The 144,179-nt window shown below is 34.6% G+C and overlaps 2 protein-coding genes across 2 annotated transcripts; one reads left to right on the top strand and one right to left on the bottom strand.

Annotated features, from left to right (window-relative positions):
• Window positions 1-60,613: 60,613 nt before the first annotated feature.
• Window positions 60,614-135,741, bottom strand: LOC149564724 (choline-phosphate cytidylyltransferase 2-like). The gene is made up of 8 exons (XM_089818275.1): window positions 135,336-135,741; window positions 112,673-112,786; window positions 99,972-100,067; window positions 80,009-80,051; window positions 79,744-79,899; window positions 67,084-67,164; window positions 66,808-66,918; window positions 60,614-61,028 (listed from the first exon to the last, which is right to left on the bottom strand). The coding sequence occupies exons 1-8, from the start codon at window positions 135,647-135,649 to the stop codon at window positions 60,924-60,926; spliced, it is 1,020 nt and encodes a 339-aa protein (XP_089674401.1). The 5' UTR covers window positions 135,650-135,741; the 3' UTR covers window positions 60,614-60,923.
• LOC149564725 (uncharacterized) lies at window positions 130,364-135,283 on the top strand. Its single transcript, XM_089823327.1, has 5 exons — window positions 130,364-130,409; window positions 130,605-130,947; window positions 131,105-131,269; window positions 134,908-134,999; window positions 135,237-135,283. The coding sequence occupies exons 1-5, from the start codon at window positions 130,364-130,366 to the stop codon at window positions 135,281-135,283; spliced, it is 693 nt and encodes a 230-aa protein (XP_089679453.1).
• Window positions 135,742-144,179: the final 8,438 nt, after the last annotated feature.

The raw sequence follows: 144,179 nt of genomic DNA, 5'->3' as shown, positions 1-144,179 counted from the left end.
TTCAATCACAATCTGCAAAAATAAACATGAAAGCAATTTTTGTTTAAAAAAGAGATGGATTAAGATTTTCTAAAAAAAAACTAAACTTCATTTGTATATTTAAATAAATAAAATAACTAAAGTAAAATATAAAGAATTGAATGTTAATGTCATTTATAAATGACAAATTTTCATGAGAGTTTGTAATTATTTTTTAGTGTTTAAAAAGAATTGTTATAAAAATATTAAGTCATTAATGTCCAATTTAAAAATTATGAATATTTTTCAATTACACTTTTAAAAATTAGTAACAATTAATTAGAAAATGTATCAACAATAGTAGTTATAGTTATATAAAATCTTTAATAATTAGTAAGTTTCTTATATTACATTATACTTATTACTAACAGTTGCACATTTATATACATCATACAATTAATCGGTAAGAGTAATGTGTCTTGTACAATGAAGACTATATTTCCCAAAAAATATGGTATTAAATTTGTCATAAATAGCCTAAAAGATAATCCCAAATAACAAATGTAACATCTAATATCAATCTGAATGGACTTTTTTTTCATAAAAGAAATACAAGATTCATGTTCAAATTAATTTTTCTAATTTTTAATTATACTTTTGAATATTTTTTAATCAAATAACATTCAAATCACCTACCATTTTTTTAGCACCTAGTTTAATCTCATCAAATATAATTGACCGAATTCTTCATATCAAAAGTTGAGAGCACAAATGTAACATCATGACATGTAACATTGTCTTGGTTTAGAATAAAAACTTTAGAAAAATATCACAACTTATTGTTTATTCACAATATCTAGTAACATACTAAAAACACTAAGTCAATCAATTGACATCAATGCCAATCTAAGAATTAATTCATCTATCATCAAATTTGTACCAATCTTCATCAATGTAATCACTTAGCATCACTACACCGGTTAAACATAATATAAAGTAGCTACTATGAATGTTATTTTATTAAATTTAAATTATAAATATTGTCTTTCTTTTGAACAAATTAGATAGTGTTCAAATCTCATAATAGACAAAAGAAAATCTTAGTAATATCAAAAATATCACATTTTTATAAAAACATTATATTGAGTTACTCAAAATCTATCAATATGATACCATATAATTTTAAAAATATGTTCAAATAATTCAATGATATAATGAAACAAAATAGTAACTAATAAGTAATGATATAAATAGATACAAAATACATATGAATTTTAATATAATTTTAAAATATTTTTGAATTCAAATGACAAGTAGATATTTAGAGAAAAATAGAAATATTAGTTAATCTTAATTATATTTAAGAATAAAATTTAGTTATATAATATTTTTTAATCTATCATTTATATCACATTCTATAATTTATTATTAAGAACTATAAATTAAGAAGAATAAAATTTGATTGAAAATATTAAAATACAAATAAAGCATAAACTTTTCATGAATCACAAATTCATAAATATATTTTTATGTAATTACAATATTTTAAATTTAAATATCTACAATAGAACATTTTTATAATGTAAATTCTCAAAATTTCATTCTTAACAAAAATTAGAAACTTGTTTCTAGAATTAAAACTGAAAGTGCTAAAATTTTAAAACAAAATAAAAGAAACTTTCATTATTATTTAGTAAAGCTTTATTATTAAGAGATTTTAAAAAATAAGATTTAAGTGTATTAATATTTAATTTTTTAAATATTAAAAAATAAAATAATTATAATTCATTTATTAAATTGAAAATAATAATAAATTATTAAAAACAATTATATTTAATATATATAATTTTTTTATTTTTAAAAATTAAGTAGTCTAAAATAATTTACTAATTTTTTTTAGCTAACTCTCTTTTAGATAAATAGCTTATTTAATTTTTAAAATTAAAAAGTATGCATCTTATTTTTATAAAGTTCAATTTTTTAAAACATGCTATACAACTATAGTTTAGTTGGGCAATTAAAAGTTTAGGCTATGCTTTTAATTTATTATTATACTTCTAACAAAGGTTTGAAAACAAAATTAAAAATTGAAATTAATTTATAAAAAGAAAAAATACAATTTTTAATGATGTTTACCATAACAAAATATAAATAACAAAGAAATTAACACATTGTTGTATTATTGTGGATAAGTAAGAGAAAATAACAAAATAGTTTAATTCTTAAATATGAATCAACCACAACAAAACAAAAATATAATGAGAGATCTAATGTTTAAAAAAAATAAAAATAAAAAACTCTTCGATGATATTATTTGTAAATATATAATTCCATAAGAGATCTAAACCTCAACCTTAATGTACTCATCAATTTCATAATAGAATGATTAAAATGTTAGAGAGCAACAATGCACATTTTGAGGAAAAAACTCATCCTGATAAAATGATTATAAGTCTTTTGTACATATAATCTCAAATCCATTTTTATATAGTTGACTGTCAAATTTTTATCATTATAAGTCTTTTCTACATATAATCTCAAATCTATTTTTGTATAGTTGACTATCAAATTATTTGTAAATTTATAGATATATTTACACAAAACTAATTTTAAAATAGATCTCTTTGTTCTCAAACAAAATTGTACAATTAAAATAAATGAATCTATCAAGAAAATCAATGGATCTCTCTATTCATCTACAAATAAAAAATAAACATTTTCACTATGAATAATTTTAAAATTTGTCTTCAAAGGAAAACAAATTTGAAAAATGAAGTTTGTAAGACAAGAGGGTGAAATGATAATGGGAAGAAATCACAAAAAATAATGTTTTCAAAGGCAATAGTTGATGGGGACACGACCCAAGCATAGAATGGACACAACAAGAAAAGGGAAATTGTATTAATTGTGAAAATAAGCTAGTACATTCAGTACAGAGAAAATAGACTCCAAAACATGCCCTAAGGGCTTACAATAGCACAAAACTGGAGATAATTCCTCTTTTTGGTACCTCCTCTCAAATTCCACTCCGAACTGCCTTTTACAATGCCAAAAATGTTCTTAAATAGACCTCAGAGGGTTAAGGACTAGGATTACATTCTAGAAAGTGCTAGTAGGCATCCACTGACCTAGTAGAAGGTTCCAAAAGCTGCGTTAGAAGTTGGTACAAATCTAGAAGAATCCAAAAATGGTAACCGAACTTCCAGGAGGCATAACTTTCGAACCGTAGCTCCGATTGACGAACCGTTTACATTTTCGAAAAGCTCTCGAAGCACTTTATAGCCCTATGGACCAGCTTCGCTTGTCCCCCATTTTTTGGCCTTTTTTGAGGTCATTTAATGCCCCTAACTGACTTTGAAGCATTCTTAGGAGGTCTCCAAAAACTAAAAAACTGCGATAACTTTCAAACCGTGGGACCTTTTGACCTAATTCTTTTTCTGGAATGCTCTAAATTGCAACTACATTCATCTGGCCAATTTACACCTCCTAGTTCACCAAAATGATGCCTCAATTACATACTCCTATTTTTTTGACATTTACACGTATCCCAAGATGTTAAAATACTCTATCCCAGAACACTGATAGAGGAATTGTGAGAGTTGGAACCTTTATTTGACCCAAATGGGTATCTAGAAATGAAAACATATGAAACAGAAACTAAGTCTAAGTACAATTTTTTTTGGGTGACACAGGATTGCCCTTATACCTCTGGATGCTCCTGCATCAGACACCCAGGGTAGATTGAAAAGTGACCCTGTCACTTTATGAATGGTAGAGGAAATCCCAAATGGGAAACCTCAGCTGTTGAAATCCAAGTTGAGTCCTCTATCGATCGTCCTTTCCACTTGACCAAATATTCTTCATACTGCCTATTTCTAGTACTCCTACCCACATGATGATCTAGAATGTCTTCTATCTCCTCCTTCTTAGAAGCAGGAATTGGACATGGCTCTAACATCAGTTCCTCGTCTGCACCATCATCATGATACTCTATTAAGTCTGTAATGTTGAAAATAGGAGAAATTTGAATACCATCTGGCAACTCCACCTCATATGCATTTCCTGAGTCATGTTTCTTCAGAATTTTGCAGGGACCAAATTTCTTCATTTTCAGCTTGTTGTAAGTACCGGCTAGAAATATTTCTTTTCGTAAGTGTACCATGACTAGATCCCCTACTTGAAATTCCTTATGTCTTCTCCTTTGATCAGCCCCAGCTTTATACTCTTGATTCATCTTGGTAATGTGTGCTTGAACCTCCTCATGTAGACACTTGATATGTTCAGCAAATTCTTCAGCTTTAGCACTTGTCCTCTCCCCTTGCTCTATCTTCCTTAATTCTGGCGCAGTCCTTGGGCTACTTCCATATACAATTTGGAATGGTGATCTACCAGTACTCCTATTTACAAAGTTATTGTAAGAAAACTCGGCCTGTAGTAGAATCAAATCCCACCCCTTAGGCTTATCCCCAACTAAACATCTCAGTAAGTTGCCCAGACTTCTGTTTACCACTTCCGTTTGGCTGTTAGTCTATGGGTGATGTGTGGAACTGAATTTCAAGTTTGTTCTCAACTTTTTCCACAATGTTCTCCAGAAATACCCTACAAATTTAGTGTCTCTATCAAAAACTATACTATTTGGAAGACCATGTAGTCTTACAACCTCTCTGAAAAACAAGTCTGCAATATGGACAGCATCATGAGTTTTGTGGCATGGAATGAAAATTTCCATTTTGGAGAACCTATCGACCACCAAAAATATTGAGTCATTACCCCTTTGTGTCCTCGGCAATCCAAGAACAAAATTCATACTTATGTCCTCCCATGGCTTTGATGGAACAAGAAATGGCTGATATAGTCCAGTATTGTGGCTAAATCCCTTGGCAACTTGACAAACCTGGCACCTCTGTACAAACTTCTTCACATCTTGTGAAATTTGAGGCCAAAAATAATGTTCTCTAAGAATAGAAATGGTCTTATCTCAACCAAAATGTCCTGCCATCCCTCCACTGTGTTTCTCCTTAATCAAATTTTCCCTCATGGAACTCCTTGGAATGCACAATTGGCCACCCTTGAATAACATACCATCCTAAATCAAATAGTCTAACCACTTAGTTCTATCTACAACAACAGGCTCTTTACAAGCTTTCCACGCTTCAGCAAAATCAAGATCATCAGGGTACAGATTCTTGAGTTCATCAAACCCAACTACTTCAACCTGCATTAACGTTAGCAACAATTGTCTCCTACTTAGTGCATCTGCAACCCTATTAGATTTTCCACTTCTATGCTTCAACACAAATGTATAGCTCTACAAGAACTCTACCCACTTCATATGCCTCTGATTCAATTTACCTTGGCTATTTAGGTATTGTAATGCCTAGTGATCAGTATACAAAACAAATTCCTCTGGCAATAAATAATGCCTCCATTTCTTTAAGGCCTGAACTATTGCACAGAACTCTTGATCATAAACATAATACTTCTTCTTTGCATCATTCAATTTTTCACTAAAATATGCAATAGGCTTACCTTCTTGGCTCAATACAACCCCAATAGCTCTGCCACTAGCATCACAATCCACCTGGAACACCTTTCTAAAATCTGGAAGTGCCAACACAGGTTGTTCTATCACCTTCTTCTTCAGCAATTCAAAACTTCTCGCAACTGCTGCAGTCCATTTGAACTCTTTTCTATCCCCTCTTATTGTGTCAGTTAGGGGTGCACATATGCCACTGAAATTCTTAATAAACTTCCTCTATAAACTAACCAAACCATGAAATTATCTTACCTCAGTAGCAGACCTTGGAGTAGGCCATTCCAAGATGGCTTTTACCTTCTCTGGATCCATTTCGAGACCTTCAGGTGATATAACAAACCCCGAATAGACTAACTCCCTTTTTGCAAACATACACTTCTTCAAATTAATTAACAATTTCTCTTCCCTTAACCTTTCAAGGACACTACGAATATGCAATAAATGTTCTTTGAAAGTCTTGCTGAAAATTAAAATATCATCCAAATAGACAATAACAAATTTTCCCAAGAACTTCTTAAGTACCTCATTCATAAGCTGCATGAAGGTGCTTGGGGCGTTCGTCAATCCAAAGGGCATGACTAACCACTCATAAAGACCCTCCTTGGTCTTGAAGGTTATTTTCCACTCATCTCCTTCTCGAATCCGTATCTGGTGATAACCACTCTTGAGATCTATCTTTGTGAAGTACTGATCTCCACTCAAGCAGTCCATAAGATCATCCATTCTTGGCAAAAGAAATCGATATTTGATGGTTATCCTATTTATAGCTCTAGAGTCTGTACACATCCTCCACTCTCCATCCTTCTTTGGTGCTAGTACTGCAGGTACTACACATGGACTCACGCTCTCCCGAATCAAGCCCTTCCTCAATAGCTCCTGGACCTGTCTATTTAGCTCCTAGAATTAGATCTATCTGATGACTAATTTTCCTTACTAGTGGCAATCCTTCTGGAACATTATCAGAGATAATATCTCCAAACTCTCCTAGTAAATCTGAAACTTCAAGTGGTATTTCACTACTACCTTCTTTATCTTTCCTAGGAATCAAAGCATAGCACATACACTGATGTTTCATTCCATCTAAAAACTTTCTTCCATCAACAAGACAAATCCTAGCACTACTACATACCTTTTCACCTTCCTTTTTCATGGGCTTCAGTTTGTGGCGAACTCCATCCTTTGTTAGAGAGTATGTATTTGCATGACCATCATGTACTGCATGTATATCAAACTACCATGGTCTACCCAACAATAGATGGAAAACATCCATTGGAATAACATCACAGAGAACTTCATCATGGTAACTCCCAATTTTGAATTTCACTAGACATTGTTCACTTACCAGGACCTTATGATCATCTTTCACCCAAGCAATCTGATAGGGCTGGGGATGTTTCTCCCTCTTGAGCTTTGGCTTGGAGACCATCTCCTATGATACCAAGTTATCAGTGCTACCACCATCAATGATCACATCACAACATTTATCCTCACACTTGCATCTGGTACGAAACAAACTCCTCCTTTGTCCTGGTTCAATCTCACCACTTATTAGGACCCTTTCATTTACCAAGGTCTCTCCTCTTTCTGCATCCTTTGAATGTGATGATTGTGCATCCTCATCCACATGAGCAACCCTAGCTTGACCCTCAGCTCTCCTATCTATCCTTCCTTGTCATTGAGGGCATTCAAAGGCACGATGACCTTCTTCATTGCAATGGAAACAGGTACCACGGAAGCCTCCTCTTCCTTGTCCACGTCCTCTACCTCTTCCTCTCTGATTTCCAAAGTCTTGATCATGGGAGCGGTTGAAACCCTCATTCCTCTGGTTCCTGCTAGTACCCACATCTTCATTTTTCTTTTGGGTTTCATTTCGGCCTCCAGATGACCTTCCCCTTCCTCCTTGACCATGCCCTCTTTGTCTCCCTTCAAACCTTTTATTTAGCTTCTCTTTGACTCGTAGGGTAAACTGGTATGCCTCTTCAATGCTGGTCATTCTTACCAAATTTAATTCCTCCTGGATGCTAGGTCGCAACCCACTAATATAACGAGCAACCTTCTCCTTATTTGCTTTTGCATGCCGTGCTCTAATCAAAAGTTGATAAAACTCCTCTGTATATTCTTGGACTAATCTTCCTGGTTGTTTTAGCCCATGCATATTCTTAAACAAATCAAGCTCGTAGTCCACAAGAATGAACTACTTCTTCAATTTGTCCACCATGCGATCCCACCTTATGATCTTCTCCTTTCCTCTTCTATTTCTTTCCAATTGAACCTCTTGCCACCAGATTTTGGCATGGCCTTTCAGTTTGGCCTTTGCAAACTTAACCCTATCTGGGTCCCTGATATCCTCACACTCAAAGTATTCTTCCAGTTCATTGATCCAGTCGATCAACTCATCTGGTTTCAGATTTCCTGAAAATACACCCACATCAATTGTAGGTCTTTTCCCAAACTTAGTAATGGCCCTAAAAAGCCTTTCCTCTGCCTGATTCAAAACTTCCCCATCAAATTCCCCTTCTGGTCCAATTTTTTCTTCTTCATTGTCATCCTCACTGTCGTCACCTGCGGCAACATTTGTTCCTCTACGGAGCTCCTCCTGCAATGCTTGTACCTGCCTTTGGAGGGCTCTAACCTCCTCGAGATTAATAGCTCTGAACCTTCCACCACACTCTCTTCGTAGAGGCATCTTATTAACTCAAACCCACAACCACACAGTCCTGGTGCAAACTGCCTCACAGTCGGCACTCTGTCTACACACTCAGGAAAACCAGCTCTGATACCACTTGATGGGGACACAACCCAAGCACAGAATGGATAGAACAGGAAACAAAAAATTGTATTAATTGTGAAAATAAGCTAGTACATTCAATACAGAGAAAATAGACTCCAAAACATGCCCTAAGGGCTTACAATAGCACAAAACTTGAGATAATTTCTCCTTTTGGTACCTCCTCTCAAATTCCACTCCGAACTGCCTTTTACAATGCTAAAAATGTCCTTAAATAGAACCCAGAGGGTTAAGGACTAGGAGTACATTCTAGAAAGTGCTAGTAGGCATCCACCGACCTAGTAGAAGGCTCTAGAAACCGCGTTAGAAGTTGGTTCAAATCTAGAAGAATCCAAAAATGGTAACTGAACTTCCAGGAGGCATGACTTTCGAACCGTAGCTCCGATTGACGAACCGTTTACATTTCTAAAAAGCTCTTGAAGTGCTCTATAGCCCTATGGACCAGCTTTGCTCATCCCCCATTGTTTGGCCCTTTTTGAGGTCATTTAATGCCCCTAACTTGACTTTGAAGCATTCTTAGGAGGTCTCCAAAAATCAAAAAACTGCGATAACTTTCAAACCGTGGGGCCTTTTGACTTGATTCTTTTTCTGGAATGCTCTAAATTACAATTACATTCATCTAACCAATTTACACCTCCTAGTTCACCAAAATGATGGCTCAAATACATACTCTTATTTTTTTAGCATTTACACGTATCCCAAGGTGTTCAAATACTCTATCCCAGAATACTTATAGTGGAACTGTGAGAGTTGAAACCTTTATTTGACCTAAATGGGTATCTAGAAATGAAAACACATGAAATAGAAACTAATTCTAAGTACTTTTTTTTTTGGGTGACACAGGATTGCCCTTATACCTCTGGATGCTCCTGCATCAATAGTACAATTTATATGCAAGTTTAAAGAAAGTTCACATGCAAATCAAAAGACCATAAATTTAGGAATGCAAATCAGTAATAGTCATAATGAAGTAACTTATAATAGTACTTTCTTTTTTTTCTTTCTTTTTTTAAATCAGAATCAAAATAATTTTTTAGATTGGCCTGACAATTTTCCAGTGGGGCTAACAATTTTTTAGCCGAAAATATAAAATCCAGGAGCAAAGCTCCCACATATAAGCCTATCAGCTTAATTATATTTATGTAGAAGGCTTCTTTACCAAAACAAAGCATTGTGAATAATTCATGAGAACAAAGAAATCTTTTAAAAAAATGATGCAGGAGCATCTAGAGGTATAAGGGCAATCCTGTGTCACCCAAAAAAATGTACTTAGACTTAGTTTCTGTTTCATGTGTTTTCATTTTTGGATACCCATTTGGGTCAAATAAAGGTTCCAACTCTCACAGTTCCACTATCAGTGTGTTTGAAAATTCCGAAAAAAATAGGAGCATGCAATTTGGCCATCATTTTGGTGACCTAGAAGGTGTGAATTGGCCAGATGAATGTAATTGTGATTTAGAGCATTCCAAAAAAAGAATCAGGTCAAAAGGCCCCACAGTTTGAAATTTATTACAGTTTTTCGGGTTTTGGAGACCTCCTAAGAATGCTTCAAAGTTAGGTTAGGGGCATTAAATGACTTCGAAAAGGGCCAAAAAATAGGGGATGAGCAAAGCTTGTCCGTAAGGCTATAGATCACTTCGAGAGCTTTTCAAAAATGTAAACGATTTGTCAATCGGAGCTACGGTTCAAAAGTTATACCTCTCGGAAGTTCGATTACCATTTTTGGATTCTTCTAGATTTGCACCGACTTCTAATGCAGCTTCTGGAACCTTCTATTTGGTCGGTGGATGCCTACTAGCACTTTCTAGAATGTACTCCTAGTCCTTAACCCTCCAGAGTCTATTTAAGGAGATTTTTGGCATTGTAAAAGGCAGTTCAGAGTGGAGTTTGAGAGGAGGTACTAAAAGGAGAAATTATCTCTAGATTTATGCTATTGTAATCCCTTAGGGCATGTTTTGAAGTTTATTTTCTTTTTACTATTTGTACTAGCTTATTTTCTCAGTTAATATAATTCCCCCCCCCCCCCCCCCTCTTTTCTATTGTGTACATTCTGTTCTTGGGGCTGTATTATTTTGTTTCTTGGGTTGTGTCCCCATCAGAAAATAAGAATGAAAATAAGTTTCCTTCTATTTTGTTGCAAAAAGAGATTCTAATGTTTCACAAAATTGATTCTCTATGGAATGTTTCTATGTTTTAATAGGGCAAAGATTGTATTTTATCTATTGCATGTCTACATGCAATGGACCCTTGTTACTTTTCACTAAAATGAAGAAGAGTAAGAAATCTATATAAACTTCTGTAAAGTTTAATTTAACTAATTTAATAAATATAAATTAATGTAGATTTTTTTTTAAAATTATATCAATAGTTTACAAAATGAAATGTTAAATTGTAGAATTAAATACATGTATTTAGTTCTATGATTAAAATATTATTAGTTTTTGTGACAATTTTAAATATTAATTATATATGTATTATAAATATAATATTTCAAAATTTATTCTGAATGTATATCTCATTTGACATCAAATTTTTAAAGATTGTGAAAGGAAGCTTTTGATCACAAAATGAATTTGTGGGTCTTCTATGAAGACTAAAATGTCTATTCTTTGATCAAAACTTCATTATTATTATTTTCACTTTTCTTTAGTATCATACATACCACTCTTAGGGATATCACTCCTATCGGCTTATTGTTGTATGTACAAAAACAGAGACAACTGCTAGTTATCTCTTATCTGTTATTCTTATCTCTATCTTGATAACTCAATGGCTCTAGATGTTGCCAATGTCTATGCCGGCATCAAATCAACATTTTACTATTTTTAAAAATTAAATTAAAAATTATTTTAAAACTGTATCTTAAATTAAAATTGTCGTTTTGATGTTGGCATAGACATGGCCCTAGATGTTACCTAACTTATCTTTTCCTCTATCGATTCTCATTTACTATAGTGTGTGTATTCCTTTGTGTTTCCAATACTTAATATCCTTATTGAATATTATCACTTCATGAATTTTCTGCATTCACCGCTTACCATTCAAGGTGCTGATAAGTAGGAGTTAATTTCCACAGAAAGTCAAATTGTGATATTGCTATCAGGATTTAATTGTGTGATTTTGAGTCAAACTCATTGACACATGTTTCATGAGTAGTGATCCAACATGAATCCATCTCTCATAAGAATAAATGGAACACTTAGCACTCATTGGATCTAGGTGATGCTCACAGGGGTGAAGCACCGAGACTTCCTGGGAGGTCACCCATCCCAGTATTTGGATCTCTTGATAATCTTTTGAGATTTTCTTTAGACTTCTTCAATTCCTCTATATCTTTTGATTGATATTTTGCTTGAGAAAATCTTCAATATTTTTATAGTCATCTAGTTTTTTAAGATTTTTCATGTTCTCCTTGGATTCCTTCAATTCCTAGCTTACTTCCTTGTGTCTTGTTTTAAATTCTTGATCTTCTCCCTCAGCTTTCATATACAAAAGTTTGATTCCTGATGTTTTCTTTCAATTCCTCATCCTATGATTTAGCGCTTTCAAAGTCATCCATCATGATCTTTCAATCTCTATCATAGTAGTATTCTTGTTCCATCTATTCAAACATCCATGATCTCACTCAAGCAGTTAAGATCTATATGTAATGGTCAAATCTTTGATACAAAATGTTGAATAGGCCAAATAATTGAGAGTGGGGTGAATCAATTTTTCCAAAATAATTTTCACAAACCTTTTTGAATCAATACAAAGATAAATCAGTCAAATAATTAAAACTTATAAAAAATAGTAAACATCATAACACAAGATATAATGTGGAAAACCAAGATGGTATCAACCGCAGAGAAACTAATTCTCATGAATATAAACACCAATTAAGTTGGCATTGGTTAGGATGAGACTAAATAGGGCAATTTTTACAAAGCATCGCAGCCAATTTTCTCATCTCACTTCTAATTAGGCTAACTACTTCGAAGTAAAAAAGCTCATTTTCAATTCTAAAAAAATTACACAAAGGTCTTATAGAAAATTTGTGAATTGGTATCCTTGCATATGCATGAAATAGTTCTAGTCAAAACTACTATAATAACCAATAGCAATAGATCTAGTTAGAGATCTACCATCGCTTCAACAACTCGCTGCAAAACCAAATACTCCTTCCTCTTGCAAGTTTTTTCTCTTTATTGGATACTTGGTTTTGTAGGGCTCCACTCTCCTATCTTTTTAATATTCATGTCCAACATTCTCTTTAGCTATGAATTTTCCCTTGATTTCTGGGTTGCGTGTTCTTAAGTATTGTTGAGTGTTAATTCAGTTGTTATTGTTAGTGTAATTACTTAATTCTAATTATACTTTACTTGAGATTACATAAGACAATGCATTACATGTTGTAGTTTGCATTGTAGACACCTAGGAGTTTGCATCTTATTTTAGCAAATGATAAAGAGAAATTTCACTTTAGATGGTAATAGTTGTTATTTGATTCCACTTGTTGTGTAAGATCTAGGTAAAAGTACAAAGTTGTGTCACCTTTTAGGTTGACTTATCAAAACTACTGAATTTGAGCATTTCTATCTAAAAATCATTTTTTTTCAAACATATGATTTAAATAAATTCATTCTAGATAAGTTATATATGTTCTCACACGTTTCCAATTGGAAATATCTATTAAAATGCATGTTTTATACTAGTTTGTACCCAAATACTAAAAAAATAAAATTATTTCAAAAAACTGATTTTTCAATAAATCTTACTCTACTTAATGATAGTTTTTTAATAACATATAAATGTCATTTTATAGAGCTCAAAGTCAAAAATATTCTCAAATAGAGTTTATAGTGTTTTGATTAGATGTAGTATATTGTAATTAAAAAATATTGCAACTACGTATTTTAACACTCAAGAAGATGTTGATTTTGGAAAAGAAAAAAATAGTAAATCATATCAAATTGTTTTTAAAAGCATATGATGTTCTAGAGGAGAGAATCTTATTCTCGGATCTATAGATTTTCTTTGGTTAAAATATATTTGTTTTAAAAAATGTGGTAGGAGATGAAAACTATCGATTTCAGGTGAGTTGAAATTTGAATTGTTATAAAAAGTGAAAATATAGGTCAAAATCCAATTTTTATTTTTGATTGATCTAGCTATATATGTAATCTATAACATAGTTTGATATCAAAGGGAAAAAGGTTTATTTTCATATAGTTTTGTGGTGGGAACTAGATCCCTAATTTTAGCATTTTTCATGAACTAAAAAATCATCCTTAAAAATTAGGAAAATATATCAATTCTTTTTCCAAATAATAATTTTAAAGTTCATACATTTCTATACATTTCATTAGTTTAATTCATTGTCAAATTCTAAATAATAATACCAGTTTTATATCATTGAAGTTGAACAGTTATACTTTTGTTAGCCTCTTTTTTTATAAAAGGGTGACACAGGTTTGTGCTTTTACCCATAATCCATCTTTAGCAATCTTATTACAATACCATTCTCACATTTTTTAACATATTTTATTGTACAATGGAGGATGATCCACCTTTGATGGACATGTGATGTCACCCTATGTGGTTGATAGGTCACCACTTATATATCTCCTAGTTATCTTGCATTGCCTAGATATCCAAGCACATCTACATTGTACACAATCTATTATTCGTTGTTGACCATTGTTGAATCCAATCAATTAATTCATTATATTTCATTGTCTCCTTGCTTGTGCTATTCAATGAGCTTCTACATCTTGGCATCTTCTTGCATTGTTGAAAGAAAATTCTTACATGGTATCAAAGATTGAGGCAAATTCTTACATGGTATTAAGGAAAGAGGAAAATTCTTATATGGTGTCAGATTCATAGGAGCATTCATTGTATATAACCTTTGGAGATTTATCTTTCTTGATGTGTTATACAACTTTATTTAACTCCAAGGTATCAATAGCTTGTGAGAGAATCTAGAGAAAGATTTGACCTCACCATTGCATATGTGTGGTCGTTCTGGCTAAATTTTTACTATAACTTTACCTTTATTGAACAAAAGTTGAATTTGAAGAAAAAAAACATTTACAAACCAAGCTCACATGACTTAATTTGCAGCGTGATATGATATTGGAGGAAAAAATATTTACCTATTCTATGCACTCCCCAACGCCCCTCATCAAACATCCATCGTGCACATTTTCCTACTTTGTGATCCTTCACGTTCTCTAACAATAGTCTCTATTACAATAGTGTGGCAACCAACAATTTGTCATGGTCACTATCTTCTCCATAGTCACCATAGTGGCCTACTCACTGTAAAATCCTCTAAAACCTTTGCAGTATTGCCCAATTTCTAAGATCTCCATTGGTCATACATGATTCTTTGGCATCAAGAGTAATGTGGGTTTCAACATGAGTTAACTCCCCATGATCTTAATGTGGGAAGCATTCTCCAAATCATAACATGGTAACCAAGCTCACTTGAGATTGTTATGACTCCAAACTCAGACCAAACAACATTTCTACTCATTCAACTACAATTTTTCTCTTCTCAATCAACATGTTCATGGTCATCCAACCTAAGTCTATGAAACTTCTACCAATTTGGATCCATGTGGCCTGCCATCTCAGTAGGACTCCTCCAAAATATAAGCCCCTATGCCATGTAGGATGACACAGATCTCAGTGACATGCAAGCCTCCCCGTGTTAGTTTGGTTAGCTTGGATGGTTGTTTGTCCAATTGTAATTATTTGGAAAATAATAGTTTCTCTAACTAATTAGTTAGAGTAGGGACAATTATTTGTTAAATAATTGACTACTTTTAGAAGAAACTAGAAACCAACTTGGTTAGGGTTGTTAGGTTGTTATAATCTCAACCATCGATCAAGAATCATTCTCAACCATTGGTTTTCCAATAGAAGTAGTATATAAGGGGTCAGGGGGCATTTGGAGAATAAGTTGGAGAAGCATTTGCAGTGTCAGAAAATGAATTTTCACTGATAGAAAATAATAGTACAGTTTTAACAAGAGCACGATGATAGCATTGAGGATAGCAATGGGGAATATCAGCAGGAGAAATTGGGAGGTTGTCAGAGTTTTGCCAGTAAGAGGCAAGGAATTTTGTATCTCTTGATTTGTTGAAGTTAATGTAATTCATCATTTGTAGAATTGGTTTTCCCTTAGGGATTTTTCTAGGGATGATTTGTCCAAAAATATTGTGTCATTGTGTTGCTTTTTTTTTAATTTTATTTTATTGGTAAAGTTGTAGTTGTGTTATTTTTTGATATTAACTAAGAATTAGTTAAATAATTGTTTAAGATAGGGGATTAATAATTAGTGACTACAATAGTAATTTTCACACCCTAGTAACATGTATGTCAACAAAGAACCAAAACAACCTCTTTGACACTTTAGCATCATATGCCAAGTCACATAGGATGCAATCAAAGAACAATTAGGCACATGTTGGTAGCTAAGGTGACTACCCTTTTTTTGTCACACATAGAAAGTTATTATCTTAGATTTGATGGTTGTTTGGCCATTATCTCCACTATTTTTTTTAAAAATTTTGATAGTCTTATGTACATCAAATTTAGCCCCTAGAGTTTAAAATAATGGTCATATAAAATTTGAAGACTATTTGTCCATCATCTTTGGGTGATTTTCTTTTGTTGCAATGGTTTTTTGACCATAAAATTTAATTGATTCTTTTCCTGGATTTGAGAATTTGACCCCTCACCATGAACTCCCTTTTTAGTGCAATTTTCTTTTATTTTGGGTAGAATATCTTGAATTTTTTAGTTTCTAGTTTTGGTGAGGGGGTTCTTTGAATTAGTGTGGTGTAATGGTTGAAGTGTATTAGATGTTATCATTGGAAACAATATACATCACATTGTGATATCTCTTACAAAGAGTAATAATGAGTCATGGGAAAAATGAGTCATCACATATTATAGATTGCTTAACATCTTGTGTCATCTTTATGGACTCATTCCTAAGCCAAACTCTATGTTGAAAAAATTAGTTTGGTGTGATAAGAAAGATAGAATTTAAGGATTGATTGTTAGTAGCATCAATGTGTCAATAATGGCATCAGATCCAAACTTGATGGGTATACATGCCCGTGCACATTTTGGAGCATTGTTTGGGAGCATTTTGGAGATCCACATGTCGCTATATTCCTAGTTGATCTAGTTGCATATTTCCTCAAGCCACTTGATGATGCAAAAAATATTCCATTTTATTTGTATTAAAATAATATATGAGATTTTTTTCATTTCGAAAATGTTATAGTGTTGGAAGATCAAACATGCAAGAAAGAGTATTTGAAGTTTGTATGGGACAATCTTTCACATTCTTCTAACTTGTGGTTCTAAATATAACTTTTATGGTGTATGGATTTTGAGATATTGTGTTTGCAATTCCTTTGCATTATAGTTGATGTGGTTGGTAAGTGAAGTTTGTTGACAGTATGGTTGTCTATCAGGATTTGTCCAAAGAGTACTTTGCAATGCTCAATAGTGATGATTCTAATATTGCAGTTTTGAGGATATGCTCAAAATGCTTGTGCAATCTCCCAAATTAAATTTTAGTTAATGTTTTGTTGTGCTAGGAAGGTTATGATGTTTTATTTCTCACAATGTAGTATAGCTCTTTGGCTAACTTGATTTTCTTTTCTGGATCATATTCTTTTGATCTAAAGTGTATTTGAAGTTGTGTTAAAATGTTTTGGATCTTATTGTGGCATATGAAGATCGATATTGAATTATATCCAATTGAATTATGATTTTTGGGCAATAGGAAATGCATTGCATAGTTCATCTAGACATTATGATTGTTCTCAACTTTGAAAAATGTATTCTTGTGTGTCAATTAATTCAGAACTACTTAACAAAATGTGTTATGATATTTTTAGAGCTACTTAGAAGAATGTATTATGATGTTTTATGTCCTCTTTAACTCCTATAGTGGACCAAACTTGCCACGATTATGTTTTGGAAGTCAACTTAAGTGGACTTATGTTTGTTCTATTTTATCCAACCTAATTAAGGGTTTTATTGAAGTAATTGATATATATTTTAGATCATTTCAATGTGTTGCAGAATGGACGTGTGTAAAATGAGTTATATGGATATGTTCAACCTAAGGGAAAATTTGAATTTTTGTAATGGGCCTTCATGATCATTCAAATCATATGTCAAGATTCAGACAACAAATGTATGTAGTGTTTGTCATGAAGTTGGTCACTTTAGATGGTGAATAGTGTAAAAATGGATCTATAACAATGCATAGGATATTCACCACAATTCATTTATTTGTTTGGAGTTGATATGAAATAAGTAATAGAAAATAATTAAGATTTGACAGGATAAGATACATACCTCAAAATAGAACCAATATGAAAATACCTATTTTCTGATGTCGATGCATAGTTTTTGAAAAATTTGCGACCTAGTCTGAACTAGAAATGTTGAACTAGAGAAAACCCACAAATGTTTTGTCTATTTGAAGGGAGGTTGTATTAGGATTAACCTTAGACAAAAATAATAATTACATGCCAATATAACCAATACCAAAAAATAGTAGATTACATAAAAGAGATCACAAGACACCAAGATTTAACATGGTTCACCCAATCCTTGGGCTACATCCATAAACAACAAGACCAATATTATTATTGTCCAATGATTACAACCTAATTACAATCTATAATCCCTTACAGCTCAATACTGCTACAAGAACTGATTTTCGCATCACACATTATGAAAATCCCTAATCCTAAACCTTTTTATACAAGTTTTTTGCCACATACAAAATTAGGGCTAGAATAATAGAAAATAGTAGCCAATGCCTTTTACAATATAAGGGCATTTTTGGCTTCAGGGGCGCTACCCCGACAAACCCCCATGGGGGCATTTCCCCTTGACCCCACTCTGTATTGCAATAGGGAGCACACCTAGGGCTCTATCCCAAGACCCCACAGGGGCACTGCCCCTTGACCCCTATAGAAATAATATGGGGAGAAAACTATGTTGAATAAAACTCTGAGTCTAATTAGGCTCCACATTACAACAATCTCCCACTTGGAGATTGATCAAACTTCAAAACCATAACCTCCAACTGGGAGACTGATCATAGCACTACTAAACCTGTAGCTCCCACTAGAATATATCAAACTACCATGAACTCTGATGTTCTTTAATTCTATTATGTCAAGAAGACCAATCGAAGATGAAGAGGAATTCAACTTCTCCCTTGTCACTACCTTTGTAAACATATATGCTAGATTATCATCTATATGTATCTTGTCCAGCTTTAACTGTCCATCATCCAAAACTAACTGAATGAAATGGTAGCACAACTGAACGTGTTTTGTCTTTGAATGCAGAGCTGAATTCTTTGCAAGATGAATGGTACTCTGACTATCTATAAACAAATAATTATCCTTTTGAGGGTGTCCCAATTCTTCCAAGAAGAACTAAAGCCATATCATCTCCTTGGTTGCCTTAGTAGTAGCAACATACTCTGCCTCTATAGTGGATAAAGCATTAACCTTTTGTAACCTAGAAACTCAACTCATGACCATCCCACCAATAGTAAATACATAACCTATAGTACTCTACCTGATATCAATATCCCCTACTAAATCTAAGTCAACATAGCCCTATAAATTAGTAGTAGATCCCCAAAAGTGTAAACACTTACTAAGTGTTCCTCTCAAATATCTGAGAATCCATTTAACTGCATTCCAAAGCTCAATTCCTGGATGACTCATATACCTGCTAACAACTCCCACTACATGTGCAATATCAAGCCTAGTGCATACCATAACATACATCAAGCTCCGTATAGTTGTGGCATAAGGTACTATGGACATCTTATCCTCCTCTTCTTGTGTCTTTGGACACATCTCCTTAGTCAACTTCAAATCACTAGGTAAAGGTGTGCTGACAGCTTTAGCATTCTCCATAGAGAAATATTGCAACACCTTCTCAATATAATCAACCTAAGATAATGTCAATTTCTTATTCTTCCTATCTCTGCCCATCTTCACACTAGGGATTTGTTTTACTACCCCCAAATCCTTCATAGAAAATGCATGTGCTAACTGGTGTTTCAACCCCTTAATATGATCCATGTTAGACCCAGCTACATGAATATCATCAACATATAAGCATAAAATAATGTATCTATCATCATCTAGCCTATTAAAAACAATTATCTGACTGGCACCTACTATATCCATGCTCATGCATAAACCTGTCAAATTTTAGATACCATTTCAAAGGAGCTTGGTTCAAGCCATATAAACTTTTCTTCAATCTACACACTAAGTTCTCTTTACCTTTGACCTCAAATCCCTATGGTTGTTCCATATATATCTCTTCATCCAAATCATCATGAAGGAAGGTTGTTTTAACATCAAGCTTCTCCAAATGCAAATCTTAAGTAGCCATAATACTTAAAACAGTGCAAATAGAAGTCATTTTAACAACAGGAGAGAATATCTCATCAAAATCAATGTCTTTTTGTTATGCAAATCCTTTTACAACTAACCTAGTTTTAAATATTTTCTTACCTCCATCCTCTTCTTTCAACCTATAAACCCATTAATTCTGTAAAGCCCTTTTACTTGCAGGAAACTTGTATAAATCTCATATCCTATTTTCAATTAAAGAGTTTATTTCTTCTTTCATTGTAGACTTTCATTGAATATTTGTATCCACATGCACAGCTTCATCATAACATTCAGGTTCACCAACATCAATAAGTAAAATAAAATATAAAGAGGGGGAAAATCTTTCTAGAGGTCTACTTATCCTTATTGATCATCTAACATTCAATAGGGTGTGTGGTATCTGTTGTTGCAGTTGTTGCACATCATGAGGAATTTATGGGACATTATCTTTTGAAGTAACAGCCAGCACTACATAATCATTTTTTTTTTCTCATGTTGCTGCAACAGATCTTTGTACAACACTTTCTCATTGAATATGACATCCCTTCTTCTTACAATTTTATGATTTTCAAAATACCAAAACCTATAACCAAATTCATCAATGCAATATCCAACAAATACATATTTCTTTGACTTAGCTTCCAGCTTGGTTCTATTTTCAAAATCTATATGAGAAAATGCTTCACAACTAAAGGTTTTTGTTAAAAGAATAACTCACCTTCTTACTAGTCCATGCTTCCTCTAGAATACCACAACCCAAAGGAGTAGAGGGGCCACTATTAATAAAATATACATCAGTATTGATAGTCTTTGTCCACATGTTTAAGGGCAACCTAGCATGCAACCTCATGGTCCTTGCACACTCCATTATAGTCTTGTTCATGCGTTCAACCACTTTATTTTCCTGTGGAGTCGTCGGAACAATTTTTTGTCTATGAATAACATTAGTGGAGCAATAATATTCAAATTCATGACTGCAATACTCACCACCATTATCAGATCTGAGAAATTTTAATTTCTTTCCAATCTCATTTTCAATCAAGCATTTCCATTTCTTAAAAGTTTGAAATACATCATATTTTTGTCTAAGGAAATAAACCCATATTTTTCTAGTTGCATCATCAGTAAATGTAACATAATAATGAGACCCACCAAGGGAAGATACCTAAGCTAGTCCTCATACATCTATATACACAAGCTCTAATTTCTCACTTTTTATTTTCAACTTTCACAAAAATTCATATTGACACAGTTCAAACTTGATAAAACTTTCTTTGAATGAAGTACTTTCATATCTTTCTCACTCATGTGCCCAAGTCTGCTGTGCCACAACGTTGTATCAAAATCTATAGCAACTATTTGTTCTCCCTACTCAACTGTAACAACTGTTCCTAAATATTTATTTTTCTTTGAAACAATCAGAGTAGAATGAATAATATGACTTGTACAAAGATATAAGGTGCCTACTTTCACACCTTTTGCTACTATAAGGGAACCTTTTGAAACCTTCCACTTTTTATCATTAAAAGTAACTACGCAACCCTCATCACCGAGTTGCCTTGCTGAAATTAAATTCCTTCTTAGCCTTAGAACATGTCTTACCTCATGTAGTAGCCAATGATTCTCATTCTACAACTTAATCTTAACCTTTCCCTTTCCAACAATCTGATAGGGTTCATTATCCCTCAAATAAACAAGCCCAAAATCCCCTTGGACATAATCAATGAAATAACCTCTATGAGTCGTAGCATGAAATGAAGCACCAGAATCTAAAACCCCTGAATCATCAACAGTTTCTAAAGATAGAAGCAAAGCATCCTCTTCAAATTTTTTACTTACTACATTTGCCTCCTTATTCCCTTCTGGTTTATCTCCTTCATTGTTCTTTCGAGTCCAACAATCTTTCTTCTTATGCCCCGATTTCCCACAGTACCAAAATCTCTCAGTCCTCTAGGTTGAGACCTCTTCCCCTTTGGGTTTCCTCTTGATTTCTCACGACTTCCATAACTATTTCCTCTCTCACTCATTCTGGCTCTATTTTGTGCATTCAAAGCACTTCCTAATGTAGATCCACTTGAGGTTTACCTACAAGTTTTCTCACTCAAAATAACACTAATCACATCATCATATTTTAGGGTATTAGATCTAGAAACATAATTACTCACAACCATTACCAAGTCATTCCAGCTTTTAGGAAAAGAACACAAAATCAAGAGCGCCCTAATTTCTTCATCAAAATGAATAACCATAGAAGATAACTAACTATTAACAGTATTAAACTCATTTAAACGATTTTCAATAGATCCACCTTCTACCATTTTCATATTAAATAAACACTTTATGAGAAATAAGTTGTTTGAGGCAAAGGGCTTTTCATACAATTTCACTAGGGTTTCCATCAACTTTTCTATCATCTTTGCTTTTGTAATATTAAATTCCACTGATCGTGCCAAGCATAACGTTTTGTCTAAAAGATCCCAATCTTCATTTGTCATAGATCCCTGATTCTTGGTTTTTTCTTGCCAACGACTTCCATAAATCTTGTTGATAAAGATAGTCCTCCATTTGCATTTTTTATAACTGAAATTTTTGCCCATTAAACTTGTCAACCCTTAGCTTACCCTCATCTGCCATCACTCCCACTCAACCATGAGACCTTCCTACAGAGGATCACTAAAAAATGAATGATTACAGTCTTGCTAAAACTAAAACAAAAAAAATGATGACCATCTGGCTCTAATACCACTTGTTAGGATTAACCTCAGATAGAAATAATAGTTACATGCAAATATAACCAATACCATAAAATAGTAGATTGCATAAAAAAGAACACAAGACACCAAGATTTAATGTGGTTCACCTAATCCTTGGGCTACATCCACCAACAGCAAGTCCAATATTATTATTATCTAATGATTACAACCTGATTACAATCTGTAATCCCTTATAGCTCAATATTGCTGCAAGAACCAATTTTTGCACTACACATTATGAAAATCTCTATCCCTAAGCCTTTTTATACAAGTTTTTTTTTCGTTTACAAAATTAGGTCTAGAATAATAGAAAAATAGTAGCCAACACCTTTACAATATAATGACATTTTTGGCTTTTGGGGTGTTGCCCCCAAAAAACCCCCGTGGTGGTGATGCCCCTTGACCCCACCCTATACTATGACATGGAGCACACCTGGGGCACTACCCCAGGACCCCGCAAGGGCACTACCCCCAAACCCCCATAGAAAGAATATGGGGAGAAAACCATGCCAAATAAACCTCCAAGAGTGATTAGGCTCCACATCACAAGAAGTCGACCTTGACCCTGTTGGTAGGGTACAATTGTGCCTTGAAAAGTTGACCTTGACCTTTTGTGCTCCAATAAAAATTTTGTTTGTGGATCTTGAAAGTTTATCAAAAAGGGTATCCAAATCTGCACTCTGATCTTCAAAACAACACCTGCATATATCTCAAAATAGGGTTTTGGGGTGGCTATATAGGGTTTTGCCTTAGTAAAACCCCATTTTGGTGATTTCCACCTCCACGAATAGTCAGATATAATAGAATCTCTGTGTGTGTTAAATGTGTAATGCCAAAATCTAATCTATTAGATCGAAACCCTAGCATGAATATATATGTATATGTATGAGAAACTAACACATAGACTTGAATAAGATAAGAAAGAATACCAAGCCTACCAAACTCATAATCCATAATTTCTACCCCATGATTGTATCTTTGAATGCTTGAATATCGATAATGGTGGACCAAGAAAGATTGAATCTCTCTTGCTCCAAATAGATTTCCACAAGGGTATAAAAATGTTTGATATTCTCAATAGCTTGATCTTCTATATCATTCTCTTGAAATCTTGCATCTTCATAACTTTGTCTCTTGATTGTAGCTAATCTCGTTCGTATTGTCTCTTCTCTAGTTCCAATCTCTAGTTTCGTGTTCATGTTCTAGTTGTAGAAAGATTCAAATGTGAGTCTTTATATAGAGGCTTCAAGGTGAGGCTCCTAGAGTAATATGAGGACCCATAATTCAAATTTTACCTTGAATTATGGTCTAATCAACATAACCAACAATTTGGAATTAACTCCTTCTATATTTGAATCCAAAATCCTGACACTAATTTCAAAGCCCTCCGAGACCAAAAATGAAAAAGGGGATCAAACTCCTAGAGAGGTCAAGGATGACCTCAACCCTGACCTAGGTTGGGGTTGACCTCAACCTTGCCCTAGGTCAAGGTTGACCTGGTTGACTTTTCCCAAATCATCATTAGGCAGAGCAGAAAAAGAGGAATTCTAAGGATGCCCAAAAACCTAGAAATGATGTCAAAATAGGATTAAATGCCCAGAATAGACACCAAGTCCTATAATGAATATGATAAAGGCTATGAGGACCTATTTTTAAGTCCTACCTAGAAAATAGAGTCATAAAGGAGGGAAATTAAGGAGAATCTTCGAGATCCTAACCCTAATTTCACCTAAAATGAAGGAATCAAGTGCCAAATGCATCCTAAATGAAAATATATCATGATAAATTTACTAAAAGAAGGTGCAGAACCTATCAAGATGAAAGTGTTCCATTTTAAGATAATACAGATGGTAATTCAAGGATGAATTTTTTCTTGGAGATTTGTTGTAAGAAATATGTTGAAGGCTTGTTTACTGTGCTTCCACCTAGAAGATAGGACATCCTCCCATGGAAACTTTGAATATTTCCCTAAGACCTACAAGTACTTCATATCTTGCCACAAGATAATACATCTCAATTCATGACACAAGGCTGGCAGACAAAGGAAGCCAAACAGGGATGAAATCCAATCACCTAACGCTTGCCAAGAGTGCACATGAAATCAAACATATAGTTGTAGCAAAAAGACCATAGAATTCATAGATTTACTAATTGATTGCATAGCTTGCATGATAAAATATATGTAACAACATCCAAAATACCTCACTATGAGGTGTTTCGGGTTATAGCTAATGAATTATACCATCAAAATCCAAAACTCTTCATCTAGGTGCTTCTATTATCTTATCCCCTTCATTTATCTATCATGTTACTTTCCTACATCTAATCCATGTTCTTATATAGCCAACTAGACCACAAGTTAGCTAGTTAGGAATTTAATTACAATATAGGTCCTACCTCAAAAGAGTAAACCATAACCCAAGTAAAGGGCATCAAATGTACATACACACTTAAGGATAGGTCCAAACATGAGCAAGGAATCGACTCCCAACTGCACAAGATGCCATGTCATCAAAGGAAACCGTAAAAAAAGAAATAGCATGCCACACCAGATGAAATCAAAGGAAATAAAGACTAGAGAAAATAACAAAGAACTTGAGGCAGAAGGCATAAAAGCTTGTGCTCTCTTAGGATAATGATCTAAAAATGGGTCCTCACTAGTACATTTTAACTCATTTTTTGATGAAAATTAGTCAAATTTTTGACTCATGTTGGTCAAACTTTTGACAAACTATTTTGTCACTTTTTTTTCATCAAAACTTCATAAAATTCTTGTCAGTGTCAGAATTTTGATGATGCATTTGGTCAAAAATGGCCTCCCTTGTTAATGAGACCATTGGTCAAAATTTTGACCAAGTTTTGTCAAAATTTTAACCAATGCAAACACTCATCACCATGACTTATAGCAATATCTCCTCCTTTTCAATATAAGAGTTTGCTATATTCTATAGTGATATTTCCTCCTTTTCTATCACCAAAAACACTCATTTCTATGCCTTATAGTGATATCTCCTCCTTTTTGATAGAAGAGTTTGCTATATTCTATAGTGATATCTCCTCCTTTTGAATCACCAAAAACACTCATCACCATGACTTATAGCGACATCTCCTCCTTTTCGATAGAAGAGTTCTCTATATTCTATAGCGATATCTCCTCCTTTTCGATCACCAAAAACACTCATCACAATGACTTATAGTGATACAACTTCTCTATCACTCATTGTTGTAATGATTTTTTTTTTTTGTTTGCCAATGATCCCTATACGTTATAGTGGTAAGTCTGTTTTATTGCTCATTTCTATATTTTTTTTTTACTTTCTTTGCATAGTGATAAAAGGGATCGCTATATGTCATAGCAATATACTTTCCTCATCACTCATTGTTATGTCAAGATTAGGCCTTCTCCATATACTGATAGAAGAGTTTGCTATATTCTATAGTGATATCTCCTTTTTTATCACCGAAAACACTCATCGCCATGACTTGTAGTGATACAACATCTCTATCGCTCATCACTATAATGATTATATTTGTTTTCTATTTGTCGATGATCTCTATATGATATAGTGATAAGCCTCCTTTATCATTCATTGCTATATTGTTTTTGCAATTTCTTTGCATAGTGACATACTTTCCTCATCGCTCATCACTATGTCAAGATTAGGCCTTCTCCATATAGCAATAGAAGAGTTCACTATATTCTATAGCAATATAGTACCCAAAATATCTTTTGACCATACTACAATCTCTATAGTGTATCCTAACTAATGAAGCCTAATTGTTGTAACTATAGCGGTATATGAAACATCTAACAAAGAAATAACATTTCTATCAATTGAGGTTTCTGACATGCCTATGAAAATAAATCTCATTAATGGTTAAATGAAATGTTGAATGGTGGATTCCAATGCTTATTCAATGGTTCAAGTGAGGCAAGGCATTGAATAAATATTCTGAGAAGTCAAGGCAGGGTTTGGATGAAACTGTTAAGCATACAAATGTATCGGATTACATAATGAAAATATGGATGAAACTGTTATGTGTTCTCAATATTATGACTCATTAAAAATATCAAAATATGGATGAAACTATAATTCAGTTTTGATAATACTCATAATGACCAAAAACACTCATCAAGATACTAACCCTAACCTAACTAGTTGATAACAATATCAAAAACTATTAGATCACTTGCAACCATCCCACCTGTAACCAGTCAAAAGTGAGTTAGCATCTATGCTATGGAATATTTTTGTATGTTGCATCAAATATCTAATATATAAGGTGATATGTAAACTTTTGTGTTTGGAATTGATTGTGTATTTTTTTTACCATCAATGTTTTGGATCACGCTACATGATCCATCCTTAGGATGAGGCGATGCATTGAAAAGTGAAATATATAGACCAAGCCCAACCAAAGTGAAATAAAAAGAAAAAGAGGATTGGTCTACATATTTCACTTTTCCATTCATTCTTTCTCTTATCCTGATGATGGATTGCAGTGTTATCCAAAAAATTGATGCTAAAAAAAATAAACAATCAAATCCAAAAACAAAAATTTACATTTCAAATGGATAGCGGACATATAATAATATTAATATAAGATGATGGGAAATATTTTAGGACGAATTATTTTTAATAAAAAAAACAAGGTTATGCATCTTCTACCACTTTGCCCCAAGCAATTTTGGTTTTTAATAGTTGCAACTAGCAACCTTCAAAGCTTCCTTTGTAACTAGGGAAGGAAGGTTATGGCTATTGCATGGAATGTCACTTAGTATAGCTCGAGCTACTTCAACTAGGGCATGGGAATCTCCAAATTCTTTCCTCAATGCCTTAGATGAACAAGATGATGCAGAGTCTGGAATCTCTGCTTAGGCAACATCATACATGTTATTGATTGAATATTTAAAGGTTTTATAAAACAAATTTTATAAGTATTTTATGAATCACTATTCCAACCACATGTCAGCATGATTGTTCCTCATGTTTAATTTTCTATGAATAGATTTTATTTAATAAAAGATAATAATGCATTATCAGATGAAGCTTCTTAAAAAACAATAAATTAAAACAAGATCGAGTGCAATAAAATCTTAGTAAATAAATGAATGTCAAAAAGAGGAGTCCTTATCATAATTGCCTCAAACATCTACTAGACACTATATTTGTCTTGCACCTAAAAAAAAAGTGGTGTACAACTATAAAAGTATCTTCTAGAAAGCATGCTTCAAATAGGATTAAAATTATAATTTTTTGTTTTTTAATTAGGTCTGGGGAGTTTTCCAAAGGATTCCCACAGTTTTACAATGTTGTCAGTACACAACAAACAATCAATAACAAAAAATAGATCAACAAAGATATCAAGATTATACCTAAACATAAAAACAATTAAACATTTGTTGTTAAAATACAATACTATTATGAACATTAAGATATTAAAAGACATTTAGTGATATATATCATTATTTCATGTGAAATTTTTGAATTTAGTAAAACAACATGCCATATACTGAACTTCAATCTCTAAACCAATTTAATGCCAAATATTTTCTATTACCTTGTCTTTTCCTTTCACTTCCTTTCCTGTGGTGTTGATCAATCTTAGGTGGCAACCCATACAATCTGTTTCTTCTATGAAAGCAGTTGGTTCCTCCATAAAGAGTGTCTTGGAGTGCATTTGATCCCTTACCAATAGTCTACATACACCCAACATCTCCATTGTTACATCTATAATCATGTAATAACTCGGCCAAAAATGCTATAGAGCACTTGAATAATCAGTTAAAAAAAGATATTTAATTATTTCTTACTTCAATGCGGGCTTCTTGAATGGATTTTTTGTAGTGATGATAACATCCACAACAGCAAGCTTGGAAATAGATTCTCCACTATATCTACAAGATAAAAACATAACAAAACACCCAAGTTTTTGTAGTGTTTCAAAGAGGAATAAACATATAATACCTTCACTCATGGAGAAATAAACATATAAGACCTCCACTTTTTATGATAATAAAACAAATGTGTAAATGAACAACATTTATTTCTACCTCTCTACAAGCCTCTCTAGGTATGTATTATACCCAACAAACTTCAATGCCATGTTGTGATAAAGCATCCACATGAAAGCAAACCAAAGCTCACATGCAAAAGCTATCATCCAAAAATTCTAAGAAAATGTTTTGGCTCTTAAAGTCACGAGGAAAGGGAAGGAGACAATCAATGATCTCATAATTCACATAGAACAATGAGGAAGATGAAAAACATTTGAAGAATGGAATTGAAGTTTAGAGACAAATCAAGATAATTCCATGAGGGATGGAAGGATGAATCAATCCTCCCTTGTGCTCAAATTATGCCCCATGAAGAAGAGGACCAAGGAAGAAAATGGAGATACTTTGAGAGATCAAAAGATTAAAACATGTCTTCAATTCATTGTAAAAATAAGTCGATCTTGTTGTAGGAGGAATAAAATTATTAAACAAAATGTTTTTACTGGCTTAAATGGGTCAAATCAGCCTTCATAGGGACACACATCATCAAGATATTCATTACATATATTAGGGACACATGAATTCATTTTAACATTTAAAAAAAGATGTTTTAACTCAGTTAATTAGCAATGACTTCTCTTGTTAGCAGTGATTTCTCTTCATCTAAGGTGATTTTTTCCTCCCAAAATTGCAGTGAACTCATCCTAAAAGAGCAATAATCTATCATAAGGTGAAGTCAAATATCTAAAGGGTTGGGGGGAGGGGGAATTTTTTAGGAAGGGCCAATTTAGACAGCAACAAACAGGTCTCTTACAAAAAATGGAGATAAGGAGGGCAAGAAAATAAAAATTTGGGTACATTATATTGTAGAATTCATTGGTTTTTTTCAATTTATCAAAGTTTCATTTCAAAATTTGCAAGAGGTAAATACGAGATCACTAGAATAGGTTTCATTTTGAGTTCTAGTTTTTGTTTGGAAACTACTTAGACTATCTTAATGAAGGAAAGCTAGGAAGTTATAGATAGAATTCTAATCCACTTAAGCATTTGAAAAGAGAGTAGTAGACCTATGGTCAAGGCAATGTTTTGGATGCTATAGATATAAATATAAATGTAGATTTTGAAAAGGCTGAAATGGAGCAATTGGTAGGGATAGGGTTGCAGTGTTCCCATCTAGATCTAGTTGCCAGACCCAAAATTAAGCAAGTGGTAAAGTTGTTGAAGCTAGAAGATTGAGTTCCTAATCTTCCTCTAGAGATTCATACCTATACCATAGAGTATCATCCCATCATTCTAGACCTACAATGAATGAAATTGATTAATTAATGTAGGTGTATTAGTTTGAGCTCTGTTGCAATAACAAGTAAATGGGTTAAATTGGCATACTCTTTTCTTTATTACTGTTACAAGTATTTCATTAACCAGTAGAACATAACATGCATTTTTCTTACATGACAATATCACATCATGTATAATATCATTTTGATTCGTCGCCAGCTCAACATGTTGAACACTTCGAACATGCTCCACTCGTTCACCATGATGTTCAACATGCTCTAAAATATTCAAAAAAAGGTTACACATCAAATTACAATTGAAGATGTTAAATTCTATTCATAATTTCATAATTAATTTCCAATAGAAGATAAATATCTCCACCACTATGATGCACATTATGGCCTTCATCACACGCAGGTTATGTGATAGGATTTGAAGGCTGCAGTGAAAAGTTATACAGTCAATTTATGTTAGAAATTAACACCCAAAAAGAAATTTATCAACTATTCAATTTGATTTATTTTTCATTTGACCAATTTACCTATGTCTCATCTAGTGCACCAGATTCTTGGCTTTGGCTTTCAAATTCTTGGTGTAGGCATGTAGCCACAACTTTATAGCCTTCCTTCAAGGCAATTTTTTTATCTTCATCTATGGGCTCTACATTGAATTTCGTGCCTTGTATTTTTGGTTTAATATCATCAATTTTGCATGTATGATTTGATTAAACAAAATTGTTTACAATATTATATAAAAAAATATTATATGAAATTCCATTGCTGCTTCTTCGATGCAGGAGCATCCAGAGGTATAAGGGCAATCCTGTGTCACCCAAAAAAAAAGTGTACTTAGACTTAGTTTCTGTTTCACGTGTTTTCATTTCTGGATACCCATTTGGGTCAAATAAAGGTTCCAATTCTCACAGTTCCACTATCACTGTTCTGGGATAGAGTATTTGTAAATGCTAAAGAAATAGGAGTATGCAATTGAGCCATCATTTTGGTGAACTAGGAGGTGCAAATTGGCTAGATGAATGTAATTGCAATTTAGAGCATTCCAGAAAGAGAATCAGGTCAAAAGGCCCCATGGTTTGAAAGTTATCGTAGTTTTTCAATTTTTGGAGACCTCCTAAGAATGCTTCAAAGTCAGGTTAGGGACATTAAATGAATTCAAAAAGGGCCAAAAAATGGGGGACAAGCGTAGCTGTCCATAGGGCTATAAAGTGCTTCGAGATCTTTCCAAAAATGTAAACAGTTCGTCAATCAAAGCTACAGTTCGAAAGTTATGCCTCCCGAAAGTTTGGTTACCATTTTTGGATTCTTCTAGATTTGCACCAACTTCTAACATGGCTTCTGGAGCCTTCTACTAGGTCGATGGATGCCTACTAGCACTTTCTAGAATGTACTCCTAGTCCTTAACCCTCTGAGGTCTATTTAAGGACATTTTTGGCATTGTAAAAGGCAGTTCAGAGTGGAGTTTGAGAGGAGGTACCAAAAGGAGAAATTATCTCCAGTTTTGTGCTATTGTAAGCCCTTAGGGAATGTTTTGAAGTCTATCATCTCTGTACTGAATGTAATAGCTTATTTTCACAATTAATACAATTTCTCTTTTCCCGTTGTGTCCATTTTGTACTTGGGTTGTGTCCCCATCAAGTGGTATCAGAGCTGGTTTTTCTGAGTGTGTAGACAAAGCACCAACTATGAGGCAGTTTGCATCAAGACTGTGTGGTTGTGGGTTTGAGTTAAGAAGATGCCTCCACGAAGATAGCATGGTGGAAGGGCTAGAGCTGTTAATCCTGAGGAGGTTAGAGCCCTCTAAAGGCAGGTACAAGCATTGCAGGAGGAGCTTCGTAGAGGAACAAATGTTATCGCAGCTGACGACAGTGAGGATGACAATGAAGAAAAAGAAATTGGACCAGAAGGGGAATTTGATGGGGAAGTTTTGAATCAGGTAGAGGAAAGGCTTTTTAGGGACATTACTAAGTTTGGGAAAAGACCTAAAATTGATGTGGGTAGATTTTCAAGAAATTTGAAACCAAATGAGTTGATCGACTGGATCAATGAACTGGAAGAATACTTTGAGTATGAGGATATCAGGGACCTAGATAGGGTTAAGTTTGCAAAGGCCAAACTGAAAGGCCATGCCAAAATATGGTGGCAAGAGGTTCAATTGGAAAGAAATAGAAGAGGAAAGGATAAGATCACAAGGTGGGATCGCATGGTGGACAAATTGAAGAAGCAGTTCATTCCTGTGGACTACGAGCTTGATTTTTTTAAGAAGATGCATGGGCTAAAGCAAGCAGGAAGATCAGTCCAAGAATATACAGAGGAGTTTTATCGACTATTGATTAGAGCAGGGCATGCAGAAGCAAATAAAGAGAAGGTTGCTCATTATATCAGTGGGTTGTGACCTAGCATCCAGGAGGAATTAAGTCTGGTAAGAATGACCAGCATTAAAGAGGCATACTAGTTTGCCCTACGAGTCAAAGAGTAGCTGAATAAAAAGTTTGAAGGGAGACAAAGAGGGCGTGGTCAAAGAGGAAGGGGAAGCAGTAGGTCATTTGGAGGTCAAAATGAAACCCAAAAGAAAAATGAAGATGTGGGTACTAGCAGGAACCAAAGGAATGAGGGTTTCAACGGCTCCCGTGATTAAGACTTTGGAAATCAGAGAGGAAGATGTAGAGGATGTTGACAAGGAAGAGGAGGCTTCCATGGTACCTATTTCCATTGCAATGAAGAAGGCCATCATGCCTTTGAATTCCCTCAACAACAAGGAAGGACAGATAGGAGAGCTGAGGGTCAAGCTAGGGTTGCTCATGTGGATGAGGATGCACAGTCATCACATTCAGAGGATGCAGAAAGAGGAGAGACCTTGGTAAATGAAAGGGTCCTACTAAGTGGTGAGATTGAACCAGGACAAAGGAGGATTTTCTTTCGTACTAGATGCAAGTGTGAGGATAAATGTTGTGATGTGATCATTGATGGTGGTAGCACTGATAACTTGGTATCAGAGGAGATGGTCTCTAAGCTGAATCTCAAGAGGGAGAAACATCCCTAGCCCTATCAAATTTCTTCGGTGAAAGATGATCATAAGGTCCTGGTAAGTGAACAATGTCTAGTGAAATTCAAAATTGGGAGTTACCATGATGAAGTTCTCTATGATGTTATTCCAATGGATGTTTTCCATCTATTGTTGGGTAGACCATGGCAGTTTGATAGACATGCAGTACATGATGGTCATGCAAACACATACTCTCTAACAAAGGATGGAATTCGCCACAAACTGAAGCCCATGAAAAAGGAAGGTGAAAAGGTATGTAGCAGTGCTAGGATTTGTCTTGTTGATGGAAGAAAGTTTTTAGATGGAATGAAACATCAGCGTATGTGTTATGCTTTGATTCCTAGGAAAGATAAAGAAGGTAGTAGTGAAATACCACTTGAAGTTTCAGATTTACTAGGAGAGTTTGGAGATATTATCTCTGATAATGTTCCAGAAGGATTGCCACCAGTAAGGCAAATAAGTCATCAGATAGATCTGATTCCAGGAGCTAGTTTTCCTAACAAGGCTGCTCATAGGATCACTCCTACTAAAATAGAGGAGCTAAATAGATAGGTCCAAGAGCTATTGAGGACGGACTTGATTCGGGAGAGCCTGAGTCCATGTGCAGTGCCTACAGTACTAGCACCAAAGAAGGATGGAGAGTGGAGGATGTGTACAGACTCTCGAGCTATAAATAGGATAACCATCAAATATCGGTTTCCTTTGCCAAGAATGGATGATCTTATGGACTGCTTGAGTGGAGCTCAGTACTTCACAAAGATAGATCTCAAGAGTGGTTATCACCAGATACGGATTCGAGAAGGAGATGAGTGGAAAACAACCTTCAAGACCAAGGAGGGTCTTTATGAGTGATTAGTCATGCCCTTTGGATTGACGAACGCCCCAAGCACCTTCATGCGGCTTATGAATGAGGTACTTAAGAAGTTCTTGGGAAAATTTGTTATTGTCTATTTGGATGATATTTTAATTTTCAGCAAGACTTTCGAAGAACATTTATTGCATATTCCTAGTGTCCTTGAAAGGTTAAGGGAAGAGAAACTATTAATTAATTTGAAGAAGTGTATATTTGCAAAAAGGGAGTTAGTCTATTTGGGGTTTGTTATATCACCTGAAGGTCTCAAAATGGATCCAGAGAAGGTAAAAGCCATCTTGGAATGGCCTACTCCAAGGTCTACTACTGAAGTAAGATCATTTCATAGTCTGGTTAGTTTTTACAGGAAGTTTATTAAAAATTTCAGTGGCATATGTGCACCCCTAACTGACACAATAAGAGGGGATAGAAAAGAGTTCAAATGGACTACAGTAGCTGCGAGAAGTTTTGAATTGCTGAAGAAGAAGGTGATAGAACAACCTGTTTTGGCACTTCCAAATTTTAGAAAGGTGTTCTAGGTGGATTGTGATGCTAGTGGCAGTTCTATTGGGGTTGTATTGAGCCAAGAAGGTAAGCCTATTGCATATTTTAGTAAAAAATTGAACGATGCAAAGAAGAAGTATTATGTTTATGATCAAGAGTTCTATGCAATAGTTCAGGCCTTAAAGAAATGGAGGCATTATTTATTGTCAAAGGAATTTTTTTTGTATACTGATCACCAGGCATTACAATACCTAAATAGCCAAGGTAAATTGAATCAGAGGCATATGAAGTGGGTAGAGTTCTTGCAGAGCTATACATTTGTGTTGAAGCATAGAAGTGGAAAATCTAACAGGGTTGCAGATGCACTAAGTAGGAGACAGTTGTTGCTAACAGTAATGCAGGTTGAAGTAGTTGGGTTTGATGAACTCAAGAATCTATACCCTGATAATCCTGATTTTGCTGAAGCGTGGAAAGCTTGTAAAGAGCCTTTTGTTGTAGATAGAACTAAGTGGTTAGACTATCTGACTCAGGATGGTATGTTATTCAAGGGCAGCCAATTGTGCATTCCAAGGAGTTCCATGAGAGAAAATATCATTAAGGAGAAACATAGTGGAGGGATGGCAGGACATTTTGGTCGAGATAAGACCATTGCCATTCTTAGAGAACATTATTTTTGGCCTTAGATTTCACAAGATGTGAAGAAGTTTGTATAGAGTTGCCAGGTTTGTCAAGTTGCCAAGGGATTTAGCCACAATACTAGACTATATCAGCCATTGCCTGTTCCATCAAAGCCATGGGAGGACATAAGCATGGATTTTTTTCTTGGATTTTCGAGGACCCAAAGGGGTAATGACTCAGTATTTGTGGTGGTTGATAGGTTCTCCAAAATGGCACATTTCATTCCATGCCACAAAACTCATGATGTTGTCCATATTGCAGACTTGTTTTTCAGAGAGGTGGTAAGACTACATGGTCTTCCAAGGAGTATAGTTTCTGATAGAGACACTAAATTTGTGGGGTATTTCTGGAGAACATTGTGGAAAAAGTTGAGAACAGACTTGAAATTCAGTTCCACACATCACCCACAGACTAACGGCCAAACAGAAGTGGTAAACAGAAGTCTAGGCAACTTGCTGAGATGTTTAGTTGGGGATAAGCCCAAGGGGTGGGATTTGATTCTACCACAGGCCGAGTTTTCTTACAATAACTCTGTAAATAGGAGTACTGGTAGATCACCATTCCAAATTGTATATGGAAGTAGCCCAAGGATTGCGCCAGAATTGAGGAAGATAGAGCAAGGGGAGAGGACAAGTGCTGAAGCTGAAGAATTTGCTGAACATATCAAGCGTCTACATGAGGAGGTTCAAGCACACATTACCAAGATGAATCAAGAGTATAAAGCTAGGGCTGATCAAAGGAGAAGACATAAGGAATTCTAAGTAGGGGATCTAGTCATGGTACACTTACGAAAAGAAAAATTTCTAGCTGGTACTTACAACAAGCTGAAAATGAAGAAATTTGGTCCCTGCAAAATTTTGAAGAAACATGACTCAAGAAATGTATATGAGTGGAGTTGCCAAATGGTATTCACATTTCTCCTATTTTCAACATTGCAGACATAAGAGAGTATCATGATAATGGTGCAGATGAGGAACTGATGTTAGAGCCATGTCTAATTCCTGCTTCTAAGAAGGAGGAGATAGAAGACATTCTAGATCATTGTGTGGGTAGGAGTACCAGAAATAGGCAGTATGAAGAGTATTTGGTCAAGTGGAAAGGACGGCCGATAGAGGACTCAACTTGGATTTTAGTAGCTGAGGTTTTCCATTTGGGATTTCCTCTACCATTCATAAAGTGACAGGGTCACTTTTCAATCTACCCTGGGTGTCTAATGCAGGAGCATCCAAAGGTATAAGGGCAATCATGTGTCACCAAAAAAAAAAATGTACTTAGACTTAGTTTCTGTTTCATGTGTTTTCATTTCTGGATACCCATTTGGGTCAAATAAAGGTTCCAACTCTCACAGCTTCACTATCAGTGTTCTAGGATAGAGTATTTGAACACCTTGGGATACGTGTAAATGCCAAAAAAATAGGAGTATGTAATTGAGCCATCATTTTGGTGAACTAGGAGGTGTAAATTGGCCAGATGAATGTAATTGAAATTTAGAGCATTCCAGAAAAAGAATTAGGTCAAAAGGCCCTACGATTTCAAAGTAATCGCAGTTTTTCAATTTTTGGAGACCTCCTAAGAATGCTTCAAAGTCAGGTTAGGGGCATTAAATGACCTTAATAAGGATCAAAAAATGGGGGACAAGAAAAGCTGGTCCATAGGGCTATAGAGCGCTTTGAGAGCTTTCCAGAAATGTAAACGGTTCATCAATCGGAGCTATAGTTCGAAAGTTATGCCTCCCAAAAGTTCAGTTACCATTTTTGGATTCTTCGAGATTTGCACCAACTTCTAACGTGGCTTCTAGAGCCTTCTACGAGGTCAGTGGATGCCTACTAGCACTTTCTAGAATGTACTCCTAGTCCTTAACCCTCCGGGGTCTATTTAAGGACATTTTTGGCATTGTAAAAGGCAGTTCGGAGTGGAGTTTGAGAGGAGGTACTAAAAGGAGAAATTATCTCCAGTTTTGTGCTATTGTAAGCCCTTAGGGCATGTTTTGAAGTCTATCATCTATGTACTGAATGTACTAGCTTATTTTCACAGTTAATACAATTTTCCTTTTCCCGTTGTGTCCATTCTGTGCTTGGGTTGTGTCCCCACCATTCTTACAAGTCGAGAGTGAAGATTCATATAGCCACTAGAGCCAAGTTTGTGTTGGCCCACCTTTTTTAGTCTAGCTTCTGTAGCTTTTGATGTCTCTTGTAATCTATGAAAATTTTGAAACATGTTAGATTATATAAATAAAATGATCACTAATTAGGGCATGATTACATTCTACTGAATACTATCATGACATGCCTTATTTTTCCCTCTTGTGGTTCAATTCCTTTACCATGTAGCCTTTTCTCTTTTGCATCTTCTATTATTTCATTGCACTCCACCGGTGGAATCATAGGAGGACGCTCATACTTTTGGTTATCCTTTAGACCCCTTCTATACTAGTCCCTCACAATCTTTATATGTTTGGATGCTCTTTTAAGAAGTAGGAAAATGTCAAAATGATTTTTCTAAAGAGGTCCTCAAAAGATGTAATGAGCTGATTTTTTAATTCAAAGCCTTGTTCATTCTACCTTTTTTGAAAAAATAAAATTGTTAGATCAATAAATTTAATATATTATGATAAATGGAAGAAAATAAAAATATTATAGCAATGATATGAAACTACGTACCTTTTATGTATGGTGGGTCCAAATAGCTTCAATGTCATTTCAAAAAGAGTATCATAGAAAATATCATTTCCTACAAAAAAATCATGGGATTATCAATCCAAAATGAGTTATGTATAAGTAAAATACAATTAAACTGTAAATAATAACAATTTTAAAGCACCTGGAAGCTTTGGTAATTTTAATGAAAACATGCTTTTCTTGTTTAGCAACAATGTCCCTGCAAATGAACCAATACTAGTCACATAGGCTATTCCAGGAAATAGTTCAACTTCACTAGTAGTGATCTCTATTGTTCTATCAACTGTAGGTGTATCTATTAGTGCACAAAATAGGTCCATGAGTATAAAATCCACCCGACAAAAAAAATAATGCATAATTTGCACATAACAAAATATAGCAAGACAAGGTTTTACTAGTTGTACTTGGTACAATCGAAGATGTGTGCAAGCTCCTTGTTGCCAACAATGCAGTCAACAATATCGGAGCGGTGACCAAAGGAGGTGTCTTCACTTCATCATGAGCTAAAGAATACATTGTTAGCAAAGACATTTGCAATGGATGAAGATCAAATGGAATACTAGTTATAAGCATCCCAAAGGTTAAATGAATGGTTAAAAGTTTAAGGATTATTTATATGAAGGTTGTGTGCTACAACCCTCACCATATTGACCACGTGGTCTCACAAGTGTCACAAAATCCTATAAGAATAACACATAATATTTTAGATCATGATCCATAAGATACTATAAAATGTAAACATCTATTGAACTTTTATTATTTCTTAAGATTAATTACTGCTTACCTGCAAAGAATTGACTCTAAGTATCAATTCATCTTTTAGTGCCTCTGTCTCCTCAATTTTGTTTCGGTTGAGGACAAGGTTAAGAATTTTATTACTATATTTTTTTATAATCTTACTGGCCATGAAGACGAATGGGATCAGTGCTACACATGACATCATCTAAAAATGATGCATGAATTTCATATCATAGTTGATTTTCTCTCATTTGCTCCTTTCCCTATCAGTAAATATCAAGTTGTGACATCAATATCAGTAAAATTTCATCAAAATAACTCCAAAGCCATATAGAAAAGAACATAATAATATGACCTTTTTCCATATATTTTGTACAATTACATTGATTAAGGTTTACCTTTGTTGAAAGTGAGTGAGGTACATCCTTGTCTATGCCTTGTGGTGTATCCATGTCGCCCTACGAAAAAGATTAGTAATTTTTAGCATTTAATAGTAAAATGAATTAATAGACTTACCAAAAAAAACTATTAATAAGATAGTAGATTGTATATTGGAGTCAAAATTAGTTGGAGGCAATTGGTTTAAATGTTATACTTACTAGTCCCATGATGAGGGATTTTTTTGTATCTACATGAAATATCAATTAGCAAGCATGTCAAGATTATCACCTTATGTATTGCTCAAATGATCATCATAATCACCCATCAATTATAACCATTACAAGAGGTATTGATTAGGAAGATTGAACATCAAAGGAAAAAAAAATTCACACCAGTCAAGTGTTCCCATGTTGATGTCAAACAATATAAATGCAGCCATAGTTGTGTGTGTGTACATATGTATGTAGTTCCCTATCAGCAAATAGATAGTCACATTATCAAAATTTAGCATGATATTTTTTTTATCACCACCTATGGAAGATTAATCAAATAATGACAAGTGAAGTAAACAAACTAATTAGTAGTGATTAACCATTAAATGCCCATTTCTAAAATAGAAAGGTCTGTTATCCCAACCTATGGGTACAAGTATCCAATAACAATGAGATATATTATAAGAATCAATCCCATTCTCAAAGACATCATCAAATATTTCTTATCATCTATTTATCCTTATTGGATTGCTCAAGGGAATACTTGCCTTTCAAAAATAAGTTTGCAAAAATTGAAGGAAAGTAATCATGAAGAGCCCACTATCTTATATATTTCCAAAGACAAGGTAGACATAGCAATATTATTATTGTAAGCAATATTGATGACAATTGCATATGTATAAGGTACAGATCATAATTAGCAATAGCATCGCTATAAGTGATGTTGGAGACAAGTACAGAGAAGAAACAACTATATCAATGATATAAGTGATATTGAGATATTTGTGTACTTATAAGATAGGCCAGGAACAACAAGATACATCTTTGCTATAAGCGATAAAAGTAGACTTCAATAGATTAGTGCCATATCAGAGTTGGCTATCAACACATTGAGAAGACTTGTAGTATATCTTATATTGATATATTAGAAACAAATAGCAGCAACTGGAAGGAGACTTCACATAATTCATATTGTTATAATAGAAGTGCAAATCTAATATATAGTAGAGATCATCTTGGCATAAATCTCACCAATATATTTGAAACAATTGTGATTCTCTATTTTATCGATAAGTAATATATCTTATAGCATCATATTATAAGCAGTATCAATTGTAAATCACAATCTTTCATTCTTACATTAATTGGTCTCAATTACCACCATTACAAGTCTTGTAAACGACTTTTAGAGTCTTCTTGGAAGGAAGTTTCTTGCCAATTTTTGTGAGTTAATTGTCCCTAATTCCTAAGAATTAATAAGGGGATATTACAAGATTGATAACATTATTTTAGACCAATCCACATCCACATTTATATCATTCCATCCAAACTTGGAAAATAAATAAATATTGAGAAGGTGGGAGTCTCTAACATTGAGACCTCCCTGATCCTTTGGGGAACCAAAAGTTTCCCAATTAATACATGAAAGACACATTTTTCTCCTAAACACTTACCCAAGAAAATTGTCTCTTAATAACATCAAGCTTTTTGGCCAAAGCAATTGACATATGGAGTAGAGACATAATATATTCATCGGAAGAAAGAGTGAAAGTGTTACTAGCTTTTGGGAAGCAAGTCATTTGCATCCTAATGAAAGCCTGCTAGAAATGAAGCTAAAATTTCTCATTAAACTAGATGAGCATGATAGACTTGGAATGTATAGTGAGCTGTTGGATGCGAGAAGAGCTATTGTAGCAGAAGAATCAATAAAACCAGGGAAACATAGCAGATTGTGGAAGCCATAAGAGGTTGAAATAGTTTTAATTAAAGAAAACTTGAGGTTTTTGAGTTCTCTTTACTTCATTCTTACTACCAATACTTTTATAATCCTTACACTAAATCTATGAAGTGACAGTCATTTTCCTTATGAATTGTACATAACATTGTTATAGACAGAATATTTGAGATGTGCTTCTAGTTTATATATTTATTTGGTATTTCCACTGTATTTCATTTGTATGTTGCATAGCACAGTAGTTGTTTCTATTTCCCATAGAATAATTCAAATTCAATACTAGCACTTGCTGATAAAATGTATCGATTGCAACTTGATCAGGGAATGTAAAGGGTGAGATGTCTTATTTACCTTCAGCAAGATGTAAGACTTTAAACTCTTAGTTTTCAAGGAATGTGTCAATTGCAATGCTTTGGCTTAATGCAACTCATGTAGAGGGATATTATAGGAAAATGCCTACAAATTTGAAGTGGCTAAGATGGGAAAATTGCCCTCTAAAATGCTTGTCATGTGAATGGAATATGAAACATCTAGTAGTACTTGATCTAAGATTTAGCAAAGGCATTGAGGCATTGTGGTCAGAAGTAGCCAATATGGAGGTGATTTCCATATTTCCATCATTTTAGGAAGTAAAAGAGATTAAAGACACAATTACAAAATATTTAGTGTTATTAAAAAAAAGCTACGAAGACCTGCTTGATAAGTTCCAAATGATATGTCTTCCTATCTGTAGGGTCCAAAAAACCTCAAAGTACTTAAGTTGAATTACTGCATAAATCTTTAGGTCCTTCCAAATTTAGCATAAAATAGTAGATGTGCAAATTCAAAGTATCTCAGAAAAGGGAAATCTGAAGATTCTTTGGACTTTGAGGAGGTAGGAAAATTCGAAGAAAATAGCAGATTTACAAATTCAAAGTATCTTGGATGAAATAGGCAAGAGGCAAAAAGAGATGAGAAACCCTATCCCTGAACTTAGAAGAAGAAACTTAACTTCACCAAATAACAGGTGGTGGTTTTTTTTTGGCTCATTTCCACCACATAGCATGCTTAGGTCAAAGAGTTGTATGAGAAAATTTAAATAAGCTTTTTGTAACAAGCTAAATTGGAGAGGAACTTTTTGGCAAAGTAAAACACTTTAGAATTATAAAAATTACACAACGGAATAAGAATAGTAATTCCATAGATAAAATTTCAATGAAATATACTAGGAAATAAACATGTTTTATTCAGTAACAAACTTTAATCCTCAAACACCAATGATCTGAACCCACAAAGATAAGTTTACTAAAAAGAAAGAGAATCAAATAGAGATGCTACATCTACACATAGAAAATGACTTAAACATCCAAAATGGATGAATGAAATAAATCAAATATATAGTATCTATAAATTATAATAATTTTTATTTACTATTTTAAATACTAATACAAAAAATATAGGGTTGTGATCAAATCTTAAAACATACAATTTTTCCAATATTAAACCAGTTCTCTAAGACTAATTGCAACTCTACAACAATTTTATACTACAAGACAATTTGGAAGAATTCTTCTTACTTGAAATCCAACCTCATATATTTCCTACTCATCAGTTAGCATGCAACTACATCCAAAATCAAACCAAAATTGATACATCATTAAACACTAGTTCTAACTATCTATAAACCCAAAACATTCTAGCCATGTATGAGGTACAGTTAAAGGAGTGTTATATGGTGGCATCCTCACTTACAGAGAATACTAAATTGAAATTCATAGTAGCATAATTATAGGTACTATAGCATACCAACATTATAGATTATATTGGCAACAAAATTTTGATCTTACCAAATCATATTACAATGCCCCAGAGACCCTCATCAAATTTGCACCAGACAAAACAATATGGTTTGAGGTAAAGTTTAAGTAGAAATGACACCAAAGGCACTACTATTCACTTGAGGGCTTGGCTCTAGTTCGAAGTCTTGCAAGTTATAACCTCCTTTTGCATTCACTTGCTTTCTACCATTACTAAAAAAAATGAGCTTGATTTCTTTGTGATTAGAGGGCATGGGTATTATAACCTCCTTTTATATTCACTTGCATTCGAAATCATGCAACTTATAACCTGCATTCGAATGGCATGGGGTCGATGTCTTACTAGAGAAATGAGCTCAATCCCTCCTCCCACGCCCGTGAGTGATTAGGTCACAGTGAAAATCAAACCTCTCACGCACTTTTCTCTCTTTTTTGTTTACAATCCATGTTGGTTGAAATTTCAACCAAACAAACTCATGTTGTTCAAATTTTTGACCAACTTGGGATCTTAAACCAAAAAAAAAGTTAAAATCAAATGGAAAATGACATGAGGTCAAAAATTAATAACAATCTACTAGTGCCTCAACATGATGTCAACTACACTCAACTTGAAACCAAAAGAAGCAAGAACTACTTCACAGACAATAGACTGGTACAAAAAAACAAAGCAATATTTGTGGTTGATGCAAGATTTCTTGCTGAGCCAAGATGATCCTACATCAAACACCTAGGGTAAGTAAAGAACTGATGTTCACATCACGAAACTCTGATATTTTGACCTAAATCATAAAGATCCAACTCAACTTGTGTTATCCATGAAAATCCTTCAACTAGTTTATCTTTCCACTAAACTAGGTATTCCATGTAGTTTTTTCCTCTAGTACTCTTACTTACTCTGCTATCCAAAACTTTCTCAATGATATCAATCTTCCTCTTGGTATAATCTACGTTATCTTTTAATTCCTCATTTGGCTCAAAGTACGAAAAGATGTCTACAATATTGAATATGGGGTGAAATATCCATATCTTCTGGTAATTCAACTTCAAAATAATTTCCACTGTCAAACTTGCTTAGGATCTTCCAAAGACCAAACCTCTTCATCTTCAAGGGAACCAAAACCTCATCTCCAACCTCAAAAGATTTATGCCTTCTCCCTTTATCTAATTTCTGCTTATACTCAAGATTACTATTTTCTAGATTCTTCTTTACTTACTCATGTAAAGTCTTCATAAAATCCACACATTCCTCTACTTCAGCACTTCTCTTTATCTCAATATTCAGATCTCTCAATTCATCATTTCCTCTAGGATTCAATCCATTAACAATTTCAAAAGGTTTTTCTTCTTGGTACTTTTATTCACAAAATTGTTATATGCAAAATCTGCTTGTGCTAAAATCAAATCCCAATTAGTAGACTTATCTCCAACCAAAAATCTCAGCAAGTTACCCAAACTCCTATTCAAAACTTCAGTTTATCCATCTATTTGCAGATGAAATGTAGAACTAAATTTCAGCTTTGTATTCAATTTCTTCCAAAGTGTTCTCTAGAAATAACCAGTAAACTTAGTATCTCTATCTAACACAATAGTCTTAGGCAATCCATGCAACCTCACTAGGTCTTTAAAGAATAATTCAACCACATGCACTACATCATATGTCTTTTTATTAGGTACGAAATGAGCCATTTTTGAACATCTATCAACTACTACTAGAATAGAATCATTACCTCTCTGTGTTCTAGGTAAGACTAGAAAAAAGTCCATACTAATATCTTCCCAAGGCTTATTTTGTACAGGCAATGGTGAATACAATCCCAAATTCTAACTAGTTTATTTTATTGTTTGACAAATTCTGCAACTTCTAACCATCTTCTACATATCCTTGTAAATTTGAGACTAATAATACCTATCAGAAAATAAATTTACTATTTTTTGTCAACCCCAAAGTGTCCAATAGGTCCTCCCTATATTTATCTTGCATGATGTTATCTCTCATAGATCCTCTAGGTATGCACAATTGAATTCCTTTAAACAGCATGGTTTCCTAAATGAAATAATCAATCCACTTATCTTGCTCTTTTATCAATTGATTCTTACAAGCCTTCCAAGGTTCTGTGAAATTGGGATCAGTTTCATACAAGTGTTTCAAATCATCAGACCCAAGTACCTCAACTCTCATTTATGTCTGAAAATTTCTTCTTCGGCTCAAAGCATCAACAACTTTGTTTGACTGTCCACTCTTATGTTTCAACACAAAAGAAAAGCTCTACAAATACTCAACCCACTTCATGTGTCTCTAATTTAGCTTATTTTGACTTCCCAAATATTGTGAAGCTTTATGATCAGTGTACAACACAACATATTTAGGCATCAAGTAATGCCTCCATTTCTTCAAGGCTTGAACAATAACATAGAATTCTTGATCATAAACTGAATATTTCATTCAACTTCTCACTAAAGAAAGTTATAGGTCTTCCTTCTTGACTCAAAATAGCTCCAGTTGCACTTCCACTAACATCACAGTTAACTAGAAAAACTGAATTAAAATCAAGCAAAGGAAGCACAACTAATCCTGCAATCTTTGGATTCAATGTTTCAAAACTCCTATGCGCTTCATGTTTCCACTTGAAATCTTCTTTATCACTTCTCATAGTCTCAGTCATGGCATTATAAACTAAACTAAAACTTCTGATGAACTTCCTATAGAAACTCGTCAATCCATGAAATGATCTATCTTCCCCGACATTATTAGGTGTAGGCTAGTCAATAATAACATTTACCTTTTGGGGATCCATGTTCAAACCATTAGATGAAATCACAAAACCAAGGTACACAATTTCCTCTTCCAAGAATGAACACTTCTTCAAATTTATCAACATTTTTTCTTTCTTCAATCTCTACAATACTTGTCTAATAAGTGTCAGGTGTTCTTCCTTAGCCTTACTCAATATCAAAATGTCATCAAGATATACAAGCATTAAGCTGTCCAAGAATTTCTTCAGAACTTCATTCATTAGCCTCATGATGGTATACTAGGTACATTAGTTAAACCAAAAGGCATAACCAACCACTCATACAAACCCTCATTAGTCTTAAAAGAAGTTTTCCATTCATCTCCTTCTCTAATTTTGATTTGATGATAGCCACTTTTTAAATCAATCTTGGTAAAATATTTTCCTCCACTCAAACAATTCATTATGTCATCCATTCTAGCCAAAGGAAAACTATACTTCAGAGTTGTCTTGTTTATAGCTCTAGAATCAGAGAACATTCTTCATTTCATTCTTTTTAGGTGCCAAAATAGCAGGTATAGCATAAGAACCTCAAACTTTCTCTAATCAAACCATTATTAAGCAATACTTGCACTTGTCTATTCAATTTGACATTTTTAGTATGTGTCAACCTATGTGGTGCTTTATTAGGAAAACTAGTTGCAGGTATTAGATCCTTACAATGACTAATACTTCCCATGGGAGGTAAATCATCAAGTACATTATTAGAAATAATATCTTGAGATTCAACCAACAAAGATTCAATCTTAGGTGCATGCTCAAGTTCATCTTGTTTCTCAGTCTTCCTAGGAAACAAGGCAAAACAAACATTTCGCTCCTTCACATCTTTAGCAAACTGTTTTCCTTCAACCAAACATACTCTTACAGTGGTACAATGATTCTCATTGGCTTTCTCTACCAAAGGCAACAATACATGTTTCTTTTCATTAACCCAAATAGTATATTGATTCAATCTACCATCATGCAAAGCTTGTCTATCATATTGTTAAGGTCTACCCAATAGAGTATGACAACAATCCATAGGAATAATATCACACACGACTTGATCATAATAATTTCTAATCTCGAATTTAACAAGGCATTGTTCACTTACTAGTAATTTAAGCTCCTTCTCGATCAACCAACATGATAAGGCTTAGGTTGTCTCAATCTTTGCAACTGCAATTTGTTAACCAACTCCTCTGATGTCAAGTTATATGAACTTCCATTGTCAATGATTACTTTGCCATATTTTTGAACAACCTTATATCTAGTCTTGAATAAACTCTTTCTCAAAACAAGTTATTCATCATCTTCCTCGTTCCACAAAATTCTTCTCAACATCAAGTTCTCATCATGCTCAAGTTCATTAGGTGATTGAAGCAGGAGCATCTTGGGTGTAAGGGAAATCTTGCATCACCCAAAAATATTTTATTTTTTGTCTTTTTTATTTTAATAAGGACTAGTAGATAGGGTGGTTATTATTTATGGGAACAATTGTTATTTTTAGAAAGTTTGTCATATGAGCTCAGAATGTTCTCATTTTCTATAGGAAGGTTCAATTTAGAGATTTAAGCCTACCATAAAAATCTCATAGCTCCAATTTAAGTATTGGAGAAGTTATTGCAAATTTTTGATGGAAAAATTTGCAGAAAAATCTTCAGGCTCATCGTTGGAGGCCTTAGAGTGCCCAGATGAGGTTCGAAAAACTCATTGGAAGGGTGCTAGCACAATTTTGAGCCTTGTAGATTAGAAGCTGACATATCCAAAAAGTGGTAATAATAGCCAATTAGAGCAACGATTCATCAGTTATGGCCTTCTGAAGTTGGGCTACCTGAAATTTTTAAAATAATTGTTAAAGATGTATTTGGCCGACTCTATATGTTTTGTTAGGGTCTGTCGGCACTAGGTATTAAGTTTGAACATCTAAAACCTTCCCGAGCGGTATAAAACTGCCTATTTAAGAAAGACCTAATCATTGTCTAGGACAACTCTGGGTGGTAGTTCATAGTTTGTCTTGTAAATTATTGTATTGAAGGTGCCCATGTGGGTTAGCATATTGTACTTATGAATACTGTAATTCTGCATTTGCGATGCAAATAAGAAGTCCACATTTTGTTCTTGCATTTGTTGTTGTTTCATTGTTTTTGTTATGAGTTTATAGTATTAAGGATAGCACCCTACATCAAGTGGTATTAGAGTTAGAGTTCTTGAGTGTGTGTACAGATCATCAACTGTAAGTCAGTTCACACCAAGATCCTGGACGTGTAGACAAATCGTCGATTGTGAGGCAATTTGCACTAAGACTTCAGCAAAAGTGTGAAAAATGCCTCCACAAAGAGAGCGTGGCAGAAGAGCTATAGGTGTTACACTTGAGGGTTTTAGAGCCCTCCAAAGATAGATGCAAGCATTGGAAGAACAAACGCGCAGAGGAATAAGTCTTCTTGTAAGAGATGAAAGAAAGGATAAGGACAAAGTAGAAGAAAATGTCGGAGCAGAGGCAGTTCTAAACCTAGAGGAAGACAGGCTTTTTAAGGCCATCTCCAAGATTGGAAAAAGACCTAAGTTTGAAGTTCCCACATTTTCGGAAAATATTAATCCAGAGGAGTTGATCAATTGGAGGAGTGCTTTGAATATGAAGATATTGAAGATCTTGATAGGGTCAAGTTTGCAAAGGCAAAACTGAAGGGACATGCAAAGATCTGGTGGCAAGAGATTCAGTTGGAGTGAAATAGAAAGGGAAAGGAAAAAATTACTAGATGGGAAAAGATGATAACTAAATTGAAGTGACAATTCATTCCTATGGATTGTGAGCTTGATTTGTTCAAGAAAATGTAAGGGTTGAAGCAAGCGGGAAAATCTATTCAAGAGTATACTGAAGAGTTACACCGAATTCTCATTAGAACCGGCCATGCAAAAGTTGATAAGAAAAAAGTTGTATGTTATCTTAATGGGCTAAGGCCAAGCATTCAAGACGAGTTGAGTCTGGTTTGAATGAGCAGTATTGAGGAGGCATACCAGTTTTCCCTAAGAGTTGAGGAGAAACTGAGCAAGAAGTTTGACAATAAGAACAATGGAAGAGGTCACGGTGGAAGGTCTAGTGGATGATCTTACGGTGGTCGTAATGATGATCAAAAAAACAAGGATAAGGCTAGAAGTAGCAGTCAGAACCAGAGGGGAAAATTTTTCAATCAGTTCCATGATCAGAACAATAGAGATTAGAGAGGAAGAGGCAAAGGACAAGGATCTAGAAGAGGAGGCTTCCATGGGAAATGTTTTCACTGCGAAAAAGAAGGGCATAGAGCATTTGAATGTACCTAGTGCCAAGGAAGGACAGATCGAAAAATAGAAGACCAAGTCAGAGTTGCACATGTTGATGAAGATACTAGATCCTCACATTCTGAAGATGCTGAAATAGAAGAAGTCCTAGTTAACTGAAGAGTCTTGCTGAGTGGTGAGAATGAACCAGAGTAAAGGAGCTCGTTTCATACAAGGTGCAGATGTGAAGATAAGTGTTGTGATGTGATCATTGATGGTGGAAGTACTAACAATCTGGTATCAGAAATGATGGTCACCAAATTGAAGGTGAAGAGGCAGAAACACCCGCATCCATACCGTATTGCTTGGGTGCAAGATGACCACAAGGTCGTGGTCAATGAGCAGTGTTCAGTGAAGTTCAAGATTCGAAGCTACTAGGATGAGGTACTATGCGACATCATACCTATGGACATATTTCATATGTTGTTGGGTAGGTCGTGGCAGTTTGATAGGCATGTTGTACACGATGGGTGAGCAAATACCTACACTCTAACTAAAGATGGAGTGAAACATAAGTTGAATTCATTGAAGGAGAAAGAAGAAAAGGTATGTAGTGCTACGAGAATATGTTTTGTTGATGGAAAAGAGTTTCTTAAAGGTATGAAGCATGATCATGAGCATATGTGTTTTGCTATAATTCTTAAAGATAGTAAAGAAGAAGTAGAGGAGGTACCTACAAAAGTTGTAGATATGTTGGGAGATTTTTATGATATTGTATCAAATAATGTACCTGATGGATTGCACCCAATGAGGAAAATTAGTCACCAGATGGATTTGGTTCTAGGAGCCAGTTTGCCAAACAAGGCAACGCACATAATGACACTGGGAGAAAGTGAAGAGTTGAACAAGCAAGATCATGAGTTATTTCAAAAGGGGTTGATTTGAGAGAGTTTGAGCCCATGTGTTGTACCAGCAGTATTAGCACCAAAAGAGAATGGAGGATGGAGGATGTGCATAGATTCTCGCACTATCAACAAGATCACAATAAAGTAAAGATTTATATTGCCAAGGATGGATGATATTATGAACTATTTGAGTGGAGCTAAGTATTTCACAAAGATAGATCTAAAGAGTGGGTACCATCAGATTTGTAGTAGAGAAGGTGATGAGTGGAAGACTGTTTTCAAGACAAGGGAAGGACTATATGATTGGTTAGTCATGTCTTTTGGGCTAACCAATGCACTGAGCACTTTCATGAGGCTCATGAATGAGGTACTGAAGGAGTTTCTAAGAAGTTTGTCATTGTTTACCTAAATGATATATTGATCTTTAGTAAGACATTGGAGGAGCATTTGATTCATCTTTGCAAGGTGTTTGATAAGTTGAGGGAAGAAAAGTTGTTGATAAACCTGAAGAAGTGCAATTTTGTAAAGGAGGAGTTGGTGTACCTAGGATTTGTAGTCTCAGCAGAAGGTCTGAAAATGGACCCACAGAAAGTGAAGGCTATCCTCATATGGCCTACTCCAAGGAGTGTGACATAGGTAAGATATTTTCATGGACTGGCTACATTTTACAGAAAGTTCATAAGAGGTTTTAGCAATATTTGCCGACCCTTGACTGAAACAATGAGAGGAGATATGAAAGAGTTTAAGTGGACTATAGGAGTAGATAAGAGTTTTAATTTGTCGAAATAGAAAGTTACTGAGTAGCCTATTTTAGTACTTCCTGATTTTAACAAGGTGTTTCAAGTAGACTGTGATGCTAGTGGTGTTGTTATGGGAGTTGTTTTGAGCCAAGAAGATAGATGTGTTGCTTATTTCAGTGACAAGTTGAATGATGTAAAAAGAAAATATTCTATTTATGATCAGGAATTTTATGCTATAGTTCAAGCATTGAAGAAGTGGAGACACTATCTTCTTCCTAAGGAGTTTGTTTTGTATATTGATCATCAAGCTTTGCAATATTTGAATAGTCAAAGAAAATTGAACCAAAGGCATTTAAAGTGAGTTGAGTTTTTACAGAGTTATACATTTGTTTTTGAAACACAGGAGTGGGAAGTCTAACAAAGTTGCAGATGCTCTTAGTAGAAGACAACTTTTGCTGACAGAAATGCAAATAGAAGTGGGTGGGTTCAAGGAACTTAGTACTTTGTATCTAGATGATCCTGATTTTGGTGAAGCGTGGAAGGCTTGTATAGACCCTGTAACACTTGACAGGACAAAGTGGTTGGATTTTATGATCTAGGATAGTATGTTGTTCAAAGGAAGCCAGTTGTGCATTCCCAGAAGTTCAATGAGAGAGAATCTCATCAAGGAGAAGCATACTAGAGGATTGGCTAGACATTTTGGTAGATATAAAACCATAGCTTTGGTTGCTAAAAATTATTATTGGCCACAGTTGCGGCAAGATGTGACGAAGTTTTTACAAAGTTGCAAATTATGTCAGATGGCGAAAGGAGTGAAGCAGGAGTTGTATCAGCCATAACCTATACCAGAGAAGCCGTGGGAGGATGTCAACATGGATTTTGTTCTTGGATTATCGAGGACACAGCGCGGGCATGATTCTATTTTTGTTGTCGTTGACAAGTTTTCAAGGATGGAACATTTTATTCCTTACAAGAAGACTAGTGATGTTGTTCATGTAACAAAAAGAAGTGGTCAGATTACATGGTCTACCAAAGAGTATAGTTTTAGATAGAGATACCAAATTTCTTCAATATTTTTTGCGTACATTGTGAAAGAAGTTGAAGACATATTTGAAGTTTAGCTCATCACATCATCCACAGACTGATGAACAAATAGAAGTTGTGAATTGCAGTGTAGGAAACTTGTTGAGATGCTTGGTTGGAGATAAACCAAAACGATGGGAAATGATTTTACCACATGCAGAATTTGCATATAATAATTTTGTCAATAGGAGTACTGGTAAATCACCTTTCCAGATTGTATATGGGAGTAGTCTCAGAAATGCTTGTGAATTGAGGCAATTGGATAAAGGACAGATAAGTAGTGCAGAAGTAGAAGATTTTGTTGAACATTTGAAGAACATCCACAAGGAGGAGAGGAAGCATATCATAAAGATGAATACAAAGTATAAGACTAAGGCAAATGTGAAAAGAAGATATAAGGAGTTCAGATTAGAGATGAAGTCATGGTTCATTTGAGAAAATAGCGTTTTCTAGTGGGTACATATAATAAGCTAAAGATGAAGAAGTTTGGACCATGCAAGATAGTGAAAAGGCATGATTCTGGAAATGCGTATGAAGTAGAGTTGCCTGCTGAATTGAATATTTCACTAGTATTTAATATTTCAAATTTGACAAAGTATTATCAAGAAGGTGATGGCGATGAAGTTGCAGAAGCATAGTGGAGCATTCCAGCAGCTAGTTCGGCTACATACAAGATTGAGGAGATACTGGACACTCATATTGGAAAAAGTACTAGAAACAGAACTTATGAGGAATATTTGATCAAATGGAAAGGGAGGCCAATTAAGGATTCATCATGGCTAGCAAAGGAGGTTAATCGTCTTGGTTTTCCTCTGAACACCTGAGATGTGATGGGGTCACTTCTCAAATTACTCTGGGTGTCTGATGCAGGAGCATCCTAGGTGTAAGGGCAATCTTGCATCACCCAAAAATATTTTATTTTCAGTCTTTTCTATTTAAATAAGGACTAGTAGACAAGGTGGTTACTATTTATGGGAACTTGCTATTTTTAGTAAGTTTGTCATATGAGCTTAGAATGTTCTCATTTTCTACAAGAAGGTTCATTTTAGAAATTTAAGCCTACCATAAAAATCTCATTGCTCTAGCTTAAGTATTGGAGAAGTTAGTACGAATTTTCAGTGAAAAAATTTGCAGAAAGATCTTCAAGCTCACCATTAGAGGCCTTAGAGTGCCCGGATGAGGTCCAAAAACTTGAAGGAAGGGTGCTAGTGCAATTTTGAGCCTATAGATTAGGAGCTCACGTTTTTGAAAAGTGGTTATAATAGTCAATCGGAGCAACGGTTCGTGAGTTATGGCCTTCCGAAGTTGGCTACCTGAAATTTCTAAAATAATTCTCAAAAATGTATTTGGCCGACTCTATCTGCTTAGTTAAGGTTTGTTGGCCCCAAGTATTAAGTTTGGGCATCTAAAACCTTCCCAAGCGGCATAAATCTGTCTATTTAAAAAAGGCTCAAACATTGTCTAGGACAACTCTGGGTGATAGTTCACAGCTTGTCTTGCAAATTATTATACTGAAGGTGTGCTCATGTGGGTTAGCATATTGTACTTATGAATTTTTGTAATTTCGAATTTGCGGCACAAATACAAAGCCCATATTTTGTTCTCACATTTGTTGTTGTTTCATTGTTTCTGTTCTGAGTTTATGGTATTAAGGGGAGTACCTTGCATCAGTGATTTGACAACTTCTTCACAAGCCAAAGTATTTATGCTACTACCTCCAATCTTCTTTCCAGAATCAGTACATTCAAAGGCCATATGCCCTTCTCCACACTTGAAACAAGTGTCCTTAAAAAAGATCTTTCTTCTCTCTTTCCACCACTACTATTCCTAGAGTAACCAGTATAGCTGCCTCTGGTGTAATTACCTCTTAAAAACAAGTTCTTTCCATGTGGTCTTCCCTTTATCTTGCATTGCATTTTGAGGTCTACTACGTTCTCTATAGATTTTGCCTCTGCTTGTTTGAAATATGCCACCTCTTCCTCTCTTTGATCATGTTTCTTTGCCAACCATTCTTTAACCTTAAAGCATATTGATATGTTTATTCCACACTATCCATCTTAACATAGTTGATCTCATCTAGAATTGATGTCCTCAATCCATTTAGGTATCTAGCCAGTTTCTCAACTTCGTCATCTACAAGTCTAGATCTAATGTCCAACTTGTAGAATTCTTCAATGTTTTCTTTCGCAGTCATGTCTTTTTGTCTTAATTTTTGCATTCTTCTCAACAGATTAACTTGGTAATTTGTAAGGAGGAACAATGTCTTCCTCTTGCCAATCATTTTTGCCCATGTCTTGATCTTTTCTTTTCCTCTTTTCTGCCTTTCAATCTACAAAATGATCCCATCAAAGTGAAGCATGACCCTTCAATTTGGTGATTGTTATCTTAACCTTCTTATTCTGAGGAGTACTTTCATACTCAAAGAATTTATCCATCTCAGAGATCTAATCCAATATTAGCATTAGTCTCGAGTCTTTCATTATAGAAAGCAACTTCAACAATAGGTCTGGAGTTTGCCCTAGAAAAAACTCTTAGGAGTCTTTCTTCATCTTTTTTTACCTCAAGTTCAGGATTAAGATTAGGTATTGCTTCTTCATCATCACTAACATCCTCCAGATGTACACCTCTTCTCTAGGTTGTCTCAACAACTTCAAGTCTAGCCAATCTGCCTCAACATATTCATTATAACATTGTGTGTGTTTCCTCTACCTCAAACCATCTTGACAACAGTTCGTACAAGATCGTAACCTTATGCAAGTTATAAGTTAGAATCCATATCTACCACCCTAAAACCAATTCAAATAAGGTTATCCATGATCTCAAACTCACAAGGAAACAAAATCTTGCTCTGATACCACCTAACAAGGCTGGTAGGAAAAGGAAGCCAAACATGGATGAAATCCAATCACCTAATAGCTTGCCAATAGTACACACAAAAGTAAACATAGAGTTGCAACAAACAAATAGTAGAATTCATAGATTTGTTGATTGATTACATAGCTCACATGATAAAATATATGTAACAACATCCAACATGCCCGATTGTGAGACCTTTCGGATTACATAAGAGTCCAAAACTCACCATTTAGGTGCTTCTACTATCTTATCTCATTCCTCTATCTATCATGCTACTTTAATCCAATTTCTTATAAAAGCCAACTAAACTACAAGTCAACCACACCACATGCATTTAATTACAATATAGGTCATGCCTCAAAAGAGTAATCTATAACCCAAGCAATGGGCATCAATTGTTCATGTGCACTTAAGGATAGGTTCAAACATGAGCAAGGGGTCGGCTCCCAACCGCGCAAGATGCCACATCACCAAAAGAAATTGTGCAAAAAGAAATAACATGTCACGCAAAATGAAATCACATGAAACAAAGACCGGAGAAAACAACACAGAACTCGAGACACGGCTCATAAAAGCTTATGCGCTCTTAGAATAAGGATCTAAAATAGGTCCTCAACATGATGTCAATTATGCTCAACTCGAAACCAAAAGCAGCAACAACTTCTTCACGAATAGCAGACTAGTACAAAAAACAAAGCAATATTTTTGGTTGACCCAAGATGCTCCTACATCAATTTGTGAGTCCTTCATATCTTGCCATCAAATAGTGCATCTCAATCTACAAGTCCTTTGTATCTTGGCCTAACCTAAGGTTGTGTACCTTAGCTTGTATGTGAAATTACTAGTGAAACTTATCTTGCCATGAACCTAAAACAATCATTGTAATATTGTTTTCATATACTGTAAGCTAGATCTCACGCAATTTTTCGTATGTCTGTTGCTCTTATATGTACAATGTTTATTGCTTTATCTTTCTTTGGCATCGATTTGGTTAACGATAATTGATGTGGAATTGTGATTGAAAAAATTATAAGCGTTTCTTCAAAATTGGCGCCCACTTTTGGATGAACTCAATTAATAAAAAAATAGTTTCCTCTAAGTTAGACGACTTGCTTCAACTGTCATAACGTTTGGCATGAAGAAGCACATTGATGAAGGAAAGGCTATTGAGCATTAGTTTATTTATTAATTTATTCCATACCCTCCCAATAAGTGTTGAGAAAAGGAGTTTATAAGAAGCGAAAGCCGACATGTACATGAGCAAAATTCTGAGGTTAAATCGATCCGCTTTTGAAGGCAAATTCATGAAATTTATTGTGAAGACTCTAGCAGACTAGTGCAGACTTTTAGAAGAAACATATTAGATTTGCAAGCTTATCTTTGAAGATTATTTTTTATATCTGAGTGAAGATTTTTAGAGCATATTCTCAAAGAAATTTTTTGGGTGGACCAGATTTTGAAAGCCCTTCAAGTGATCTAGGGAAGATCCAATCAAGTTGGAAGATCGAACATGCAAGAAAGAGTATTTGAAGTTTGTATGGGAGAATGCTTCACATTCTTCTGACTTGTGGTTCTAAATATAGTGTTTATGTTGTATGGATGTTCTGTTGTTATGTTTGCAAGTCCTTTGCACTATAGTTAATGTGGTTCATAATTTTGTTGAAAGCATGGTTGTCTACCAGAATTTGTCCAAAAAATGCTTTGCATTGCTTTGTAGTAATGATTCTAATATTGTAATTCCGAGGACATGCTCAAAATGCTTGTGCAATGTCTCAAACCAATTTCTAGTTAATGTTTTGTTGTGCAAGGAAAGTTATGATGCTTTGTTTCTCACAATGTGGTGTAGCCCTTTCGCTAACTTGGTTTCCTTGTTTGGATCATATTATTTTGATAAATGCTTGTGCAACGTCTCAAAATCAATTTCTAGTTAATGTTTTGCTGTGCAAGGAAAGTTATGATGCTTTGTTTCTCACAATGTGGCGTAGCCCTTTGGCTAAATTGGTTTTCTTGTTTGGATCATATTCTTTTGATAAATGCTTGTTAAATGTCTCAAATCAGTTTCTAGTAAATGTTTTGTTGTGCAAGGAAAGTTATGATGCTTAGTTTCTCACAATGTGGCGTAGCCGTTTCGCTTGGTTGGTTTTCTTGTTTGGATCATATTCTTTTGATCTGAACATGTGATGGAAGTTGTGTATAAATGTTTTGGATCTTACTGTGGCATATGAAGATCCAAATTGAATTATATCCAACATAATTCTGTTTTGGGGCAGCAAGAAATGCATTGCATTGTTCATCTAGACGTTAAGGTTGTTCTAGACTTTGAAAGATGTACTCTTGTGTGTCAATTTATTCGGAGCCACTTGTTATGATGTTTTTAGAGCTACTTGGAAGAATGTGTTATGATGTTTTTATGTTCTCTTTATCTCCTAGAGTGGACCAAAATCACCACAATTGTGTTTTGGTAGTCAACTTGAGTGGACTTCTGTCTCTTCTATTTTAGCCAAACTAATTAAGGGTTTTAATAGAGCAGTTGATATATATTGGAGATTATTTCAATGTGTTCTAGGGTGGACGTGTGCTAAATGTGTTAAATGAATGTGTTCAGGACAAGGGCAAAAATGAGTTTTGTTGATGGGCCTTCATGTTCATTCTAGTTGTAATGTCAAGATTCAGACAGCAAATGTATGTAGTGTTTGTCATGAAGTTGGTCACTTTCGACAGTAATTCAATGATGAATTCTTGCTTGGAGATTTGTTGCAAGCAATATGTTGAAGGCTTGTTCACTTTCATTCCAGCTAGAAGATAGTGTGTCATCCCTTGGCAGCTTTGTATCTGGCCCTAAGACCTGCAAGTCTATCATAGCTTGTCACGAGACAATACATCTCAATTTGCAAGTCCTTTGTATCTTGCCATGAGATAGTACATCTGAGTCTACAAGTCCTTTGTATCTTGGTCTAACATAAGGTCATATGCCTTGGCCTGCAAGTGAAATCACTAGTGAAACTTATTTTGCCATGAGCCTAAAACAATCGCTGTTATATTGATTTCATATAGTGTAAGCCAGATCTCACAGTAGTTTTTCACATGTCTAATGCTTTCATTTGTAAAATGTTCATTGCTTTATCTTTTTTTGCCATTGATTTGGTTAAAGATAATTGATGTGGACTCGTGATTGAAAAAGTTAATAAGCATTTGTTCAAGATTGGTGCCCACTATTGGATAAGAGAATTCAGTAAATTAATTAAAAATTCCTCCAACTTAGACGACCTGTTTCAAAAGGTCCCAACTTTTGGATGAAAAGGCACATTAGTGGGGTATAAGGGAAAGGTTATTGAGAATTACTCTCTAAATTATATCATTGCATATCCTCTCCATTAAGTGCTGAGATAAGGAGTTTAGGAGTGAAAGTAGACAAATAAATGAGCAGATTTCTGAGGTTAAATTGATCTGCTTTTGAAGGCAAATTCATGAAATTTATTCTGAAGATTCTAGCAGACTAGTGCAGACTTTTGGGAAGAAACGTATTAGATTTGTGAGCAAAGATTTTTTTGATAACTGAGTGAAGACTTTTAGAGCATATTCTCAAAGCAAATCATGTGTGGACCAGATTTTGGAAGTCCTTCAAGTGATCTAGGGAAAATCCAATAACATCACAATTGCCTTACGTTTTGAAGGTTTGGAGCCTTCTGCTTTGCAAGATGAAGAGGTTGGAGTTTCTCACTAAAGGAGATTTGGGTCTTGTTGGGAGTACATGCTTAGTTGGGGGATTCTCTTGTGGTTTGGTGCCTATGAAGTTATAAGAAATTGTTTCTATAAGCAATATTTTGTCATGGATTTCTCCCACAAGGGTTCAAATATAAAATCATGTGTTTCTTGTGATCATTTTTATTAGATCTGAATTGTGTGGATGCTTCAATTAGCTTTGTGCTCACTAAAATTATAACCACCCTCTCAGTATAATAGTGTGTTTTCTTCAATGGCTTTGAGTTGTTTTTTCTATACAAGTACTAATTTAGTATAAGAGTGTTTTCTTCCTCCTTTACGGGTGTGGACATCATAACAATCTTGCAAAGTACTCCAACAGAACCAAGGTTACCAGGTAAAAATGCATACTAATTTAATTGACTGGATATGATTTGTAAAGCTCGTCCACAATGCAGAGTCGCCATAGCCTATGACCAAACTGAAAACCCATAGAAGGATGATTCTTATAAGCCACTTCAAAGTAATATAAGTTGGAGTCCCTTTGCAGCAAGTGGAGAGAATACTAGTTCCTCCTGGGCATAAACCACGAAACACAAAATTGGTTGAAGGGAAAAATAGAGATCAATAAACAAGAAAAGAGGATCAGCCTGCTAAAGAGGTTTTCATAGAATCTTTTAACAAATCAAATGTGGATAACAAGCAAAGCCCAAGGGAGCTCACACGTTTCATTAAGTCCTTGCAATTAGGACATATTAAGGACTTGAACAAATTGGGAACTTCAGGTGTAATTACATGTTAAGATATTGACAGATGTACAATTCATACCTATCTGATAATACATTGCATCTGGAAATATCAAATATTATAATGAAGATGTAACGAAAAGAATTATGTTGCAAATAATTTCTCATTTATGAACAGAGCAAGCTGGCCAGATATGTTTTGAGTTTACTACCAACTTTTTACAGATTGTTTGAATAGGGCTTCCAAGTGAGGGCGGAGAAGATTCATAAAGCCACCCTTCAGCCTATGGGATAAAAACTAATACAGAAGTCCTAGTCAACATACCCAAAATAATTCTTTTGATTTTGTCATCTAATTGGGAATAGTTATCAAATAAGAAAGCATTGACAGCACTGTCAGCACTTATGAGATCATAATCAAGCAGCCATAAAATGTTTTATTTTAATGTGCGTGCAAAAAACATGACAAAATCCACTAGCTTGTGAATTGATTGCTTTGTAATTAGTCACTATACTTTTCAAGCATCTCACACCAAGCATAGTGCCATATTAAAAAGCAATTAAAACTATCTACGCTTCAGGTCTTGATCTTATTTTCAGAAAAAATATCCATGTATATGTCCTAGCTTACCCATCAGTTTTAAGAGAATTGGAGAATCGTACGAAAAGCTTCCATAGGTCCAAAGCTATAGTTACAATGAGATGATCCTGCTATAATGAATAAAAGAAATGCTACATCATTTTATTCTACATGAAAATGCTAAATCCTAACATTGTATAGTGAATGCAAAGGAGCAACATACTGAATTATTACCTGAGTTTCACTATTGTAGAAATGCTTCTCCAGAAGAGTCGAAAGGTTTCAAAAGTACGAGTATGGTGAAAACCTTATCCTTTCCTCCACACGTCCAAATAATCTAAAAGGTTAAACCATTACTTAGGGCTAGACTACAAGTGAGCCAAAGGTTCACTTGCCAAGAGAAAGAGATGCATATTTTCTTTCACGTTTTCATCAAATTTCAAAAATAATGAAGAGACCATTCCTTCTTTGAGCTTCCATATAATGGTGAGGTTCAAGCAGCTTTCTATGGCTAGCCAATGAGTAAGACAGTTTGTCGCTTCTAAGGAGATTATCGATGGATGGTTTCTTTGAAAGTTAAATGAGGTTTTTATTTAAAGACATATAAGGAAAGCCAATGTTTTAGTTCAGTCTTCCCCTTTGCCTCCAAATAATTTAAAATTCCAAGCCTTTACAGCCCCAAGAACTTCCAATCTCTATATGCCAATAACCCTTTGTAGAAAGGTGGTAGTTGGCTTCTAACTGTTAATGATGTTTCTAATAAGTGCAATCAACAAGTATGATTCATATAAAACTGCATTAAGGAGCCATAATCTTTTATGAGAGATAGTTTATAGATTCAACAAGCCATATTACTGGTCAGAACAATATGGTGGCTAACACCAACAAGGGATGGAGATAAGTATTTACGGAGTATATTATAAGGAATAAAAAGATGGCACTTGAAAGAAAAAAAAAAGGTAAATGATGAGATCGTTAGAACATGAAAGTCCTTTGACTGTTGAGATATCCTTGAAGGGTGCTAGCCTCCTTCTATCTATCTTGTATCTACTCTCAGTTTTACAAAATAACTTTGTTTCAAGTAAATCGTGGGGAATTGGTGGAGTTTAATAAGTCTTTCTGCACACCACATTGTTTCTTCTATATCTGTCGTAACTCCCTTCCAAGCATTGGGGTTTTCTCTTTTCCGGCTTTCTAATCCTTCACAACATTTCTTTTCTGATGCTCTGTTGCTTGGACTGCAGGTGTTATCTCGCTCTGGTGGTATTTAAGCCCCCCATATGCCAGCAGAAACACATTACCCTTTTCACCCCTCGTGGTAGATTTCTGGTCTTAATACACCCATACCAGCATCCAAGTTTGGGGTGGCAGAGACTGACCTACTCTATGCTTTCTTGAATATCTCAAATTAATATAGTGTGTTAGTCTCATTGCTCTAACGCAAATAAATTTTGGTATTCTGTAGAATTAAGCAAACAAGTTCAACTTCTAGACTTAAGAAACCAAAGTTTATCCAGTATGTAGACATGTAACTACAGAAGACAATAAAATATTAATAAATTGCATATATGGAATGCACTGCAAGCAAATGAAATTGACAAATATATTATACATCGCCTTTGTACACCGAAATTCAGTACAGCATTTCGTGTTCAACAGGAGAAAGCTTTGATATAAGAGGAGTAACTAATCAATCAAGTTGAAAACCTTCAAAAGCTGCAAGGATAAAACAAATACACAAAAAATAAATTCCATCTATTGGATTGACCTATGGAGATTTTCATAGATCTATAAGTCAGCATATCGTACTGAGTGTCATGCTATAAACTTTCAAGCCTGAATAAAGTGTCCGTAGTTACGAGTGTTATAGTCCCTTAAGATAATTTAATTTATGATACTTGTTGCAATGAGCTTGTAAGCATTTTTGAAGATGCCCGTTTTTTCAACTGCTCCCTCCTCAAACCCCTTTGAATCCGAGACTTGATTGCTGTTTCCTGAACAAGATATACAAGTGGATCAAGCATTGCCCGCCTTCCAATTTAGTACAAAAAAAAAAAAAAAAACACTTGGGAAAGCATTAGTCATCATAAGGTTCATGCCGTTGAGAACTGGGTTGACAAAAATAGATTTTTGCAATTAGTTTAAACAAAGATATTTACACTCAGCTAAGATAACTTTAACCCGTCGCTGAATTTGTCACGCTCAGAATTATCATAAGTGGATCTAAAAACCATGTGTTAGTTAAAAATGGGCATGCAAAGAAAAGTTAGGACGTTGTTAATAAAATTGCTGAACAATATAAACTCACAACATAGTTCCATCATCTATGATATAAGACTAAGATACCGGTGCATCTAGGAAATTGACAGGTGTAGGTGCTGGTGCTTTTGGGTGTGCCGGTGCTTTTGGGTGCTGCACTGGTGCACCCAAGAAGCTATTATTTCAATTTACTAATAAATTATAAAACAAAACAAGATTAAAAAGCATTGCAGAGTCACTGTGGAAATTGCCAGGCTTGGAATTTTTCTTTGCACACAGGTGCGATTTGCAAAAATGCGCATTTCAGAATGAAAATGCAGAAAAAACAGGCATGCAAAGCTGTTGCAGGCTTCACAGGTGCAGACAATGACTTCGCACAGGCCCAAAAAACAGTGCCAAGGTCATTGTGGGCTGAAATCACAGACAGAGCCACAAAACAAACAATCCAACGAAGATGCAACCAAACCCTATGGATTGCAATTGCCACACAATATGCATTTTTTCTTTAAAAAATGGTGATGTAAATACAACCAAAAACTAAGATACCGGTGCATCTGGGAAATTGTATATTTGTCACTTTGTATTTGTGAAGATTGAAGTTGAACTATCAATGGTGAAGTATCATGTGCTATGGAATGGTTCATTTTTGTATATTTCTTACATTTCTTTACATATATAAATCAGTCTCTCTGTGTGTGTAGAACGCATCCAAATGCACCCAAAATCCCCAAAAAAAATTGTGCATCCATGCATCAGAATCCCACACCCGCATCAGCATTAGAACCAGAATCAGTAACTTAGATATACGATGAATGTAATATCTAACAGTAAAAGCACAAAACATTTATTGTGTGTTCTAAATTTAACATAGCTAATCAAAGGAGACTTTACAACATTCTTAAAAACAATGATTGTTTAATATGAAAGAAAGAAAATCCTCAACCATTGACATTTAAACAGTTTATTCCATCAATTGTAACTGTGTCTGCAAGAAATACATTTTCCCTTAAGAAACAAAAAAAAGTCCATAGGATGATGAAGAAGCCACTCCATCCCCAATAGGAAGGAAGAAGTCTGTCTCCAACTATGTCTCTGAAAACCTAGGAGTCTCCCAAGAATAAGCCACATTATGATCAAGGTCAAACTCAATAAAGAAACATGAAAAATCAAGTAAATGGGGAAACTCAAGAATGACAACCTCTGAAGTCAATGAAGATGGGATAACGGTTATGTTGGAATTGTCATCAAAGAGGAGAGAAATCCCCTCAAGTGTGTCTCCCAAATCTACAGTATGATACTCTATAAACAAATCTGAAACACCTGTCAAATACTCCTCCCACAAAGAAAAATCTAAAACACTATGATCAACCTGAAGTAGGTGGAGTAGGAAGCCCAACACTAGTCTCAAGAATACCAAAATTCAAGTTACCAAACTTTTCCTCACAAACATGATTAACCCTTGGTGAAAGGGTGTGCACATCAGTCAATGGAACATTATCGTCATCACAAGTAAAATAAGAAGAGGAATATAAACAGAATAAATGATCAAAAATCCTATAGCAATAATCTCTCTAGCCTTTGAGTCCCTAATGTGTGCATGATCAGGAAACAACTCAATTGAAATACCTTGTCCACTATGAGCAATTTCACAAACATAAAGGAGATTAGATGACAAGAAGGGTACAGAAAATAAATCATTAAAAGTTCCCTCTCCCATGTCAATAGAACCTTTCCCACAAACCTTCATGTATGCGTTCTTACCCATCAGCATATTAGGTGAATTTCAAGGTTTATAAGAAGAGAACTTATCCATAGAAGATGATATGATGAGATGCTACTGAATCAAGAATCCATCTCCCATGTCCAGGAATTGTACAGGCCAAGACACCTTTGACTTTCATTCATCAAACCCACCTGAAGCTCATGTGGTTCTTGACTGTGATGTTGAAGATGTTTTGTAGGAGACACTAATGAGGACAGCAAGATGTTGTTCTTCTCAACATGTGTGAGCTCATCAATCTTCTTGTCATAGCCACCTATGCACATCATGTCATTGTCTTTTACAATAAGAACATTTCAATACCTTTCGGGGAGCTAGTGTCTGTACCTTTTGGTGCTTATTGTTTGTGAGTAGTAGAGAAAGGTTAGCTTGGGTTTAAATTGCAAGTGTTTAACTTCTATTGGGGATGTTCATTTAGAATGCGTCTTGATAGGGTATTTGTTTGAGCATTGACAATGTGAAACCAATCTTGCATCCATACAATAAAGCACCCTTCTATGCCTAGTTGATATGGTGAAGCAAGGATTGGTTACAGGCTCACCCCATCATCAACACTGCCTTACATTCTTAGAGTTGGATACAATTCCTCAAACCCTTATCTCTTTGTATATTGTTTGGTTGAAAGTGAATGGAAGTTGTTAAAGTCAAGTTGACATCCACTGAATGAACAACGTAAGTCCCTTTGTGATAATCAACATATCACATCATAAAACTGAATGAAAGTCCACAATTAAGAATGAACCTTGAGTTTGTCTCATTGGATCACATAATTCATCTATGAGCAAAGATACTTTCATTCATTCATTCATTTTTATTCTTAATTTTACAAAACCAACAGACTAAGCATGACAAGATACTTTCTCTACATCTGCAATACAACTTGTTTTTGCATCAGACTTAATATTTCTTATTAAACACTGTTGTCACTGTCCTTCGGAACCTTCACCAATCCCTTGCAGCCTTTAAATAATGTTATTCTTTCTTTCTGTCAAGTGATTTTTGCAAGGCAGTACCAAGAGAGTCTCTTTGGACAATCCTAAGTAAATTTGGACTACCCCAGAGAGTTTCTTTTGTAAACTAAATAAGATGAATTAATTGAAATGTTCAATCTATGTGAATGCATTTTGTGTCCTCTTCCTAAGGCATATATCACTGAATAATCAGAACATTCCTTAGAGAGACTGCCGAGAATTACTTGTTTATCCTCTTTAGTGATACTCATAATATGTTAAATGTGGTCTAAGAGAAATGAGCTTTGTGAAGAAGTCTTGATTATTGCCAAATTTTAAAAGATTGACTCTTTAATTCATTTTCCAACTAAAACTTTCTCATCTTATTTAGTTTACCAAAGAGACTCTAGGGTAGTCCAAATTTACTTAGGATTGTCCAAAGAGACTCACTCTTTTGGTACTGCCTTGCAAACCACTCACTTGATGGAAAGAAAGATGGACATTATGTGATCAAATGAGAGAAACTCAAGGTTCATTCTTAATTGTGAACTTTCATTCAGTTTTATGATGTGATATGTTGATTATCACAAAGGAACTTACGTTGTTCATTCAATGGATATCAAATTGACTTTAACAACTTCCAATTACTTTCAACCAAACAACATACAAAGAGATAAGGGTTTTAGGAATTCTATCTAACTCTAAGAATGTAAGGCGGTGTTGATGACGGGGTGAGCCTCTAACCAATCCTTGATTCACCATATCAACTAGGAATAGAAGGGTGCTTTATTGTATGGATGCAAGATTGGTTTCACGTTGTCAAAGCTCATACAAATACCCTATAAAGACGTTATCTAAATGAACATCCCTAATAGAAGTTAAACACTTGCAATTTAAACCCAAGCTAACCTTTCTCTACTACTCACAATCAATAGGTACCAAAAGGTATAGACACTAGCTCCCCAATTCATCACCATATAATAATATGCTCCACTCATTTGCTCTACTTAGCATGAAATAAATCTTAAGTGAGGAATTGAAGAGCTCATGCAACACTTACAAACAATATTAAGTGATCTACCATGGAGACCAACAATGAATCATCAATTACTTTGATAGCATTATAGCAACAATTTCACCTAATCTCCTCTCCTACTCTTCTTTTACTTCTTCAATGAATCTAAAACCTAACCCTTACAAATGACCCTTGGACTTTTATAGTTGTTCATTTACATTTTAGGACCAAGATCAAGGGCTTGAAACTTCGGACTTGAAACTTGCGTTTGCAAGGGGTGGAATTTTGGAGGGCTAGAGGAATCCATTCCTCTAGGGCAAGTAGAATTCGCCATGCTGAGAGAAATATCTCTTGCAACTTGTTTTCCATACTTGGCCAATTCTTCAGCTCAAAGGTCATGAGGATTTATATAAAATATAACATTTAAGTTACATTTTAAAATATAATTTATAAAAATACTCACAAGATGTTTGAGATAGGTTTCAGCTTCATAGGAATTTAATAATGATTCTAGATATTGGGAGTTTTCAAAAAAATCCCAATTCTGCCCAAATTTCAGGATTCAACACATGCCTTCAGCAATCTTACCTCTCACAACCTAACCTGACTTTCAAAGGTCAAATGGAAGCTAGAACAAGGATTTTCAAAAGGTTCTAACTCATTTCACCACAAATCACTTGATCTTTAACTCTGTATCCTTGACTAGCTTAGCCCAACTTTTGTGCATATCCTTGACGGACATTACTTCTCAGTAGGCCATTGTGCAAACTTATCTCCTCAGCTTGGAGTTTTGGCAATTGCTACCAACTAAAACCACCTAAAAGCAACTAAGACCGCCACCCCTACTGCCAAAGCCAAAAAAAGGGGGTCCTCATTTGCAATGGGGTGATGGTGTGAAAACCTCACAACAACAATAGTTTGTTTACAAATCAGTTGATATATTTATCATTTGTAAATATTACAAGGTCAAAGATAAACCCCACCAAATAATAAATTTTAAAAGAACCATTAACATTTTTTAATGATTTTAGGGGATCAATTCATCCAATAGAGAGTGTAGCATATGCATATTATTTTATCGGTAAATCTACCAAAAGGGTCGTTCACTTTGGAGATACAGGTACAGGTTTGAGATATGCATAGATCTACATTTTGAAAGAGTTTAAAGGCATATTACCATATGGAAAGGGGTACAGCTATATTGCATTGAACTTTCAAGTATAGTTATCAAGGATGCAGAACAAGTTATTCATTTAAAAGAGCAGACTTTTCCTCCAAAAGCCCTTTGCAAAACACACAAACTTGATTTAAGATCCATCAACGTAGCACAAGTTAGTCATTTAAAATTGCTGACTTTTCCTCCAAAAGCCCTTTGCAAAACACACAAACTTGATTTAAGATCCATCAACGTAGCACAAGTTAGTCATTTAAAATTGCTGACTTTTCCTCCAAAAGCCCTTTGCAAAACACACCGACTTGATTTAAGATGTGTCAATGTAGCAGACAAAGGGCAAAACTATGCTGACTTACTGAACTCTCTCCTGTTTGGATAGAAATGTTGATTTACTCCAGACAAGAAAGAAAAGTTGTAAAAATGCCTACTTGCCCAAAAACAAATACAAATAAATAGAAAAGCAATGTTACCAACTAGTTCTATAATTTATGACAAAAAAAGTTGCATAACACCACTAATTATTGGAGTCAAAGTGATTAATTTTTTTATGATACTATGCCAAATAAAAATAACAGTTAATATTGGTCATACTAACCATCAAATAACAGCCCTCCTCAAACTTCTCTAAAAAGCCAGCAACCCATCTATCTGCATTTTCAACCCACTCACTATGATGCATTCCAGCTGTTTTGGCAACAGTGTGTAACTGCACAGCAATTTATTCAAATGCTAAACAACAGTAGCTTGAGAATATAACAGCTTGAAAACTCAACTGACTAGTAACATTTAAAATTCAATGATAAAAAAAATGAGCGCATGAGGAAGAATTTAACCACAAACTTCAAAATGAAATAAAATCAATTGAACATACCTTTTGCCCTACCCGTTCTTGGTGTTCCTTAACTTTTTGGCGTAATTTGGTTATGCCCATGTTGACCCTCAATTGCTTTTCCTGAACATTAACCAATGAATAAAGCAATTCCATCTTTTCAATAAGGGTATAAAGTATATTACCAGTGACCTCCATATTTATTATCTACTGAATAAGAGCCCATTCTTTGCAATAATCATGCCACTAATTCTTCCACTATTTTTGGAAGTAATAGTAGTGTATTCAAACTCTAGAGATTATATTAATAGACGCAAAATAAATATCAATGTTATCCAAATTTGTAACCCTAAATAGAACATGCAGTTGGGACTGATCAGTAGTCATTAACAAACAAATTACAGAGGCATCAAATTTATCCATTTGTCAGCATATATAATAGTGTTATATTACCATGACTATCATATAAATTTTATATGCATCTTCAAAAGAAAGCCTTCTTTTGCATTGCAAGACAAAAAATTATGCAAAAAAACATGGAGCAAAAAAATTATCCAAAGCATAAACAGGAAGAAGGGAAATAGATAAATTGGTGGCAAGAAAGTGAAAGTTTCCATAAACAGACCTTCCATTGCAAGTGCATTGGAATTTCAAAATTGGCTGGAAACTCTACTAGATGGACATTAAGAGTGCAATTCTTAATGGAGATCTGAAGTGTGTATAGCAACCGAAAAATGCTTTAAGTTAAAAACATTTAAGATATCTTGTATAAGTTTCTCGAGGCTCTTTATGTTTGAAACAGAATTCCTGCACCTGGCATATCAAAATTGATTTCCATCTCGCCATATAGTAGATATTGATTGAAATTTGGTCTTTTAGGTATATGTCAAGAGTTCAGATGATAATATAATGATTCATTATCTATGTCAATGGCTTAATCATCAGAGTAAACACAACCAGTAGGATTCAACAAGTGTCTACTCCTATGTAGGCTGGTTTGAAGTTAGCTGCCAACAGGTACACAATGGCAGTCACTCTTTAAAAAGTTCAGGGGCAACCTGATTTATCTTAGACAGTTATATTTCAATTTCATGATTTTAAACAAAGATGGATTATTGAAAAGAAGCAAAATGAATTCCGAAATATGGACGAGATGCAAGTAAATCTTAGCCAGGATATGCTTTTGCCCTGTGATAAAGAGTTGTTCCTGGGCTAGCCAGAATCAGAAAGCAAGAGTTCTTCCCTTGACTATTGTCGAGTATTAAGATGCTATCCTTGCAACTTGTGAAACCTTGCTAAGGTTCCTCGCTGATCCTTGAGATATTCAAAGGAAGCAACAATACAATTTACCATGCATAATTTAGTAATAGTTTTATTACATTCTAAAATAATTGTCAAAGCATGATAGATTTTGCAATATAGTGTGACTCAAGAGCAGACAGCTGACACATTAACAAAATCCAAAATCACTTGGACCACACATGTTTGACGATGTTAGAAGAAAGCCATGAATATATTTCATTTCCATATGAGAACTCACCGGGAATCTGTTCATTATTTTGTTCAAGATGGTTATGCCTTCACGAAATGGATACTCAGGTATTTGGTTTGCAAAGAGTATTCATAGACAAGAATAACAAAGTCATGGCCTATGGGAGAGAACTCCAATTGGGGGGAATCTCACGGCTTCTAAATCTTTGACAGGCTCCCTTGCTTCCACTATGTAATATCTCCTGCTAGGTTTAGGCCTGTTAAAAGTATTTAATAGTCTTATGGCCTAAACTCAATGGACTAAGTTGCATTGAATCAAATCTATGTTATTCCATTATTCACAGTAAGGAAAGTTATACATTCACCAAACATATTAAATAATCTTACTATTTATGATTTTTAATGTCCATATTATCCTTGACAACCAAGTTGCTTAGCTACCAGTCACAATAGGTTTCCCTCAAAGTTAACTGATCCAAGCCCTTATCCTATCTTAGGACTATGCCCACAAAGCACTCAGGGTTGCTGATCCCTACCCCTATCTTGGGAATCAACCTATTGGCTGGATTTAGACAGGCAAATATACACGAACATATGAACAATATATGATTAATGAACATGAACATATATGATTAATATCTCATGTATTGCAGCTATATATATATATATATATATATACGCATTTATAATCTTACTATTATATCTGATATTAACATTATAATATATATATACCGACCATATATATTAACCATTAATAGTATACTGTTATAATATTATCAGCAGAAAATAAATGACTGCTGCTAGCAATACATATGTTTCCATTTACCAATTCCATTAATATATTCTTCCATATTTGTATCCTTTGGGCTTCCATCTCTTTCTTGTAAATCGTATTAATGTAATTATAAGCTATTATCCCTATTGTGTGTGTGTGTGTGTGAAAATAACTGATCTCTTATGCATATGATTATATACAAAAATATATATAGAATTCTGAATAATATAGTTAATTCTGATTTCATTATTATTAATGCATGCGTGCACACACACACACACAATAAGCCATATCAGAATCGTGCAGGCCTAATAGGATTCAGATATGATATTCTGTGATTAGTATTTAACCCATAAAGGCTTACCAACTATAAACATAATTCTTTGATCTAAATCCAAATGCCTCATACCCAAAATTTATATTCCTCTCCGAACTCTTCCTCCGTTACATTATATATATTCTTATATTTTTCCTTCCCCCTCAACGAACCTCTTTGTTTTTCTTTTTATACAGATCACCCATCAATCAGTTGTAACCTTGGATACAAGGAGTCACTTCAGTCCTCAACCAATCACATTTCTTGGAACTTGCATTTTGGAGAGTTTGTATTATTAATTAAACAGTTTTATTAGAATTCCTATCAGTGTCTGACAACCCTCTCCATACATGGTTCTTTTTCAAATCTGATGATTTAATTCTCCATACTTTTCCAGCCACATAATTATCTTTCCTAATCAGTGGCTTTTATTGTTTATCTCCACAAGTGTGGCTTTCATAATTTTATCGATACTTCCATCGCTGTTAGTGATTGCAGTCTACATATCATATCACTTCAAAAACTTTGAATGATAGTCTCTAATTGTTATGGCTCATTTAAACATTCCTTCATAATAGTGACTTGCATTAATGGATTTCTGTGACTAACGTCTCATATATACTGTTTGCCTAAGTCAATACTATTACTTCTTTAATTTCCTGGATAGGGATATCACATTTTGTTATATGTATATTATTACTTAGACACTATTAATATTATTAACAGTATCATTTTAATTGTTATTTTTATCATCATTAATATTTATCAAATATTAATTTTTATTAATATTTCATTCTTTTATCGGTGAAAGGCAGAAGCCAAGATTAATTATTATGTGCTGAAATTAGTTATGATTTTATTATGATCCCAAGACCTCCAAAATAATTTTATTATGATCCAAATTGCTTTTCCTTCCTTTCCGATTCTTCTCTATCTTCCCTCTTTATACGATATTCTTCCTTGTCTAGTAGCTTCCATTCCTTGTCTGTAAAGCTTAAAAAAGTCTACATACACTTGTTCTTGACCAAGATTGTTGTTAGAATTAACTCTATTTAATAAATGGCATAAAGAGGAAGAGAAAAATGTTAATTATTGTGGATCTCTGATAGATAAAACAATTACAAAATAAATGCTTCCAGAGAATATCTTACTTGAATAATGCTGAATTTATTTACTTCTTCTTTGGCAGCGATCACAGTTTATCTTTCTTCTTCGAACTGTATACAGTAATAACTGAAGTGCAATGTAACTGATGCAATAATATTAACAGAGAGCAATGTTCTTACAATAGTTATTTATTAACTGCAGGTACTTTGAATGCCGTGGATTGATATCTTTCCCTGCGGCCAGAGTGCACATAAATAGGTGAACATAAGACATGACTCCGAAGAGTCATGTCTTTAAGGAGGCATGCCTCTTCAGAGGCATGTTCCTTTACAACAATGATAAACAACCTTGATTAATATATGTGCCCGATAGTAAAAATATAACCGGCATGATAATGAGATTATCTCTTGATATAATAAAGGAGCCCGATCACAATAAAGGCTGCCGATAGTCAATGAAACTTGATAACAGTATTTCAAGAGCTTGCCGATAATCCATATAATATTACAAGGACATAGGCATATATATATGTATATGTATATTAATACACACACACACACATATATGCTTAAATCCATGTAATTTATAGAATCGGCAGTAATATTCAGTATATCAAATAATCCATGTTTTGCTTCTTCTGCCGCTAAACATTAACAAAAAATAAATCCATGTAATCTTATTTATTTTTGTTCATTTAAAGAGAAAAAAATACATAACAAACGAAATTAATAAATCAATCTCTTATTGTTTTAAATAATTTCTTTTGTTAGAAGAAAATACTAAATTGGGCAATCTCCAACTCTAGATACAGATAATTCAGTTAATTGGTTTTCTTCATGTCCTAAAGAATTTTAACGAAGATTTGTAATTATTTACTTTAAATCTAAGAATTGGATTAAGGATTTGATGCTCTGATAATTCTTTAACAGATAGTCCTCACCACTGTATTCCTTTATTTGCTAATATATTTACTGATATGTCTCCTTCTCAATATAAATATTGAATGCTAATTTCTTCAAAATTTATCAATTATCTTATGACTCATTCGAGTTTGGAATTTAGTTTCCTCATTAAGAACACTACTTTCCTAAAGGCGTATAGAATAATCTAATTATTCGAATTGGCTGGTTTTATTAGAATCTCTTCCCCATCTGCTCCTTTATTAGCAAAATTATGTGCTTCTCTATTGCCTTTCCTATAAATATGTTTTATGATTGTTTCTTCAAATTTATCAACTATGGTTAGAGCATATTCAAGTTTAGAATTAAGAATCCAATTTGGAGTCTCGCTTTTTCTTAATGCAATTAGGATAATTTGCAACTCACCTTCGACAACTAATTTTTCAATACCTATCTCTCTAATTAGAGTTAAGCCTTTAATTAGAACCTCTAATTATGCTAAGTTATCACACATCACTCCTAAGCACTTAGTGTGTTTTGTTAAGCATGAACCGTTATCTGAACAAATAATACAACCTATCCCTGTTGGTCCTAGATTGCCCCTAGAAGCTCTATCAAGATTTAACTTTGACCATCCTGTAGGAGGTTGTTCTCATTTACATTCTTTCCTTGCAATCTTGTTGGATTTTGTGTAGGTCATTGGTGTAAAGTTTCTGCAAATTCTGATAATAATAATGTTGATAAAGTACTTTTCTTATGTAGCAACTAATCTTCAGATATTTTGGACTCCATATAATCAATCTAGGAAGGTTTGAATTAAATCTGTAAATTGTTATATATCTCTGCAAGAAATCTTGAACTCATCCAGATCTGCTAGTAGTTCTCTGTTGTTTAGTACACTATCTCAAAGATCGTCATCTCTCCTAATGTCTTTTATACAAGTGTTCATTATCTCAAAGATCATCACCTCTTAGATAATGAATACAAATGGTGAAACCCATAACAGTCAATAGCTTGACAATAATAATTTTAACACAAAATTATTTCATTAATAATTAAAGTATACAAATGAATTATAATTCAACCATAACAAGTCTTTTTCTGAAGTGAACTAAATCACTCGAGAGAGAGAGGTTTGGTAAAAATATATGTTGTCTGATCTGCAGTGCAAATGTATTCTAACTTGACAGTTTTCCTATCTACCATATCTCTTACATAATGGTAAGGAATTTCGATATGCTTGGATCTATCATGAAAAATTGGATTCACAGAAAGCTTGACGCAACTCTGATTATCACAATGAATGATAGTGGGATTCATGGGTTGATCAAATAATCCCACAAGTGACTTTCTAAGCCAAACTACTTCCCTAGAAGTCATTGCAGCTGCAATGTATTCAACTTCTATAGAACTTTGTGCTACTGATGATTGCTTTCTGCATATCCATGATATCATTGTTGAGCCTAAACTGGAACAACATCCTAAAGTGTTTTTCCTATCAGTAACACTTCTAGCCCAATCTAAGTTTGTGAATCCATGCAAGTCCAAGTCAACTTTCTTATAGTCAAGCCCAAGGTTAAGAGTGTCTTGTAAGTATCTCATAATGTGTTTGACTGCAACTAGGTAAATCTCCTTTGGCTCACACATAAACTGACTTAAGGCATTAATAGCATAGTAAATATCAAATCTTGTATTTACCAAGTACATGAGAGACCCAATCATCTGTCTGTAAAGAGTAGAATCTATGGAAGGTGATTCTGCAGCTGCTTCCTTAAATTTGTGTAGATTAGTCTCCATTGGTGAAGACATAGGTCTACAGTTCCACATTCCAAATCTCTTTAAGATGTCTAATGGATACTTTCCTTGATTAAGTATGATGCTGTCAGAGTTTTGCCATACTTCCAGTCCTAGGAAATAATGAAGAAGTCTTAAAATCTTTCATTTCAAATTCTCTGATTAGATCTTTCTTGCATTGATCTATAAGATGATCATCACCTGTTATTAGTAAATCATCAACATATAGTATCAAAATTATCATCTCATCTTTATCCTTTTTATAATAGAGATTTGGATCAACTACATTCTTAGAGAAATTAAACTGGTGAGATACTTATTGATTCTTTCATACCATGCCCTCGGAGCCTGTTTAAGCCCATAGAGAGTTATCTTGAGTCTACAAGCAAAGATTTTAGGATTACGAGTTTCAAATTCTTCAAGTTGCTCTAAATATACCTCTTCTATAGTCTTTCCATTCAAAAATGTTGTTTTCACATCCATCTGATGTACTTTCCATCCCTTCGATGCTGCAATAGCTAGGACTACTCTTACAGAGGTATCCCTGGCAACTAGAGCAAAGGTTTCTACATAATCAATTCCCTCCTGAGAGAATCCTTTGGCTACGAATCTGGCCTTATATTTTTCAATGCTACCGTCAGCAGCATACTTGATTTTAAATATCTACTTAGAAGAAACAACAGATTTTCCCTCAAGCCTTGGAACAATATCCCAAACATCATTCTTAATAATGGATCGATATTCTTCTATCATGGCATCATTCCAAGCTGTATGTTTGATAGCATCTGAAACATTTGTTGGTTCTGATTTAGATAACTCACTCATGTTTTCTACATAGCTAGAGAATCTTTTGGGTCTTTTGCTCTCTCTAAAGGTTCCAAATTGTGCAACGAAGTCTTGTGCTTCCTCTACAGTCTTAATAGCCCAAAGTGGTCTTTTCTTAGGATTTTGAGTTTCCTCAAGATTAATGTTTTACATCTCACCTTCAATTTCTTTAATGTTCTCCCTTTGAAACTCAGGATCATGATTTTCTTCAGAACTAAGTATATGTGAGGGATCTTCAGAACTTAGGGCTCTATTGAATGCAAGCTCTTCTTAAAAGATAACATCTCTACTAAGTTCAATGTTCTTCTAACCAAGTACGTAAATTCTATACGCTTTAGAGGTTTCACTATGCCCGACAAAAATGCCTTTCCTTCTGAAGGGTTCTATCTTAGTTCTCCTTTCTTTTGGAACATGTATGTATATAGGGCACCCAAATATCCTAAGATAACTTATATTTGGTTTAACCTGAGAAAAGACTTCTTCATGAGTTTTATCTCTAAGGTGGGAGTGAGGACTTCTGTTTTGAATATAGATAGCAATACATAAGGCTTCTACCCAAAGATAAGATCCTAACTTTTGATCAAGTAGCTAGCTCTTGCCCCTTCTACAATTGACCTATTCTTTCTTTCTGCTACCCCATTTTCTTGTGGATTATAAGGAACAGTACACTTCCTCTTGAAAGTTGCTTCTTTACAAAAATCTTTAAACAAATCTGAAGTATATTCCCCTCCATTATCAAATCTAAAAGTTTTAATTTTGTGTCCTGGTAGGTTTTCAATTAAGGATTTGAATTCCTTAAATCTCTTAAGGATTTTCTTCTGATTCTTCACATTTTAAAAAATAAATCCATGTTTTCTTAGAGAAATCATCTATAAAAAGTATATAGTACAAGAATCCTCTGAGAGAAGGAACATACATAAGTCCACATAAATCTAAGTGGACTAATTCTAAAACATTGTTAGATTTTCTAATGCTATTTTGAAATGGACTTTTGGTGTTCTTACCTAGTGCACATCCTTTGCATATGCTTGAATGATCTTTATTTAACTTAAGTAAACCAACAACCATCTTCTCCATAGTCAATAAGGCTTTGAAGTTTAGATGCCCTAACCTTCTATGCCACACTTCATTTATATCAGCAGCTTCATTGATTAAGGTTTGAATAGGTTCTATATTTAATTCATACAAGTATTCCTTTCTTTGACCAATCAACTTTGATTTCTTAAATGAAGAGTTCTTAGAGTAGGTCATTACTTTACCGTCCATGAATGCAACCTACTATCCATAATCTTCAAGTGTTGATTACAGTTCTCTTGATTCCTGGTACATAGAGTACTCTTTTGAGATGAAGAGAAATACCCAACTTCAGTTTCAAGGTGCAGTTCCCAATTCCTTTGACAGGATGAGTGGAATTATCACCTATGGTAACTTCCTCACTAGCTTCTTTTGATATTGAGTCTAGTACTTCTTTGTATCATGTAATGTGTCGAGATGATCCACTATCAATTACCCATGATTTGCTTGATACTTGATTTGATAGTGTTGAATACATTACATAGTTCTCAGAATCATAATTTTCCTCTTTCTTTGTAATGTTTGTACAATTTACCTGCTGCTCTGTATTCTCTGGGCAATTTGCTTTATAGTGTCCAAGTTTCTCACATTTAAAGCATTTGACTTTGGATAAATCTCTCTCAGGTTTATCATTTCTTTGATGAGACTTCTTCTTGAAGTGCTTCTTCTTACCTTTGTCTCTAGCACTTACTCCTTGTGAGAATATTTCCCACGAATCTAGTAATCCATTTGTTGTCATTAATGTTAGTTCTTTATCATCAATTATGTAAGTTCATCTCTTAGACTAGCCACCCTTAGGAAGTATCAATTCACAGATTCTCCCTTCCTTATTTTTATATGATTTAGTTGTCATTTTAGTGAAAGGATTATAGTTGCATTATTAACCTCATATGCATTTATCAATGCACTCATCATATTGAGTATTGTCTGATGTTTCATTAGCAACCCTCTAATATGATCTTCATGGCTTTCTTGTTTCCTTTGATCCAGTTAGTTTTATAAGGATCAGCATTGGGTTGCTTGGATTCCTAATCAATAAATTGTGTTCCATCATTTTCTTCAAGAGTCATCATAATTTTGAATTTCCATGCAATGAAGTGGTCTTTTCCATCAAACCTGTCTTCGGGTCTAATTGCATTGGCCATTGTAGGTAGAAGGATGTTGTTAGATATGTTTTAAATCTGATTATCAATTTGCAAGGCCAAGGTTCGACTACCAAAGCTCTGATACCATGTAAAGTTTCTACAAATTATGATAATAATAATGCTGACAAAGTACTTTCCTTATGTGGCAACTAGTCTTTAGATATTTTGGACTCAATATGATCGATCTAGGAAGGTTTGAATTGAATTTGTAAATCGTTGAGGGCAGATTGCTAGGAGTAGACTTGAGACTGTATTGTGTGTTTTCTATCCACAATCTAAACCACCCTTTATAATAGACCCAAGGGACTTGTCCTTTCACAAACAAGCCCCCTTGCCTAGGTTGGCCCTGTTTGCAAATGCAACCTTTTAATTCAAATCGGTGCCCAAGATCAAACTAATGGTTAGTAAAACTAACCACATTAGTTAGGTTACAAGATGCATTTAGTCATCTATTTAGAGATCGCTGATTTGACTAAAAGGGAGCAATTGCAAACAAAACAATTTTATAAGGAAGAAACATGCTTTTCAAATCTGTTCGATCAGAGAATTCAAAACATTATGTTATCACAATTACTTAGAGAATTAACAATTGGTGGATTAATTAGGAACCTTCTTCCTTATATGAGTTTCTGAGATTATTGTTAGCTACCTCAATAATACATACCTCCAATTTATTAAGAAAGGATATTAGATCCATCCTTTCAATACAAAAAAAAATTCTATTCCTTCCTTTCCATTTCCCATAGGAGTATGTTAGGGCATATTTTCATAAATTACTATAAACCTTAGAAAATCCATGTTTAGGCCCAACTTCTTAAAAAATTTAATTGATTGCTAGGGAATGTTGTTTGCCAATTTATTTTCTTGCATAACCAACACCAGCAATTCTTAGCAAAGGGACAATCATAAAGCAAGTGTTCAGATGATTTAAATTCTTTTTTGCAAAGTGGGCATCTTGATGGTCCCTCAAAACCCATCTTGGTAAACCTATTTGCTGTTAGAATTATTGTTTGAAGAGCAGCCCAAAGGAGAAACCTTCTTTCGGGAGACATGTTGGATCCCAACAAAGATTAAGGGGGATGTCAATCTTATCCCATTGTTGGAACTTTATTATCTTTTCATACCCTAGTTTGATTTTATAGTTTTTGTCCTTCGAAGCTCCCCATATAAGCCTATCTTTCCTATTTTTGTGTTATTTAAGAATTGTTTAAAAATGTGCTTTTCCTGTAATAAAAATGGAGTTTCATCTAGGGTTTTCCATTGCCATCCTTTGTACTAATTACCATTAATTTTAATTTTATAATCACTCACATTCGTACCCCACAGAGTGAAAAGATTTTTTTCGATGTTAGTTGGTAAATTGGCACTGTCTAGAGAGGGAAGCCCATTCCATGAATCTTCCCAAAATAAAGCATCAAGCCCTAAACCAATATCCCAAGTTAAGTTTTTAGCTATTAATGGTATGACAGTTCAACATAAAGTATTAATATTATTATTATCGATTTTATTTATCAATTATTTATTTGATAGTTCATTTTATTGTAGTTTAATACTATATTTACTCCCAGAAGGAGATATCACAAGTTTGACGATGTTAGAAATAAGCCTTATGTCATACCATAAGTGATTATCAAAAAAGTCCTAGAACCATGAATATATTTCATTTTAATATAAGAACTTACAAGAAATTTGTTCATTATTTTGTTCAAGATGGTTATGCCTTCATGAAATGGATACTCAAGTATTTGGTTTGCGAAGAGTATTCATAGAGTAGAATACCAAAGTCATAGCCTATGGGAAAGAACTCCTCCAATTGGGGCAATCTCAAGGCCTATAAAAACTCAACAAGCTCCCTTGCTTCCACTACTCTAGTAGGTTTACCTATTTTCACCATGGTGATGGTGTGTGTCATAGAGTACCTTCTCACAAGTAGACCACTCATCCAACCACATCTGTGATTTTCTTATTTCCCCTTACCTTCCACTTGCTAATCGTCACCCACCCACCCATTACTAGACATACAAATTCCACTTTGACGATGATTCCACCATTGATCATGATGCTTATTCTTCCTTCCATATGTAGAAGTTGCATTCCCTTCCTCTTCCCATTATCAGCTCCTTGTATGAGCTCTTACATCAAACCTTATGGGATACCACTTTGAACCCATGGTTTCTTCCAATGCAAGAAAAAAAAAATCTTGCATCCATACAATATGCACTCCTCCTTGGTCTCCACTACTAGCCTAAGATCTTTCCATGCACTCTTCTATAAAGAAAAACCACCACCTTAAACATTAAGTGTAAGGCACAAATATCCTATGCTAGACCTCTCTACGATGCACTTGACCAACCTATTCTCATCATCCACACTCGATTGTCATCCTCTATTGCTTTTCAAACTTGTACCATGAGTGTTATTTTGAAGTTGCATACCAACAAAGCATCATATTGCTATGTCTCTGAGTTGAGTTCATTTAATTCAGCATGAATTTTCTTGCCTTCTCTTTGTAAAAACTTTTTAGTATTCGACCTTCCGCACAGATGTATATTCATGTCTGATCGGCCTTCTCTTGATCACATCTGAACAGTAATATAATTATGTTTTTTGCTATAGGAGATATTGGCAGCCCAATGACCCAGATCAGCTCATCCACAGCTGCATATCTTGCAAGGGGGATCTGATAACAATGTAAAACCCTATTAACGGCTGTCTGCACCTAGGTGGACGCCTCTCCAAAAATAATTTTTAACTCAAGTAAAACCTGCTTGGGCAAGCAAACCACTGGCAATCTGATAAGAAGGTAAAGCCCTGTAAACTGTTCTCTGCACCTGGGAGGGGGCCTCTCCAGAAATAGTTTTTAAGAGAAGTTAAACTTAGTCAGGCAGCTAACCACTGGACAGATGACAAACACCACCACTAAAGCTAACTTGGGGGTCTATTGATAATAATTCTTATTGTGCAAACTTGGTTTACAATCTCATTCATCTTTCCAAACAAGCAACATCTACACCTATCTCTATTAATTATCTTTGAACTACACAAAATTCTTTTGTTAATGGCTAGAGGAAGACTAGCTTTGAAGAAACAGCATACCTAGAAGGTCTCGAACTAAGCTGTGATGGCATGAATGAAATAACTATTCAGACTTCTAAATTGTTATCAGGTGTCAAAGTTTTTTGATAGAAATGCATGCAAATTATCATGACAGCTTTATAGAAAATTTTCCCAACTTATGAATTCCAATAAATACAGCTTATGTAAAGCTTTTCTGACCTTTACATAGCTCACTCCAAGCTCCTTCCTTGTGTACCCACGAGCCAAGTTCCGCATCACATATTCATTGTAATCTTTTAGCATGCGCATTATGATGTCAGATGTTGAGATACCCTCAGTGCGCTTCGTTTCTTTAAATTTTCCAATTGATTTTATCTGACAAAGCAACATTTCATGTTTTCCTTTTAGATGGGTAAAACTAGCATGAATACAATGAACAAGAAAAATTAATAGATTTTAAACCAAAATCGCAATTATTACGAACATATTCATAAACATCCTTGCCAGCTCCACTTGTGTCAGCATATCTGCAGAATGTTAGCAAATAAACCATATCAAAAGCATGTCCTACGCACAATATGAGAAAAAGTGGAGCATAGGTTTTCTATCTTGCAAGGACTAGAAGGAAGAAATAAAGACAAAAAAAAAATTTCACAAAGAAGTTAGACAATTCAAACCCTAGCTCCAGTAATCCCAAATATTTAGAAAGCCCATACTTCAGTCAAATCAAACTAACCTCTAAAATAGACAGTTCATAAACAACAAAAATCAAATAGTCTATCCATTCAATGCAAAATCGTAAATGTAATAGAAAAATAATAGGATTTCTCATTATAAAATGAAATCTTACAGGATATAGCTTAAGATGTTCTTAAGTTGCATATACCAAATACCCAGGTTTCAACTTACCCAAAATAGCTGCGATTACTAGTTTGGGCATTAACTAAAAGTCATCAACCTTTGGAAAGGTCCAACTAACTTGTACACCAAGGACTATCAATCGAACCTTAGGAACCAATTTGTGCCTCCTAGGCTTGGAGGCGGAGGTAGATTCCAGCGCAGATGCTGGCTGGAAGACTCCCAGCTTCTGTGGGCCCAAATGGCAGGAAAGGTTTTTTTTTTTTCCCTTTTTTGCCGCTTAACACCTTTAAAGCACATGGGGAATTACAATTTTCAACCTAATTTTTGTTTCTAAACCCTAAAATGGGCTCACATTTTGTTTACAGCTAGACTTTTTTCTCATTTGCTCTCCATTTTGGCATTTTGAAGGCAAGGAGATTATTTTCGAAGAGGATCGCTCAGGGCAAGAGGTAGCTTCCACTAACTAGTTTTAAGCATTTAACATAAGCATTTAAGTTATAAGCATTTGATCCCATTCTTGAGTTTTTTATTTTAATATTTGGATGAATTTCTTAAAGTTTGTGAAGAAATTTTTCAAGTTTTTTTCATTTTCTTTTTTCCGAAAAAAATAAAGAAACAAGTATAGCTATCCATTTTAGTAGTTTTGTATCATTTTTTGACTTGTATGCTTAATGTTTGTAGTTCCTTTCTAATTTAAATTTATCTAGTTTCTTACATAGGCATATCAAGAAATTGGATTGTGCAAGAATGGCCACCACCGCTAGTCAAAGTTTAATGGAAGAGCAAGGAGCCAATAGTTTTAAAATTGATGTACGAACTCCTTTATGGAGACATACAATGTCATAGGTTTTCGGAGGTGGCTCATATTTTTGGAAGTGTAATTATTGTCAAAGTAACAAAGGCAAACCATTCAATAGGTCATATTCTCAAGTCACACTTCCTCTTATGGGCTCTGTTGGTAAATGATTTTCAATGTGCAAAGGCACAAATGGGAGGGGGTTCTCTAATACACGAATAGTTGTTGTGATGTGGACCCTAATCAGATCAAGAGGTTTATTCAGCACGGTTTCCCCCCAAATTATTTCTATGGGAGTTTGAGGGAGCACCCCTTGTGGAGTAAAAGGCGTCGGGTGTTATTTTTTCTATTGGATGACTTATTCTAGCCCTAATTTTGTAAGCGGCAAAAGCTTGTATAAAATGGCTTAAGGTTAGGGATTTCATAATGTCTGATGAGATTGTAGCTTCTTGTGGTGGTATTGAGTTGTAAGGGATTGCAAATTGTAATCACTAAATAACAATAATATTGAACTTCTTGTTGTTGGACATAGCCTAGGGATTGGGTGAACCACATTAAATCTTTGTATCTTGTGTTCTCTTAAATGCGATTTATTATTTTTTTGATATTGGTTATATTTGCATGTAATTGTTATTTCTAACTGTGGTTAATCTTAACAATAGCTTCATTTGTAAAAGAACAAGAAGCTACTAATAAATTGATAAAAAGATCAAATCAAAGTTTTTATCAACCTCCATCCTCAAATAAAACAATGCAATTACCCACAAAACCAAATTTATCCTCCAACACCCATTCTTGCAAGTACCTATACCGAGAGTGAAAGAGGAAGAAGTAGAAATTGTTGCCCCCAAAAAGGTCCATTGGACACTGTTTTTAAAATGGAGGCAAGGGAGCTTGTTAACCAAGTCATTGCATGTTGCTTCTATGCCAATGGTCTTCCTTCCAATATGGTGATCTTTGGTGAGATCACCATATTGGAAAGAAATGGTAGCAACCATAAATAAAGCACCGGCTGATTACACAAGTCCTAGGTATGAAAAGGTGTGTACTACTTTATTGCAAAAAGAGAAGGTTTGTGTAGAGAGAGTTATTCAACCAAATAGAGTTTCATTCTACTGTTTCGAGCTGGAAAGTTGCAAGAAACCAGCCATTGATTAATGTGAATGTAGTGTCACCCAACAGGGATATGTCTTTTAAGGTAGTTGATTGTGTAGGGTAAGTGAAAGATTGACAATTTCTTTCCAAAATTCTCATTGAGGCCATATAGATGGTGTGTAGTGAAAATGAAGTTCATGTGATTACATATAATGCAAAAATTTGCAGCGGTGCAAGTGCTTCGGTTGAGGGTCGATGTGACCATATTTTTTCGATACCATGCACCATACACTCCCTAAACTTGGTCATGCAACAAATTGGCACCCAAATAGATTGGATGAAGCAAATATACCAAGAGGGAGAGGAGATACAAATGTTTGTGACACACCACCACATGTCGCAATCCATATTCAAATCATTCTCCAATTTGGAGTTGTTTAAGGTAAAATGTATAAGTAAATTTCATTTATTTATTTAATTTGAATATATTTTGTCTGTTCAATCATCAAATTGTATATAACTTTGCTCAAGATTAATTGACATATTGTTATGATTAACTTACTTAGGCGGCTGAAACCCGATTTGCATCTTGTACTATTGTTATGAGATGACTTGTTGATGCAAGGAGCAGATGGAAGGCTTCGAATTCAAGGATGGCACAAAGGGTCAAGGCATTGATCTTGAATGACAATTGGTGGGCTCATGTACAATTTGTATTAGATTTCAGCCTTGTTTAAGAGATGTCTATGATGGCATGGATACAATGGTAAAGAAGGTATAACTTTCTATACAAACACATGAGGATGACCCCACAAATGTGAAGCATTATGCAATCAACTTGAATCAATTATTCGTCATTGTTGTGAAAAGATGACTACCCCATTACACCTCATTGCATATGCCCTATCTCCAAGGTACCATAGCGAGGAAGTACTTGGAATGCCAGATAAAGTAGCACCATATGCAGATGAAGAAGATGCTAGTGAGTGCTACAAAGCTTTTTCAAGACTCTTCCTAGATGATGACACTTACAAAAAAGATAGGATTGAATTTGGGTTATTTGCTTCGGAGGCAGAACTTAGTCCTCTTACAATAAACGAACAATATGACATGGGAGCTATCACATGGTGGTACCTCTATGGTCAACCATTTAAGCATCTACAACCTCTCACAATCAAAATCCTCTTAACAAGTTTTATTTGTTTTTTGTTTACCACAGGTATTCTACAATTCTTTAAATTGCTTTTCACTTTTATGTTTTACTTAAATAATTAATTTTGTAATTGTGAACATTGTCTAGGTTAAATGTTCTTCTACTGCTTAACAGAAATGGAAGTACATACTCTGTAAACATTGTCCAGGTTGCAAGTTCTTTTGCTGCTTAACGGAAATGGAGTACATACTCCTTTATCCACTCAATGAAGCGTGACTAGTTGGACTCTAAAAATAATAATTGACTTACATTCATACCAACTTGCATCTTTTGTCACGTAAGAAGGATCACTACAAGGAAGAGGCAACCAAGCCTAGGGATGTAGAACCTGAGTGTGCAAACTTAAATGCAACAATTCAAGATCTTACTACAATCATGGTTGATCATACTGATAACATCGTGACACATGGTGTATCTTAGCACAAGTGGAACCATTCTCAACTCAAATGATCTTAAACTTGCAATGATTTACTGATTTGCATTGAACATTATGAACATAAACGTGTATGATATCATTGATATGATTTATAATCTCATTGAATATCAGAACATGTATTGGTGAAGTTACAAGCTATCAAATGTTTTAATTTTGTATATTTCTTTCATGTCTTTGCATATGCGTAGTATAAATCTGTGTGAGCATCTGCATCCCCCAAAAAAAATTCATGCATTCGTGCACCCACTTCCCGCATCCAAATCGGTAACTAAGAGTCAAACCAATAATTCATTAAAATAGAGCAAAATATTTCTCAAATGCACTCATTACTCATAAACCTGCACTTCTTTCAGGGAGCTATCTAAAAGAGACTAATATTGGAATCAACAGAATATTCTTATTTTGTAAGTGTTTGAAATTGGGCCTTACTCTTTCATCTACTGGCATTTTTAGAGATGAGAATTCAAAAACCTAGTGCACTATCAACAGAATGACATGAGGAAAACACACAAATGATACAAGGCAAAGCCTTCTGATGGAGAACTCAAGCAACTTCTTCATAAACAACAGTCTAACCCAAAAAACAATAAAAGATTGTCCCACAGCCAAATAAATTGAGGGAAATATAGGCAGCAAGGAAAGCAATTGAAGTCACAAGAAAGAGATAACCTAGTTAGCATTATGGAATTGGTAGAAGAAGACATTGAGATGGAAGGTTGGCAAAAGAATTGAAAAGACAATATTTGATGAATCTCAGAAGAAAAGCCTCTAACTCATTCTCTGGAAAAGGTGAGATGTTCTGAGAGCTTACCCTTCTTGACTCTAGAGACGGTGAGTTTACAAACAAATGATAAAAACAAGGAACCAGCACTTAAAAAATAATCTCAAAGGACTTTAGCCAAAAAAATTACAGCTACTGCCTCTAAATCAAAACCCCATACTGCTAACTGTAACACCAAGAGAAGGAAACTGCGGGATCCAAAGCTGCAGAAAGAAAAAAAATCCATTTGGAATGGGCAGACCATGTAGTCGTCCAACATGTCAAATAGCTGGAGTAAATTTGTTATATACTAAAATGACCTTGAGAAATGTATCCAAAACATAAGCCACTTAAAGGGTTTAACTCACTCCTCAAAAACCTACTATTAGAAGTTCACAAGAATAAACAAGGACGCATAGCATCTAAGTTACTGCCCATGTATAATTAGGTTGTAATCAAAATGCTAAGTATTGTTAAAGCAAATGTCAAATTAAACGAGCAATTTGTCAACATAATATTATTTATGAGCCTATCGGTCAATAGACAATACTATGATGTAGAATTCCTAATAGAAATTCAAAGAAATCAAAGATTTGAAAATAGTTTTTGTCCTTAATTCATTGGTAATCTTCATACATTGAAATAAGAATTATATGTATAATTTGAAGTTTAAAATGCTGGAGAAAATGAATTTAACGAAATAATATAACTTTGAGAACATTCATTTGAATATGTTAAATAAAAAAAAAATTTGAACTTTATTACAGAATTACTAAAATACTATAGAACCAAAAATAATAATTTCAATGATAAATGTTCTAGAATGTAAGTTGTCATTAAATTACATAATCCAAATGTTGACCTTCATTCATTGGGCATTCATCTTTAAAAAATGATATAATTCATATAGCCCATAAATATTTAAAAATATCCCACTATCTATGCTACAAGAATTTGTGAGGACAAATTGTCTGTATCATTGGTGTTGCTTTCAACTATTGATGCAACTATGATTTGACAATTGTGCCGTCCACATAAGCCCACAATAATAGATAAAGTCGAAGTTCATAATAAATAAGAAGATATAAACTTTAGAAAACAATTTTTTTATGGACAAAAAGCCAAACTCATGACTGTAGCACACTTCCACCAATAAAATTAGAGATAAATGTTTCAGTTAAAATAAGAAATTGCAATATATATTAAAACTATAGAGTAAAAAAATTTTGAAATATTCACTATTGTGATTGGACAATTAAATAAGAAAGTTTCTTATCATGAATGCAATAGTATCTTGTGTACGGCAGCAACTAATAATCATATGGTAAATGTGAAAAGATATCAAAACCAGAAATTTATCAGTTTATGATGTAGTTATATAAAAAACAACCAATAACAGAGGGAAGACTTCATAATTTGGCCTTCAACTCACATAACTAGATGCAAATGGTACAAAGGCTTGTTGAAAATTTGGTTTAATTGATCTAGAAACATGTCAGTATATATCACTTATACAATGGAAACAAAACAAACCCAATTTATGCATTCATGTGACGCAAAATAGTTCTAATTATATCCCTTGAATACTAGCTATATAAACTAACCTTGCCAAAGATAACTAAAAATTGATTGAACGTTCTTTTTTTATGAATCCAACTAGGCTCATGTCATCCTTACTATGGTGAAATGGCATAAGTCAAATACTAATTTATTAGCATTAAATCAAATATTTTAGACTTCATGATGTCATCACCAAGACAACACAGCTATATGTCCTAATTGTATTACTAGTTGTAAGTTAAAATCCTCTAAGATTTTTTTTATAATGGTTCGAAATAAATTAGTTTTTCAGTTTTATAACCTTTAGCTGCTAACAAGCTCCTAGTTAGAACCTTTTTATTTTCTCATATTGTTGGTATAAGGTGACTCAACCTTATGATGCTTTATTGGTTTTTTATTTATGCATTTTGGGAAGATGCTAAATGAGACCAAATCTTCCACAAGGATAGACTTGGAGCAAAAAAAAAAAGCCTATATTTTGGGCTTTATTCTCTTTGTTTTGTTTTTTATGTAAGAGTTGTGTATAAGGGAAGTTTCTAGATAAGTTGTAAATACATTGAATATAGACACTTTAGAAATTGTTTCCTTTTGTATGAAAACTCTATAAATACAATGAGTTGTTGACGAATGAAAGAAAGAGAAAAGAAGATCTTTGCACAGGGTTATGCTCTCAGATTTACTCTAGGATGGAGCAAGATGTAAATCTTCATGTGAAAGCTGAAAATGTATTGTGACTCGCTGTTGGATAATACATAGCTCGATGTTTTGGAGGGTGGAGTTTTTACTTGAAAAGGTTTTCGCTACGTATATTTGTGTTTTCTATTTTGTCTCATTCATCTAGTTTCATGATTGTAGAACAATAATCTATATGTCATAATGCTGCTGAAATTTATTACATTTGCAAATTGCAATCACTTTCCTTTAAGGTTTTAATTGTGGGAAATCAACTATGTTTGTTTCCACTTTTATGGCATAGTAGTATGTACTTGTATTTGCTTATTAAAAGCTATTCAATAAATCATTAGATACAGTTTGTGCATACTGATCTCAAATGGCTTTCTAGGATGTTCTCATTTCCCTTCAATTGGTATCAAAGCTCAATTTTGTGAATTGCATGTTGTTTGCATGTGAGAATTCACAATGTTTCTGATTTTGGGTATTTTTTCTCTTAAGATTTCTTAGCTTGCAAACTTGCAGGAATTTATTTTGAAGAAATTGGCTAATAATTAATCCTCTGATGAGTGGAAGTCTTGTAGTTGATTTAATTTTTCAAGAGACAATGGACATTTCTTGAAGTATCGCGAAGACAGAGAAAATAGAGTTGGCCATCTTATAATGACATTGATTTGGAGCTCTCGGTTGACAACGGAATACTTCTCGATGCATGGGTATTGGAAGGTATCTCTTTCAGTCCCTGGAATGCATAGAGGTTATGGAATTGATCATTGGATGATCTAGAAGCTTCTAGATAGCCTCTCTCAGATGCATGTGCTACTAGTGGTTGTGGAGTTGGTCTATAAGTGGGTCTAAAGTTCTTGTACTGCTTTTTCCTCTTGGATGCTTCTACATGCATGGCTTGGATTCTTGTTTGTTGGATCTGAGGGGTTTATAGATTTTCCTTAAAAATCTACGGTGATGCTCATGAATGATAATCCATTATTCTGGGTTCAATTGTTTGGTGTTTTTTAGACTTTTGAGTCTTCCAGATGAGAAGTGGGTGCGGGTGTGCATGGGTGTTCTTGAACACAATGGTTTTGCAAGTTTTGCACGCTCAAAGAAAAACTTGTGGATTTTTGTGGATCTATTGAAGAGCAAGTTTGTAGACTTTGGTTCATTCAAAGTGTTATTGGATGAGATAGTTGTAGTTCTACATTCATGCATGCTTTGTGAATGGTGAGAGGTGTGCTTCTTTCTTTGCATGGAGATGTTCGTATGTGATCAGTTACTCAACATTTATGTTGTGATGCTTTTTGGATTCCTAGACTATGGTACTCGATGTGGACATAATTGGCAAATCAGATTTGTGCTTGATCTGGTGTTTGAGTCATGTTGTCTACATGATTGTTCTCTTTGATCTCATTTTTTACATGTCACTAATGTGATAGCGGATTTGCATGTTGCAATGATTTGATCTACAAGTAATGCAATCAGGTGGGTAGGCCACCCATTTAATTGCAGTGGGATAACTTGGATGTGGACTATCTATATCCAACAGATTTGATTCGGTGTTGGTGCATACTTGTTAGCTGACCTTGTTTGTGTTCACTTGTACATTGGTGTGGTTGAATTGGGAAAAGGATGAATGATAATTCAGTACTTGGATAGCCAATTATGGAGTTCTATAGCATGGTGATTTCCTTAGTTTGGAAATCTTGGCTTCACTCAGTGTGATGTGCAAGCTTGGATGATTTTCTAATTTGGGGAATGGTCTATCATATGCTTGGAGAGCTCGATATCCGGATTCAATGGGAGCTTTAGTAGTGGCTATATTTTTCATCACATGGTGATGGATGATCTTTGTTAATTATACAAATGTTGGAGGATGCCTTAGATCTTGTTGTTGCAAATGCGATGTGCAAGCTTGGATGATTTTCAGATTTGGGGAATGGTGTGTCATATGCTTGGAGAGATCAATATCACAATTCAGTGGGAGCTTTAACAATAGCTGTATTTTTCATCACATGGTGATGGATGATCTTTGTTAGTGTTAGAAATGTTGGAGGATGCCTTAGATCATGTTGTTGCAGAATGGTCTTCCACACTTGTTCGCTTACTAGTTGGAGGTGGTATCTTTGTGTGATCGGAGGTGTTGACATCTTTTGGATTCAAGGGGTCCTTGATAGAGATGTAGTTTATGCTTTCATTTGATATGTTATCATGGTGGCTTTTATGTCATGGTTTTGCTCTTGATTACCGGTTTAGAGTTGTGACATGTAGTTATTTGATATGATCACATGGAGCATGTCATCTTTTTGAGGAGATGGTTTAGATCATATTGTCATGTTTATGTTCCTAGTTCCATTGTTTGAGCTCTGACATTGATCTTGGTTTAGTTTTTTGGTATTGAGTACTTTGATCACATGATAGTGCTATGTTGCAGTAGTGGAGTTCGGCATGGAGTGATTGATTACAGGTGCTCATATATAATTGGAGAGTTGGGTGAGGCTAGAATTCTCTTGATATGAGAGACATGTTGAAATTTATACTCTTGATGAGATTTCAGCAAAAAGTCTGAGGAGCCTACACCTTGGTTGGATGTGAGTTCAATAGAGACCTATGAGGAGATAGTTCTCGGATAAGTCAAAGTGACTTGCATATCTTGGAGGAGAATTCTCATTCCCCTCTCTTGGTTTACTTGGTAGTTTATCACTTGAGAGGTATTGCCCAATGGTACTTCCAAGTTCTTTATGTTTTCTTTCATATTCATGGATCTTGAGCTGCAAAATGGAGTATTCATTATGAGAGATGGATAACATAGTTATCTCCTTATGGTGTATTTTCATTTATGATGATAGTAGGAGATTGTAGTGAGCTGATTTCCTAAAATGGGAAATGAATTTGTTTGATCTTCTTTAAAAGGCTTGCATCCATCTAGATTCATGGTATCATTCTATGTTTGATCTCTTGAGGTTGAATGGTTTTAGATGTTGTGATAGCTTTTCTCTTGAGGTTGTGAAGGAGATCATACTTGGTACAATTGACATTTAGAAGTGTTTGTGGAAGGACATGCTACATGCTTATGATTTGCAGGTTCCCTTTGTGGTCTTGGTTATCTTCTTGAATGTTTGGGCTCACATAACATTATTTTTCGAGATCTGTTGGAGCTATGGTGGTCACTTTTTGTGGTCATATGTTATCACTTGTACTTATTGTGTTTTGGTAATAACATGGTGGTTCCTTTATCTCTTTTCTTTGTTGGATGTAGAGAACAGGGGAGAGTTGTGGAGACTGAATGAGAGAGATGTTTCTTGCAACATTTTTGCTATAGGATTTGCATATCTTTGTGGATGGTTCTTGGAACTACATGGTTACACTTTCTTTGTGTTGTTATCAGTAGAGTTGGTATGCATTTGATTATTCAGATTTAACATTACCCATGGAATGGGAGTCCTTGTATGTGTTTGGTCTTCATTGACTATTTGCACATAGAGCTTGAGGTTGTAGTTTATGGGTTGGTTATGTTGCTGGCATGAGTTTGTTGATGTTGGATACCTTTGAGGTATGAGTGATTGGATGGGTTAGCATTTGTTGTGGATGTTATTTCCAATCTCGTGAGTGTATCATTTGAATTGGAGCAATCAATTTGGTTGTTGTTCTCGGTGATTTTTTATCTTGTTTTCTAGAGAATTAATTCGCAGACTTGTTGGGCTAAGAAATTTCTCATGAGTGCAGTGGAGTGGTAGTAGTATTATGTAGCCTTTTCAATCACTAAGATCTTATGCTTGTGTTGTTTAGACAGGTGATTAGTTGGAGCGCAAGAGCATGTGTTAAGATTTATGTGGTTTCATGGATGGTTGTAATGATATAGTTTCATCACTTTGAATTGTAAGATCTTTGTCAAGTGGGAGGTTGTTGGGATAAGGTGACTCAACCTTATGATGCTTTATTGGTTTTTTATTAATGTATTTTTGGAAGATGCTAAATGAGACCAAATCTTCCACAAGGATAGACTTGGAGCAAAAAACAGAAAGTTTCTTTTTTGGGCTTTATTATCTTTGCTTTGTTTTTCATGTAAGAGTTGTGCATAAAGTAAGTTTCTAAATAAATTGTAAATATATTGAATTTACACTCTTTAGAAATTGTTTCCTTTTGTATGAAAACTCTATAAATACAATCAGTTGTTGCAGAGATGAAAGAGAGAGGAGACGTTCTTTGTACAGGGTTATGCTGCCGGATTTTCTCTAGGATGAAGCAAGATGTAAATCTCCATGTGAAGGCTGAAAATGTATTATAACTTGTTGTTGAATAATACATTAGCTCAATGTTTTGGAGGGTGGGGTTTTTACCAAGAAAATTTTTCCCAATGTATATCTGTGTTTTCTATTTTGTATCATTCTTCTAGTGTCATGGTTGTAGAATAATAATTTGTATGTCGTAATGCTACTGAAATTTATTAAATTTGCAAATTGCAATCAATTTCCTTTAAGGTTTTAAATGTGGGAAATCAACTGTTTGTTTCCGCTTTTATGGCATAGTAGTATGTACTTGTATTTGCTTATTAGAAACTATTCAAGAAATCATTGGATACAATTTGTGCATACTAATCTTAGATGGCTTTCTAGGATGTTTTCATTTCTCTTCAATTACAACTACCATGAGTGGAATCACTAGAGCTACAACATCTATATTGAGAAGTTCTTTTAAGGTCCTCTCTAAATACACTATTGTCTTGTAGGGTAATTAAAGTAGAACAAACAAAGAGATAAACCTAAAATGAATACACATTCCATGTCATGTTTGAAAGAAAAGGCATTCATATCATGTTTGAGTGCTCACTTTTATTGAGTAACATGGATTGGTTTATGCAAATGTAATTACACTGCCATTGTTATTGGTATGTTCCAAATGCAAATCCCAATCTCTTATAAACATAAGAGTAGCTCTACGATTAATCATTATTAGTTAATATATATTAACAATATTAATCACAATATAACATATATTATATATAATATGTATGTATAATAATATATTATACATATATATAATATAATATATAATATATATATACATAATATATATAATATAATATATTTATAATATAATATATTTATAATATTATATATATATATATACTATATCAACATTTTATCTTATGATTAAATCAATCCGGCCGTAGCTATAATCTTAACACTCCCTCTTGGCTAGGGAGGATTTGTTATGGAACACATTATGGTCTCAAGCGTATGGAGATATATCATCTCAATGTGATATTCCTGGAATGACATATTTAAGGATATCAATATTAATCCATCAACACACACATATATATTAACATATATTACATATGGAATTGGCTTCAATTCACTATAAGGCTAAATTTCTCAACACTCCCTCTTTAGCAAAGAGAGAATTAAAGCAATTATAATACAAGATTTGAACCCCACCTTAAGTGTGGTCTATGATAGATTTAAGTTATGGTGTCCGGCAAGATCCAACTCAAAGAACCATAACAAATTGATTTTCATGGTGTTCGACAAAATCCGGCCCAAAGAACTATGATGAGTTGATTATCAAGGTGTCCGGCAAAATCCAGCCCAAAGAACCATGATAAATTGGTTATCAAGGTGTCTAGCAAAATCCGGCCCAAAGAACCATGATAACACTCGCTCCTAGACATCCAACACATTTAGGTGTTACAAGTTAATGTAGCGTATCTAGGAGATAGGTCAAAACATTGATAAGGTTGTCAGCTTCTTTTGGTTGATATGTTCGTTATCATGACTTCCAGCACTCTAGGACAACAACTTAATGAAGTCTATCATGATAACAAGTCTACAATTTAGAAGATCGTTATCTTACAATGGTTACCTTCTGTTTATATATGTCAATGAAAGATTGTCACCTTTCATTACATATCATATGTGAAATAGTAACCACCATGAACCCAGTCAGAGGGTGGTACAAAGGCTTTTACCTTAATTTTCTCTCACAGAGAAGAATGCATTACAAGGAGTTTCACTTAGAACTTCTCCTCATAGAGAAGATATCATTCACATAGGATTGCACCTCAAAAAATTCTCCCTCTGAACATCGATCCTAGGAAGTCAAGTCCTCTAGTTACTCCCTTAGAGCTCTCTTTGCCTAAGGATTCCTATCGAACTAGCTCTAAATCTAATATCAATCTTTCGACTTTATGGTGATAAGTTATTACTTCCTTATGATGTATACATGGGTAGGCCCATTTTAAAAACATGCAGTCACAACATGTATTTTTAGACTCCCTCTTAATCATCATCAAGAATATTCACTTTAAGAGCCTTACTTTATCCAGTCTAATCATCAGATGAATAATGAATTTTAGATCACAACTTCTTTCGAGCTACTATCATAAGATGAGTCTGCACAATATTTAGTAGCATGTATGAAGTACCAACCTTCTTTTCCTACAAGAACATCTCCAGACATAAAAGAAAAGATCAAGGAGATAGCTCTTATAGTACACATGGAAATACAATTAAGAGAGTGAATATAGTGAGTAGATAAATGCAATACTTAAGCTAATGAATACTTATCTGTGCATCCTTGATACAAGTTTCTTTTTCCTATATGAATCAAATAAAAGGATGGTACAAATTTGAAATTCTAGCGATGACCATTCTCTAATATCTTCAAGTGAGAATGGATCATTGACTATTATTCACCCCACAATGTAAAATTCTCACTCATGTTTAAGAGATCTCAAATCATAGCAATCCTTATGCTGGCTTTTACAAAGGTTCGCAACCTTAAAATTACACTAGTTGTGAGAAATAAGTTATAGCTCAAACTCCACATAAAATGAATCTCCTCAATGTACCTTCTTGATTTATCAATTCATAACATTTGTGATGGTGCCCATATTAAATTTTTGAGATCAAGAAACATAATAAATTAACATCAATCTCTAGAAAAGTAAGAAAAACACGGCTTCTCCATAATCTTCTTCACTCATATAGAATGTTAAATCTCATATGTGATGCTATATTGTAATGTACAAAAAGGGAGTATGACTTGTTTTGTAATGACCCCTATGAATGCCGGCAGTTTGCATATATAATATAAACTGTCAAACTTCATGTATAGACATCAATAAGATATCCAGTAATGACCCAATTATTTTGGCTGTTATGTATTGTAAATACAAGCAACTCCTTCTAATCAAATATTTTTCCTCAGTTCATATCCTCACCAACTTATATCATTTCCTTATATTGATAGTGTTTGTTAGGCGACTTCCTTGAATAGTCGAGAAAATTACTCTTACCTTGTCAAATATTTGTGTTTGAATTTTTTATCTATAATGTAATGAAGTTTACTCATTAAAAAAATTCATTATTTTATGTTTTATACATTTCTAAACTTGTCTTGGCTTTGTTTTGGCATTAGTCATGACCAATTTTTATGAGAGAACATTGGTTTATTTCCTTTGATTCTTAACTTTTGTCAATGCTCTTTACTTACCAATATATCTTGGCTGCCCATGACTTTATTTTCTTTCCTACTTAGTCAATGGTATTGATTCCTATATTCACTTTCATCAACATGACTAAGCCAATACATAGGTGGAAAGTGCAAATGTGCAATGGCTTTATAATAATTGATTCCTTCTTTCCAAAGTAACATGTAAAGGTTGTGAATGTCTTTCATTATATATCTATAATCCACTATATAGCCACGTACCAAGTATAGGATGTACAATGTATTGACGGGTTGTAACCAATCTCACCCTCTATGTCATAGGGGTAATAGTGTTGATACTCCCCTTCAATCAATCTGTATCTTTTTTCTTTCTTATGTCTCCCCTATTAGGTGCTATCCTCCTTTATCACTATCTTGTCCTTGTTGGTGGTATTAACAAATACTTCCTAGCAAGTTCCTCATGGATCCACATAGGATGATTGTGGCAAGGTGATTAACCATATTTCAAACATCCTTGATACATGTTATCCTCTACTAACACATAATTTCAAGTGGTATTTTGCCGACTTCATTGTGATTCCAATTTAACCACAACTTGTGGGATTGATCTTCTCCTTGATATTTATACACATAGTCTAATCTCTGCTACACCATTCAACCTTGAGTTGTGCTCTCTTTAGATCCAGGTCCATCAATCTGACAACTCATTGAGAGAATCATTCTCCTAAGCATAACAACTATTTTAAAGTCTTAAGCCTAACTCATCTAACCATTTATCATGATCTATTATCTCCAATATGAATCAACATTTGATCCTCACGCGAACTGCATATCTCATCTTATCCTCCAGTGCCCATCAAGCCTGAGTCAACTATAGCATTAGTGCAAGTCATATAGATATTGAAGCAGCATACCAAGAAATATCTTCTCAGAACAACAAAAAAATACTCTCATAAACACACGAGCATTGTTCCTATCATAAACAATACTCTCCATCAAAGATCCATCTCCCGAGCTTGATGCCACATTGGCATTAATTTTGGATGCCAGTAATATGAAGTAATTTCTATGCATAGCCTTTTAGTCTATATCCATGATTTTGATTCCTGATATGCATGAGAAACATGTAACTTCCTTTATCAGTCTATCTACCTTGTTGATATGACCGAGGGTGACTAATCCTTGTCTTACCGGGTCTCATAAAAGACCTCATATCTTCCTATTTGATCAATTTGGCATCCTCTTCCAACCTTGTACTTGCGTTGTAGGTGACGGATCCCTATGCATTTACAACGAATTCCTATCGTAGGTGTTTGATCACATCATAATATTATGATTCATGGACAAAGTATTCAGATTCTTTTCGATCTCACTCCTTGGTATATCCCGTATGTCTGGTTCGATTTTTTTTCTTCAATGTTGGCTCGTGCCTCTATTGATTCTCTATTTGTTGGAACTTTATGAAAAGGAAATATATGTATGTTCGTTGTTGTATGTTGTCACAACTTTAAAAAATTGGGCTACACGCTCCACATAGCAGACTAAAGAATGTGATGTATTCAACGATCTGTGCTGGTCTTCATTGTATTGTATTATGATTGCATGACAATTAAAACACATAAAATCACCTTGAAAGTCTTCAAACAATATGAATACAAAATGCTTTGAATGCTGTCGAACTCTGTAATTAGCAATCACAGAAGATAGTGTTTAATATGCTTGATTATATTTTCCATGCTTTAACGAATTGATTCATCCCTTTAAATCAATTTTAGTTTATCTCTCTATCTGGTGCCTTTTCCCAATGCCTATAATTATACAAGTCTACAAGATCTTCCTTTAAGCTGTAAAGCTTTCTTCAAAGGAACCAAGCTCTGATACCATGTTGAGTAACATGGATTGATTTCTACAAATGCAATTACACTGCATCGTTATTGTTATGTTCCAAATGCAAATCCTAGGCTCTTATAAATATAAGAGTAGGAGACCTATGATTAATCATTATTAGTTAATATATATTAACAATATAAATCACAATATAACATATGTATTATATATAATATTGTAATGATCCCATCTTTTGGCCTTCACGTTCTCCAAAGTCTAAGTGGAGGATAAGAAAAATTAAAGTCATTCAATTAAAATTAAAAGGTGACTTTGTATTAATAGCTTCTAGGGTATGTATTAATTATTTGAAAGACAAAAGCCTCTCGATTTAATTAATTATTGCCAGGGAGGAGTTTTTAAAGAATGCATTAATTATTGGAAGGAGGAAGCTTCTAGCTCTTGCAATTAATTAATGTTTTAGTTCCTTCCAGAAGGATGAAGAAAAGGATAAATAGGGCTGGAAGTCTCATTGCTGAGCATCGGATGATTATAACTTGCGTTTGATAAGAGTTTGGATGTGTGAATAACACTCTTTTTTGGCAATAGGGGACGTTCATTCTCTGTTGTAACATTCTAGACATCATTCCCTTAGGGTTTGGCCTTTGGAATACATCTCTTTGTACTTGATTGCAGCATTTTTAGAATTAATATAATTTCAGTAGTTGATTCAGCTTTTGGGCATTCTTGGGTGCCCATTACAGTGGTATCAGAGCTATAAGTCCTGCCATCCTGTGGAGATCATATAGATAGCCGGATAAAGGGAAAAGTGTTTGAAAAAATGTATATTAGTCTAGATCAAGATGTGATGTTCAGACAGTTATTGGGTACATTGGAGAATGGGCAACGTATGCAACAGGAGCAGAATAGGATGCTACAGGAGCAGAATAGGCGAATGGATATGATGTTGCAGCTTATGGCTAGACAGATGGGCATCAACATTGATGATTTGTATGTTGCTCCAGAGCAGAAGGTAGTCAATTTCCCAGGTGGGATCGAGACACGTATAGATCCAGCCAGCTATGATGTTGGTGATGTGGGCATTTTGGCAGAGTCAGTAGAGACATGCGTACAAAGTCAGGAGACCACATATGAAGCCTTGTCAGGGGATGATGACGTAGCAATAGTGGAATTAGGAGAATGCAAGGGAACAGTCATATCAACAACCACTTCTATGTCTGTTGAACCATCCAACGAGGAGTTTGGCAGTAAGCATGCGGTTGTAAATGTGTGTTCTGATGATAGTACACTTGTTATTGCTAATGAGGTGAGCAATATAGTGACAAAGTCATATTATACTATTGATCAACAAAGTGTTAATGTTCACTCTTGGGATAGTACTATGTTCAACATGGATACAACATTGTCTTATGACAATCTGATGTTTGAGGCTGATCATTCACCTGAGTGGAGTTGGGCTCAGTTTTCACCATCTACAAAGATTCAGTTTTGTGTTGCAGCAGTTGGGAGGAAGAGGTTTCATAGATCTTCTATGGAGCCGACTTCTGGTGACATCGAGACTTATACTTCATTAGCACAAGTTTTGGGAGCTAACTTGCAGGACATGTGGTTGGTCTTAATGATGTTCATTTGCAATTTGTTTAATATGGATATCACATATTACTTCAATTGGGATCCAGGTGGAGGTTGGAGTTCACTATGTTACTTAATTTCTTGAGGACAAGCAATTTCAAGGAGGGCGGATTTGTAATGTTCCCATCTTTTGGCCTTCGCGTTCTCCAAAGTCTAAGTGGAGGATAAGAAAAATTAAAGTCATTCAATTAAAACTAAAAGGTGACTTTGTATTAATAGCTTCTAGGGTATGTATTAATTATTTGAAGGACGAAAGCCTCTCGATTTAATTAATTATTGCCAGGGAGGAGTTTCTAGAGAATGCATTAATTATTGGAAGGAGGAAGCTTCTAGCTCTTGCAATTAATTAATGTTTTAGTTCCTTCCAAAAGGATGAAGAAAAGGATAAATAGGGCTGAAAGTCTCATTGCTGAGCATCGGATGATTATAACTTGCGTTTGATAAGAGTTTGGATGTGTGAATCACACTCTTTTTTGGCAATAGGGGACGTTCATTCTCTATTGTAACATTCTAGACGTCATTCGCTTAGGGTTTGGCCTTTGGAATACATCTCTTTGTACTTGATTGCAGCATTTTTAGAATTAATATAATTTCAGTAGTTGGTTCAGCTTTTGGGCATTCCTAGGTGCCCATTACAAATATATATGTATAATAATATATTATACATATATGTAATATATATAATATAATATTATATATTTATAATATTATATATATATATATATATGTAGTATTATAATATTTTATATATATATATATATATATATATATATGATATATTATATAAACATTGTATCTTATGATTAAATCAATCCGACTGTAGCTACAACTTTTGAGTGCATCAGGACAGTAAAACTAAAAGCCTAACTTGCTACCAATAAGCCCCAGTTGGATCACGTCATTGGCAGAAAAACATAGCACTCAACATATCTCACAAGTCATCTCGAAAACAATTGGCACAGCTTTAGTAGTTTAACAAGCATGATATTGATTCCAGCAAGCAAACGGAAACAGATTTCCAGTGACAAAACAAATAAAACTGACAAGAAGAAATGAAACAAAGCTCAACCGCAACCTTTCTTTTCTGCACTGCTCTACAAGATCTTCCTTTAAGCTGTAAAGCTTTCTTCAAAGGAACCAAGCTCTGATACCATGTTGAGTAACATGGATTGGTTTCTACAAATGCAATTACACTGCATTGTTATTGGTATGTTCCAAATGCAGATCCCAGGCTCTTATAAATATAAGAGTAGGAGACCTATGATTAATCATTATTAGTTAATATATATTAACAATATAGATCACAATATAACATATGTATTATATATAATATATATGTATAATAATATATTATACATATATGTAATATATATAATATAATATAATATATTTATAATATTATATATATATATATGTAGTATTATAATATTATATATATACATGATATATTATATAAACATTGTATCTTATGATTAAATCAATCCGACTGTAGCTACAACTTTTGAGTGCATCAGGACAGTAAAACTAAAAGCCTAACTTGCTACCAATAAGCCCCAGTTGGATCACGTCCTTGGCAGAAAAACATAGCACTCAACATACCTCACAAGTCATCTCGAAAACAATTGGCACAGCTTTAGTAGTTTAACAAGCATGATATTGATTCCAGCAAGGAAAAGGAAACAGATTTCCAGTGACAGAACAAATAAAACTGACAAGAAGAAATGAAACAAAGCTCAACCGCAACCTTTCTTTTCTGCACTGCTATCATTGGCCCATTATAAGTTCCCTGCGTGGTCTGTCCTTAAGTTTCTTTGTAATGATCATAAGAACTGTCAAGCTCAGAAGAATGTTGATAGTGATACTAGAAAAAACAAAGTCAGTATTTCACCGAAGTCCAAAATAATTCCTGACATAGCACTAATTTTCAATTATCCATTATGTGCATGTAAGTTGTAACATTTACCAAATTATTTTCAGACCCAAATATGAGGTAATCAAGGTCAATCAATAACTAATTATGATATTAGGATTGAAGACAGAAACACCATTCATATTCAGTCATTAAAATTATTAGAGGACGAGTGTAAACAATAGGATGTTTTCAAGTTCCTGGGGTGAAATATCATACGGAAGAGCATCATGAGCAACAAAATCAATTTGGTACTTGTCCAAGAATTCCTTTGTAATCACCCAAGGAGCATCTGGCACAACTTCATCAACCCATCTACACATACCAAAAAGGAGACACTTTAGTAATAACCAAAAAAGCATTCAAGAAAGTTCAACATATTATTGGCATACATTATGCACTTTCTAAAAGAAGGTAAACACTCAGTTTTTTTTCATAGCAGCATAATGAAAGCCTGTTAAAAAACCCACTAAGGTGGCTATGATAGACAATGGTTATTAACAAATTGCTCTATGTGTTCACATGGGTGTGTGGTGCCATTGTTTGTCTCATTACATGTCCCATGTTCAAGTGCCATAGTGAACATTTGCTTGTGTTGGATGTGTTGGGTGGGTTTTTGAAATGTTGGAGACGGGGTTCCCCTTCAGTGGTTCTATCAGCTGGACCCAGATTAGCCAAAATTCACCCAAAAAAACTTCTCTATGTGGATGCCAAAATGAAAAAACACAACAAAGCCCACATTGCCCAGTGAGCTCATCCAACCTAAATTGCTGCAATGTTGTATTCTAGCAATCCAAGGAAAGGAGTCCGCAAGCCAAATAAACTCCGTGGTAATAAAAAATAATGAGCACAAACAGTTTATTAATGACTAGAACTAGCAAAACCTGTCTTGTGGCTTGGACAAGACTCCATTGTTCACTTGACTAAGTTGCTCTCCAGTTTCATTGAATAAGTGATTAATGACACATTTAATGTATGCAGTTGCACAAAATCCATCCACGCAATCAAACACATCAGAGTAAACCATGAACATGAAAAACTCTTTACAACCTGTCTATGAGAAAAACATGTGCTTATACATTCATGAGCAGGCAGATGAGGAAGAAATATATTTTGATACTCATGGTACTTTGATGTTTTGATCATATGTTCTCATCAATGCCAAAGGGGGAGATTGTTAGCATAAATGCTTGATGTTGTTGGAGGTATGACTGTATGGGGAGATTGAGTGCTTATGTGTTGCATTCATGACTAAGTTTGTCATTGCTGTCAACATATCAATTTTCTGGATGGTTTAGTCAAAGTTGCAGAGAAAGATTCATTCCGTGAAGTTTGTTGTCAAAGATTTATGTTCCTGTGCACTTAGAGGAGAATTCAAGAACATGTTCTGATGCTATGTTTATGTTCGCAGAAAGAGATGCAGATTTGTGTGAGTTACAGAAGATTTTGTGGAAACTGTTCTCAGAGCAAGTTTCTGGAAAGTGAGTGCCGATAATTGTAATGTATCTTTTTGGTAAGGCTAAAGATCATTCAGCAGTCTTGGATTATGGTAGAAGACATGTTCAGGATGCTATGGTCAACATGGCAGAATCAGATGTTCACTCTGTGAGGATTCATGAAGATTGTTCAGTGTGTTGTTACAAAGAGGCTAACTATTGTTACTATCTTTATGGGAAGTGTATATTGTAATGTAAGGTGAAATGTAATATCTTAGTGTGCTCCTATACTATTCATTGTAAATTGAGAAAACCTCAAGGCCGACTCAATAATTGTTTTAGGACTTGATACAAAGGAAAGATGTTTTCCTTGTGGTTGACTGTCCAATGTGGATGTTTATTATTTATGCAAGCTTGAATGCGAGTTCGGCTAAGATCTGAGCAAAGATTGATGTTGAGGATGTATTGTGAGCTTCAAAGGAATTGTATTGGCAATGGAGTTGTTGTTTAGTCATATGTTATCATGAAGATTGTTTGGTGAAGACACTCTTAAAACAATTTGGATAGTGGGTTAAGTTGTTTGCCTATCAACTCCTAACAATGTTGGCACAACTCCTAACAGGGTTGAACTCTCCTAACATGGATTCAAAGTCTCGTAACAAGGACTCATATGTACTGAATGTATTTCATTGGCTCCTAACAGAGTCTTTCCTTTCATAAGGAACTTTTACATATGTATTGAATGTATTTCATTGGCTCTTAACAAAATCTTTCCTTTTACAATGAACTTTTATATTAGTACATCTGATGAGCATCATTCCCACCGGGGTTTTCCCTCTGGTCAAGGGTTTCCCTAGTTAACAAATCTAGTGTTATTGTGTATGTTTATCTTTATATGGTTCTTGCATCTTTTGAGTACATGTTTCAGATTTGATAAAGTTATTTTAAGCACATAACTGGTTCCACACACCCCCCCCCCCCAAATTATATTGGTGTACTTTACTTTCTAACACAAGCAGCTCTCTAATAGAATCATGTTCAACTACAAATAAGGAATAGCATGTGACAATGAATATGAGGCTCTTATCAAAGGTATGAAGATCTACTTTCATAAAAAATGACGAAAAGGGGATTCAATGTTCATAGTTAGCTTGACTTAAAGGTTTAGAAAGAGCACCAGTCCAATTATTGAAGTGTGAAAGCTAACCTAGGTGAAGCTCATAACTGGATAAAAATAGACCAATATATCTTTCCATATGTTTCTATTAGTCTTTTTATTAATTTTTTTGGTAGAATGAACTAAACTAATATATTTAAAATGAATATTTCACAAGAGGAAATTCAATTTGAATTTTTTTTCTTATCAAGCCCCCACTAATCTACCTGAACAAACAGTAGTGGCTTGACTGACCCAATTTGTCAATGCATTGTTCAAGTATGTTATTAGCTTAGTTACCAATGCCTGATCTTCATGTTGAAAGATTCCATGACATGGAGATCTCTGAAGATACGTTCCTAGCTAAGAGGGAGTGTTGGAGATATAGCTTTGTGAGATATCTTTCCATTAAAGGCATCGAAGGTTTCTCAATTTGAAGGGGCAAGACATTGAAGAGTCAAGAGTCAAGACATCAACGGGTCTTCACTTTGTAACAGCAAGACAATGAAGGTTCAGGGAATGTTTTTTAGTCGTCAAGAAAGAATTCGCTATTATAGATTGATATTCTTAATTGAGTGACTGTATAAAAAGTGTATTTCATTTATTATCTGCAGATCATAGGAGCGATGATCATTGCTTCAGTTTTGGCATAGTTTTGGGCATTGTAAAGCAGTCTTCTGCTCTTTCATTAATATATAAGTAATATATTTGGTGCTTGGTTTTTCTCTCTCAACTTAGAGGTTTTTTCCAGGATAATTTACAGTTTCTTTTGTTCATTTATGTAGTTTGTTATTTATCTTTGTTTCAGGTATGAATCTCTAACATAGTAATAGAGCTGGTCCTCTTCCCAAGCGTGTGAAGTTTCAGAAATATCCCACAGGTTATTGGGTTTCAGAAATATTTCACACTATAAATGATCAGCTGCTTAGGTGTTGCAACTTGTAAAGATTTGCATGTGCAAAGTAATATATGCATGTTGATCATGGTAAACTAAAAGTGCACTCATTATGGGATTAGTCAAAACGGAAGCAACAATGGCAAAAGGCCGAACCATTGTATGAACCTTGGAGTTGAATTTAGAGGCTTTTTTTGCAGTCTTTGGAGTCTGTTTGTGCCAGATAGAAAAGATAGTGTTGTGGGTTGATTTTACAACTTCAAAATATATATAATTTTATCGCCTTTTTTAAATTGAAGACATTTGACTGACTAAAATCTATTCAAGTATAGGATCGAAGATCTGAGGCTCCTTTCTAGTGCGTATGATTTCTGCTACATTATAAAAGAATTCCCATTTGTTTTATACTTCATTATCTTGGCTTTGCTGCTGCTCAAAAGAACAGTTGTAATTAGATCTGCAAAGGGGGATAGCTTGGAATAAGGGTTCGAGTGTTGTTCCTGGAGCAAAAAATTATTTAGAAGTGATATGGGCACTCATTGCTGCTTTCTGGGTTATTCTAGCAACCTTGTTTAATTAACAAATGTACAAAGAACTAAAACAGTGGTAGTGGAGGCAAGTTCTGTTGCTGCTATGTTTAAAAGGAAGTTTCAATTATTCTATGCTTCAATATCCTCATTTTTCTGCTGCTCAAGGGAATATCAGTAATCAGATCTGCAAGAGGAAAAGGAAGTTCCAATTGTTCCATGCTTCAATATCCTTGTGTTTCTGCTGCTCAAGAAAGAATGTGTAATCAGATCTGCAAGAGGAAAAGCTTGTATTAAGTGGAGTATCAACATCAGAAGATTTTGATATTTGTCTTAGAATATTTCAGCAATACTTGGGAACGTCTACAGACCATGTACCCAAAAAGTGAGATTCTTTGATATTTAATTGAATGTGTTTGCCAATATTTTAGAATCAAATACATCAGACAAATGAGTACGTATTGCCTTGAATATTGTGTTGAGCCATTTCAAATTTCTCCACAGCAACAGCCGACAGTTTGTGAGGAGTTACTGTCAGGAGTAGCCATTTATATTTCTAGAAGCATTTCATTCACACCTTTTGGTAAGTCTTCTCTGGTCTTATAGCCTGAGCAGATTACCTGTTGTTTAAATGGGGCTCGATACTTGTTTCTTACAGGTTTTAATATTTTAATATCAAACTTATTTTAAAAAGTTATTTTTAGTTTTAATATTTGCTGTGAATACCAACTAAGTGCAGAGGAAAGATTATTCTTCAAAAAATAAAGTCAAACAATGCTCATGCTTTGGTATAAGGAAATGAAGTATTTATTGGTGGACTCAAGAGTGTGATGATGATGGTAAAGCGAAATTTATATGGCAAACATATTTTAATATACTTTGGTATGATTAAATATTTCATGAGCAATACTGAACCAAATATTCAAAGAGCACTGGTACCTGCACATGGTTTGACATATGCTCCCAGGTCATCGAGCTTGCTGTTGAGAGTACATATAGTTTGTCGGAATCTCTCTAAAGGCATTTGCTGAGTGTATGAACTTGCTGTGAAAAGTATTTTGCTCTGTCTGAATGAGGAGTCATTGGAGATGATAATACTTTACTGATGTAACAAGTATGGTCACCTATGCAGGGATCGAGAGAGAGTGTGACTGGCAGGAAAATCACCTCTGGAGGTTTTTTAGTTTGGGTCTACCATGATTTACTGGTGTAGTAGGAAGAAGACCTCTGTGGTACAAAGTACTGCAAAAGCTAAATATATTGCGGCATGTGTGGCAGCTCGAGAAGCCAGCTCATTGCAGAATCGATTGATCAAACATTAGAGCCAGCTTTGATTCACTGTGAAATTTGCACATTTTCAAGACAAGCTTGGTGTTGCGGAAAATGTTACTCTTACTAAGAGAGAGTCACTGCTGAGAGGGAATCTCAGCATCAGTGATCCTTGCTATGTTCTAAAATGCATATATAAGTGATTCTTAAGCATTTCGTTAATATATTATATTTGAAACAATCATAATACAATATAATATGAGCCTTCTGCTCTTTCATTAATATATAAGTGATTGGAGGTGTTTCCAGGAGATAATTTAATTGGTTTTTTGTTCAGTTATGTTGTCTGTTGTGTATCTTCATTTCTGGTATGAGTCTCTAACACTTTAATCATACACAAGAATGAATAAAATAAATGACTGCAAATGTGTAATGAGCTGAAAGAAACAACATTTTTAAATATATAGATATTCTTAAGCATTTTTGGTGCAAAATTCATGGAATATATTATAACTCAACCAGCATCACTAGCTTTATGATGGACAGTCATGTCTTAGATAGGTCATCAATGTTGCTGCATCTAGTGTAGCATCATTCAACAGAAACAGGATTGACTTGGCAAACATAAGATTTAATTGAAATTCAACTAGTCGCGAATAAAATATATTTCTTTCCATCAAGCCCAAATTTATATTTATCATTTGCTTTCTTAAAATATGGTGGATGTCTAGGGACTGCTAAGCCTAAATTATAGACTTTATGGCCACAAGAATAATCACAGTGTATGCCATATCAAAAAGTCTCAATGGGAATCAATTTTCCACTCAGACCCAAAATGGAAATCCTGATGAATGTGTATTTTCCACTTTATCCCGATGGATGAGATTTTTTCACTTTCTCCCCAAGGATGAGGATTCTCCATTGCCCCGATGAATGACGTCTTTCCACTTATTCTGATGGATAGGGATTCTCCACTTTGTCCCCATGAAGGTCAATTTTCCACTTTGTTCAAATGGAAGCCAGATTTCTATTAGAATATTATAATGGTTCTTCAATGGTCATCTTAGATAGACTTTAGTTTATTAGGCAGTTTCTATTTTTGTCACAATTGTTTCTTTTTGAAAGATCATCTTTGTAAATCCATATAAGGAGATTTCAATCTCCTCTATTCAATAACAACACAACAACATCAATTTACCATAACATAGTAGCAGATCAGGTCAATAGGATTTCATAAAGTTTGGCATTTTTTTAAAGAAAAGTTCGAGTCTCTTTTGCTCTAGAATTTTTTCCAGAAATTTGTTTCTTGATGTTTGAAAGAAAAATTGTTGGAAGTAATTTATGAAAATTGTGGCTCGTCTTCAGGCAAGAGCCTACAACACAACAGTAAATTGTAAGCCTCTCATGTGGGAGGTCTTGGGATCGAAAGTACTCAAGCTTAACACATACTAATAATTAATCTCAACAAATAATAAAAATAGATAATCTCTAGGTTTCGGCCAATTACCTATCAAAAATAAATAAATAAATAAAAAGAAAGAAAGAAAATTGTGGCTCGTTTTCGAAGATTTTGCTGGAAATCGTGAGCCTAGTTGAGGGTTTACATTGCGCAATTTCTTGGTTTCAACAAAATTCTCTGATTTTTGAGGGTTACATGTTGCGTGCATGTGCTTTTTGTGAGTTGCAAATATAATTTATTCCTCAAAAAATATCTGGTGGGTTTATAAAAAAATTCTCAAAAATCATTTAATGGATTTTCATAATTTTTTCCCTTGAAAAAATTGTAATGGGTTTTAAAAAAAAAAAAATCCTCAAAATTTATTTGTTGGGTTTTACCATTTTTCCTCAAATACTAAGTTTTGTATTTTGCTATTTGTGTCTTGGATTCTATTTGGCTTTGATTGATTTTCACCTCAAAAATGGTTTTGATTAATTTTTCACCTCAAAAATCATGTCAGTTTTTAATCAAATTTTCACCTCAAAAACTGTGTTGGGTTTTCATCGATTTTTCTCCTCAAAAACAATGTTTTGTAAACTTCAAATTGTATTATATTGCAATCTATTTTGGGGCATCTTGCTCATCTGCAAAGTTTTAAGGGTTTGCCAATTTTCCTCAAAATTGTGGCAGTTATTCTTGGTATGTCTCTAGCTAGAGGGAAGGGCAGCTCTGTTATCCAACATCAAGTTGGAATTTTGTAATGATTTATTTCTTTTGGGGGGGGTGGGAGGTGGGGGGGGGGGTTAGTAGCTGACTCGTCTCAATAGCAGAGTCAATGGCAGGCTCTTGTCTCTTATTGCAAAGCATTCTAAAGAAGGGGGCACCTTTCTTTATCGTTTTCTAAACAAATTTTGGCTATGTTTAGTCTTTAAGATTTTGCAAATCCAAGAAGGCTTTCAACAACAGCAATATGCCCTCTTCAATTGGTGACCAAAAGACAATAGTTACACAATGACTATTAAGGGAGGGTATTAGGATATTATAATGATTCTTTAATGTTCATCTTAGTTAGTCTTTAGTTTATTAGGCAATTTATAATTTTGTCACTTTCTTTCAGAAGTATCATCTCTGTAAATTTATATAAGGAGCTTTCATCTCCTCTATTTAATAATTATTAATAACACAACATCGATTTCCCATAACAATTCCCACTTAGTGATTGAATATGCTAAGGATTGCTAAGTTGCGACTGTCAGACCCTACCAATCGGCTCTGGGTCCAGGTCCTTCTTAGGTTTGGATTCGTGTCAATTTCGTGGCACAGACCCTACCCAAACCCGCAAGGACCCAAGAGGACCCTACATGAACCCTCAAGGACCTTGCATAGACTCTATGCACACCCATAGCCCATGAGGCCAAAAAGTATGTTAAAAACACTAGAAATATTTATCTATTTTTTGGTACAGCTATATATATACACACACAAACAATAATTTAAGCCAGGATGAGCATTAATTAAGCCCTTAATTACTTTGTGTATATATTATATCACATTGCAATTTACTACTGGTACTGTTATAACATGCAATCAGCCAAAATGGTATACAGTACCATCATTAAACTGCTATTCGATATAATTTAAAATTAAATGATACAACTCACACAAATTTATATATATATTGAATAACTAGGATTCGGATCATCTTTTATGTAGCTGTTCTTTTTCCCAACCCTGTTGGGAATGGCTTAGACTCAGGTTAGGGTGGTCAACACCTTTACCGAAATCTTTCCTCGAATTCCTTAAAGAATGGCCCACAAACATGGTTAAGGGTATCTACAATAAACTGTGGAACATATGCCCTTCTATTGTGGCAAGGGAAATTTGGAAGGAGAGGAATAGATGCATTTTTCGCGAAACTGAAATGAAACTAGAAGGGTTTTTATTAAAAATTGAGGCTAGCATAGTGGAAGTAACTAATTACCATCTCAGGAACTCCATGAAAGAGGAAGGATCTTTCTCTATCTGGGATGGTCTCATAAAGAAGAATTGGATCAACTTGATTAATCGCCTCTTGTATACCTCAAGAAGAGCAAGGAGGCTAAGGACAGGTGCAAATGGGGTCCTCCTCTGAATGAATGGTATAAACTCAATTTTGACAGAGCAACTAGAGGCAATCCTGGCACGGCAAGAATAGGTCGTATCATTAATGATGATACTGGCAAATGGGTAGCGAAGAAAGCTATGTATATTCTGCCTACCTCTAATAATCTGATAAAACTAGAAGCCTTGGACAAAGGTCTACATTTATGTCATGAGTTAGGATTGACAAGGGTCATCATAGAAGGTGACTCTCAGATCATCCTAAATGCGGTCAAGAAGCGTGCTACCCCCAATTGGGTCCTTAACTCTAAAGTAGGCAAAGTTCTCGATCTTCTAGACCGATTCATTGATATTTGGATTTGTCACATATTCCAAGAAGGTAATCAGAAGGCGTACTATTTAGCAAACAAAGGAGCTGATGGGGTTAATTTTCATTCTCCTAGGATCGCTGTGAGCAGAGCTATTGGTGAGGGAGTCTTCGATTACAAATTTACGTAGAGAACAAATAGCGACATAATAGGATCCTTCATTGGATGTATAGCAAGAGCTAGGGTGGAATCTGATGCTATCATCCATCTTTATTGCAATATTCTCGACCCTACTTGGAGGAAGGGGCTTGAACAAGTTGTCCGTAGCATTGACAAGAAGTTGCGAATTCCTCTTCCAAAGAAATATATGGATCTCCCGCCAAGGTCACCAGAGTTGGAATTTGCTTTTCGTCGTCCTTCCCTAATTATTCGTGAGAATTTTGCCTTCTACAGAGAATGGCCTAGGATGGAGGCCAGCATCCAATTCCTTCTCCGTTGGAGGGGCATTGTGAAGGAGGAGAACAAAGATTGGTTATCCAATTACCTCAACGCTTTTAATGCATACATTCAACCCAGGGTAATTTTTGATGATCTTGAAGCCCTAAAGTTCTGCACTCCAAACTCGGAGAAGACAAGTAGGGTTAAATATGATTTTGAATTTCCTCCTAATTTTCGTGTAGAGAATCCAAATGACATCTCTGAAGTCATTATGGTATATTGGAAATAAGGATTTTTTGAAGGCTCAGTTGGATAATATGTTTGTATTGGTGATCATTTAGGTCGATATGTAATTAGGGTAGGCCTTTTATTTTAATAACCTTATACTCTGTTATGGTTTTTGTTCTGGATTGTATTATATTTGGTATTTAGTAGTTATACCGTGTTAGGGTTGTTTGTAGTACTAATACAATTGTATGGAGAATTTACTAACTCCTCTATTTTGTAATGGGCTAATTGTGATGATAATAATATTCACTATATGGTTCCTATGGACAGCTCTGGTTTTAAAGGTCTTATGGCTTTTGTTTATCCTTTTTCCTGTTTGGTTTAATCATAGTGAAGATATTTTCATGTATGGTTTTTGGGTAGTCGACTCTGGTTGAATTATTGCTTACTACTATGGTTTGTCGATTCTTATGAATACTCTGATGTTCCTATGATAAGATAGATAGGTCGCGAATATTTAGTCTCATAATGAACGTTGTTTGGATGCCATGATCCAACCTAGTTGGAATTTATGTCCCCATACGGATCGGGCTCCATGTTCTTTTCCCCTAATTTCATAGGGCTTTGTATCTGACATTTCTATTTATTTGATAGTCATCCATCATATATGGCATTATGTAGACGTTTTTAGTATTGTTTTTATTATAGAACATGGATCTATTCTGTTGTTATGTGGCGCTATCGGTCGGATTTATAATCTGCCTTCTGAATTTTATTCCTCTCGTTAGCTATTAGGTTGTATATATATTATTTTTGGTTGGGCCTCGGGTTGTTTGGGTTGATCTAGATAAGCACTTATCTATGGCTAATATTTCCGTTTGATCTTCTCAATGAGGTTCGCAATTTAAGTTTATTTAGTTTATTAGATATGAGCTTTTATTATTCTCTGATTTCATTTTATTGAGCCAGGGATAGCTGCTTTGTAGTACGCTCTCTGTTTTTGGCCTCCCAATAGTACGGGCTGGGTTTATATTTAGATACTCTGTCAGTTTTATGACAGAGGTTAAGTCTGCTGGCCTGTGGCATTGTGAAAAGTAGAGATGTTATGTTGTTAAGCAATAATTAAAATTTTATTGATACATGGTGCTTCGGTTGAGAACAGGTAATGGAGCTCTTTGTCTTCTGCCAGAGTGTGACTCCTCTTTCTTATTTTGATTTGCATGTATTATCTCGGGTTTCTCCTTGGGTAGAAGTTAGAATAGTATAAACTCTCTGTCTTCTGGCAGATTATGACTTTCCATTATAAGTCTGATCATCTTAATACTAGTGGCATATATGTCATGATCAGAATATTTTTAAGTTCTTTGTTGTAAGCTTGGTTTTAAGAATTGCAAATCACAATTTGGCTTTTAATCAGCTTGTAGAAGTATTTTGATGTTTATGATATTGGTAGATATAAAGATCAGGATCTTCTGGCGACTTTGAAAGGCTGCCATTAATTAGTATAGATGTTAAGAATTTTCACTAACCATGTTGATTGATTAGACAAAAAGGAGGGATGAATGCTTTAACCAGATTGGGAAGAATGTCAGCACAAAGGCGAATTTTGTACCTATTTTAAGCAGGCATATTAGCTCCTGGCAAGAGCATGGATAAGATGTAATTTTATACGATGTAATTTGTCTGGGGTATCCCCCTTATATGATGTAACTAAATAGAATGTAATTAAATATGACATGATTTGACTGGGGTATGCCCCTTTTAAGCTGTAATAGTAAAGGACGTTTGTCTTGGGCCAGATTGGAGATTTTCTTCTCCGTTCTTTCCTACCAGTGCCTGCTTGTTCGGAGAAAGCTATTGTATTTTATTTTTGAATTAATAAAATAATCAAGGCCTTGGCCGTTTACCGATCAAAAAAAAAAAAAAAACTAGGAACCACATTGGCAGTCAAGCCTAGTCCTAAATATTGTTTCTCTTGTTTTTATTATATATAATGCATATATATACATATACTCGCGACCCACCCCCCAAACCCAATGTTAGAAAGGACAGGGTTGTCGTTGAACCAAAATATCGACCTGTCAATGCTCGATACAACCAATAGTCTTATAGAACCACAAGAGGTTGTTAAGCCATGTCGCAAATCCTGTGAGGGACGCTGACCCACTACCAACAATCTCCCTCCCAGCATCACTCGTTGTGGCCTACGAGATTCAAACTTGTGACCAATCTATGATACCAATTGTTAGAAAGGACAAGGTTCTCACTGCACCAAAAGATCAACCTGTTAATGCTCAATACAACCAATAGTCTTATAGAACCACAGGAGGTTGTTAAGCCGTGTCATGAATCTTGCAAGGGACGCTGACCCACTGCCAACACCCAAATGGAAAAAAAAATGCACAAACCCACGAACCCGAATCGAAATCTATCCCCGAAACCGAAACTGAAACCAAACCAACAACTTCAAAGGATTGAGTTTTCCCTATGAGGGTCAATTTTCCACCCTCTCCCCTATGTGCAAAGAAAGTTAAAATTTTACAATTATTGAAATTTGTTCCTGGTTCCTATCCCAATCGAGTTTACACCAAATGGGAGATGTCCAAGGATAGATTAAATTTCATGGAATCCACTTGTCCATATGACTATTGGTTGTCAACTTGAGAAACGTCATGAACTTTTAAGGATAGATTCAAGGACAAACATGAGTAATTACATTGTCCCTATGCCAAACAATTTCCCACCATGGCCTTGGACAAAAGGAATCAAAAGAAAATGAATTTAGATGTGTCCCTATCCTGGTGAATTTCCACATCAAGCCATATTTTAATCGCACATGCATCACGGAGTTACGAAACTAAGATGGGGCTGTAATAAGTTGCCATGAAACCCAGTGATAAAACACAAGGCATAGAGACGAGTTGATTGGGGATGGGAAATCAATCAAGACAAATTGTTTGAAGGCAATGCAAGGTCAGCCCTAAAATCTAACTTTCAAAGCATTGTAACTACAAAATAATAACAGCTAATCCCAATTTTGCTTTTAATAGCCAAGCCTACAGTGCCAAGGCAATTTCCTACAATTTTAACCAAAAACATCATAACAATTTACAATTTAAAACTACCTGCAATGCCGGAGAGATTCATAACGTTCAGCCTCAGTCATCACAGTCTTCCCTTTATACTTATGTGTGACTGCATCACTGCAGCATCCTACCAGCAGATACACATTTGGAAACCTGTTATAACAGATATGGACACAGTTCAACAACAATCAGAGTTTTTTTTAAAATATAAAGTAGCCAAGAACCTGTATATTCAGCAAAAGTAACAAAATCTAGGCGAATTATCTATTTCAAATTCAGTATAGTAAAAAAATAATTCTTCCTTGCTGGTGATAAGCTTCGAAATCCATCCATTTTCAGAGACAAAAGGCAGAAATGCTTACATAACCCAAAGCAAAAAAGAAAAGAAAATGAGACAAACGAATGCTAATTCAATTTCAATGCCAGAATAGAGAGAAATGCTTTAAAATTTGACACAAAAAAAAACTATTTAAACTTACCATTATTTAAAAGAATTGAAGGCAGAAACAAAACATTTAGGACCAAAATTCTTATAAACTTAACAGATATAAAATAGGGAATATTTTACTTAGGGCTTCAATTCCAGAAAAGACCAAAATGTTTAAAGCTTTAACAAATGGAACAAGCTTTGAAGTACCACATGATTCTAAAAGACGGAATATTTAAAATTTAGGACCAAAACATTTAGGACCAAAATTCTTATAAACTTAACAGATATAAAATAGGGAATATTTTACTTAGGGCTTCAATTCCAGAAAAGACCAAAATGTTTAAAGCTTTAACAAATGGAACAAGCTTTGAAGTACCACATGATTCTAAAAGACGGAATACTTAAAATTTTCATAACTTCAAGTCTGTAAGTTTACAGTCCATAAATGCATATATCCTTAACATATTTCAATCTTCATATATCCTTAAAATATTTCAATCTTCCGATTTAATGTTTGGCCAACGTTAAAACAAGTGAAGCCAGAAGCACTTAGTTAATTGGCAAAATTACTTTCCAGATTTTGCCAAGTCTGCGTGATATAATATTTACCAGTGACAAAACAATTATAATTAACGTTTAATTAATTTCAGATCTAAGGTTTGCAGTTGCAAAATTTCAAAGATAGCAAAGACAGGGATACCTAAATACTTGGCAAAAGAAAATTAAGCTTTTGAAAACCCCACATGATTTACAATCAACCAAAGACAGAGACCCATTAAATCCCTTGCATTTTTAAAAAAAACAAGTAGGATCTAAAGTCCACATTGATTCCAAACCAGTAAAGGCACAAAATCACTTGAATTTCTAACAAAAGAAAATTTATCTGAAGTCTGTTGATTTGAACAGCTAACCTACTAAAAGATTGAAAAATTCATAAAATACATTTTCATTACCATTTCCATCTAGTAAAGAGAGAGATTTGTAATTCCAACTCCACTCATATAATCTATAATAGAGATTTTTAAAACAACATGTCATCAATTTCCACATCCCCGGTAAATTTATTCTCCATTTTTTGCAACCCTGCATTTGCATCATCGCTTAGATTTCATAACCAAAATACACAACTGTTGAAGCTTTTCAATTGGTCATGAGATCCTGCTTATAACCCCACATTTTCATCAAATCGATTTTTTTTTCTGACATAATCCATTACCAAAAACAACAGCACCTATATCTACCACTCATCATACGTAAGTTGGTGTTAAGAAAGTTGTCATTGAAGGAAATAGCCTACAATTCCTCCTTACCCCAATTCCCCATGTCTGCATTCTTATTTTATATAAATAAAATGCAATAATTCTATTAATACATACAACCTTAATCTATGATTAGGGTATGGCATATATCAATTCCAACTCTCCTAAGTAAACCCCATAACAAGGTCATAATTCTACCAGGCATACTGTACGGTCAGAAATTGCCTATGTTGCAGTCTGCAGATTACATTTTAGCACTTATTTTGTTGCCTGCCCCCCTAGTATTTTAGGACCATTTCACTTATTTGTGATATTTTCCTTGATCATGAAAAGATAAAACACAAAATATCAAAACGTTGACCAAAAATATGAGATCTTAACTCCTCAAGCACATCCCTGTGTACATCCCTGTGTATCAAACAATAATTTCCTTGTGCAAATTGAAAAAAGCAACTTTTTTTGCCCTAGTTTTGCCTAATCCTTCCTACATTTTCAATAGTAACTTTCTTGAAACCTCATATTAACCTACTTTTGACCCCTCTTTTTGAAAGGAAACACAAGAAATTGATAACGAAGAAAAAATAGCATGCACTTCTCTCTCCACACAAAAGGCAATTCAAAAAGACTCCACTATAGAGTAGAGAAATTAAAGAGCACTAAATCTGAAGATTTGAATTCCTATGTTCCATCCACACCATGGAATCTTGATAATCTCCTGCTTTCTACCACCTTTCAATCTTATCCCTCATTCTCCCCATGGAAAGCCATTAGAAACCATCTTCCCTCTACCCAATCTATAAAAAAATTTGAAGCCCCTGACCATAATCATCCTAACCAGATCTGTGAATCATTTTCAGGCCCCTTCCTCTACTTGCATCTACCAAAATGATCCACAGTCGCCTTCTTGAGTCTCGACCACACCACACACCACTTGTGCTTAATACACTCCCACTAGAGTTTGGTTTTGTGAACACCAAATCTTGCACACACCAAACACACTCTGAACATTGGTCTGCACACACCTCACATCTGAATTTTGTGATCTATTCAGATTGAGACATACCACCCAAGGGACTAAATGAAGCAGTCCCCTTTACAGCACACGATTTTCCATTTGCCACAATCTTAGCTCAAGACACCAACACCCAATTTTTGAAACTTTCTAACAGAGCTGAAAGTTTAAGTAAAGCATCTTTCCAGCTTTCTAAATCCATTACCAATGTAAAACCTCCCAAATTCCAGCTGCACTTGTTTCATTCCCAAAGGTTCTTACAATTTACCACTGTTCCCTTAGGAATCAGGATGCATTCCTAGAGGTTTTGAAAAATGTCTATTATAAAGACGGGGGATAAAAAAGCAGATTCCATCCCCTTTTCTTCTGAATTTTTGAGGATGTCCCAAGCATACCCCTTACCAAGGAGGATGTTTCCCAATAAAATCCCTTGAAAGGGGATGCCTGGGAGTCCCAAGGACTTCATAATGTCATATTCAAAAAAATGTAATAAACATGAAAACAAAACTCGTGTCCAACTGTTAAGGTACTTGTCTCTGGCATTCCATCATTTTAAATTTCTGCTACTGGCCCTTTTCCTGCAATTTGAATGTTGTTCCTATATGTTCTGGTGGAAAAGATGCCTCTGTATGCATTCAAATGATTGCAACAACTGCTCTTATTCCGCTATTAGCTTCTGCAACTGTTTTTACTCTGCTGTAACCTGTTGTAAAAGGCAAACAAAAGTGAAATAAAAGGATTTTGCCTAGTGCGTTAAGCATTTTTTCTCGTATTTGATCAGGACAACCGTAACTCTGCTCATATACAGCTAAATCAGTCCTCTAAAACAATCTTCGCTTTTGCCCTTTTGGAAATTGGTAGTGATGTGACAAGTTGATATGTATTGAACTTGTTTTTTTAACTGTGTCCAAACTCTAATATATATATATATATATATATATATATATATCAGTGTAATGGGACTCTGCGAGTCCGTAGCAAAGTCCCACTTTTCGAGGCAATTGGCCTCTGGACTCGAACTTGGCCGAGTCCTGGCAGAGTCCACTCGCCAAACTCACTGAGTCCCGAGCCAAGGACTATCGCCGGCAGCAAACACATAAAGTGCAAAAAACATTAAAAAAATTGAATTAAGTTGCATTTTCTGGTTGTTATAACATCTAATTGACCTAAACAGGTCATTCCACCATTTGCTTATGCTTGTGATAGAGAGGAAAGAGTTAAAGAAGAATATTGGGGTTTTAAAAGAGAAATCAGCAAACTGGTTGGCTCTCCCGTATCGATTGTTGATGGTTTGTGCAACTTTGTAGCTTGCACTTAAGCATTGAGAGGAGCTTAAGGAAGCATTTGGAGGAGGCTTCTACAAACTTATTTGCATTTCCATTGTTTGACTTTGTGCAAATTTGAAGAGGTAAGCAACAAGTTGCATTTCTTTGTGTTGTCATGTAATATGTTTTATATTTATATTTTTTACTATCCATTTTGTTTACATTTATTTAGTCTCTACTTCTACAATCTACTATTTAGAATCTAAATTTATTCTAATTTATGTTGATGACAAAGTAAGAAGGCCCTAAAGTTTAAAAATCTGATTTGATGCTAACTTTTTTCTATTTATAATATATTCATATTGCAGCAGCAAACACATTGACATAATGCTTCGGGGTGAGCCTTCTAGAAGTGGAACTAGGCCTGCATTTAACCCTGATGCAAACCCAAATGCAATAGCAAGGGATACGGCTTGGAAACATGCCATTCTAGGGCACAAAAAGGGAGTTGTTACATGTTGGCATTGTGGTGTAGTATATAATGGGAAAGGAACAAATAGATTGAAGTATCACTTAGCACATATACCTAGACTTGATGCTAAAAAATGCAAAGATGTACCCCAAGATGTTAAGCGAGACATGCAAACTCTTCTAGAGGAAAAAATGGAGAAAAAAGAATTGAAAAAAAGCAACAAGAATAAATGGCACAACTAGCCCAACAGGGATCTTCTAGTTTTCGCTCTCCATTATCCCCTACTCCACCTACGAATGCCACTGCTTCTATGAGTGTGACCATTGGGCCTCACATTCATAAGCAAAGATCAACACTTGATTCCATGTTTGTTCCACGCATGACTCCAAGTGCACAACTATTGCTTGAGAGCATGGGTTGGAACAAGGAGAAGTATGATTATGCAAAATTGGCACTTGGAAACTTCTTCATCGACAGCAACATTTCATTCAATGCAGCAAGGTACTTATTTATTTAAATTTAAATTTATGTCTTACTTCTCTTGCTTTCAACTTTCAAGAGACAATAATATGCTTATTTTGTTTATTTCAATTTGTATTTTGTTTTCAAATTTATTTATAATATAATAATTTGTTTAACTCTAAATTTTATTTAATTTGTTTTAGGTCCCCTTATTGGCAAATTGCAATCGATAATGTTACTGTTTGTGGTCTAGGGTTCAAAGCCCCTACTGCTGACGAGCTAAGAGGCCCTATTTTGACCCAAAGGGTAGCTAATGTAGAACACTCCTCAACTTTCTTGTCTCCTCATCAGGTAATTGTACTTAGAGTCTTAGACATTAAAAATTTAGAAATAGAGCTTAAACTTAAGTGATTAAGTTTATAAATTATGATTCATCATTAATCATTATACTAATTTGTTTCTTTTTCTTCAGGTACCATGGTTTTTTTTAAATCAATTGATGCCTCAAGAAAAACAAAGAATGTTGAATATCTTTGTGAGGTAATGGATGAAGTGATAAAGGACGTGGGTGAGGAGAATGTGGTGCAGATAGTTACAGATAATGCAGCAAATTATGTTGATGCAAGAAAGCTTCTTATGAAGGAACACCCTCACATATTTTGGACCCCTTATGCTGCTCACTACATTGACCTCATGTTAGAGGATCTTGGTAAACTCCCTTGGATAAAAACAATTATAGAGCAAGAAAGGAGTGTATGCAACTTCATATATAATCATACATGGGTCCTCAACCTCATGAGGAAACACAATGAGCAAAAGGAGTTGTCTCGTCCAGGGGTCACTAGATTTGCAACCAATTTTCTCATATTGAAATCTTTGCTTGATTTAAAGAGAGGTTTGAGACGCATGTTTGTCAGTGAAGAGTGGATTGCATCATCATATGCAAAGACCACTACAGGGATCGATGCAGCTGATCATGTTTTTTATGAGGCTTCCTTTTGGACATCGATTACTAATATTGTAACGGTAATTTTCCTTTTTGTCTTCATTTCAACTTTATTTTGTTTATAAAATTATGTTATAAATTACTGTTCATTTTTTAAAGAAAAAACTTAAAGCTAATTATTTCTCTTCCAACTTTCATAATGATTGCAGTTTGTAAAGCTGCTTGTTGTTCTCCTACAAATTGTTGATGGAGAGAAGCCCTCAATGGGCTACATTTATGAGGGCATGGATAGGGTGAACGAGGCCATTCACTCTCTTTTTGCAGGGAATCAAGATAAGTATGGGCCTATATGGGATGTCATTGATAGACGTTGGCACAATCTACTTCACAAGCCTATACATGCAACAGTCTACTTCCCTAATCCAACATACCAATTCAGCCCACATTTCAAAGCTAATGATGAGGTGTAGAGCGGCCTCTACGATGTTGTAGAGAGAATATCACCTAATTCAAGAGTTGGAACAATTGTAGTCCGTGAGATTGAGTTATTTAAGAAAGCTCAAGGGGACTTATTTGCATGGAAGTTGTGCAAGAAAAATAGGACAGAATTGATGCCTCGTCAAAATCTTTGATTCTACATCCTAATTTCTAATTCTATTACCATTTTAATTTGATAAAATCAAAGTTATTGATATGATTTAAAATTTTCTTGTTTCAAATGCATGGTGGGAGATGTTTGGCACAAACGTGTCAAATTTACAGAGGATTGCGATTTGCATCTTGAGCCAGCCATCTAATGCATCAGGATGCGAACGTAATTGGAGTCTATTTGAGCACATACACTCGAAGAAGCGCAATAAATTGGCAATGAAAAAATTGAGTGATCTTGTCTTTGTTCATTGCAAACTTCGCCTTCGCCATAGACAGATCCTAGGCACCGAATGTTGATTCACATGCAGAGTGGAACACAAAGATTGTTGATCCTGTCTTCAGTGATGAAGATGTGGAGTGGGTAGATCAGGTGGATCGGGAGGCTAAGGCAGTAGCGATGGCAGTCAAGGAGGCTAGAGTGCGAGGAGACAGAGTGCAAGAGTGATAGATCTGAATCTGATGATGAGGATTATGTGGGTGAGGATGAGGATGAGGATGAGGTTCAGCTTCAGACACAGGGAAAGAAGATGGCTCTACAGTCTTCCATAACTTATCTTAAGTGTACTCATAGGAGGACATAGACTACTATAAGCCTTAGTCTTCTAATTGTTATTTTGATATATGTTTTGAACTTTTGATACCATGGATTTTATAATCCATGAATATTGTAGTCATTTGAGTCTATGACACTGGAGTGACACTATGTTTATTACTTTATACTTTATAGTTTATATTGTGTTATTCAGTTTTTTTCCTTCAGAAATTCGCTTTTATACTTGTGTAATCTATGCAAAATTGTGTATGTGTATTAAGTAGCTTCTACTTATCTCAATTATTGTGTATTTGATGTTAATTGACTGAAAGATGCATGAAACTGAAAAATACATGAAACAATCTTAAAATCCCTAAAAATCTTTGAATTTCATGGGTTTTTCAATTTTCCAAGTCCTTGCCGAGTTCAGTCACCAAGTCGGATTTTAACTTTCCGAGTCACAGGCGAGTCTGAGTGCCATAACTATGATATATAATGATGAATTAATTTTTAAAAAAATTGTTAAGCTGTCAAAAGAAAATTATTAAAATGATGAATTGATATTAATTATTTTAACCAAATTAATAAAACAATATCAATATGTCGCTTTATTAAATACATCTCTCCAACTATGTCAAGTCAAAAATCTTCTAGATGCTTCTTGGAGATCTTTATAAGGGGATTCCCAGTAGGGTATTAGACATGCTTTTGAATTTGATAAACATTTTATGATTTTTGGAGACAATACAAGAACTTTTGGACTTCTAAAGAAGAGTTGGGAAAAAAACCTAGGTCTTCGTAAGGGGTGAATTCATGACAGACTCTACATCTATAAACCACATTAAGTCTCCTTTGGAGACGAATTTTTTTGATGTTTGTTTAAGCAATAAATATACATGCTTTGTCAGGAGATGTTATCAAGCACCAGACGGCTTAATATCAACCATGTGTTTTCAATTTCAGAATTGCAGCTCTTCAATACTAATAATTATTATTATTAAATCCTAGATGTGGTAAATGTTGGCAAAGATTACTAAAAGAGGTCGATTCAATGAAGATCACATAAACTAGAATAGATTGTTATTGGGGCCCAGTATTTATTTTTGCTGGCTACGTTATTAAACAAAATCAGAAAAGTGGCCCTGTTAATCATTTTGAGATAAGTAATAATTTGTCCATTCCAATAATGATAGAAGGGAGGGTGTCTTCCCAAAATACAGTATTTCTCTCATCAATCCACTCTTCGATAAATTGGTGGTTGTTTCGGCAAATGTTTCTTCTAATTTGGAGTTAGAATCCTCCCCTCAACAAATTGTCAGTAATGTATCAGATTTGAATGGAAAGCAAAATACTCAACAGTTGGGTTAGAGACAATTCAGGCTAGAGCCAAAAAAAAATCGGCACCATATTCGTAAGCCTTCTCCCCAAAGAGGTTAAGGCCACAGAGCCAAGGAGACTAGTATCCTTCCTGGTGAGGATGGAATTGGTAAGAAAATTGTTCTTGTTAATTCTGAAGTTGAGATGGCTGAACCACCTACTCAAAGAGATTCTTGATCAGTTTGAGTTAGTTCTTAGCAAAGGGGAAAAGAAGAAAAGAAAACTGAATGACAGAATATCATTATCTCATACTGGGAGATTAGAGAACCCCTCGAGAAGAATGTGGATATTCCTAAATGTGTTTGACAGACTATATAGAAACAAGAGATCTTCTACCCAATCGTTTTCCAGTTAATGAACACTGAACATTAACATCTCAAGCTGGAAATTTAGGGGGCTGGAGATGAGTGAGAGGAAATATGTAGTTAACAGGAGCTCTGAAAGAGCTAGAGTCCCTGTCTTTTGCAAAAAAGAGAAGGTTGGTTTTTATTTGTCCAGTTAAAACATAGTGATTGAATGCAAAAGAGAGAACCTGAATGTTCATAGTAGCCTATGTGGCGGATGACAATTCTTTGAACTGTAAACTTCTATCTTAATTCTAGAAACTTCTAGCTTGGCTATGGTGCACTTGAATTTTGGATCTCGATGTCATTGTAATGAAATTACATCTTTTTCACATCAACACAATAAATGTTTACAATTGCTTATCTTGCATTTCAAATGTTTGCTTTCGTCTCTAAACTTCAGCAACAAATATACAACCCAAAATTTAGGATTCTAGCCTTTGTATTATTTATTTGTTTTCTAATTCAAAGTAGAGGTCCAAAATTCATTATGCATGAATTTGATCAGATCTAGATAATCATGACCATTTTTAGGTTTTTTATGTATGAAATTTAATTCTAGGAGTCTACTGGTTGGAGAGGAAGACTTCCACCATTAATCATTATACTTTGTTTGATATCCACACCCTGTTCCCAAGCTCCCATTTTAGTAAAGGTAAAAGCATGCTAAAAAATGATTTATATTACTAGTCTTAACATAGAAATAAAAAAATTAAAATAAAACAGAAAAAAGAAAAAAAAATTATAGATACAAAATTAAATCATTACAATTGTAATTCTTGATAATTGGAAGATAATTAAAAACTTATAATATAAGCAAACAATATTATTTTAAAATCTTTTAAGATTAATATATTAAGAATCTTGTTTAAGCTGTATGAAATGAAAGAATAAATATTAAAATGAGATATTTACACCACGTTTTCATGGAGGTGTTATATGATTTTTTTTTAAGGTTCCCAATGAAAGCGCATGTAATAATTACTATTATTTTTTGTATGGTGACTATGCAAAACGCAATCCGAATTCAGTGTTATGTCCACTGATTCCACCCAATACGCTATGCGAGTAGAGAAGGGGGTCACCGTTTATATTTTGTAGAACGTCTGCAACACAAAAAGCTTAGCGTTCAAACTTCAAATTATAAAGACAAAAGTATAAATATTCCTATTCTAGATTCCATGTGACCAACCAGAGGAGATGTTGTACCCATGAAGTATTATCTAAGTCTAAGGCCCATGGCGGTGCAATCAATGTCTGGAACCATGCTTTATCTTCCAAACTCTACCTCTCTTTCGTCCCAATACCTGACAACTCATGTTTTCTTTTAACATAAATTACTGATAAAAACATTGTACTTGTGTAAGAGATCCTACAAGGCTCACCTAAACACATAATCCAAGGCTCGTTTGATCTCCGTTTGGAAATAACGGTCAAGCCCTAAGCACCCAACATAATCAGACGTTCACAAATATCCACTGGATACATGCATGGCGCTGCCAAATTGAAGTCGAAATCGTATTAATATATTCTACAGGCGCCCCATAAATAATTAAACTAGTTCTTATTCTATTTTACAATGATTTATGTATTTCAAACTTTACTATGGTGAGGGCGAAGAACCTGGGAGGGAGCAGATTGGCCACTGTTCAGTGGGGCTAGGACCATTTTGTTGCCGATCCAGCATAAGAAGAGTTGCACAGCTAGCGTTCCGCAGAGGGCAGATAGGGCATGTAACGTTTTTTTTCGTTTTGTGCCACAAATTGTGCTGCTCGAATGCGAGAAGGATTACTGTGTTCTTAGGGCGCAATTGATGGTGTTTTAACCAGTTTTTTTTTTGGTTTCAAGGGCTACAAATAATATTTTTACACAGATTTTCTTTCAAACCTTGATAAGCATGGGCTGATTACGTGAGATGAAGGAAGCCGGGAAGAGAAGATGAAGAAACAACAAACCAGGATCAGGATCAGGGTCTTCTTCTGACAAAGTGTACTGTTTGTTGTTATTCTTCACATATTTTTTTATTTCTCTACTGGGGGTTTGTAAGCAGTGCTGCTGGAGATTACAATTGGCAGGGCAGGTAGCCAGGTAGGGCTGTTGAACATTGTCCTCAGTTGTTTGTTGATCCCCCAATTGCCTGTGTGAAAAGAATCTGGAAGAAGTTTCCAGAACTATTTTTCTCAGTTTTTTGTGTCAAAATTTCATTTTTACCCCTGGCAAAATTGGAAGCAGTCAATCAGAAAAAAAGAATTATTGGTTAAAAATGAATTAAAAGACAAACTGATTTTTGAACTTTAGACAATGACTACTTTTGGTGGTAAAAACTAATTGTGATCACTACTGAAAACATTAGTTCCCTGCCTATGTATAGGCAGGTACTAAAAAGTGGTGTAAGAACAAGAACAATTTGGACTTTTGTGCCTACAAGAGATAAAGGTTGTTGGTTTCCAAGCAGGTAATAACTCAAAATTCATTTGGAAACAAGCCAAAACAGTCATAATACGGCATGAAAAAGGAAAGTGGGGACTGCAATTCTGATCAATTCCAAGTGGGTAAATCAGATTTCCCTCTCTGGTTCCACCCATGTAACAGAATATGTTGGATAACTTTACAGATACAAAATAGCACTATTGGTATATGCTCACTGTATGCATCCAATGACTATAGGTAAAGAGCCATTTTATGGAACTGGGTGGCCACTTCTCTCCCATAGGCCCACTACATCGTTCTTGGTGACTTTGATATGATTGAAAACAAAGAACACAAAAAGGGAGGGAATTTTGCAAGATGGAAAGGAAATGAATACTTCTTTTGGTCCAAGGCTAAAAGAACCCTCAATCTTGTTGAGGACCCCTAGCCAATAAAAAAATCTCTCCTCTTCAATTTGGCATACATGGTGCCACGATCATGCTGATAAAGAGAGTGTTACTACGGGCTGGATAGAATATATGCAGTCACTTTAGTGTTCTAATTTGTTTAAAATGCTGGGGATAATGCAATCATCGTCTCCCTAACCTCAATGTCCAATCACTCACCTATTTCAGCTTCAATTTTGATAGACCTACCATCCCTCCTATGCCCATTCCAAGAATGCTCTTTAAAACAATGTCTCTCTTCTTAAGTATAAAGATCTTTTGGATGCTATCTGGACTGCTTCTTGCTTTGCAAGTTCTGTAATTGGGATCTCCACCCTATAGAAAAGTGCAGCTTTCTGGTATTTTTATGGAGAAAGACGTTGCAATTTGTGTGGAAAAATAAAGCTATGGACAGGAATAAACTTGAGGGCGTATTGCAGCTTAAGCTGGTAGATGCTGAGAGAGAGTTGCAAGAGCTGGGACACATTGCAGCATATGAAGCCAAACTGATCAGAATTGAATCCCTACAGAGCACAGTTCAGGAATATAAATTTCAAGTACAAAAAATCAAGGCTAGGATGACGTGGCTCAAGGAGGGAGATAGGGGATCCAGCTACTTTTAATTGATCAAGGGCAAACAAAAGGGAATTCATTGAATAAATCCACAATGAGGGAGTGACTATGAAGGAACAACACGACATCAAGAAAGCATTTAAGGACTACTACCAAAGTTTCTTTTCCTCCAAATGGAATAATAAAAGGTTGAAGACTACAAAGGAACACTCAGGACTTATTCCAAGGAAAGTCTCTTCTTAGGATTCAAAGGAACCTGATGAAGACATCCTCAGTTCAAGAAATTGATGATAGCATCTTACCGTTGGCTACAGGAATATCACTAGGTATAGATGGTTTGCCTGCTGAGGTTTATAAGTCCAACATGGAATCGATCAGTCCTGAACTGCTGGAGGTGTATAAAGCTGCTTTTGAACAAGGAAGACTTGGGAAATAGATGAATAGAGGAGTTATCCCTAAAGAGAGGGGCAGAACTCTAGTTAGAAATTGGAGGCCTATTACCTTCTTCAATTTGTCTTATAAGATTCTGGCTAATATTACTCAGACTGGAAATATTAAGGGAAGATACATTCTTGAAAATATGATTACAAGATGGGAGGCCCTTCATTGGACTAAACATGACACACAGATTCTGTCATGATCCTTCTTGATTTTGAGAAGGCCTATGATAGAATTGAGCGGCCATTTATGCTGGGTATGCTTAAATCTTTTGGTTTCACCCCAGATTCTGCAGATGGATTGAGATTCTGTTTAAGCATTTTCTACTGTGATAGATGTGAATGGTGAACTTTCAGAGCCGATGAACTTCAAAGATCAATCATGCAGGGGTGCCCAACTGTTCCTGCCCTCTTTGTCATTGCAGCTAATGCATTATATTTTATCCTCAGGGCAAAAGAGCTGGGACCACCAGTGAGAGGCATTAGATTGCCAAATGGGGACTTGATGATTAATGCACAATTTGCTGGGTCCACAATTGCCCCTCACAAGTACCAGTACACTGCTCTGCAATCTTCACCTCTCTGTGGAAAGCTTGGGCAAGGGTTGGAGATTTGTTACCTAATAGGGATGCTGTGGGCTACTCTCCTACTTATTCAACTTTGGATAGATCTGTGTGGTGTGGAGTCCACCTAAACAGTAAACTTCTTGCTCTCACCTACTCATATCCGGCCAAGCATTGGAATGAAATTGGTATCAGGTGCATTAGTGATCTGCTGACTGGGGAAAAGCTGGGAACATGGGTGATTTGAAGGATAAATTCTCAATTCCTGTTTTTCATGAGAAAACATACACTCTCATTTCAAAGGCTATGGGTCCTACTTCCCTGGCTTTATTAGTTGCAATCAGAAGTTCTTAGATAAGGTTAAGTGGAAAGATGGATCCAGTTTTCCTGGCATCTCCATCAAAAGGATCTATGTAATGCTTCAAGATAATCGGGACATCCTTAACCATATCAGACAGTGTTGGCCTGTTAAGTTGCCAGACTCCAAATGGCTTAAAATTCTTAAAAAATTGTGCCATAACCCCACTGAAGCCAAAAATTCTCGCTTTCATTGGCTTGCTCTGTTAAAAAAGCTGGCTGTTGAGTGTTTTGACTTGGCCTTGAGATTCTAACTTGTACCTTGTGCCTTCTACTTGAAACCATTGAGCATCTATTTTTTGAGTGTCAGTTTGCAATTGCTATTTGGTCAATGCTCTTTGGTCATCCTGTTGTTTGGAACTTGAAATCTGGTTTTACATGGGTGGAAATATTCGCTGGGTATGTTTAGCCTTTTGATGACAAGCTACATCATTTTTTGTCAATATTTTCCTGTGGAGTGTTATGGTATTTGTGGAAAAAGAGGAATAAGGAAGTATTTCAGTCCAACAAGAGATCTCACTGTTGCAGGTCTCTGCTGCTTAAGACGTGCCAAGACAGGTTTATGATATTGCTTCAGGAGGGTGTATTTCTGGTATACAAAATTGATATAAATCTGCTCACTTTTATCCCCATATAAAAGATAATCTGAATCAAGCTGAATTGGAAAAGCTCCTGCTCCTGGCAGTACGCAGGAAAACAGTTTACTGGTAAATCAATTGTATCTGTTAACCGAGATGAAATTCATTTGAGCGAGCTTGGAATATGGTTCAAGACATTCGTAATGATGTGTTTGAGGTAGCAGAATCTAGAATTCACTTGGTGAAGGCCACTGAAGGATAACAAGTGATTTATTCACTGTCAGCTGACTTTTTGGTTATGCTATTTTGGGATGTGTAAATGTAATGTAATGTGCATTGTAATATCTTAATGAGGTCCTATATTATGCATTGTAGATTGAGGAAGCCTCAAGGCCGACTCAATTAGTTGTTTGGACAAGTTATAAAGGAAAGATGTTTTCCTTGGTTGTATGTGTGTAAGTGATTGTGAACCAATCACCCAGGGAGAATAATGGCCGGGCATGGGATGTGCCGCTGCTGATGCTGATCCCCACATCAAGCCTCCTTTGGGGGTGTTTGATTGCAACAGAGCTGAGTGTAGCAATAACATTATTGGTCATCGGACTAAATGACCTGACTTGTTTTTTGTGTCAATCCTTTAATCTCCATGCTGACTCTATGTAATTATTGCACGACAAGTTACTCGATTCAGCAATTATTTTGCTATCAATGTCAATGTAATTGCAATAAAGTTGTTCTATTGGGCAGACAATGCAAATATTATAATCATTTGTATACTATTATCAATAGAAAATAAAATATTCTGGGGTGAAAATACAAGTCCAGAAAAGCTTCCATAAGTACGTAGACAGCTTTCCTAATGGATTTGTTTTCTCATCTTTTTCACACATTTAGATGGTTGTTGTGAAAGCTTGTAATATACCATCAGTGTTTCTTTTGAATGTCCGTACCATATGCAGCTTTGAAGGAGAGAGAACTAGATTTGGAACAGCGAGGAATGTCGTTGGGAGTCAAATCTATCTCCAGCGTGGATCTGATCCCATTCAGATCAAGTACACAAATTGTGATGGACATTATATGTCTATTTACAGGGTTACAATCATTAGACTATAAAAAAGCCTCTCATTGTAGCCAAATGATAATTTATGTTTTCCAAGCAAAACTTCAGGGTTAGTAATGCAGCTTACATATCAGAACATCTAATCTCAATATGAAATATCCCATCTGCCTTTTTACCTTCGAATCTTTCCTGTAGCAGCCATAGCAATTAAGATTATGTGTTTGTACTCTAGAACTAGAAATCAAACAAACTAGTCATTTCAAGTCAGATATGCAATTATAATAATGAGATTACGAAAACTTACAGTGTCATACTTGCTCGGCTGATATCATTAGGCAGGGGTCCCATGAGGGGGAACTACAGGTCTATTTTTTAGGTCCAGTAGATCCCATGGAAATTTTGAGAGGGGTAGGGGGAGGGGGGGCCTACAGGATTAATAGAATCTTTTCCTTCAAAATAGGAACCCCAGGCCTCTTAATTTAAGCAGGTAAAAAATGAGGTAGGGTTGGAAATAGCCCCACCAGCTTAGGAAGAAATTTAGCAACTTTCAAAAAATGAAACACACTACAAAATTCATAGGACCGCTCACCTTAGAATTTTCCTAAAAAATCTCAGCAGGTACAGCTCTATTTTTAAGGAAGCTGGCATCCATGGGACCCCAGCCTTAGTGATTAGCTTAGTACACGCAAATTTCCTACTGAGATTTGGAATTGTTAATCAATGGCCTGGATGCAAGTGGCTTATTCTCTTATCATGGAAATGGTGGCAAGCATTGTCATTCTATTTAGAATGTCCTAATTTAAGATATCAGATGCCAAATTATCTGCAAAATATACATAACTGGTATGCTTGGCCACTGAGCCACTAGGTACTGCTATATTTTGAGCACATAAAAAGCATTAACATCTATCTAATATCCTTTAAATTTGACATTGAATTATCAAATATCAGCTGTGTTATTATTTAATTTTGTGCAAATGGTCACTTTTCCAGCCCCTTTGAACCAAAGTGAAAAAAATCAGCAAGCTGCCATAACTGAAACCTAACCCTATATTAAAACTTACAACTTAGACACTAGTGAGACTACTATCAATCTTAGCCACTCTCTAGTCATCTGTTTTGCATGGATGCTACCTCTTTTTTGCACTCATGTCACCTTGTTTAGCTCTAGGTTAAACTGGGAGAAGCTTTCTACATCACGGCTTTTAATTTTCTTATTGTAATAATAAGATGATGCCATTGTGCATTATTCATTAAGGTTAAAAATTATTATTGGCAAAGCAATAATACTGCTAAGCTATGTTCCCCGAGGACGCGTACCCGGCCTAAAACCCCCCATTTCGGAGACGGGGATGTCCCGGGGACGGGGGGACGGGTATGGGACGTCCCCCAGCCGTCCCCAAATTCCCTTTTTTTGCAGGGGATGTCCCCGAAACTTGGGGACGTGAGGGGGACAAAAGGGGGACGGGGGACGGCCAGCCGTCCCCAGTACAGAAAGGGGACGTCTAGCCGTCCCCCGACCGTACCGGGTACGGCCGGCCGTCCCCCTTTTTTGCAAGCTCAAAACATTTTTAAAAAAAACATTTGTTGTGTCTTTTTTGGTCGGCTAGGGGGCCGCACTCCTCCAAAAACCCTAAAATGTATATAACTCAACACATTTAAATTGTTTTAACCATTCTTTGGTTTTCATTTTATGTTGCAGCCGGCTGAAGTTTTCATTTTGTAAGTAGAAGAGGTAATAGTTTTGCTTCCAAGAGCTTGACCAAGGGTTTGATCTTCTATTTTGTCCACCAAGTAAGTATAAAACTCTTTGTGCTTTCATCTATTATTTTTTTAATAAATTTGTAGCTTGCAAAGTCTGATTTTTTTTTTTTTCCATTGTTTCAGCTCATATATCTATTCAATTGCATATTTAAACACAATGAGCAGCAGTGGGAGTACAAGTAGTAGTAGTGAAGAAGAAAATGTAGAGGTTGATGTTGTTAGTAGTGACACTAGGCAAAAACCCAATCCTAAAGCTGATTTGTTTAAATGCCCTTCCGACATTATGAAGAATTTTGCAACAGGTCCTTTCAATAGGAAAAAACCTCTTCTCCAATATGTCACACCTAGGCCAAAAGATAAAAAGAATTCGGGAGGGACTAGGGTGTGGGATTGTCATGTTTGTCTTGATGATTTTAGGGGCAGCTATACAAGAGTGAAGTCACATTTTTTAGGTGTTACATGCCAAGGAGTCAAAGCTTGTCCTAACCTAACCGATGAACAAAAATTAGAATGTCAAAGATTGCACTTAGAGGCTGAAATGGAGGGGCAAAATTTGACAGTGACATCACCATCCATTCCCTCACAATCATCTAGGCATATTTCATCTGCCATTGGTACTAGTGGCAGCCCTAGTGGGTCTAGAGGGAAGAGAAAGATAAGTAGTAGTGAGAAGAGCTCAGTGGAAAGTATGTTTAATGCACAGGCAAACGAGAAGTGTGAGGCATCCATTGGTAGATTCTTTGTTGCTAATGGTATCCCATATAATGCAGCCCGTTCCACTTATTATAAACAAATGGTGAAAGATATTATGAGCATGAATTCCTCATTTGTGCCCCCCGGTGAGCATAAGCTACGAACCACTATCCTAGATGAAGAGTACTCAAAGGTTTCTTTATTATTTGAGGATATGAGACGCACTTGGGTTAGGACAGGCTGCTCTATTGTGATGGATGGGTAGACCGATGTTAGACATCGGCCACTCATCAATATCACTGTCACATCCCCTACTGGCTCCTATTTTTTGAGAGCCATAGCTTGCTCAGGAAAGAAGAAGGATGCAGATTTTCAGTTCACCATTTTGCGAGATGCCATAGAGGAGATTGGGCCCTCTAATGTTGTACAGGTTATCACAGATTCTGCACCTATGTGCAAATCAGCAGGTTTGATGATAGAGGGTGCTTATAGGCACATATTTTGGACCTCTTGTTGTGTTCATTCCTTGAACAATGCATTGAAAGACATAGGGAAGATTGAATGGGTGAAGCAAGCGGTGCTAGAAGCTAGAGAAGTGCAAATGTTTATTTGCAACCACCACACTTCACTTGCTCTATTCAGGTCCTTCTCTAAGAAGGAGTTCCTCAAACCAGCCAAGACAAGGTATGTCAATTATAATTATAGTTTACTTTTAGTTTGTTTTAACTTTAAGTTATTTAAAAAAATTATTTATAAGTTTACTTACATCTGATGCTTTTTGTTTTAAATTTTAATCATTAATGTTTAAGTTTAAATTTTTTATTTTTAATTGTTGCTATAGGTATTGCACATATTTCATCTTGATGGAGAGGATGATTGAGGTGTATGAGGCCCTTCAATTGATGGTGGTGAATCCAGAGTGGGGACGATGGTCTCATTCTAAGTCCACTGAAGGAAAAGCGGTGAGGAAAAGGATCCTTGATGAGAGTTGGTGGTCCACAATGAAGTAAGTTGTTGGTTTTTAAATTTACTATTAGTCTTTTGCTTGTTGATTTTCTTGCTAATAATCTTAAAATTCTTAAAATTCTAATTCTGATTTTTTTTTTTTGGCATTTTGATCTTGCAGATACATTTGCTCTGTCATAGCACCCATTGTTGATGTCATTAGATATGCTGATACTGATGCTCCTAGTTTAGGAGAGATCTATGAGACTATTGACAGCATGTTGGGCAAGATGAAGAAAATTGTTGCGGCAAAAGATCCTACATTGAGCTTTTATGAGGAGCATATTAGGCCTATTGTGACACGGAGGTGGAACATAATGAATACCCCGCTTCATATGGCAGCATTTGCTCTAAATCCCAAATGGTATGCACAGTTGGGTGGAAGAGGCCTCCCATGTGATGATCCTAAGGTTTTGGATGGCTTCACAAAAGCAATTGATAAGATGTATTCAGCTCAAGATGCCTCTACTCTTCGTGCACAGTTCCTTGACTTCACCAACCTTCGTGGCCCAAACTTGGGTAAGCCACAAGCAAGGTTGGATAGAGTTGTTTTGGCACAGAGGGATCCTATTGGATGGTGGACTTGGCATGGGAGAGATACACCTGAGTTAAAGATACTTGCCGGTCGCCTCCTTTCACAGGTTGCTAGTTCTTCAGCAGCAGAGAGGAACTGGTCCACATATTCATATATCCACTCTATCAAGAGGAATAGACTTACTTCTAAAAGAGCAGAGAAGCTAGTGACAGTGCATCATGCTCTTCGACTTGCCGATCGCTAGACTCCAGAATATAGGCAGACACCAGCTTTGCGATGGGATGTTGAGCCTGAGGATGTGGCCCAGATAGATGAGGATGACATAGCACCAAGACTGGTTGGGGTTCCATTAGATGAGACTACGCTTCCTGTGGAGGATGACAGTGAGGAGGATTCTGATTTTGATGTCATGGATTAGTAGAGGCAGAATAGGAGCAGCAGTCTGCTTCATTTTTTATGTTTTGCTTTTTATGTTGAACATGAACATGATTATGATACGTTGATTATATGATACTTATTACTTTATGGCAGCCTATAGCTTTGGGCATATTTTGATTTTGATTTTCAGATTTATGATTTATCATGCTTATCATTATGAGTCTTATGATATTGACAATGGTTAATAACTTAATGTTCATTGTTCAGTGTTCTCTGATATTGTATTGATATGCATTTTGAGAATTGGATACTAAAATACTAAATAGTAAAATACTAAAATCGGATATTATTTCATAGATGGCATTCAAATGTTGTATGTTATGGTTCTATAATGTTTAAATGACATGCTTTGTGCTTAGTTTCATATGAATGACATGTATATTTACAAATTTCAATGTATATACTATATTTTAAAATTTTCCTATATATATAGCCGTCCCCGTCCCCAAAATCGCTAAAAAAATTTGTCGTCCCGAAAACCCATCCCGCCGTCCCCCGCCGTCCCCGTACCAGAAACTTGGGGGAACATAGCTGCTAAGTGTATTTCAATCCAATCCCTGTGAACAATATAGATGCCTATTCTCTGTCAACCGTCTGTCCAAATCTGTAAAAATCTGTATTGTAGAAAGGCTGTGGCAAGCTCTTGAATCTGACGGACATGCAACCAAAATTCAACAAATCTATACATTTTGAAAAAAAAGAATAAAAAAATAAAGCAATATAAAGAAATATAACATCCAAAGTCCATTGCCAATAGTGGCATGTTGTGATGTTTAAGTTGTTGAGTTGTTATCCTTGCCATCAAGGTTCAAATCTAATGGGGATGAGGTCCCCCGTTTGTGGCCTCACTGGTTCATAGCTCCAAGTCAAAGCATTTACCCCTTAAAAACAAAAAAACACATCCAAAGTCCATACAAATTTAAAGCCAAAAAGGGCAGTGAACTTAAAATTTGCAGATAGAAAAACATGCTTTTTAAGTCCCCTATAAATTCAAAGCTTCTGAAGGCAGAAAAAATTGAAATAACAGCAAAAGAAATTAAAATCTAGAGACACTATAATCTAAATCCAATCAAAAAAGATACATATAAACTTTTAACAAAAGAAAACAATAATGTAAATTAATTCAAGTTTCAATTTCAAATATATATATGTGCAATGTTTTCACAATTTAATGTTCGTACAGTTCCAAAGTCAACAAAGAAAAAAACTACTGAATTTTCTCAAATTCAAACCGTGATTTTTAAAGCCAACAAAGGTCCTAAATAGGCAAACAGAAAAGAAAAAGGATCTACAATCTGAAATATTTCAAAGGTGGTAGAAACACTTGAAATCCTGCTAGTATAAATATCTTAAATAAAGCCATCTAAAAAATGCCCAGTGGTATGAATTTGGAGCTCTTTTATTGACTAATTTATTTTAAAACAAGTTGTTTCACAAACAAAAAATTTATGTGCTTCTTATATTGCAAGTATCATGTTTATTTCATTAATATTTTGATGTGTACATGGCTGTGAAATCTAATGTAAGAGTTTTTGTTAATACTCTCACGTCATTATGCCCTACCCTTGGTGCCATTGTTGATTGCCTCTTGGCATTGATAATGCCCTACCCTTGGTGCCGTTGTTGATTGCCTCTTGGCATTGATAAAAAGAAAAAATAAGGCATAAACACCTGAAGTTCGGCAAGCAGAAAAATAGGATTGAAGTTGATTTGAACAAATTTTAGTAATGTCCACAAGGACAGAGCAGCCTATGGGACCCAAAGACAGCACACGACCCCCGCGCACCAAATCCCCATAAAGTTTGTAATCTCTTCTCGCAATCAGATCTTTTGTAATTTTGTTCAGCTTTGCCTCCTCAAAGAAGGTGCTTAAATTGGCAACTTTTAAGGTGATTAGATTCACACAATAGAAATGGAGAGAGGGACACCTAATATTCTAGAGAAAAATTAAAATTTGAACTGCATCTAGATTTAAAGCAATACTGGATAGAGATGCCTAAAATTTAACCAATGAGAAATAATGTGGAAATTCTGACAATTTTGAAGCCAGCAAAACCAAAATCACATGCTTAAATTTTTACAAAGGGAGCGAGGTTTCTAAATTGAATAATTTCAAACTTCAAAGCCATTGCTGCATAATCCCTTACAACTTTAAAGTTTGAAATAATGAAAACGATATTTACATTGTGAATCTTGAAGTAAAGGCATAAAAGCTTGCAATGATAAAAGAGAGATTTGAATTTATACATACAATGCAAATGGCAGAAATGCGTCCAATTTTCACAAATCTGAATTGGTAAGATTTCAACGCCAGCAAAGAAAAAGCCACTTCAAATTTTATGTTCTGAAATTGGTACGACATCGATGCCAGTAGTCGGCAAAACCAAAGAAACGCCTTAAAACTTCTACAAGGGATATTAAGATTTAATATTTATAGATTGTGCAATTCGAAAGCTAGACAGTAAAGCCCCTCTGAATTTTAACCAAATGAAAACTAAAAAGTAGGTTCTGTAAGATTTCAAGTAAAGGCTTATATAATAGCTTTATTGAAGAGAGGAAATTAAATTTTAAGTCCACAGTCAAGCTACAAAATGGCCACAACTTTTGCAAGACAAAATCAGTAGGATTTCAATATCAGTCAAGTAAAATCTCCTTGAAATTTTCAGTCCTAAAATTAGCACTATTTCAGTATCACAAAAGGCAGAAACTCTGGAAAGTGTTAAGAGACGAAATATTTCACGTCCGCAGAATTCCACAGGTAAACGGTTAAAAAATTAACAAATGAACGCATATTTAAAATTGATAAGATGTCAAATCCGAAAAGGCTAAAACCTCAAAAACTTAACTCAAGACTTTTTAGATTCCACACGACTTCAAGCAAGAGTCACTTGAATTTTTAAAAATAATCATAAAATGTAAAGTCCAATTGAATTAAAATCCATCTAAGAGAAAATCGTTTTAGATTATAATAACTATGTATGATTTTAATTTCCAGACTGTCGTCCGATGACGACACCACTTTTACAGAAAATTCTGGCATAAAGAATCAACAAAGCAAAAGCTCCTGCAAAAGAGTAGGCTGTAATGTTCGTACGATTTCTTGGCCTGTTCGAGGGATCGCGCGTGGCCGAAATGGAACAGATCGTAAATCCCATCGGCATAGACGCGAACAGGCCTGTCAGACTGCTCGGCCTTTACCGGATCCGGGGAGGGATGCGGCTCGAAGACGCGCGGGGGGGCGACCGCCTCCTCCTCCTCACTATCATTCAACAAATTCTCTTCAAATTCTTCGAACTCCTCAAACTCGTCCACCTCTCCATTTTCTTCAATTTCCCCGTCAAATTCATCGTCTTCGTGATCGGAAAGCGAATCGAACCTCTCACTTGCCAATCGCTTGCGAGATCCCATGCTTCGCTCTCTTTTTCCTCTTCTTTCTGCAGAGGAAACCGACCGGTTTTGGGCCTGTTCGTATGTTAACGCATTGGCGAGGCCCGGAGATTAAAGAGCTTGCATGTTCCGTTACGCGCCATTTAATGCTCTTGCACTTTCCAATGCTTAAGCCGTGTGCACGTTTGGGTCCTCGCCTTTTCAGAGATTAAACCGTGCGCAGCCTTCTTAACGCGTCTTGTGTAGACGCGGTAAACCACCGTTTTTCTGGGGTTTAACTGTGAGCTGGTTTTGGACCATCTTGTTATATAAAGCAAACTAAGATTTTTTATTTTTATTTTTATTTTTATATGTCACGTTTTCAAAGATTTATATGGCAATATTCTTGTCTGTCTTTTACACTTCTTACATACCAATCACTTGCATCAAGATTCTTAGCGAAGGATCAGCAAGCGAGCGTCTCTCAAGCCATAGAATATAAATCTTATTTAGGAGAGTTTAAAAAAATAAAAAACGTTACTATCGTAATGGTCAAAAATTAATATTTGAATAGATAAGTTTATATATATATATATATATAATCTGATCTAAATTTTATTTAGGAGAGGTTTTAAATAAATTAAGTTTTAATGATCAAGAATTTAGAATTAATATTGAATAGATGAGTTATTTTATAAAAGATTAAGTTCTAAAAATTATTCTAGTTGTCAAAATTTGAATTAATATTGAATGAATGCATGTTGTTTTGTTTATTGTGCATATTAATTTTTAAAATTATTCATATATACAATGTTTTATGACATAATAAACTAACAATTCCAAACTTTTGTGCTTCCAACGATGAGTCGATCAATATTTACTAATATTTTTTAAAACTATAAGTTAGTGTTTACTAATATTTTTTAAAACTATAATTTAATGTGCATAAATTAAATTAACATTAATTTTTAATTTAAGTAAAATAAAATTTAATTATTTTAATAAATTAAATAAATATTATTTAATTTATTTATTTATCATATATTAATAAATTATCATCTAAGAAATTAGCACGATTATCATCTAAAAAAGTAGCACGTATAAAGTGAATAGTAAAAAATAAACTAAAATAAGGCAAGATTCTATAATACAATGATAACTTCTGAGGCTTTCATGTTGGAGGTCTTGGGTTGTTGTGGAAATTATCTCCTACTTATCAATTGATGAGCTTAACGGGCTTTGTAATGAATGGTTCCAAAGTCACAACACTTGGTGAAGGTTCTACAAATGGGGTTGCAAGCAGAGTGGGTTTAAACATGGAGGAAACTCCGTAGTTAAGTGCGCTCAAGCTGGACTAGCACTGAGATGGGTGACCTCCTGGGAAGTCCCGATGCTTCACCTCTGTGAGCATCACCTAGATCCAATCAATGTTAAGTGTTTCATTTATTAGCATGAGAAATGGATTCATGTTGAATTTCTACTCATGAAATATGGGTCAATGAGTTTGCCTCAAAAACTACACAGTTAAATCTTGGTAGCAATATCACAAATAATAATAATCAATCAAGGCTTTGGCCATTACCTTTAAAAAAAAACTAAAATAACTATTAAAACTAAAAACTAAACTAATTTAAAGTCTGTGGGCTTAAATACATAAATTAAATAACCATTTTGAAAAAATCTCCATCAAAAAATTTATTATGAAAAAATAATATGAGAAATATAAAAAGATCTCAAAAAAATAACAACTCCTCCCACAAATATTCTATTAGCTAAACTAATTTAAAAACTAAAACTCTAATCAATTTTAAAAATCAGAAGTTAAATTAAAGGAAGAAAAATGTGAGTTAAAAGTGGAAATAACAACTAAATAAGTTACTAAATAAATAGGAAAACAAGAGAGTTAAAATTGGACATAAATTATAAATTATAAATAAAATAAAATCTCATCTCAATAAATTAAATTAGAATTAATTTTATAATTAAAATGAATTAATAATTATTATTTTTAAATAAACAACCATTAATAACTGATTAAGTTAAATAATAAATAAATTAAAATAAAAGTTAACAATAGAGATAATAGCTAATTAAGCTAAATAAATAAAAATATTTAAATAATGTATGATAGATTTTATTATTTTATAGTTATAATTTTTAAGTTAAATAAATAAGAAAAAAACAATAGTTAATAGTGGAGATGATAAATAATTAAATTAAATAATTAGAAAAAAAAAAAAAAAGAGTTAAAAGTGGAGTGAAATGAAAATCGATCGAAAAATTATTAACGTCGAGGGCTGACAATTTACTAGTCAAAGGTTGACAATTTTTCGACAAAAAAAAGTAATTATACAGGAACTTTCTTCCCACATATAGCTTATCAGCTAAAAAGTATTTGAATTATATATCTATTTATAGGTAATTTAAATAATACTTTCACGTTTAAAACTATATATAATTTAATAAAATAATATAATAGATATTATGGTTCTGCTCTGTAAGGTGACAACAAATAAGGGAAATTTTGATGAGGGGGAAGTAACATAATGAAATCATGTGAATCAACAAAATTGTTATGTCACTACCAACTATGCAAAGGCGACATGTAGCCCTACACTCACCTGCTCTAATCATTTCAAATTATTATCTAGAGTTTTAGAGTATAATACAATGAAACTTCAGAATATCTCAAAAGATAAAAAAGGATACTTATTCCAATCAACACCATCCTCCACTGAAAAAGAAACCAAATAGGAATCCAGACAAGAAGTCATTTATAAATAAACCCCAACTTATTGATGAGAAAACCAAAACTAATCAACAAAATATGAGAAATAACTCAAGTTGGATCCAGCAGTGAAAAAAAAGTCAAAGATCAGTTGTTCTATTACTCCAGAACAAAATATGGAAAACAACATGCAAATACAAAGCATGTATACATTTCGCCAATTCAATGTGAAAATCTTTTTTGATATTTTATCTTAGAATCAAGATATCCCTAAGATAAAACTTCTCAAACAAGAAGGGACAAAACTTATTTCGAAGGATGTAATTAAAACAAATTACGTTGTCCAAATAAATCAAGGAAAATGGACAAAAGATTATGTAAAATCGAAAGCGGGAAATTGGATCCATGTAACACATAAGAAGAAAGGAAATACTACAAAATGAATTTATTCAAAAAAGAAAAAGAATACCGGGGTTATAAATAATCAACATCGATAGAAAAGAAATAAACAAGTTTGATGATAAAAAATGTGTAAGTCACCAAATAAAAGAGCTAGAATAAGAAAGGAGAATTCTGAGTGGGTACATCTAGAAGATAAAACTTTCAAGAAGGATGAAATTACAGGTCGAAGAAAGACAAAAGATAAAAACATTTGGGATAAAAATTAGCAACCTTGTGATAAAGAAATCAAAGAAGATAAAGAAATTGTCTTTATAAGAATCAATCATTATTTAAAGGATCAATAGTATGACTGTAAAGCCCTTGGGATTTTTGCATTCTAAAATAACCCTTCTCTAACAAAATCTTCCCTGATAAATTGGTTAAATGCAGGCTTTAAGGACCAGGTAAGTATAACATACATCTTGATGCAGTGCAAGACAAGAGAATCCCCAAAGGAGATGTCCTAGCCCCCAACAATAACCACATAGCAGAAACACAACACAAGATAATACAAAGGCAAGATCTGATACCAAATCACAACTCTTTATTCATATAATAACTATTTGCATGCAATATGTTTGGCTGTAAGACCTTCTGATTTATGGCCAAATACAACAGCAATTACAATAATAGTTCTGCAAGATCCCTCAAGATCCAATCCAAACCCTATCCTAGCTAGCCGAGATTTGTAACATAACAACAATTTGGTAGAAACATCCAAGATCTCAACTTGTGCTCACAAGCCACCAAGCGACCTCCTTGTTTTTAAACCGCAGCCACTAGCTCCTTAATCCAAACTTGTAACTCTACCACAATCCTGTTGTAAACTGCCTCACATTCGGCACTCTATCCACAAACTCAAGAAAACTCACCCTTCAGCTACTCTCCAAACTCACTCCTCCAAAATGAATGAATCACTCCATGAATAAATGACTAAAAGACTCCACAAGGCCCCCTACTTATACCCAACTAAGCCACAAGTCGACCTAGCAATTACAAATTAAATAAATACCTTGCATTAAATGAATATTTAAGCCATAAGTTGGCTCACAACAAACATTAAATACAAAACATGTTAATCCTCATGTTAACCTGCAGTTAACACGCGATAACCGCACAAAAATACTTAGGACAAGCCCAAGTTTACAATACAGATTTAAATGCACATAAGAGAGATAACCAAGACCACAAATAGGTCCACACAAACTCCCAGATTGATCCACGACATGATCATATGCTACATGTATAAAATGCACCAAGAACAAGTTGGCACCAACATACTGCCAAGTGACATCAAACTCCCAAGCATCGCCAAACTCCCAATACATGTTGAGCACAACAAACCATGCCGAGCTCCAAGACCATGTTGAGCTCCAAGACAATGCCAAGCTCCACGACCATGCCAAGTTCCCAGACAATGTCGAGCTCCAAGACCACATTGAGCTCCCAGTTCATGTTGAGCACCAGTCCTTCTTTGACCGACTACCAGTCCAAAAACCCTCCAAAGAAACTACTAAACCTCCTCCCATGAACTCCAAAGTAGTTACCAAGAAAACCCAAGATGCTCCTGCATCACATCTCTAGTTATTTAGTTTATTTGCAGTGTAATAACAAATCACTTAAAGAATAGTTAATTCATAATACCAACTCTTTCTTAATGGTTATAGTGTATTATATTGTAACCGGGTCCCTAATTTTTATAAAAACTTATATGAGTAGATTAAACAAACCTGCACGGATTATCATTAAACAATTACCAGTGGAACTTGTCCATATCCATATCTTTAAAAGAATAGAAAACTCTACAGGTGAATTTTTAGGTTTAGAAACTATTTTCTCTAAATTAAATCTTATTAAAATTTTAGTTAATATGCCAAATAAGCATTAGATCTTAGAACCAATTAAAATTATACTAATAGATCATTTTACCTCTTGCATCCATGCTTTTGTCATGATACCATCCAAGACATAATGCTTTTTGACAGTGAATCTAGACATAACGATTACAACTTCTATTCAATTATTAAATCTACATCACAAAAAGGATTCAAAATAAATTAATTCAAATCAATTTTGAGAATACTAACTACATACCTAGGGAAGACATGTGGCAAATGCTATAACTATTAGTAAGAGATAGAAAAGATATAAATAGTAAGAGTCATATTCCTTATTCAAATATTGAAGGAGAGATAGTGAAAGTAAAAAATAATTTATCCTCATAAATTGACTTAGAATGATATTATAATAAAGAAAAGTGAATAGGAAAATATAATAGAAATAATCAAAGCTGTGTATTAAATAAAAAGAGGGAGGATTCTATGAGGAATAGTAAGTGTTGCATTGAGAATTCAGATTTTGAAGATAGAATTAAGAAATTTGGAAACATGTGAAAAAATGTAAGAAACAAATTATTTATATAGAAGAAATAGAAGATAACATTAGGATGCATAGTAAGCTAGTTAAGGATATTATGTTAATAACTAATGATATATGTGATCAACTCATTTTATGGGAGAAGGGTCATAAACCTCACACAAATCTGATATATAATTTAGATAGCGAGATGAGTCTCAACCTAGGAATATCTCCTAAAAGAAAGATCTTCAATCTTTAATCTGTAATAGAAGTACAAAATATATCATAAATAGATCTGAAGGAAGGAAATTCCTCTCAAAGCACTAACAAGTAGGTGAATGAAGATTTGTTAAAAGATACCAAAAATCATATAGCAAATGAAACTTTTCTTTACTAATTCCATTTTAATACCTCGGCCACAGTTTGAAGAAATTAATCTTACTCAAGAACAAGATGTCACTAAAGTATTCGACAGTTCTAAATCGCCAACCATTCAAGTAGAAAGAAAAAGTGGAGTTTTATATGAGGATTCAATTAAGGAAGCATCACATAATGGAAATGAAAAAAAAAAGAAAAAAGGACCCAAAAGAGCTAAGAAGAAAAATCAATCTAAATGAAAAAAAAAATAGAAAGATAATTTAAAACATATGGATCATAAAGAAAAAACAACAAAAGTAGAAAATAAAGAAGGGGAAGAGATATTAATTGGGAAAATACTAATAGGAGTACCAAAAATAATTAGAAGTTTCAAGATTTAGAATCAAAGCCAGATAAAAAGATAAGGATCTAACAATTAAAAAACAAAACTTTCATAAATTTTGGCAAACAAACATTTTTGAAGTACTTCGATAATATGCAAAGTTATCAACAAAAAATATAAGGGAAAAGTGAGCTAAATTCAAAGTCCAAAATGGTCATAGATGAGGATGATAAATTTGAGAATACAAAATCAAAATTAGAAGATGAAGAGAATGAAGAAGCAATTAAGGAAAAAGAGAGGTTAATTGAAAAAATCATGGAGCTAGATAAGTTGGAGGCTAAATAGGAATTTTTAGAAGTTGTTAAAGAGAATCAGATACCAAAAGATATTGAAAACCTTAAGACCTATATGGTTAATAAGAACGTAAATTCAAAAAAGATGGTAGAAGAAAAGATAACATCCTCTAACACAATAGGAAAGAAACTAAATTAGAAGGACATGGAGACTACTTTACCTTGTCAAGAATCAATAGAGGAAAGAGTTCCCCACAGAAAATTCCTATTGAGGTAGAAGATTTTTTAAAGGAATCTGAAATTATAAATCAAGAAGAAATTCATGATGATTAAAATTTATATTATTCTAAGGTTAGGAATAATCATTTTTGGGAGGAATTTGGTATTCAAGCATTTGGATATTTTCAGCAAGATATGATTGATAAAGACAAAATTAACAACCAAAATAAGAAATGTTTAGACAAAGCAAAGGATGAAAAAGAAAAAGAAATTAGTAATATAATTATGAAAGAGTTAGAAAATGAATATTCGAATAAAGTGGAAGAAGAATCAATTAGTTGTAGATTTCAGAATCCAAATACAAGTATTGATAATCTAGGAATTGAAGCTAATCTAAAAGGCTTAGAAATTCCATATTGTGGAATAAATAAGAAAAAGAGAGGAAGGAAATCCTTAGCTGAACTTAGAGTAGCTATAGGTTTGGCTAGAAACCAGGAAAGATTAATGATCTCCTTAATACAAGTAAGGAGATGATTCCTTCCCCAAAATTATGAAGATCACATGGAATATCAAGGGACTAAACAACCCTAACAAAAAATGACTTCTAAAGGATAATTTAAAATTATTTGATTATGAAATTATCTTAATTCAAGAAACCAAACTTAATAAAGAAGGAGAAAAACATAAAAGGAAATTAGGATGTTGGAAAATATATTTAGTAGACTTAGTTGGAGCATCGAGAGGGATTGGTATTTTATGGGATCCAAGGAGTATAAACTTCTATCCACTCATTTCTAGTAATAATTGGATGGGGGACAAAGTTTAAAGTTTAAAAAATGAAACACAATTTATTATTATTAATGTATATGGGCCAACATCAACACCCAATAAGAAAGAATTATAGAATGAAATAAGTAATTTCATAGAAGCAAACCAATTGGAGAACTTTTTTATCGGGAGTGATTTTTATGCTATTTTAGATCCTAAACAAAAAGTAGGTGGTTCCCTGAATGTTAATCAAGTGATGTTAGACTTTAAAGAATATTTTGATAAGAATCATCTTATAGACATTCCTACTCCTGATGGAATTTTCACATGGAATAATAGAAGATCGAGTTTTTGCAACATAGCTAAGAAATTGGATAGATTTATCTTTAAAGGAAATTTTACTTCTTTTAACTATCCTCTTAGTTCTATCATTCTTCCAAATGTAGGTTTTGATCATTTTCTAGTTAGGTTAGGAATAGGGGAACCACAAAAGCCTATGAGAAACCCATTTAAGTGCGAAAAAATGTGGTTCTTAGATAAAAACTTCCGAGGGAAAATTAAAGAATGGTGGAATGAAGAAGAATTTGAAGGCTCAAAAATATTTTATTTTGTATAGAAATTGAAATCATTAAAAAGGAAAATTAATAAATAGAACAAATAATACTTTAATGATATTTTTACAGAAAAACTAGAAATTGAAGTAGAATTAAAAAAACCTAAACGATGAAATAATCAAAGTAGGAATGGACAACGAAAAATATAATAAGGCAAAAGATCTCTTAGTTAAGGAAGAAGTAGTCTTAACAAAAGAGGAAATCTATTGGAAGTAAAAATCTAGAGAAATTTGGCTACCAGAAGGAGAAGGAACACACAAAAAATATAATAGTATTATTTTAGAAGCAATATTAATGGAATAGCAAAACTCGAGAATAAAACAAGACGAGTTATAGGAAATCCAAATAACATAACAAAAAAAATGCTAAATATTATACAGAAACCCTAAATCATTATGAATTATCAAATATAGTAGCTCAGACTAAGATGCTAAAATCACTACCTAAAATA

This window comes from Cupressus sempervirens, chromosome 3 (assembly GCF_028749045.1).
Source record: "Cupressus sempervirens isolate cs-2001-9-10 chromosome 3, ASM2874904v1, whole genome shotgun sequence".
Lineage (NCBI taxonomy): Eukaryota > Viridiplantae > Streptophyta > Pinopsida > Cupressales > Cupressaceae > Cupressus > Cupressus sempervirens.
The sequence above is the reverse complement of the archived record's forward strand: the minus strand, read 5'-3'. Positions and strand labels throughout refer to the sequence as shown.

What these genes read in the sequence shown, in the direction of transcription:
- LOC149564724 (XM_089818275.1), bottom strand. Translation starts at nt 135,649, where the DNA reads ATGGGATCTCGCAAGCGATTGGCAAGTGAGAGGTTCGATTCGCTTTCC. An exon ending in AAGAACGGGTAGGGCAAAAG is followed by an intron (nt 66,919 to 67,083) that starts GTATGTTCAATT and finishes ATTGCTGTGCAG; the next exon opens with TTACACACTGTTGCCAAAAC. An exon ending in AGGAGGGCTGTTATTTGATG is followed by an intron (nt 61,029 to 66,807) that starts GTTAGTATGACC and finishes TATCTTGTTCAG; the next exon opens with GAAACAGCAATCAAGTCTCG.
- LOC149564725 (XM_089823327.1), top strand. Translation starts at nt 130,364, where the DNA reads ATGGTGAAAGATATTATGAGCATGAATTCCTCATTTGTGCCCCCCG. An exon ending in CTCAAACCAGCCAAGACAAG is followed by an intron (nt 130,948 to 131,104) that starts GTATGTCAATTA and finishes TTGTTGCTATAG; the next exon opens with GTATTGCACATATTTCATCT. An exon ending in ACGTCCGCAGAATTCCACAG is followed by an intron (nt 135,000 to 135,236) that starts GTAAACGGTTAA and finishes TTTAATTTCCAG; the next exon opens with ACTGTCGTCCGATGACGACA.